The following is a 144179-nucleotide window of genomic DNA, read 5'->3' on the forward strand; positions in this document are numbered from 1 at the left end:
GATGGCCCAAGTCCTTGGGCTCCTGCACCTGCTTGGGAGACCTGGAAGAAGCTCCTGACTCCTGGCTTTGGATTGGTGCAGCTCCAGCCATTGTGGTCATTTGGGGAATGAGCCAGCAGATGGAAGACCTTTCTCTCTGTCTCTAACTCTACCTTTCAACTAAATAAATCTTACAAAAAACCTTTCCTGTTTCAAAGGACATTGTTATGAAAAGGAGAGGACAACTCAGAGGGAGAGGGATATGTTTGCACATCATGTATCTGGCGAGAGATTTGTGTCCAGAATATACAGAGAACCCTTAGAGCACACAACAAAAATACAACCTACTTTTTAAAATGGGCAAAGATTTTGTATAGATATTTCTCCAACAAAGATAAACCAATGGAAAATATCCTCATGGAAAGATGTTCACATCAACCCCACAATGTTCACATGCACTAGGATGGCCAAACTGAACAAGACAGACAGTAACAAGTTGCCAAGGATGTGGGGAAAGCAGAGTTCCTCCCACACTGCTGGTGAGAATGGGTCGGGCACTGGGGGAAACAACCTGGCCATTCCTCACTAAGCTTAACATAGAATTACCACTGCACCCAGAGTCCCACTCCTGGATGTATGTCCAAGAGAGGCAAAGACACACACACACACACACACACACACACACAAAGACTTACAGTGTTCATAGAAGTATTTCTCATAACAGTAAAAAAAGAGAAGCAACCCAAACATCTAACACCTGAAAAAATGGATAAATGCAGTATGGAATATCCACACAATAGAACGATATTTGGCCATAAAAAGGGTAGGGTGCATAGCACTGACAGGTGCTACAGCATGGATAACTTTGAAAATATTATGCGGCCGGCGCCGCAGCTCACTAGGCTAATCCTTCGCCTTGCAGCGCCGGCACACCAGGTTCTAGTCCCGGTCGGGGTGCCGGATTCTTTCCCGGTTGCCCCTCTTCTAGGCCAGCTCTCTGCTGTGGCCTGGGAGTGCAGCGGAGGATGGCCCAAGTGCTTGGGCCCTGCACCCCATGGGAGACCAGGAGAAGCATCTGGCTCCTGCCTTCGGATCAGCGCGGTGCGCAGGCCGCAGCGCGCCGGCCGCGGCGGCCATTGGAGGGTGAACCAGCAGCAAAAGGAAGACCTTTCTCTCTGTCTCTCTCTCTCACTGTCCACTCTGCCTGTCAAAAATAAAAAAAAAAAAGAAAATATTATGCTAAGTGAAAGGTGTCAGACACAAAATACCACTTATGATTCCATTTCTATGAAATGTCCAGAATATGTGAATCTATTGAGGTAGAAGGTGGGTTAGTGGGTGCCTACAGATAGGAGAAGGGGATAGATGGATGGAGAGTGGCTGCCAGTGGGAACAGGATTTTTTGGGGGGTGATAAAATTATTTTGCAATTCAGGGTGATGTATGTACAACTTTATGAATATGCTAAAAGCACTGATTTGTACAGATTAAAAGGGAAAGATCTTTCTTTAAAAAGATGTATGTATTTATTTGAAAGTCAGAGTTACAGAGGGGAAGAGGAGAGAGAGAGAGAAAGAGAGAGAGAGAATCTTCCATTCATTGGTTGACTCTCCAGATGGGGACTAATAGCCTGGGCTGGGCCAGGCCAAAGCCAGGAGCCAGGAACTTCACCTGGGTCTCCTAAGTAGGTGGCAAGGACCCAAACACTTGGGCCATCTTCTGTTGCTTTTCCCAGGCCATCAGCAGGGAGCCAGAGCAGAAGTGAAGCAGCCAAGACTCAAACCAGTGCCCATATATGGGATGCCAATGTCTTAGGCGGCAGTTTTCCCCACTAGGCCACAATGCTGTCCCCAAAAAGGGAAAATTTCATAGCATGGGAATTACATCTCAAGAAATCTGTTTTTGAAAAGTCAGATTGGAGGCCAGCATTGTGGCGCAGCAGTTTAAGCCATTGCTTGCCATGCTGCCATGCCATAGGGGAGTGCCAGCTGTAGTCCCTGCTGCACTGATTCAGATCCAGCTCCCTGCTAATGCACCTGGGAAGGCTGCAGAAGATAGCCAAAGTACTTGGGCCCATGCTACCTATGTGGGGACCAGAATAGAGTTCCTGGCTCTGAGCTGCAGCCTGGCCCAGCCTTGGCTGGTGCAAGACATTTGGAAAATGAACCAGCTGATGGAAGATGTCTCTCTCTCTCTCTGTGCCTTTCAAACAAACAAATAACTTATTTATTTATTTGATAAGGCAGAGTTACAAAGAGGCAGAGAGAGAGAGGTCTTCCATCTACTAGTTCACTTCCCAGATGGCTGCAACAGCCAGAACTGAGCCGATCCAAAGCCAGAGCCAGGGGCTTCTTCCAGGTCTCCCATGTGGGTGCAGGGCCCAATCACTTGGGCCATCCTCTATTGCTTTCCCAGGCCATAGCAGAGAGTTGGACTGGAAGAGGAGCAGCCGGGACTAGAACCGGCGTCCATATGGGATGCCGGCACTGCAGGCGGCAGCTTTACCCGCTACGCCACAGCACTGCCCCTCCACCTCCTTTTTAGAAGCAGATTTCATAGCCCTCGTATCCACAGAGGGGAGGCCCAGGACCAGCTACCTGCTCTGCTATGAGAACATGATGTGATCAGCAGCACTCCCTTGTCAGTCACTAGAAACCTTTGATTTATTTCTCTTCTTGCAGAGAAGCAAGCATCGGCAGGAAGCTTCCTGGCACCGAGTGAGGTGCTCATTAGAATCAGCAGGAATAGCATCCCACCTGCTGGGTACCTATCGTTGACGTGCACATTGCTTTGCCCTTCTTTGTCTTTAATCATTATATAAGGACAGATGTCCAAAAGGAAGCACGAACTTTTATTAGATAATACCGGGTTGTATTCTCTGAGCGGTCCCTACCCCCACCCCACCCCCAAGACAGTTGTTCCTCCCTGGTGGCCTGAGACCGTGGGTGGTCTTTGAGTAGCCAGTAGGTCCAGCAGTGGAGGCTATGGGAAGGAACGAGGCTGTGCTGGGTGTGGACCATGGTGACCTGGGTGGGAGCTCCCTGCTAATGCGCCTGGGAAGACAATGTAGGGTGTGAGCCCATCTTCACCAACTCTTCCTGGTTTTAAAAAATAAAAGCTGGACATCTGCGTTTCTCATGCGGAAATCTTCATTTTCTTCAGTGCTGGCAACCAAAGTGAAAAAGAAAACTAAATCACTTGTGTGGGCCAAGCAAAATATTTGTGGGCCAAGCTCTAGCCATAGACCACGAGGGAGTGGCCTGTGCTCTAGGTGGTCTCCGCCCCGGATCCCCTGTACAATTAACAGCAGAATTTCAAGTCAGGAAGCTAGTGTTGGAGCAGTGCTTGGAGAACATCTAGCTCAACTTCCGCTCCGTGTCCAAGTCGCTTCTGCAACAGACGCACTTCGCACTGCAGGAAGCTCGTAGTTCAAGACAGCCACTTGTGGTTTCTTAGTGACTTTTTTATGTTAAGAATTGCGACATGAGGAGGTTGAGAGATGGAGGTCAGGGTGGGTTGAGGGAAGCAAGACTACAATACGGAACTGGAAGGGGCTTCAATGGCGATTCTGTTGATTCTGTTTTATTTTGCCTGATTCTCTCTTATGACTAATCCCAATATTTCTTATTTATTTTTTAGATTTATCTATTTCATTTGAAAGTCAGAATTACACATACACACACACAGAGAGAGAGAGAGAGAGAGAGACCGGTCCTCCATCCACTGGTTCATTCCCCAACTGGCTGCAATGGCTAGAGCTGTGCCAATCTGAAGCCAGGAGCCAGGAGCTTCCTCGGGGCCTCCCACATTGGTACAGGGGCCCAAGGCCCTGGGCCATCCTCCACTGCTTTCCCAGGCTACAGTAGAGAGCTGGATGGGAAGTGGAGCAGCCAGGACTCGAACGGCGACCACATGGAATGCCAGCGCTGCAGGCAGCGGCTCCATCCACTACACCACAGCGCCAGCCCCCCACTATTTCTTAATTCTAATATATTAAAATAGGTGAACAAGATTTTCCAGAATTCCAGGATTTTAGATCTGCACAGACATCAGAATTAGTTTTGTTCAACTGTCTTGTTTTACAGGTTGGGGGAACTAAAATTCTTTAAGGTTTAACCTGCTTGCGTGAAGACAAATGTCTGACATGTGAGGCTGAATCCTGTGTCGCTCATTTTCCTTTCAGGGGGTCAAGTTGCAATTCATTGGTCAGATTCAGGAGAAGCTGTGATTGCCTTGAAATTTCCTGCTGCCTTTTCTAGGTGACTCTCAAGGGCATTCACTTCTTGCAAAACAGAACAATTTCGTTTTAGAGCTGGTATCTGTTCGACTTGTGAACTACCTTAATGAAAAAAACAGGATAATGATCTCCAAACAGAGCCGACTAGAGATGACTCATGATTCCGGAGGTGAGGCCGGCCTGAATCACAGATAATCCTTAGAAATCATTTCATGGGTTCCCAGTTTCCTAAGAAATCCCGCCAGAGGGCTGCTAGTAAGTGTGGAATCAGCCAACATGCGTTTCACTTCCTCTCTGCCTTGCAAAGAGCAGTGTGGGGAAGACCTGGAGGGGAAATGAAGGGATGGAAGAAGCCCCTGGTTTAGACACTCCACCTCTAAATGGTTGAAATTTGTGTGTAAGTTGGCACAAAATCCTATCAGTAGAGTCTTGTTAGGCCCTAGAGACAAGGACAAAACAGTACCCCGCAGGTGTGTGGAGAGCTTGGCGTCCATCATTGGCTTTTTTTTTTTTTTTTGTCTTGGTGCAGCACCTACACACAGATTTGACAAACCCGAAGAGGAAAAAGAACACAGGTAGTAACAGTGACCTCTTACTCAATGCCCAGATGGTTAAGGAGTCACATGAAAAGCCAATGAAAGCCTCGGTGCCAGTGACTACTGCAACTGTTGGCTGCATTTCTACTTGGCCCTTGTCTGTCACTACACACAGTTGCCTCCCAACGTATGGAAATGACAGACAGGCACAGGACTGCTTCAGTGGGGATCAGAGCTCTGGAGCTCTATCGCCCACGTTGAGCCACGTTGTTGAATTTCAGCCTTTCCTCTCTACACGCAGTTAGGAGCCTTCCAAACCTTTTGTGTGAATCCAGGAGGAAAAAAGAGTCTGGCAGATTCTGACAAGCGTCGCTTCCGGAGAACAGTTGTGCCCTGGTACGAAGCCCAAGCTGACGGCTGCTGTGTTGTCATGGCAACAGACATATACATCATTGGCACATCAGCTTCTGAAATGGGTGCAAAGCTTTCCGATGGGATGGGACCGCAAGGGGTGAGCTCATCATCCCTGCATCCTGATGAGATGTGTTCAGTCTCCCACGGGGGCTCTCCCAGGCACTCAGCCGCCTTGGCGGTGTCATATTTCTAAGCCTGCAGAACGTTCATAAGATCCTCTCGCTGTAGAAGTGTCAGTAGGCCAGTTTCCCCAGATTCTCATTTCCTCTTCCAAATCATTAGGACATAAAGTTCCTCTCCTGCTTATTCCTCCCCAAAGTACATCCTCTAGTTTTCTATGGAGGTCCTGTGGGGTACTCATAACATTTGAGAGGGAAGAGGCAGAGGTGGAAGGAGACGGGATGCGGGAAGAGGAGGAGGAAGCAGGGGTGGGGGGCAGGAGGAGAGCCGTCATAGGCCCAGAGAAATGAAATTCATCATGGTTGGAAGTGTTCCCTTGAAAGTGCAGTTCTAAAAATAAGTAATAAACACCGGTTTACTCCAGTTGTTCCGGAGGCTCTGGGCGTGAACAATGGAACGGAACCATGGGGCACAAGCTCACGGTGTTGAACAATGTAGACCCGCATGGAGCCGCATACCTGAAGGCAAACTTCAGGGAAGGAAGGGAGAGGACAGGGAGGGGAGACGCCTCCTCCAGGAGACTGAAGCCGCAGGAGCTCTATTCATGAGCAGTAAAATTAGCTGCACGTTCAGTGTTCATGACATTTGCTATGGCAATGAGCGTCCCGCAGCATGATGGGATTGCTGCTGAAATACCTGAGAGCAGAGAGAAAGAAGGAGAAGAAAGACCTTGATTGTTGAATGAAAACATTCATGAACCCGGGGACATCGAGCGACTAGGGATGGGATTAGCAACACAAGCCTGCAAGTCCCCTCAGCGGACGCATCACCTCTTATCTTCCTAGAGCTATGACCATTCATCACATAAGCTCTGACATTAAAATTTCTCCCCCCCTTTTTTGTTTTGCTTTTCAGTCTTCTATTTAGAAAAATTAATTCCAATTTTAATTCTAGGTTTCTAAGAAGCAATGCCAGGAATAAACCTAAGAGGAAAGAGTCTCTCCTGGTATACATTCTTAGGGATCCGGCTTCTGGGTGTTACACTTAGGCATGGCGCATTGACAGGATGTGGGGGGAAGAGCTGACAGCACACTGCCTCTCGGAGCTTGCAAGTTGGCATCCAGCCAGGCGGTAGGCATTTGGGGGGAGAGACAGGGGTTGGAGCGATGTTCAAAGTAACGGCATAAAAGCCACAGTGCCCTCCCCCTCCCCCCATACTCTATTGTCGTTGTGTTATGATCCCCAGGCTTCTCCTGGGGATGTTCAAATCAACACCTTTCAGCAAGAGTCAGGAGCCTCCTCTCCACAAAGCCCTCCTGGTCTCCCTTGCCCGCACCTCTTGCCCTATCCAGCACCCTTTAGTTCTTTAGGGTCTTGAATGTGGTCATGACACTGAGCAGTGAACAAATCACTCACTGGGGGCCCGGGTTGTGTTCTGCTGTCCTTGTGTCAACCAGGGATGCTGGGGAACTGTGGTGTAGGACTCAGAAACCCCTGGGGGAGGATGTCCGGCCCAGCAGTTAGGACGTTGCTCGTGAGGCCTGGATCTGTGTTGGAATCCAGCTCTGCTCTTGATTCCAGCTTCCTGCTAACGCAGATCCTGGGCTGTCACAGTGATGGCTCAAGTACTTAGGTTTCTGCCACCCACATGGGAGACCTGGATTGAGTTCAAAACTTCTGGCTTTGGCCTAGCCCAGCCCTAGGCTCACAGAGTGAACCTGCAGACGTCTGTCTCTCTCTCTCTCCTTCAGTTTCTCAAATAAACCAGTAAAAAAACATTTAAAAACCAAAATATATTATTAGACCATTGGGTAAAATTATAGGCTGGACAGTGAGCTCTGGGCCTCTCACTCTTCCACGAGAACAACAGCAAAAGAAATTTAAACAAAAAAAGGAAGAAAAAGAAAAATCTTCCTCGGCTGAGTGGTGGCTGTGATGCAGGAGCAACAGGGTACGGGAGTGAGACACTGGCCCAGCCCATGGCTTTGTACTTTTTTATTTTTTTTAAAGATTTATTTATTTATTGGAAAGGTAGAGTTACAGAGAGGCAGAGAGAGAGAGAGAGAGAGAGGTCTTCCATCCACTGGCTCACTCCCCAGCTGGCCCCAATTGCTGGAGCTGTGCTGATCCGAAGCCAGGAGCTTCCTCTGGGTCTCCCACATGGGTACAGGGGCCCAAGGACTTGGGCCATCTTCTACTGCTTTCCCAGGCCATAGCAGAGAGCAGATTGGAAGTGGAGCAGCCGGGACTCTAACCGACGCCCATATGGGATACCGGCACTGCAGGTGGCAGCTTCACCAGCTATGCCACAGCACTGGCCCCTGTACTGGTTTTGAAAGAAAAAGTGAATGTTCTGTAGTTTTTAGAATCACTCATGACAGAAATAGTTTTGTGGACTGGAGGGAAGCTTGGAATTGATACTTCGGCTGTTAGAATGTTCTTTTTAAAGATTTATTTATTTATTTGAACGTCAAAGAGAGAGAAAGAGAAAGAGAGAGAGAGAGATCTTCCACCCACTGGTTTACTCCCCAAATGGCTGCATCAGCCAGGGCTGGGCCAGACTGAAGCTAGGAGCCTGGAGCTTCTTCCGGTCTCCCACGTGTGTGCAGGGGCCCAAGCACTTGGGCCACCTTCCACTGCTTTCCCAGCTGCATTAGCAGGGAACTGGATCAGAAGTGGAGCAGCCGGACTTGAACTGGTACCCATGTGGGCTGCAATATTTAAAGCACAAGTTTCTGATTAAAACCTCCAAGTAAAGAAGTCACCAAGTAGGATGAGACTCAGATACAAGAAATTCCATGATATCACCTAGGGGGGCCATGAGACCGAGTTTAACATTTGGTAACTGTAACCGTATACCAGGAATGCACCTAATTCTTGCTTATTTCCTAGTCTGCATTTATGTTGGGTTGAAAAAAAAAAAAAAAACTATAAAGTGGTGCCACCTGGTGGTTACAACCCAGAGTACTTAAATTAACCTTGTCAAACACGGTGACCTTGGCTATCTCAGATTTCTTATTATCGCTTGTTATTGAAGGAGAAAGCTGAAATATGTTCTTCTAGGAAAATGAAAAACACAGAGAAAACACTTAAATGTTATCTGAAGCAAACTGGGGAAGATGTAGAAAAATCTATTGGGAATATATACATACACACAACACACACACACAATCTATGAGAAGGTTTGTAAATGGTACTCATTGAATATTAGACTTTCATTGGATAATAACTAAGGTTTTGAAATTGCCTTTCTTTTTCCATTTTGTTTTAAACACAGAGACTATTCTACACAGAACTTTCATCGCGGGTGGTGCTGTGGCTTAGCCGGTTAAAGCCACAGGCAGGCATCCCATATGGGCTGCTCTACTTCTGATCCAGCTCTCTGCCAATGACCTGGAAAGCAGAAGAGGGTGGGACTGGGTACTTGGCCCTCTGCACCCATGTGGGAGACTTGGAACAAGCTCCTGGCTCCTGGCTTCAGCCTGGCCCCAATCCTGACTGTTGCGATCATTTGGGAAGTGAACCAGTGGAATGGAAGACCTCTCTTTTTCTACCTCTCCCCACTCTTTTCTCTCTCGCATAACTCTGCCTTTCAAATAAATAAATAAATCTTTAAAAAAAAAAACCTTTTTTTTCACCATCTGTTTGATTTATCCAATAAACATTGCTTGTTAAAAAATTGATTTCTTGTCCTGTGCAATTTTCAATGTTCCAGTTTGTGCCAATTGCTTGCTCATGGTGTTTAACTTGTTCCTGTGTTCCTTGTATTTCCTATAAACCACTACTAAGGTCTAGGTCAGATCAGATCAGATCAGACCTTGATTAGACCGCAGTTCAGGCTTTTTGGCAAGATTATTTCATAGGTGGTATTATATGCTTCCTGTTCATCAAATGCTAACACATATACATATCTGGCTGCTCCTCTTCCAATCCAGCTCTCTGCTATGGCCTGGGAAAGCAGTAAAAGATGGCTCAAATCCTTGGGCCCCTGCTCCAGTGTGGGAGACCCAAAAGAAGCTCCTGGCTTCAGATCGGCTCATCTCTGGCCATTGCTGCCATTTGGGGAGTGAACCAGCGAATGGAAGACCTCTCTCTCTCTGTCTCTCCCTCTCAATGTCTTTAACTCTACCTCTTAAATAAATAAATAAAATCTTAAAATTTTTTTGAGTAAATTAGTGTACTAGAAACTGCCAAAGCTTACCAATGATATTGTGCATATCTTTCATTTTGAATTTATAGACTTTAACATAACTGATTATTTTCATCCATTTCAGGCATTATTCTTTTTGATGCCCAAATTCTACCATGTTTGACAAATGCATTTATTTTTAACATCAATACTCTAATATATGGGAAGGTTATTAAGAAACAGGCATACCCTAACACTCTCAGGGTAATCTCTCATCACTTTCAAGGACAGTGATTTGGCAACAACTATCAGAAATCTTAAAAATATTTAAGTCTTCAGTATCACACATAAAGAAGTCTTCAATAAAAGAGAGATATAGACAACACTCGTAGAAAGATGTTAATTCTGATGACTAGTTAGAGATGTTAATGGGTCTTGATATGTTTCTATGATGACATAGTTACATTAAAAATTCAGCTTTTGGAAGAATTATTATCATGGGTACCATTTTTTTGCTAGTATATTAATTAAAAGAAGCAGGCTACCAAAATTGTGTATACGGCATGATCTCAATTATTATACTCATATATAAATATGTATATAAACAAAAAACTATAAGCAAACTCCAAAATATTGACAATATTTTTATCTATATGGTGGCATTATAGGGTTTTTTTTTTTTTTTTTTTACAGGCAGAGTGGACAGTGAAAGAGAGAGAGAGAGAGAGAAAGGTCTTCCTTTGCCGTTGATTCACCCTCCAATGGCCACCGTGGCCAGCATGCTGCGGCCAGCACACTGCGCTGATCCGAAGGCAGGAGCCAGGTGCTTCTCCTGGTCTCCCATGGGGTGCAGGGCCCAAGCACTTGGGCCATCCTCCACTGCACTCCCTGGGCACAGCAGAGAGCTGGCCTGGAAGAGGGGCAACCAGGAAAGAATCAGGTGCCCCGACCGGGACTAGAATCCTGTGTGCTGATGCCACTAGGCAGAGGATTAGCCTGGTGAGCCGTGGCGCTGGCCAATTATAGGGTATTTTTATGTTTCCTTTATATTTTTCTTTATCTAGCAAATTATCCACAATAATATGTATTACAATATTACAAAAATCAGATATGTATTATAATAAAATATTACAAAAATCAGATATTGAAATTTTTGGGAGGGGTAGTGCTGATTTATCATTTTTGGAATAAGAAATCACAACTAAGTATCTCCTTTGATGTTGGAGAAAATTGTGGAAGAAGGAAGGACCACTTCCCTTCAACCAGAAGCCTCTCTGACTTAAAGAATGAGAATGGAACCGAGATGTGTTATTTTTTTCCATCGCAAGGTTTGCTCACTGCAATTAATTGTGCTTTTCCAAGGGAAAATTTCCTGTGTGCTCTCCAGTGAGTCAGCTTGACATTTCAGCTTGATACTGGTGTGATGACAGCATCGTCAGAGTGAGATGTGCATCTGCCATTTGTAACGCGATTCAAAGGCCCCTCCTCCCACCAGCTCCCGATCCTCCTAATTTCTCATTTCTGACACGGTCATGTCTAGTCATCACTCCCGCAAAGTCTGACAACCTCTGGTCCGTGTGTTAATCCCTTAATCCCTGCGTCCCCCTCTTATAACGGAAGCAACAGGTACTCGATATCCAAAAATCAGACCGCCTCCAGTGAGCCCAAAGCGCTTAGAGTAATATTCTGCCAGCACAACTCTAGACAGGACGGCTTGAATGCATTTCCTGGGTCTACAGGCTGTCTCATAGTCTCCCTGGGGACAAGGTTCATAGGCAGTTTGTTCTTACCTCCTTTGCATATAGGGCAGTGCTCATTTCGTGGGTGTTTACTGGTGATAGGGCGGGGCTGAGGTCAGGGAAGATGGAGGGAAAAGAGGTGGATCCCTGGACAGGGCAGCTATAGGGAACAAGGCACACGCCTCGCATGTCAGAGAAACTGTGTGTGTGTGTGTGTGTGTGTGTGCGTGTGGCGGGGCAACCAGCCCCTGAGCAGAGGGATCACAAAGAAACTAAGGCTGTGGCAGATGCAGCAGGCTGTGGAGGGGGCCGGCACTTGGCTGAGGAGTCTACCTACAGCATGATGTGCCTGAAATCTACCCTATTACATGAAAAGTCCTTCATTTCCTAATTCTTCAAGTCAAATAATTGGGAAGTTGGTGGCAGGAAGAGCTAGATATAGACTGTTGAAAGTGCTCTGTAACTGTGTAGAAATAAACTCAGAAACCTGATGGGATTGGATACCTTTTTTTTTTTTTTTTAAGACTTATTTATTTGAAAGACAGAGTTACAGAGAGAGGTAGAGACAGAGAGAGAGGTCTTCCACCTGCTGGTTCACTCCCCAGATGGCTACAACGGCCGGAGTTGCACTGATCAGGAGCCAGGAGCTTTCCCCTGGGTCTTTCCACAAGCATGCAGGGGCCCAAGGACTTGGGCCATCTTCTACTGCTTTCTCAGGCCACAGCAGAGAGCTGGACCAGAAGTGGAGCAGCCGGGACTTGAGCCGGTGCCCATATGGGATGCCGGCACCGCAGGCGGAGGCTTTACCCACTATGCTACAGCGCTGGCCCCCATTCCTTTTCAATGCTGAGTGACATTCTGTTGTGTGGATGTGCCACAGGTTGTTTAATCAGTCACAATGAAAAGACAATAGCTGTCTTTTTAACATGGCACTTACGACTAATACTGTACCTTCAATCGACCAACATAATATGTCTAAGCCTTAGGGATCTATTTACTAATCATGAAACACAGTTGAAGACGGAAAAAAGAGAAATTACACGTAGAGTTCTGCGTTCACTGTATCAATATGAATGTCACCGTGCAGAAGGCTCATTTTCAAAGCACTCAGAGAACGAATGGCTGAAGGCCTCCAGTTCTGTGTCCTTCCGGAAGTAGCCTGGCCCCAGACAGACACAGGGCCCCAAGGAAGAGGGGGAGCACTGACTTTACTTCCCCCGGAGAACACCACAGGCCGCCCCACTCCCTCCAATGTCCCCTGACATCCCTGCACAACCCCAGGGAGCGAAAGGAGTGCTGGGCTCAGCCCAGGCTGACAGCTCCTAGGGGCATCCGTGCCCATCTTCATCTGGACATCCGCCTCGCCACAGTGCCCTCGGAACACCCAGAAAGCTGTTTGCTACGTTTCTAGTTACTTGTTGAAACAATCAAGTCGCTAATCCTTTTGGCCAGACAACACTGCGTGGAGCCAAAGTGGGTATGTGATAGAGCATTGCTGGGTGAGTGATCAGACGAGTGTGGTCACAGCCAGAGAAGCTCCAGATCATGGCCCTGAGTGTAGAGAAGAGGAGAGAGAGAGAGAGAGAGAGAGAGAGAGAGAGAGAGGAGGCCAGAGGGGAGATGTGGAGGTGTGTGCTTCTCCCTCCTACCTCCCCCATCCACGCTTGCGTCCCCACGGCTAGGGGGCGTTCTGAAAAGCTCAGTAGGATTTAGTCAGTGGGGAAAAGGATAACTTACCAGTTTCTCTGACTTCGCTTTGGGGTTCCGGATAAATTCAGATACAGGCCTATGGCACTGCAATTCTTCACTTGAAGATCCTACTTCGGATTTATACAGAAACTCTGCACCTACACCAGGGCCCTGGAGGCCAAGAGCTGGGGAAACCTGATACCCGTGCCATGCCGAGGAGGCTGTTTTAGGGTTGCAAATGTAAAAGTGATGGAGCCTTTCAAAGATGACAAGAACAAGCCAGGAAGTGCCGGCTCCCCCAGTAATAGTTGTACTGTAGAAGATGGGCAAAGGAAAAAGATCTTTTGACTTGAAAAGGAATTTCCAGGGAGCGAGTTTTTTAAAGGTCTTTTCAGAACGCCACTGTCTAAAACGCTGGAGTAGAGACGTTCACACACGGGGAAAGAAAAGGCACACAGGGCTTTCAGAAGCATTTCCTGTGCTGTGATGGAAACACGCTTCTCAATGCCGCCCTGGAGATCCTGCTGTCTGGACGCGGGCAGCCATCACTTCCTTCTCCTGGTTCTCTAGTAAGTAATTTTCCAGGAGGAGGAGGAAGAGGGGGAGGGGGAGGGGAGGGGGAGGGGAGGGGGAGGGGGAGAGGGAGAAGGAGGGGCAGGAGGAGAAGGAGGGGCAGGAGGAGAAGGAGGGGCAGGAGGAGCAGGAGGAGGAGGAGAAGGAGGTTGGGCTTTCTCAGAGACGGGGATCAGAGTGGGAGAAGCCCGAGTGTGGTTTGAGCAGGGAACGGGACCCCTTGATGCGGCTCCTCAGGACTCCAGGTCCGGTTCTGTTCGTGCGTCAATCACGGCATTTCAAAACTGAATCTTAAGCATACGTGGGAACAAAAGAAACCAACGAAATTGCCTGGGATTAGAAGTCGCAGAGCATGGGGGCCTTTCTGAGTCAGAGTGAGTCGATTGTTGAAAGCAGTGCGCTCAGCAAGACAGTTATAAAAATGAATGCTACTTACAGGTAAAACCAAAGAACGAGCAGAAACACTAAAAGCTACATAAAAGGTCTCCTATTTTTCAGCGCTGTATGATCAATCAGGGTTATTGTGTGCAGAAGAGAAGAAAACTGTCCCCATTTATTGTATTTGGCGGGCAGGGCGCTCTTATTAGCTATTTATATAGGTGTGCATTTTGCTACATGTATAAAACAGAAGCAAGTTTCATTATTTGAGGTCTCGCTAAGTCAGATTTATAATAAACAGAGAGATGCTAAAGTTTACAATTGCTAAACAGTTAAGAATAAAGAACTGAAAGGTAGATTAATAAGATTAAAAAGATTAATATTCTTTTTAAAAATAAGCATTTTATTTATTTGAAAGGAAGAATGAGAGATAGGGAGAGACAGAGAAGTATCTTCCATCTGCTGATTCATTCCCCAGATGGCTGCAACGGCAGGGGCTGGACCAGGCCAGTTCCCAGGTTTACCACATGGGTGTTAGGGGCCCACGCGCTTGGGCCATCTTCCATTGTTTCCCCGGCACATTAACAGGGAGCTGGGTCTGGAAGTGGAGCAGACTGAACCAGAACCAGTTCTCCAATATGGGATGCTGGCATCACAAGTAACAGCTTAGCCCTCTGCACTACAATGCCAGATCCCCAAAGACTAACACTCTAAAGTACCTTGGAAGCTCAGTAAGCAAAGAATGAGGGCATAAATCTTTATTTTTCCCCAGAAACCTTTTATCAAAGTAATATAAACTTCATACATTTCATAAATACAACTTTAGGAACATGGTGTTTCTTCCCGCTGTACCCACTCTCTCACCCACTCTCTCACCCCTCTTCCTCCTCCTTCTCCTATTCCTACTCATATTTTTTTACTAAGATCTATTTTCAATTAACTTTATACACATATGATTAACTATGTTAAGTAAATAGTTTAACTAATAGTATGAAAAAAAAAAACCTGTTACTCAACAGTCAAGACAAGGGCTGTTCAAAGTCATTGCTTCTCAAAGTGTCAATTTCACTTCTACAGATTGCCTTCTAGGTGCTCTATTAATTATCACAAGTCAGGGAGAATCTATGGTATTTGTCCCTTTGGGACTGGCTTGTTTCACTAAGAATGATGTTTTCCAGTTTCATCCAGTTTGTTGCAAATTACCAGATTTCATATTTTTTTATTGCTGTGTAGTATTACATGGTGTACATATCCTATAATTTCTTTATCCAGTCTTCGGTTGATGGACATCTGGGTTGGTTCCATGTCTTAGCTATTGTGAATTGAGCTGCAATAAACATGGGGATACAGATAACCCTTTCATATGCTGATTTCATTTCCCCTGGATAAATTCCCAGGAGTGGAATGGCTGGGTCATATGGTAGGTCTATATTCAGATTTTTGAGTTACCTCCATACTGTCTTCCATAATGGCTGTAACCACTTTACATTCCCACCAACAGTGGATTAGGGTACCTTTTCCCCTATATCCTTGCCAGCATTTGTTGTTGATTTCTGTATGAAAGCCATTCTAACCGGGGTGAGGTGAAACCTCATTGTGGTTTTGATTTGCATTTCCCTGACAGCTAGTGATCCTGAGCATTTTTTCATGTGTCTGTTGGCCATTTGGATTTCCTCTTTTGAAAAATGCCTGTTTAAGTCCTTTGCCTGTTTCTTCACTGGGTTGTTCACTTTGTTGTTGTTGAGTTTCTTGATCTCTTTATATATTCTGGTTATTAATCCTTTATCAGTTGCATAGTTTGCAAATAATTTCTCCCATTCTGTTGGTTGTCTCTTTACTTTGGTTAGTGTTTCTTTTGCAGTACAGAAGCCTCTCAATTTGATGTAATCCCATTTGTCAATTTTGTCTGATTTCTTGTGCCTCTGGGGTCTTTTCCAAGAACTCTTTGCGTATGCCAATGTTTTACAGGATTTCCCCAATGTTCTCCAATAATTTGATGGTATTAGGTCATAGATTTAGGTCTTTCATCCATTTTGAGTGGATTTTTGTGTAAGGTGTAAGGTAGGGGTCTTGCTTCATACTTCTGCATGTGGAGATCCAGTTTTCCCAGTACCATTTGTTGAAGAGAATGAAGACATGATCTTTAAAAACCCAGGGGCCAGCATTGTGGCATAGCAGTTAAAATCGCCACCTACAGTGCCAGAAACCCATATGGGCACTGGCTGCTCCACTTCTGATCCAGCTCTGCTATGGCTTGGGAAAAACAGCAGAAGATGGCCCAAGTATTTGGGCCCCTGCAGCCACGTGGGAGACCCAGAAGAAGCTCATGGCTCCAGATTAGCCCAGCTTACTTGAGGGAATGAACCAGCAGATGGAATATTCCTCTCTCTGTCTCTGCCTCTATCTCTTTCTCTGTAACTCTGCCTTTCAAATAAATCAATTAATCTTAAAAACAACAACAACAACAAAGAAGAAGACCAGGACTTCTGGAAAGCAATACTTTGTTTACTGTTTATTTCCCTTTCTTTTTTATGTATATTTTTAAAGTGAACAAAAATTACATGTACTTTTCAAGAAATCATGTACATGAATTCCAGATTATACAATGTCCTGTGAGTTCTTTGAATGGGTGACCATGAACTGCAAGCTGGACACCCCAGTCATCCTAAACGCAAGTTCATAACCATTTCAAAGAGGGTTAATGAAGGAAAATTTAGGGAAATGGAGCCTCTTAAAGGTAACTGGCAGGAGATAAGACACTGAAGGCCTGTAGGAAATACAAAGCCTTGTGTGCTGGGGTAGGAGGAGGCTGAGAGGAGGCAGGCCTGTGTGTCTTGTTCTCAGCCCCTCTTCTGCTGTATTAACTTGTCTTCACTATTTTACTGCAGTGAGGAAAAGCTACCTGTGGGTGAAGGAGCCTTGTTTTGGCTCATCGTCATGGTGATTCACAGTCTGAGATGGGGCAGACCCTGTTGGTTTGGTGTCAGGTGACGCTGGCGGGTGACAGAGTGCGTGCAGAGGAATGATTGTGTGGTGACCCAGCGAGCAGAGAGAATGGGTTCTGAGAGCACACCCCCAGGGGCCTAAGGACCTCCCACCTGACCCATCACCTGAACACATCGTTGGATCTCGTCTCTACCCTCCTGGCAACACCGATCTGTGACCCAGGGGCTTGGAGCCTTACTGGATGCGGGTGGTGTTGTGGTACAATGGGTTAGGCCACCACCTGTGACCCTGGCGTCCCAGTCCAAGTGCTGGCTGCTCTGCTTCTGATCCAGCTCCCTGCTCATGTGTCTGTGAAAGCAGTGGAAGATGGCCCAAGTGCGTGGGCCCCTGCCCAGGTAAACCTGGGGGTGGAGTTCTAGCCTCCTAGCTTTGGCTTAGTCCAGCTGCTCTAGTCATTTGGGAACTGAACCCGTGGATGGAAGATCTTTCTCTGTCTCTCTCTCATTGTCACTCTAACTCTCAAATAAATAAAATAAATATTTTTAAAAAATCCTACATGAGTTTGGGAGACAAATCATGTTTAAACTATCCCATTTCACTCTGGGTCTCTGACATGAATGCTTCTCTCGCATACCTGAGACATCTAGATGGAAGCCTCCAGACCTTTGTCTGTTCTCTGACGGTGCACACGGCCGCCTGTGGCTTTCCCAACTAGCCAGGCACACTGCTTGCAGCTCTCCTCTGCAAGTGTCTCATGATGCTGCTACCTCTGTCTTCCTGGGGCCTCTACTGTGGCTTCACTTCTGGAGTTTCACCAGGCATTGCCCCAGTAGGGGCTCCAGGCAGGGGTTCTGACCCTGCAGCACAACTGCTTCCCTTAGAAATCTCAATGGAAGCAGCCATGACCCCATAACCCTTGCATTCTGAGTGCTCACAAAACCCACACCACGTGGATGAAGCCGAGGACCGTCGCCTGTATGAGTTTCACCAAAGTGTGCTTGAACAAGGTCTCTGCAGGCTTGGAACACTTTGCTGGCAAGATGGAGTCCAGCGCTGGCCCCAGGGAGTCACAAAACAATTCTGCCCTTCAAGGTCTTTGAGTCAACAGTGGAAAGGGCAGCCTAGAAGTCTCTACAATGCGTCATCTCTTCCATCGCCTTGCCTAGTAGCATGTGGGCCCTTTTGCCTACCTAATCCATTTAGCACGTAGTTTTTCCACTGCACTCTGACCTGATTTTTTTCTTCCTTCCTTCTCTGGCCAGGCTATGTATTTTCCATGTCTCTCTGCTCTGTCCCCTTTTGCCCTTGATTCTCACCAACAACAGCCCATCACGCCTGTGCCACAGACTGAATACTTTGCTTTGCCAACCAAAAAAGTCCGCCACCTTTAAGTTTGTCCTTTCCCAAGATCTCAAGGCACGCATACAATAAAGACGGGGTCTTGGCCACAGTGTCAAAGGATGGCCTTTCGTCCAAATCCCCAGGGGAGCCTCATTTCCATCTGAAACCTCATCTCAAATCACCTTGAACATCCACATTCACATCAGCATTCTGGACTCCCAAGGCCTCCCCAGAATCGCCCTCGACGCCGCTTACACAGCTCTCTCAGCTTCGTCCAGCCGCCTCTCCAAACTCCGCTAAACCACATCCAACAACTCCCCCACATCTGCTATAGTTCACGGCAACAGCCTTGCTTCTCAGGACCAAATTTCTGTTTTAGAAAAGGGCTTTCAATGAGAATTCTATCACCTGCCTGGAGTGTGAAGACAAACGCCTGCCCCAGAGGGAGTCTGTTCCCAGGGCCGGGTTACAATCCAGGCCAGATCACGTGGCCTTGCTGAGCACCTAGCCATGACCACGAGTACAGGTCACACACATATATGAATGACAGGGTCGGCACGAGGCACCTTCATTCACTTCTGAAACTCAATTCCTGACTCCATTCAATGGGTCAAAAAAAGATACTGGCATTTATTTGGAATCCTATTCTGAAATCCTTCTACCTGCACCTTGGCCTTGACCTGGTGAACCCTCCCTGAGCCTCCTAACCCTCTGCAGTCAGAAGGAGGATGTTCACTTTTTGTCACTATGACTACGCAGGGAGGAAGGTTTATTTCTGCTCATGGTTTTGAAATTCACAGGCCAAGGTCAGGCAGACCACAGTGGTTCCGATGTGCGGTGAGCTTGAGGGATGGCAATGGCCGGGCCTGTGCCAGGGAGAGACCACATGGTGAGCTAGGAAGTAGACAGGAAGCATGCTTGTCTTCTATGTCTGTGTGGTCACTCCTCTTGTTTGATCACGGTGTCTCCTCTCTGACAACCTAATCCCACCCCATCACTACTCAAAGGCCCCATCTTCGGAAACCATCATTAGTAGGTCACCATCATTAATCCATTAACCATTGAGATTAATCCACTGACCATTAACAAAAGACTTTGGGGACCAAGTCTAACTCATGGGCCTTTGGGAGTGATACCCAGATTAATATCTAAATCGCAGCAGCTGCCAGAGAGTAGGCCAGCTTCTGTCTGCCATATTGTTCGCCCCCAAAGCCCTGACACAGCAAGGCCAAGGGATCCACTCAGCAAGTGGCATTTTCTGGGATCTCCAAGTCTCCTTGAGCGGTTGTTCAGTCTTCAAATGTTAACACACACACACACAAAAGAGCCTTTTAAAAACTCCCAGACACATTCTATTTTTAAAGTAACTACAAGAAGAACGTGGTTGGTTCTGCTCAGTTGACAAAATATTTCCATATGCATTATATTATTTAACGCAAACAACCGTTGTTGGAGATTGAGTCATTGTGCCTGGTTTTGTTGAAGCCCCAGAGGTGTAGCAGGAAGCACACAGGACCTCAGGGCTATCCGTGGCCAAGCCGGCCAAGGTCTCCAGTGGGAGGAGCGTGAGGGAGAACTATGCACTTTCCCAGGGTCAGGAAGGAAGGTCTCAGTGGGGGGTCAGGACCCAGGACCTGAGGAGACACGTGCTGCGCAGTGGTCCCTACTTCTCCAGGCACTGAGCAGAAGGCAATGCGTTTATGATACTTGTTCTGCCAGGAGAGAGGCCACCAGCCTGGGGTGAACAGGCTACATGTGGCTGGCTTGGGTTATAGCAGGCATCTTCTGCCAAGCTGAGAGTGGCCTTGGGTATGAGTTGTGCGGGAGTGGACCAGGGTCCACCCAACGGTGGATCCTACATCCTAGGACTTGGGGCGCCCCTGCTTCCCCTTCCTATGCCTCAGCCAAGCCTCTACAACAACAGGGAAACATGAGGTCAGAAGACGCCTCTAGGATGGGAAACCAACTGGGCAAGTGGGAAGAGGCCCTAGATAAGAAGGATCTCCCAGGGGGCTGGCACTGTGGTGTGGTGGGTTGAGCCACTGCCTGTGACACTAGCATCCCATATGAGCGCTGCTTTGAGTAACAGCTGCTCCACTTCCAATCCAGTTCCCCACCACTGTGCCTGGGAAGGCCGTGGAAGATGGCCCGAATGCTTGGGTCACTGCCATCCACGTGGGAGACCTGGATGGAGCTCCTGGCTCCTGGCTTCAGCCAGGCTGGCCTAGCCCCTCTGGGGACTGATACAGAAGATATAGAAGATTTTTCTTCCTCTCTCTTTGCAAGTGTGCCTTTAAAACAAATAAATCTTTTAAAATAACTTTTTGAAAAAGAAAGATCCCCCAGCAGGCATGCCCTGGGACCTGGGTGTGGATGGAGAAGAGGCGGAGGTGAGCAGGCGGGGGGAGTCAAGTGCCCCGCCTGTGTGGGCTCTGGAGGAGAAACGGAGAGGGGCTGTTTGCTGAAGTTGGCTGTTTGCCAGAGAAAAGCACAGGCTGAGGGCCTGAGGGCCTGAGGGCCAGGTCTCACACCAAGAGGAACGCAGGGACTCACGGTGGACGTTCTGTAAAGATTTGGGCATTTGGTCCTGTGGGTTTGTTCAGACAACTGAACGTTGAACATTGCACAGAAGACATGGTTCCCAGGAGACACCAAATACCTCCTGACAGCCGTCCGACCTCACGCTGCCGGAGTCCACCCTGAGACTCCAAGAGCTGTGTGCGTCTCAGCTGGGCCCAAGCTCTGAGACACGGGGGAGGCAGGAGGAGTGGATAAAGCACAGGAACCCAGAGAACCAGCACACGGGGTGTCGGTTGATTGGAACCTGGGTCCTGGTTCAGGCAGGGAAGCCACTCTGGGCTTTAAACCTTGGCCCTGTTCTGCCGTTGGGTGGCTGTGTGACCTTTGGTGCATCCTTGAACCTCTCTGTGCCTCAGTGTCCTAATGTGTAAAACAGACAGCATTGCCACCCTCACAGGGCTGCACTGAGGGTTAGGGAAAGACCACGTCTCCCATGGCACCTGGCCCAAGTGTCGCTCCCAACGGATGACGGACGCCCCCAAGGGGGAATAATACAGATTTTTCCAGTGTTTCTCGGTAGGTATGGGTCTCCAGTGAGACACTGTGTGGGAAATCACCTCTACTCCCATGAATCTAAAGCTGTAATTAATCATCATTATCAGGTTGATACATTAGGACCCTCCCTCTGGTTCACACCAGTTCCAGGAAGTAAGGGCAAGAGTGGGCTTGAGTTGATATGGGAAGAGGTGCAGAAGGGCCCCAAGGAGGGGGCTCTGGTTGGGGCTGAGGGGCGACACCACTGAATGACCCAGTCTACTTAGTCTAACTTAATCTACCGCAGATAGACCCACCCAGCCAGAAGCAGCAGAGCACCGGGAAATCAGCCTCCAGGAAGCACTGGGGAGGGAGTGGAAAGGAAAGCAGAACAAACTTCTAGCTGGGCTCGAAGGTGTTGTTTTTGCAGAAGCAAAGGAATTTAGTGCTCAGTGCACGGCAAGCAGGATAAACTCCACCTTCACCTGCTTAGGACCCCACCCCCACCCCCACACTTGCTAGCCAACCCATCTTTGACTCCAGAATGAGCTATTTCTTTATTATCATGACTAGTGAACAAATCTGCCCATGGCTCTTTCTTCCGGAGCTGTTGGTGTACAAACACCTGGGAAGAGATAGCCCAGAAAAAAGAGCGATCCGTGCAGGAGGCCGATGGAGACTCGTCTCCCGGCGCCTAGAATGTCCGAGCACTGACTGCCGACAGCGCGAGTGGCCTGGCTGATGTCCCGCGGAGGGCCAGGTGCGAGCCAGGAGCCAGGACACACGTCCCAGGCTGTGAGCCCAGGCCCCTGCAGCACCAGCGTTTGCAGATGCCATGGACATGGAGACTCAGGAGACTGGGGGTGCAGGAGGGTACGTGGAGTCTCACCCTGGGATTGTGTTTCTCAGCTTCGACAGAAAGCCAGCTTTCTTCTACTTGCTGAGAAGAAATAGAAGAAAATAGATTTTCCTGTCCTTTTGGGGGATTCTAATAACATCTGGGGTGCTCAGTCAAATGCTGGATTACACAATTTCCTTAAGAAATCAAGACATGGGGCCAGCGCTGTGACATAGCGGGTAAAGCCACTGCCCGCAGTGTCGGCATCACATACGGGTGCCAGTTCAAGTCCTGGCTGCTCCACTTCTGGTCCAGCTCTCTGCTGTGACCTGGAAAAGCATAGAAGATGGCCCAAGTCCTTGGACCCCTGCACTCATGTGGGAGACCTGGAAGAAGCTCCTGGCTCCTAATCAGTGCAGCTCTAGCCGTTGTGGCCATCTGGGGAGTGAAGCATTGGATGGGAGACCTCTCTCTCTCTCTCTCTCTTCCTTTGCCTCTCTGTAACTCTGCCTTTCAAATAAATGAATATTAAAATACAAAAGACTACATACATTTAAACTGCACCTAATCCTGCAAGCCTACACTTGGATTTGGCTGTAAGATATTCATTGCTATTTACTGCAATGTGATGCAGCAGGTTAAGCCACTGCCTGTGATGCTGTATCCCATATCAGAGTGCTGGTTTGAGTCCCAGCTGCATTGCTTCCAATCCTGCTCCCAGCTAATGCACCTGGGAAAGCAGCAGCAGATGACCCACGTATTATGGTCCCTGTTACTCACAAGGGAGACCCAGATGGAATTTCAGGCTCCCGTCTTCTGCCTGGTCCAGCCCAGGCTGCTGCGAACATTTAGGGAGTGAACCTGCAGATGAAAGATCTCTTTCTATCTGTCTCTCCCCTCTTTTGTCACTCTGCCTTTCAAATAAAAAAAACTGTTATTTACTGACACAAAGAGAAACTCAAGTTATGTTATCACATGAAACAAGTAAGTTGCAGAAGACAGCATCAGTCTGATCCTGTGAAAAGAATGTAAATAGCTGTATAGTTAGCAAAAGAAATGAGGGTACCTTGCTGCATGTATGGGGCAAGAGTTGGGACTCCCAGGTGATTTTCTGCTACGCGTTCCTGCATTGTTTGATTTTTATACAACAAAGACATGCGAGCTTTGTAGCAGATCAAAACAACATCAAGAGACTTAACTTTTCAGCACTATTACCCAAGTTCACAGCTTTGACAACGTGTCTGTGTTATAATTAACACATTCTTATGCAATGAAACGGTGCCTTAGATCTCAATATTTCAGAGGAAAAACTGGCACTCCCTCCGTGGCGTAAATCGAGGCTAATATAATTCAAGAAGTTTTCCAGTCTGCAACACCCTGCTTACCCTCAGCTTAATACACTCGCTTAAACGCTTTGGAGAAAATCTGCTGTGCTGGCAATATTCTGCTTCCTACAGGAAATGAAACTGTCATTCCAGCGATGAACTTTTGGCCTTTTCAGATACCTCTGTAAGAGACTAAGACGGTGGGATCCGACCCAGCTCAGTTCTGAGCCCGCGGCTGTTCCAATTTTCCTTTGCCTGTTTGTTCACTGTGTTTGCTGCTTCTTCCTCTCCTTTCCTCTTCCCTCCACACCCCTCTCTTTTGTCTGCCCTTGGCTGGAGAGAGCTAAAATATCTGTCCAGATCAATGTTCATACAAAGAGAGGCCTTTCTTGATCAACAGAACTCCCTTGAATTATTCAAAGTATCTCCCTTTCTCAAGTTTCCCATCGTTTTTTTTTTTTTTTTCCCTTGACAGTCTAGGCTGGAATTGGACATTTGGCAATGGCTCCCATGGATTCAATCCTGCAGGCAGGAAGGAGGAGGGTAAAGCTTCTACAGAGGCAATTATTTTCTAAAGGATGAGAAAATAGGTAATGCTATGTTGGCAGGGACATAAATAATTCTTATGCCAGCATAAATCCTACAGTCACACTCTCCAGAGCTAGCACAGCTGTTGGCAAACAAGACTCAGAACTGAAGTGGAACTCAGGCCCTGGGGGCCCGGCTGCCTGCTCCCTGGGCTGAGGCCCTTACGGACAGATGGAGCAGGTGGCTAGACTGGAACTCAGGAACACATGTGATCTGTGAATTACAGAGAACGTTCTAAAAGGCTTCATTCTTCATTTTGCTACATTGGGGTGACCGTCTCGCTGACCTCCTCCCAAACCTTTAAGCTCGTGGCTTTAAAGGCAATGGAACCTGAGAGAGGAACTGCAGGTGTGGGCGAGCAGGGGGCCCCGCCCCTGGGGCCCGCTCTCCCCCACGCAAGGCTCTTGTCTCCCTCCGGGAGCGACTCTGCGAGTCAGAACAGCAGGGTGATGCCAGCCGGCAGGTTGGGAAATGCAGCCACGGGGCTCGGCCGTAGTCTATGATGTTTGGGTGTCTGCACCGCATGAAAGCTAAAATGCAAACACAGGTTCCCCAGGCTGGGAAAAATCCCGGAGTTGGGAGAATCAGGGAGAAGAACACGTCTTGGCCTTGCCAGACAGCAGGAGAGCTGGAGGGAAAACCGATAGTCAGCTGGGCCGCCCGGTAAGTTGATTCCACATCTCTCGGCAGGCAGGGCCGTGTGCAGAGCAGGTGGCTGGGCGGTGGAGCCTGCTGGGAGAGGCACTGCACACTCCTCCGCCCAGGCCCCTTGGCCTGTCTGGGGTCTGCCCACTCCCAGCCCTCGGTCTCAGCTTCCCGACCGAAGACGCAGAGGTATTTAGAAGAGACTGTGAATAAGAGACCCCCCACCTCCACCCCATCTCCCACAAGTATGAAGCACAGCTTGGAGATCCACTGTAAAGGCAAAGGCTTACGCCCTCTCCCCGGAAGAACAGGGGTCACGCCCCCAGGGGCCAAGAGTGGCTTTTCCCTCGCATGTCTGTGTCCCCTCGCCTGGTGTGGCACAAGCCATCCGAATATGGAGGTGGCGTATGAGACTGAGGAAGAGGGAGCTGCCTTCTGCTGCGTGGTGTCCCCCCGCTGTTTTGGGGGTGGGTGCAGTGCTGGCAATGGCAGTTTCTTCACCCCCATCCCCACCAGAACCATTTTCAATTCTCAGATCCCATCAGCCACCACGGAAGTGTGCCAGATGCCGTGCTAGGCACTTGATATGTTCCAAGTCTTTGATTCCCTCCAATAATACTGTGAGCTCAGTCTCGCTATAATAACCATTTTATGGTTGAGGAAGTGGACATCCCAGGAAGTGCCCCCGGGGCCAACAAATGAGAAGTTGCAGAAGCAGGATTTGGAGCCAGATCTGCCTGGAGCCAGAGCTTAGCAGAGTAACAGAGAGGGAGGGTCCGAGGACACCCAATGGCCTCACCCACCCCACACTCACTTGGCCTGCGCTGACACTGCTGTCACTACAAAGAAAACCCAGGTGCTTGCTGGCCACCGCTCCATCTGCACTCCCACCTGGGCAAGGCTCAGGTAAGCAGCTCATTATGGCGAGCAGGGTGCCAGGTGAGCCCCTCCCCCACAGTCTCCTGTCTTTGTAGCAATCCAGGTTCTCCATCTCAGATGGCCTCATTGCCCTGGCTCCTCATGCCCCGGCTCCATCGGTTTGCATACCACACTGCTATGGACTGATTATTCATATTAATATTTTATTAAAGACTCCGGGAGTGGGTGGAAGAAGTTAGGGGGACTGCTGAGGTAAGGTAGACTTTGGAAACCATTGCTTTTGTATGAATCTAATTTTGATGGAACTCAAATCTCCATTGAGTGAAGGCATCAGGCCTTTTGCTAAGGGGTATGGCATACAGAGCACATTCAGAACTGGTTTCTATCTGGGGATATTTGAATAATGGTTGTGCATTAAATAATATTAGGGGAATACTGTTAACTTTATTAGCCGGCTATGTAGAAAAATGTTCTTATTTTTAAAACATTCTCTTAAAATGTTTAAGATTGAGATGCCATAGTGTCTATAGTTGAATTTCAAATGTCTCACCAGGAAAGTAGCTGAAACAAATATGGCAAAATGTCAGAAACTGTTAAGTTTATTTGATGAGTATATAGGATTTGTTCTGACTGTTCTCTTCTGTATATTTGAAATTTTCATAATAAAAAGAAAACAAAGCATCCCAGTAGCTCAAAATCCAAGATCCATTGCAAGGAAGACAGGTGGGATTTGTGGTAAGCAGAACTCTGAGGTGCCCTGGGATTCTTGCCTGGTCTAGAAGTCCTGTGTAATCACCTCATCTTGAGTATGGGCAAGACTTTGTGAATATGATGAGATTCACTTTATGATTAGATTATGTAATAAATCAATCACATAGCAGGATCCCTGAGTAGTTGGCTTGAGTTAATCACGAGGGAGATTATCCCAGGTAGGCCTGACCTCATCAGATGAACCCTTAAAAGGAGGGATTACAAACAGCAAAGATGCACTCTCATTGGCCTTGAGGAGGAAACTACCTGTTTTGTAAGGAGCACCAGTAGCAGGAACAATGGGTGGTCTCAGGGCTATAACCTCAAGGAACTGAATTTTGTCAACAACCATGGATCTTAGAAAAAGACCCTGAGACTTAGGGCAGATGCAGCTATTGATGACATCAATCCCAGCACAGAACCTGGGCCACACTCCTAACCATGGAGTGACTATGAGAAAATGAGTATAGGTCATTTCAAGAGAGCAAACTTGTGTTGATTTGCTATGAAACAATAGCAATTCTAATTGATTAGAAATAGCAGCCTGCTGCTCAATTCACAATAGCTAAGACATAGAATCAACCCAAATGCCCATCAACTGAAGACTGGATAAGTAAATTATGGGATATGTACATCATGGAATTCTACACAGTGGTTAAAAAACAAAAGAAATGCTGTCATTTGCAACAAAATGGATGAAACTGGAAAACATCATTCTTAGTGAAATACGCCAGTCCCAAAAGGACAAATACCATATGTTCTTCCTGATCTGTGATAACTAATAGAGAACCTTAAAGGTAAACTATACAAGTGAAATTGACACTTTGAAATGCAATAACTTTGAACAGCCCTTGTCTCGACTGTTGATAGCCTTTTTCACACTGTTGAACTCCTTACTTAGTATAGAGTTAATTGTATGTGTATATAAAGTTAATTGAAAATAAATCTTAGTGAAAAAATAAGAATGGGAATAGGAGTGGAAGGAGGAAGAGGGGTGGGAGGAAGAAGAGGGGTGGGAGGGTGAATATGGTGGGAAGAATCACTATGTTCCTAAAATTTTATTTATGAAATGCATGAAGTTTGTATTCCTTAAATAAAAGGTTTCTGGGGAGGAGAGGAGAGAGGAGGGGAGGAGAGGGGAGGGGAGGGAAGGGGAGGAGAGGAGAGGAGAGGAGAGGAGAGGAGAGGAGAGGAGAGGAGAGGAGGGGAGAGGAGAGGAGAGAGAAGAGGAAAAAGAAAAGATAGCAGCCTAGGGCACTCCACTGGAAAGGATTCTAAGCCTGGGCATGGACTTCTTGGGAGAGGAGAGAGCTGTGATTGATTAGCAATGTCTGCATGAGCGTGGAAGCACAGAGTCAGAGCAAGTGTATTTCCTATTGCCATTTAGGGTCCTTTTGTGTGTTGAGAACAAATGGGTTTGTCAACTTATTTTTCTCCATGGCAAAATAACCCCAAAGCAATAAAGCTCGAGTCCCACATTGGAGAAGAAAGGAAAAGGCACGAAGGCAGACTGTAGGCACTGTGAAACATTGCCCATGGCCAGCCTTGCAAGCCTGCTGCTTCTGGGAGAAGCCTCTCCTTCGCTCCCTCACTCTTTCTCGCTTTTCCACTGCCTCGAGTTGTCCGTCAACCAGCAGGCACAGGTCTTCTGAGAGTTGGAAAAATCGACCCCTAAAAGTCAGCTTGACCCTTTTGTTTCTAGACTCAGACACAGCAGGGCTCTTGATCACCCCGCAGGAATGCAGGATTCCCTCCTTCCTGGCCAAAGGGGCCAGGACCGGCCTGTTTACCATCAGGCTTGACCTGAACACCCACTAACATACCAGCATTTCCTGTGACAACCACACAGCCATCACAGCACAGGACCCAGCTGTAGTCTCATAATTTAAGTCAAATCTTCGTGGCGAAGCAGACTTTCCCTGCTAGTTCCTGTTTTCAGAGTGTGGGCCGACTTCCACTCACACAGGTGGAGCTGTGCGGACCCAGACTCAGTGGCACGTCCCCCAGCAGAGGTGGGGACACAGCTGTTTCCTGGAGACACAGCATACAGCACCACAGAAGCTGGCATCTGCACTCAGGAGGGCATCCAGCGGCAGAAAAAAATGACGAAGAAGGCGGAGGCGCTGAGAAAAACAAATACGCTCCTTGTATGTGGGATACCATCTGGAATCCAACTAGCCCCATGCGGCTCCGAAACCAGTAGATCCTAACGAACCTAAATCACTCATTCCTTTTAGTTTAACTCTCGGCATCAGAGACTTCCAGCACACAAGAGGGGCTCAGCCCACACCATGTCCTCTGAAGAGAGGGACAGCACCTCAGCCCGAGCAGAGTAACTGGTGGCCCCCAGTCTCCACGCTTTCCATCAGAGCACAGGATCGGTACTGCAGTATTTACCACTTAGCTGCCGACATTTAAACTGGAGTGCTTTCACTTAAACATTCGTATTGTTTGAAGTTAGGAGCTGGAAACAATCCGATGGCACGCATGGAGCTGAACATGGCCTTTCTCGTGGAATATACTACCACTGCCTGTCGCCTCCCTACACCGAGGCCAAATACCCCTAATCACTTACTGTCCTGGTTTCACCCAAGAGCTCCGATGAAAGTGAACCATTCCATCCCCCACGAAAACAGACTGCCTCCCTGGTTGGCTGGCCGCTCCGGGGCATAAGACTGTGACACCTGAGACACACAAACCTCACCTATGACGGCCACAACCTCACCAACAACGGCCCTGCTGACTTCACACTGGGTGGCGAGTGACGGACTTGCATATATTGGGAATGCCTTCCCTTTGTCAAAATTACTTATTCCAACCCTCAAAAGTCCCTTCTGGTTAGAGCTCCCGCATGAGCAGGATAATTTGGGAAACACATGATTGGAATCTTTGAAGGAGAGAAGAGTCACTGATCCTTGAATTTCACCCCATTCAAGTTCACGGCCGACACCTGTTTGATTCAGACACCCCATTACCCCACTGTAAACACAAAAATTCCAACCCACCTTCGTGACTATTGATTTGCATTTCCCCTCTAGATGGCAAGCTAAAGAGGCCCTCTCTTATTTGCCACTTGAAACAAAGCCGATCTCATTACCTCCAACAGGAGAGGGCTGGAGAAAAATGGAGGACGTCCATGGGCAGGAAACTGGGGGGACAGGGGCAGGGGAAAGGTGGGGGCCTTTTGCAAGAGGAGGAAATGCAAGTGCTGGGGGCCAAGAGGGACCGAGAAAGGCAGCGGGGAGAGGGGACCGCTCTCCCCCGCCCGCGGGGCACTCACGGTTGAGCTGCCGTCTCCGGATCCTGTCCCTCCATGGCCTGTTTCTGATCCAGTGCAGTCGTGAAGGTAGCACCATGGTGCCGCAGTGGGCTAGGCCCTTCTCATGGTAGGGCCACCGAAGGGCTCCTCACAGCAACCCCGGAAGTCAGGCCCAGATGTATATAAATTAAAAAGAAAAAAAAAAAAGCCTCTTCTCTCTCTCTCTCTTTTTTTTTTTTTTTTTTCTATCTGAGGCTTCCGCTGAGTTCTTTTATCTTGCAACTTGTCTTTCCTCTCCCTCCCTTAACTCCTGACCGCCCCAAGGCAGCTGCCGGGCTGGGCTGCTCAGCCTGGCCAGTCTCCCACCGCCTCCGGTGCCATGTTTTATGCATGAAGATGATGAGGTGGTAGTTTATTTGCACAGAGGCGAGTGCTGGGCTCTTGTTTCTGCCCTCCCGCTCAGAGCAGCCTCCAATGGCTGGGTGAGGGCAGGTGGGCCTGTCTGGAGGTGGCTGCCAGGAGATGGGGGCCAAACCAGGGCAACAACCCTCACCTTTGGGAACACAGGACTTATTTATTGCTGGGTCCCTAGCACCTAGAAGAGGGCGTGGCACTTGGCAGGTGGGTGGCCAATGCTTGCTGAATGAGTGACAAGTAGCTCAGTGATGGCCCACGGGAGGGATTTCTGTGCAAACGTGTATCTTTTTTTTTTTTTTTTTTTGACAGGCAGAGTGGACAGTGAGAGAGAGAGACAGAGAGAAAAGTCTTCCTTTTGGCATTGGTTCACCCTCCAACGGCCGCCACAGCCGGTGCATCGCGCTGATCCGATGGCAGGAGCCAGGTGCTTCTCCTGGTCTCCCATGGGGTGCAGGGCCCAAGCACCTGGGCCATCCTCCACTGCACTCCCTGGCCACAGCAGAGAGCTGGCCTGGAAGAGGGGCAACCGGGACAGAATCCAGCGCCCAGACTGGGACTAGAACCCGGTGTGCCGGCGCCGCAAGGCAGAGGATTAGCCTAGTGAGCCACGGCGCCGGCCCACACGTGTATCTTTGCACCAGGTATTCTCCTCGATGCTCTGTCTTTTTTTTTTTTTAACTTTTATTTAATGAATATAAATTTCCAAAGTTCGATTTATGGATTACAATGGCTTCCCCCACATACCGTCCCTCCCACCCACTACCCTCCCCTTTCCCACTCCCTCTCCCCTTCCATTCACATCAAGATTCATTTTCGATTATCTTAATATACAGAAGATCAGCTTAGTATACATTAAGTAAGGATTTCAACAGTAAGCCCATGAGAGTATTTCAGGCATGGAAAGCCAAGACACTCTGGCAAAAGATCTCTGCGAGTGAGATCCCAGTGGAAAGAACAGGTCTTCAAAGAAGGAGGTACCTTTCTCTGAAGGGAGGAGAGAACCTCCACTTTGACTATGACCTTGTCTAAACAAGATAAGAATCGGAGAACTCTGATGCTCTGTCTTTAAATACGTTTATGTGAACCTTCTCCTCTAACGTCATGTTTGCTTCTCACCTACCTGTTCACATTTCCCAGTTTCATCCTTCCTAAAACCTTAGGGACGGGGCTGGCCTCCGTGCACCTGTGGCTCTCATGTGCATCTGGCCCATGGCTGGGTGGCCAGGATTTGTTAGGGCTTTTGTTTGCTCTCTGGTTTGTTTCAATGTGGATGCCCAAGTAGTACGTAGGCCTCTTGGAGCTGAGACCTGTGTCTGCCTCTTCCCGGGCTGTCGGGGACAGTGGTTACATGGCAGTGTCAAGGGGTAGCTTTAGTCCATCCCCCCAGATGTCCATCAACCCCTCCTTAAAACTCCCCAAATACATTTGCACTCTACCACATATATTCCATCGGTTATGAACACACAGCTTCGGTAAGCAACCCTTCAGCCGCCTCCAAACCCAGGCGTGCTAAACAAAGCGCCGGTGCAGACATCCCAGAGCTGCCTCCCGAGGCGTGAAGCTCAGTGTAACGACTGCTTGCGCCATACAAAGGTCGGATTGCCCCTGAGAACAGTTAACGGTTGATCGAGGCCTCAGGAATAGTTCTGCCCTGAGGTTGCAACAGGAAAAGCAGACGCCTAAGTTACCAAATGTAGCCCAAGTGAATCCAGGTGACAACTGGATTCACAACTCTGTTGTCCTAGTATTTGCGCCTCTCGTGGAGCTACTAGTGGAGAAGGAGGAGAGAAGAGTTGAGTGGTCGGAGCAGGGAGGCCTGTTACCACAAATGGTCAGAGGTGCGTTAGGCACGTCTGTTGGTCTTTCTGGCTGGTTTCCTTCTTCTTCTTCTTTTTTTTAAATAAATTTATTTATTTGAAAGGCAAAGTTAGAAAGAGGAAGAGAGAGGGACAGCTAGTGAGATCTTCCATCTGCTGGGTCGTTCTCACAGATGGCTGCACAAATTTAATGGTTTGGGGGGCTGGTGCTGCAGCTCACTAGGCTAATCCTCCACCTAGCGGCGCTGGCACACCGGGTTCTAGTCCCTGTTGGGGAGCCGGATTCTTTCCTGGTTGCTCCTCTTCCAGGCCAGCTCTCTGCTGTGGCCTGGGAAGGCAGTGGAGGATGGCCCAAGTGCTTGGGCCCTGCACCTGCATGGGAGACCAGGAGAAGCACCTGGCTCCTGCCATCGGATCAGCGCGGTGTGCCTGCCGCAGTGCACCAGCCGTGGTGGCCATTGGAGGGTGAACCAACGGCAAAAGGAAGACCTTTCTCTTTCTCTCTCTCTCTCTCACTGTCCACTCTGCCTGTCAAAAAAAAAAATTCAATGGTTTGGGGCCAATGATGCTGTGGTGCAGCACATAAAGCCGCCGCCTACAGTGCCAGCATCCCATATGGGCGCTGGTTCAAGTCCCAGCTGCTCCACTTCCGATGCAGCTCTCTGCTATGACCTGGGAAAGCAGTAGAAGATGGCCCAAGTTTTTGGGCCTCTGCACCTGTGTGGGAGACCTGGAAGAAGCTCCTGGTTCCTGGTTTCAGGATTGGCCCAGCTCCAACGATTGCAGCCATTTGAGGAATGAACCAGCAAATGGAAGACCTCTTTCTCTCTCTCTCTCTGCCTCTCTGTAACTCTCCCTTTCAAATAAATAAATCTTTAAAAAAAAACAAATTTAATGGCTTACAAATGACATAGCTTAAAAATTTATTTATTTGAAAGGCAGTGTTACAGAGAGAAGAGACAGAGAGATTTCCATCCATTGGTTCAGATGTTGGTTTAGATGGCTGCAATAACCAAGGCTGGGCCAGGCCAAAGCCAGGAGCCAGGAGCTTCCTCCAGATCTCCTGTATGGGTACAGGTGCCCAAGGACTTGGGCCATTCTCTCCTGCTTTCCCAGACCATTAGCAGGGAGCTGGATCAGAAGTGGAGCAGCTGGGACTTGAACCAGCGCCTATATGAGAGGCTGGCGTCAAGGTGATGGCTTAACCCGCTGTGCCCCAGTGCCGGCCCCACAGAGTGTTATGTATCTGGAGGTTGAAATCTCATGGGGCTAACCGGAGGTTATCTTTGTTAGCCTGAGGGACCCACTTTGGGCCTTTCTGGAGACTGTAGTGAAGTGGAGACTTTTCTGATCAGAAGAGAGGGTAGAGGCCGGCGCCGCGGCTCACTAGGCTAATCCTCCGCCTTGAGGCGCTGGTACACCGGGTTCTAGTCCCGGTCAGGGTGCCGGATTCTGTCCCGGTTGCCCCTCCAGCTCTCTGCTGTGGCCAGGGAGTGCAGTGGAGGATGGCCCAAGTGCTTGGGCCCTGCGCCCCATGGGAGACCAGGAGAAGTACCTGGCTCATGCCATCGGATCAGCGTGGTGCACCGGCTGCAGCACGCCGGCCGCAGTGCGGCGGCCATTGGAGGGTGAACCAACGGCAAAGGAAGACCTTTCTCTCTGTCTCTCTCTCTCTCTCACTGTCCACTCTGCCTGTCAAAAAAAAAAAAAAAAAAAAAGAGGGTAGAAATCAGATCAGGACTAAATCCATGCCAGGTGGCCAATTAAGTTCTCCTTTCTTCTTTTAAAAGATTTATTTACAGGGCTGGCGCTGTGGTATAGTAGGTTAAGTCTCCTCCCACAGTGCCAGCATCCCATAAGGGCACTGGTTTGAGTCCCGGCTGCTCCACTTCTGATCTAGCTCCCTGCTAATGGCCTGGGAAAGCAGTGGAAGATGGCTGAGGCTGGCCAGTGGGGTTGGGGTCTGTGGGCCCCTCAGACATAGGTAGAATGTCTTTCACAAGCAAGCTGTCAGCTGTGGCTGGAAAGCCTGTCTCCAGACCGACCGGCACTTCCCCAATTTACAGCTTCCTGTGCTGTGTGTGTGACCTTGCAGGTTTAAATCACGCCTCCAGGGTGGGTGCAAGCTTTCACCCACAGCTGGCAGAGGAGGGGGATGAGTCCCTAAGGAGACAGGCCATCTCCAGGGGACCCCCACTATCTCCATGAGCCCCAAGCCAATCAACATGCAGTATGTGAAACCCAATGGAAAAGAACAGCAGTGCCTTAAAAACCCAGGACGCATCCTCAAAGCCAGTGTCCCGCTCGGGCACTCCGCCTGGGCTCCTCTTAGAACAGATGCCTTTTCAGATGCTTGCCGATCAAATAAAAGTTTCTGCCTCTTTGCAAACTGTTTCCCGGCTTTTTATTTCTATACTAAGCTGAGGAAAAGAACCCATGAAACTTGCTCAGGGAGTTGATCCGCCCGCGCCCCCCCACCCCCACCCCGTGACCCATAACAATGGCCCAAGTGCTTGGGCCCCTGCACCCACGTGGGAGACCTGAAAGAAGCTCTTGGCTTCAGCCTGGCCCTACCCCAGCAATTGCAGTCATTTGGGGAGTGAAACAGCAGATAAAAGTGTGTGTGTGTGTGTGTGTGTGTGTGTATGTGTGTATGTTCGTCTTTCATCTGCTGGTTCACTGCCCAGATGGCTACAACAGCCAGGCATGGGCCAGGCTGAAGCCAGGAGGCAGGAAATCCATCTGAGTCTCCCATGTTGTGTGGGGGCCCAATCACTTGGGCCATCTTCCTCTGCTTTTCCAGGCCATCAGCAGGGAGCTGGATTGGAAGAGGAGCAGCGGGGACTTGAACCATTGTCCATATGCACTGCTGGCACTGCAGGTGGTGGCTTAACCTGCTGCACCACAGAGCCAGCCCCGAAGTATTCTTCACTACTGCAACTGGACACAGCGCCCTAGAATGGCAAACTATATATGAGAAACTCCATTTGAGAGATAGAGAAACGCACGTTGTTCTAACAGTCTCTGCTATTCCGATTTCTACAGTTAACTGCAATGTCTCTCTGCTTTACACAGCACTTGACATAAATCGAATCGGGTAGCTGCCAAGGATGCATTCGAGAGGACAGAATTCCCTGGGGGCTCATCAGGGTACTGTGGCTCTGCGCCTCCATCACTTTCTGTCATTATCCTGTGCCAGGATGAACTTGAACGTGGAGACTGTGATATGAAAATCAGCCTCAGCTCTCGCTTCCTCCTCAGCAAGCCGCACATTTCCTATGAGTCACCCATGTTTCTGAGGTGCACAACTTACAGCAGCGGATAAGCAAGAGCAGTGGGGGGTGGGTGGGATGGGGTGGAAAGTAGTCAGGTCTCAAACACGTGGCAGGTGCACAGTGTGCATTTCCGCTTCTCTTGTGAATTTAAACACAAATTGGGCCGGGTTTCCTCCTTATAATCCTGGAAGGAGGGGGCGTGGGCACGTGGAGCAGAGGGATCATCTCCCCTTTGGCCTCTTCTCCTTCCTGTCAGACCACAGTGCTGTAAGCTCGGGCCTCACACCACGTGCTCCCTGTCCTGAGTGTGCGCTCGCATAAATGCCGGAATAGCTCGTCTCGGGGAGTGTCATTCTGCCAGGGAACATTTTCATTTCTAGGAAGTGTGGGGTATCAGCAGTGTCTCTTCTTTGGGCCCCTGTTGCTATCACATTTTCCGAAGTTGAAGAATTTCACAGCAGAAACACATCAAGTTGCCTAGGCACAATGTGTTAAAAACTATGCGGAGACATAAAGCCTCATGACGCGATCCTTCCTTCGTTTTCCCTCCAACTCAATTTTCAACACACGGGAATTCGCTGTTAGCCCCCGGGGAGAAAGAGCGCCAGCGCGTGTGCTTCCTCTATAAAACTATCCTGGGGAGAATGGGGAGAAGCGGACCTTCAATTCTGCAGTGGAGACTGCTGAGCCAAGATGTGCTGCCAAGGGAAGCTTGGTATTATTTTAAAATAAAAGCTCACCAACCTCAGGAGAAAAACTAGCACCCAGCCCTGATTTATTTCTGTGCTGTCATAACCACACACAAAAAGAACAGAAGGGCTCCATTTATTCTGGGCCGTTGGCATGGGATGGGAGTCAAGTGCCAGTTGTGGCTCTCTGGCTCTCTCTAGGCATCTGTTGAGTATTGATGAAGAAATGGGCCACGCGTCGCCTGCCCAGGTAGGGAACGTCCAACCTGCAGGTGCTAGTCGGCCTGCAGAATCATATGCTGTGGCCCTGCCAAGGCAACCAGAGGACTCAAAGTTCAATGAATCCAGAGCAGACTAATTATAAGCTGATAATTTTGTACGGCCTGCGAGTGATGTCATAGATATCCAAGTGGCTCTTGGCTGAAAAAAAGTTTCCCCTCCCACATTTTACATAGATATATGATTTGATTTCCTTTCCTTTACATTCTTAGTAACAAGTAGCTATTGGGAATCCCATTTTACAGATTAAAAAGTGAAGATTAAATGGTAGTTACCCTAAGTAATAGCTGTCTAACATGCAGTATCTATTATCATTCACATAATTGCCATATAGTACTTCTGTGTCCATTTTGTAGACGGAGGAACTGAGTGAAAGAGAAGTTCGGTAACTCACCAGGGTCATGGGCCCAGTAAGGAGCTGAGACAGACTTGAATGCCACCTGGGGCTTTCCCAGGAGCCCTGCACACCTCACAACCAGTGCAAGGCTTCACTGAAGGGGCTCTTTCTCTTCTGTACTGAAAGGCCCAGATGTTTCAAGTTTTAGAATAATTTGTTATGCATATAGCGATCCACTCAGAAAAGCCAAGTTGCTTTTCCCTGCGTTGCATAGCAGAGACGAGGGAAAAGTCGGTTCTGTCTGTCACTCCACCAGCCCAGGGCGACAGCCTCCATCTAGACGGAGGAAAGTTTTAAAGCAATGATCTCTTTAACCTTTGTGGGTGGGGGGCGGGGGGGCTTCCTCTGGCGATGGTCAGGACATGCAGGGGAAATAGCTCCTTTTTTAGAAGATTCAACTTTTCTTTGACCTGAATGACATTGCATTTGGGTCTCTCCCAGCCTGGACAGAAAGGAAGGGGTGCAAGACTCCTAGATCCAAAAGGCAGCTTCCCTTCTTTTCCCCTACAAGCACCCGAGGGAATTAGAATCTTCTGGAACATTACAGCGAAAGAGACCTCAGGCACCGCTGCCTATCCCTTCATTTCACAGAAGTGAAAGCAGACTTGGCAAGGGTCCGGGCCTTGTCGCCGGCCACGCAAGGCACAATCCGGGTTGTTTTCAACTTTACAAGCCACTGCAAGTCAGACTTCTCACATATAAAATGCACGTGTTTTCAGCAATGTTGTAAACATTACAGTTTGTTTGTTTTTTAAATGTGCTGTGCAACAGAGATTCTCCAAGGTTTCCTGCAGCTTATTCGAAAAGGGGCCGTCGGGTGGCTGATTAGGGTAAAATGCACGCTTTGACATTTTCGGGGGGTGGAGGGAGATGAAAGAGACAAGAGGAAGGGGTCTTCTCCCCGGCCGTGTCTGCTGAGGGCCCTGGAGTCACCCGAATCCATCGTCCCTCAGTTAATCCAACTCATTTTTTAAACTGTAGCAGGCCCTGAGCAAACAGAGTAACTCATAGGTTTACCCTGGAAGCCTCAGCTCTCTGGCAGACGCACGCCCCAGTCCAAAGGGCCTGGTGAAGCCACTCAGGAGCCCACAAGGGGGAGCCAGGGTCTGGGAGGAGGAGAAAGATCCGGGCAGGTTGCGGGCAGGGAGCCTTTGAGTCACCTGGAAACACACAGCGTTCCAAAGGAGGGAGAGGAGTGAGGAGAAAGACATCCTTAGCCAAAGGTTCCCAGGAGCACAGGTCTGTGGGAGATGATGGGGCACTGGGAGGCGGGTGGAAGACGGAGGGGTGGCTGAGATCGGAGGACCCTGCCTGGGGCGGCCACAGCTGTGGGGAGAGCAAGGCCCGGGTCGCAGGAAAGACGAGGAAGCCGACTGCGGCACCCATGGGCCCCCTTATCCCATGGGGTTCTACCTTTCCCTCCCCCTACCTCCACCCGGGATCCAGAGTTCTCGCACTTCCGCCCACAGCTGGGCCAACTCGACGGGGGGGGGGGGGGGGGGGAGTGCAGGAGACACTGGGTTACACCACAGGGTGCTGTGTGGGAATGAGTCGAGCTGGGTAACTTTCTACAGAAACGAGGCTGATTTGGGTTCACAGTTCTGGTCCGGTCTCAGGGCTGCATCTGATGATGGCTTTCCAGCTGGGAGATTCTGAGGCAGCGCAGGGTATCTCAGGGGAGCGGTGGGGAGCGTGTGTGTGCGTCTCTTCTGCTCGCTCTCCCTCTTAAGAAACCTCCAGGATTCAATCGCAGGGGCCCCACGTGCTGACCTTGTCTGTTACCCATCACCTTCCAAAGGCACCACCTCTAAATGCCACAGCCAAATCATTTCCATCCTCTCAGTACCCCATGGAGGAGGTTAAATTGTCACACATGAAGCCCCCGGGGACACACTCAGACACTGTGCAAGCCATAGCCTGTGAGCTGTTGATAACCATTTGTAACATTTTGCATCCATGAGCTACAGGCGCCTGGAACACTGCACAGAAAGGCCCTCTCAGACCTCAGGCAGGTTCAGTGAGAGACTGTGCCAATGCCCTGGGGCCCGCGGCCGGGATCTCACAGAGGCAGCGAGCCATTCCTGCCAGGCTTCTGCCATCTGTGGTTAGGATGACTGACAAAACCAAGTCTCTTGATTTGTTTTGGAACCTAAATGTCATTTGAAGGTGTTTTATCTTAAAATACTGATTTCACGAGTTCAACTTTGGAATGTCAGACGTAGCTCTTTAACCCTACTTTCTGAGATTTGAGCTACAAGTGTCTTTGATGTGAAGGACTGAATGACAGTTGACACAGATTCTTGAAGAATGCAAAGGCTCCGTTGAAAATTTTTTGCTCAGCAAAGTTAAAGAAGATTTTGAAAGATTTACATTCTAGTGATAGTAGACATTCCCTGTATGCATCTATACCTTACAGAATGTATGTATGCACAGTCTTACATCTTAAGTGTTTTATAAACAAAGTGACTACACTGAAGCAACAAGTCTTACATTTAAACTTCTTTATATTCCATTTCTTATGGACACTCTCATAACTTCCCATTAACAGGCAATAGTTTTAGGGCAAAACGTTGCTTAATCCTCTGTAAGTTTATATTAAATGCTTGTGCTGTTAGAAGCTTTATCTTGGATGAGGTCGGTGGCCTTGTACGGTTTTCTCTTCCATTCTGTACTTTGCTCAGCTTCTCTTGTTAAACAGAGCACCCTAACATTTCCTACAGCCGGAGAAAGAAAATCAAGCCCCTCTGACTTCATGGAAACCTAACATCAAGCCTGATGCCCCTGATGTCTTAGAATCTGGGGCTGTTTGTCATACCACCCCCTCCTCAGGGAACGTCCTCTCCTGGGGCGGGGGCGGGGGTGGGGGCCGGGGTGGGATTTCCACCCTCATCTTCCCAGAGCGGAAGGGCGAGCTGCAGCAGAGGCAATACAGGCATCCAGCTGCTGATACCGCATCACCCAGGCATTGCCTGTTCTGACCCTAGGGTCTAACCTGGGTGAAACCATTGCATCCACCGTGGGGCACAGACCCTAGGGTCTAACCTGGGTGAAACCATCGCATCCACCCTGGGGCACAGGTGCAGAATGGGAACTTCCAGAGTTGGAAAGAATGAAAACAAATTTCAGTGTCTTCCGCATTTCACCAAGCGCTGGTGTCCTGAGTCTTTTAGTTGCAAGAAGTAGAAATCCACTGTAAGTTGCGCTTAATTGAAAAATAAAAAATAGGGGAAGAAAGAAGAAGTTAAAGGGATGTAGATTGGAAAGGGGGAAATAACATCGCCTTTACCTGCAGATAAGATTGTCTCAGTGGAAAACCTAAAATAATCAACAACAACAAAAACCCACTCTGGAACTAACGAGCGATTACAGCAGTGATGTGGGATACAAGGTTAACACAAAAGGTCAACCTCTTTGTTATACACCAGCAGTGGACAAGTAGAAACGGGTATTGAAAACGCAATACCACTTACAAAAAGGGCTGGGGGCATTTCTTCTGAGATTCAGGGGGTGCAGTGAGTTTTTTTGGGCAAGTGTCTGAGGGAGGATGGGGAGCAGTGGGAACGCGGGCAGCAAACCTCTACCTCCGCCAGGCCTTCTGCTCGCAGGGGCCACAGAGTCTAATCCAGGCTTCCGAGCACTCAGTCCCCGTCTTGGCCCTGACCTCACCTTTTCCAGCGGTGTGACCTTGGCTAATCTGCAAAACCACGGACTTTGGATGAGAATCCCCATGGTTCCTGCCCTGGAGGGCTGTGGTGAGGGTAGATGAACTCCCCCCGGGGGGCTTGGCGCCTTGTGCACAGCCAGCTCTTACTGATGGCTGGCAGGTGACCCGCTGGTGGGCTCTCTCCACGGCTTCGTTTTCTCTGCCTCACAGGACCTGGCCAACTTGACAACAGCAACCTCACCTTCTAAGTCCACATCACATCACTTGCGTCCATGCCCAGAGTCAGACAGAACAGGATCGAGTCCCTCAGTCTCCAGACCTGAGTCTGGGGAAGCAGCAGCTCCCCTGACCTCCCTGTGGAGGGCTGACTTGTGTGTGCGTGTCAGATACAAGGGGTGGGAAGGTGTGGTGGAATGAGAAGGCCATGCCAAGATGGCTGCTGGCAAGTGAGAATCAGTTACTCAGGAATGGCCTCGAAAACCCTGGCAACAGAGTCTGCCTGGCAACAGGGTGTGATTGGATAGGGCATAAACCGCCCCTTGATCAGATTGGCTGCCTTGGCTATCTAAGCTACTGTACCACCTGAAATAAACGAGTCTGTGGGCTGCTCGCCTCTGGCCCACTTTCACCCATCTTCCAGGGTCTGTGTGGTGACTCCACACCTCTTGCCCCCACCATGCTCCTCCCCTCAGAGCGAATCCACAGCAACAGGAAGGGGTTATAAATGGTAGGTAAAGGTGGTGGTGGTGGTGAGCCTCAGAGAAACAAGGGGTTTTAGTCTTCAGGAACTGGTTTAATTCTCCCACAACAGATGAGCATAGTCACCCTGCCTTTAGAAATCTTTTGTCATAAGTGTTTGCCAAATACTTACAATGGTTAACTTCATGTGCACTTGACTGGGTTAAAAGATGCCCAGGTGGCTGGTAGGACATTCGTCCTGGAAGTGTCTGGGAGGGGGGCTGTTTCTGAAAGATGTTAGCGCTGAATCCATGGGCTGAGGGAAGCAGGTGGTCTTTACCAGTGTGGGTGGGCACCGCAGAGGGGTTGGAAGAACAAAAAGCCAGAGGAGGGTGAGTCTGTCTGTGCTTCCTTGGGAACATGGAACTCTTCCTGCTCAGGTGTGGACTGGATCCACACCATGGGCTCTGCTGCGCTTCCAGCCTGCATGTGCCCCTGTGGGACTTCTCAGGCTGCACTATGCAGGAGCCATTCGCTCCTAACACATACCTACTTATCTACCGACCTATCCATCTCTAATCTGTCCATCCACCGCTGTCTACACATCTGTCTCCATCTCTCCATCTCTGTCTACACATCCATCTCTCTTTCCATACCTATCATCTCGAATATTCTACTATATGTTCACCCTCTATTATGTATCTTTGTATCTATCTACCTACCTATCATCAAACTCTATATGTATTCATTCATCCATCTACCACCCCCCCCATCCTACTCTGTTTCTCTGGAGAACCCTAATTCAGCTCTCCTGGCTCTCACCCCTGCAGTGCCGCATCTGTGGGCTGCTTCCCCCCTGCTTCCCCTTCCGAGAGCTTTCACGCCTCACTGCTCTGGGTCACCCCGTTACTCTGCTTACAGGTACAGCAGCCCACAGGGCTGTGAATTTGTGTCTTCCCTCCCCCTGGGGCAGCCCTTACCTGGACACTGCCCCGGCCAGTGAGGGGGTCTGGAAGTCCACCTCCGTGCCTTCGGTGGGGGGCAGCCAGGCATGACCTGCCCCCCAGAGCCGCCCTGCAGGATGGGGACGAGGCTGGAAGCTCACCAAGTTTGCTGCCCTGGGAGCTTCCCCTCCTCGGTGGCTTCCCCTGGAGTGTTTCCTTAATAAATCACACATGAAGCCTGCTCTCAGCGCTTAATGTAAAACCACCCCGGAGATGAGGAACTGGGCCTGACCTCACTGGAGAGCTGTGAATGAATGTTACTCACGTCTGTGTGAACGGGATCCCAGATCCCAGCCATCATCTGCAAAGTAGGTTTTTTTTTGTTTCTCAATCTTGCATTCTTCACAGGTCCCACCCACTGCGAGAGGCTGTTTGGCGAGCCCTCTCTCTGAGGTCAGAAAATGATCTTCTTTCAAAGAAAACAAGAGCAGCCACTCTGACTTACAAAATCAAAAGAAGGCGAGTCTGGTATGTGACTTGATCTTGGCTCTCCCCCTGCACCCCCACACCGCCTCCTGCCAGCAGGGAAGGCCTTTTTTTTTTTTTGGCATGGCTGTGTTTATTCCCAGAGCTTGTCTATTCATATATAGATATAAAAATGCATATATATGTGTATATAAACATCATCATTCTGCACATATGCCTCTGCAAACATCTTTTTTTTTTTTATTTTTTGACAGGCAGAGTGGACAGTGAGAGAGAGACAGAGAGAAAGGTCCTCCCTTTTACCGTTGGTTCACCCTCCAATGGCCACTGCGGCCAGTGCACTGCGCCAATCCAAAGCCAGGAGCCTCTCCTGGTCTCCCATGCAGGTGCAGGGCCCAAGGACTTGGGCCATCATCCACTGCACTCCCGGGCCACAGCAGAGAGCTGGACTGGAAGAGGAGCAACCTGGACAGAATCCGGCACCCCGACCAGGACTAGAACCTGGTGTGCCGGCACCACAGGCGGAGGATTAGCCTATTGAGCCACAGCGCCGGCCGCAAATGTCTCTTATTTCATCACAGATCATGGGCACTATATTTCTTTCTTCATCTTAGCTTTACTGAGCTGTAATTGACACATGAAGTTGTGAGTGTTTAAGGTGGACAGTGTGATGGCTTGATGCCTGTATACATTGTGAAATGACCACCACAATCAACTTAGGTAATACATCTCTCCCCTCGTGCGGTCACTTCTGTGTCTGTGCTGAGAACATGAAAGATCTGCTGTCTTGGAATTTCAAGTCTACAGTACAGGACTCTTAACTATACTCACGGTGCTGCAGAATCATCTGATGATGGCAGAGCCATTTAGTTTTCAGAAAAATAGACTCTCCCTTGATGTCCAGCTCGCTGCCCAGGCAGGCCAGGGACAGAGAGAGGATGCGAGGTGACACTTCTAGGGCGAGCTGCCACCCTGGCTGCTTCGCACTTAGTAACTTGTAATTCTCACCGCAGGGCTAGCTGCTGCTGGCTTCAAGAGCCCTCACTTTGAATGGTCTCAGTGAGAACTGTTGTGTGGAGGGGTCACAGGAGCTGCTCTGGGCAGTGGGCTTGGCCCCTAGAACTAGACCAGTCTCTGTGCCCCCAGGGATGAAAGCCTGGGTGGGTGAGGTTGAAGGGTCTCCTTCCTAGCCCCATTCCAAAGTATTCTGGCTACCACCTCACCCTGACGTTGACAAATGAAAATTCCATCTCACCAATTCATCTCTCTAGGCTGCAGATACGTCCAGGGTCAAAATGAAAACCTTCCCTGGGGGATGACACATTTCCTTGTTGGCATTAACCAGGACGCTTGCTTGCAAGTGACGGAAACTTAAGATGGCGTAAGCATAAAGCATGATTTAATTGGCTCAGTAGTCAGTGGTAGACCGGCCTCAGGCACAGCTGGATCAGATGCCAAAACAATGTCATCAGAAACCCATCTTTTTCCCATGCGTCAGCTCTGATTTGTTCTCTGTGGACTTCAGCCTCCAAGGGCAAAAATGGCCGCCGGTGGTGTCCAACTCACGTAGCCTTGCAAAGGAAGGAGAAGCCCTTTCCCTCCACACCAGCCCGAGTCTCAGGTCTGCTTCTCAGTGGCTCAGGCCGAGTCAAGAGGTCCTTCGGGGGCTAATCACAGTGACCCTATGGAGGAGGCCTCGGTCCTGTACCCACAGCTGCAGTGGGAAGAAGGCTTAGTCCCAAAAACCACTCCTACTAAGAGTGGGAAGGGGTGGTTCGGCAAAGAAAACTTCAGGTGCTCCTACCAAGAGAGAAGGGGTCCTGTCCACCATACCACTCAGTTCTCACACCAGCGAGGGAGTGCTTAGCCGAGAGCAGCCTGCTGCAGGATGAGCTGGAGTAGAGAATACAGAGCCACACTCACGCGCAGGGCCGCCATGACGGGAAAGCAGGCAGGGGAGGGGCTCTGAGTTTCAATAGTATCCTCTTACAAGCTAAGACTATTCCAGAGCACATGAAAAGTGGCAGTGGGACCCCAGATAGGTTGACAAGGTTGGGGAGGGGACCTGCAGTGCCACTGATAATTCGCACAGAAGTAATCGGAGCCTCCTGTCTTGTTCACCAATGCTCTTCTGCGCCAGTACACAAGGAGCCTTAGTCCCGCTCTGTGCGGCATTCTGGTGCCTCACAGGGACAACTGTGATAAAAGTGGGAGGATTCCTTGTCTCGTTTACTGGACTCCACCATGATCTCTTTTTATTGTTCCCACAAAAGGATAATAGTGTGGCCAACTGACAGCTAACACTGTCCAAGCACTGTATAATCCAGCCTCATGAAGCCAGCGCTATTCCTTAGCTGAGGTCACTAGAGCTTGGGAGAAGGTGGTGTGAGCTGGAGAGCCAGCCCCCAGCCCCCAGCCCCCAGCCCCCAGCCCCCAGCCCCCAGCCGAGGGCTCCAGGACCTACATCCCTAAACTGTCCAGCACAACGAATGCCTGCAGACTGGGAAAGTATGGAGGGGGGATCTGGAAAAGATGGAATGAAGCAACCAGCAGTAAGGGGTGGGATAAAAAGTCAGGTGTAGAAGATATGGCTGCTGAGAGTCTGTGAACAGGAGCACAGAGCCAATAAGGAGACCATGCTGTTCTTCCTTTGCTGAAGATGTCACCCCCATGGGTATCCAAACTGGGGCTTTGGGGGGCTGAGCAGTTACTGTCAGTAATTATCCCGAGAGGACCGCAGTGAGTCATGACTGGCTTGGGAAAATCAGAGTTGCCCCAACTCGGGCTCCCAACAGCACTGATGGGTTCACCCTCCACCCCTCCAGCCATCATCAGCTCTTTCTGGGCTGCGGGATGGTCAGTGAGGGATGTGTTAGCTCTAAGCAACCCAACTTGTCTCTTGGACACCGTACAGTCAGGGGACAAAGACACGACTTAAATGATTCACTTATTTAATTAAAGCATCAAGTAGCTAAGAGCAGTGGTGTACCACTGTGGGTAGTAGACCTCACTGGACCACGGCTCTGGGAGCTTGGGCCACATACTTGCTGTCCTTCGATTGCACATCCTGATATGTAAAACAGGGACACAAGCTACCACTATTTGAACTTGCACTTTGGCTAAGCACTTTTCATGGGTTGTTTAATTTCCTCATCCTCACGACCTCCCGAGGTAGGTGCCATGATCACCTCCACTTTGCAGATCAGGGGTTCCAGAACTGGCTTGAGGTCCCACCGTTAAGAAATAACTCATTTAATGGGAGCTGGTTTTGGTGATTAAATGAGACAATGCTTATTAAAAGTTTAGCATATTAACTAGAGGCCCATAGAAAGTTCTAGATAGATGTTAACATAGGACTGGCGTTGTGGCGCAACAGGTTGAGTTGCCGCCTGCAACGCTGGCATCCCATGTGGGTGCCAATTTGAGTCCCAGCTGCTCTACTTCAGACCCAGTTCCCTGCTAATGTGTCTAGGAAAGCAGTCGAAGATGGCCCAAGTCCTTGGCCCCTGCACCCATATGGGAGACCCTGATGAAGCACCTGGGCTCCTGGCTTTGGATCAGCTCACCCTGGCCATTGTGGCCATTTGGGGAGTGAACCAGAAATGGAAGATATCTCACTCTCTAACTCTTTCAAATTAAATCTTTAAAAATTTTAAAAATAAATGCTAACGTCCTTAATAATGATAATCTGATATGTGGTATTATTGTTATCTCCCATTTGTAACTTGGAAGGTACTAATGTGGACCTACATGTTTCTAATTCACCACAGATCAGGAGGATCTTGGAATGTTCCCCAAAAGGTCAGCATTGTTGACACGGCCCATCCTTGAAAGCCCCAAGAATTTGAAACATCCAGGCTGTGCAGCTGGGAAAATAAAATCTTCACATGGGTCCTTAAACCCAGACAGTTACACCAAAAAAAAAAAAAAAAAAAAAAAAAAAAAAAAAAAAAAAAAAAAAAGAGCAAGCAAGGGAGCTAAGAAAAAGGAAAAAAAGGATTTTCAACAAAGAGGGCAGAGGAAGAGGCAGACGTGGTGGCGAGGGAAGGGGAGACGGCAGGGTTGTCACATCATCTGTCCCAATTCGCCGCAAACTGAGGCTGGGCTGCTGGGAGCTCATTTTCAGAAATCATGGGTCCTCCCACATTGCAAAGGTCCTGGGGCCAGACGAGATCACCTGGATCCCATCACCACCACCAGCCCTGATCACGTCCAGGCAGAGGGGAGGGGAGAAGCCTGCTGGGTGCTCGGGAAGATTCGAGAGCAAGCTTCTGGGCCCGGATGGATGGTGTGACCTTGGACAAGTCAGTTAGCTGGCTCTTGGAGCCTTGATGCCCTCGTTGTAAAACAGGGATAATAAAGTCTTTGTGTTTTCAAAGCAGCATGTGTACTGTGTGCTTGGTAGGGTGCCTGGTACATAATAAAGCTTAACAAATGTTACCTGCCATTTCCACTAAGTAGTGATGGAAAATGTCACCGTGTCAGGCAGTGTGGCCACAGGACACAAGGTGCCATCCCTGACGCAGGATTCACCTTAGAACCCGGCCGTCAAGCGTGTGGGGTGTGTGTGTGTTGGCGGGGGTGGGGGACTTTAGGGTAGGAGACAGGTGCAGAGAGGCATCGACAGGTGGGGTCTTGGCAGATCCAAACAATGGAGAAGCGCATTGGGAGTTGGAAGTAGCCCAGAGAGGCTGCAAATGGCGCTGTGCAAATGGGGCGGGGTACGCTGGAAGGAACAGGAGCCACCATTTGCTGCACTTGACCCACCCCATCCAAGGCTCAGAATCCTGTCTCATGAGGAGGCAGACTCCCGGAGGCCTCATGTCCGGAGCCTGTAACGAACCAGCATGGGAGCTGAGATCACGCACCCACGCTCTAGTGAGAATTGGTTGCAGGTTTCCTCACAGCTACTTTGAAGGTTATACAGGTGCTCCTCATTTTACCATGGGCTCTCTGCTCCAGAAACTCACCAGGAGCTGAAAATGCTGGAAGTCAAAAATGCACTAAATACACTTGACCTACAAAACATCGTAGCTTAGCCATGCTCAGAACACGTTAGCTTCTATCGGGCAACATCATCCAATGCAAACTCCATTTCCAAAGAAAGTGTTGACTCCCTTCAAGTAACCAACTGACGGCTGCATGGACAAAGAGAAAAGTGTGGGTGTTGTGTGGTGTACTTCCAAATCATTGCAATACCATGAGTTCCTGGAGTGAATTTCTGATTCTTTCCACGGTACATTGATGAGAACCCTTGGCCGAGTGTGGCCATGACAATGAACTCTGTTCTCTGGCTATCCAATTCCCACCCGCTCTGCGCCCAGAGTTACTCTACAGGGGCTACACTCAGATAACAGCTAAAGCTGCCTAACCAGGCATCAAGGCAAAGTCTTCCTTTGGGCATAGCCCTGTACGTTCTGAGGATTTGCATTTACATTCCTGGGGAGGTTTGGCTTTCTCTCATCAGCTCTGCAAGACCCAGTCGGCGTGAATGTTTATCCTGCAACACTGCGCTCTCTCCTTAATCTGAACGCTCTTTTTCTCCCAGCTGCCTCTTTCCTGTGAGAGAGGAGAGTGGAGTTTGCTCCTGGGGCCTCCGGATGGGGAGCGTGAATTCCAGATGCGATGCAGGCTCAGGATGGTTTTCATTTTTGGGGGGGGGGCAGGGACATAAACGCTTTGTAAGAAGCGTGCGAGGGTAACCATGATCATTAGGAGGCATGCTCCACTTCTAGAACTCACTGTAAATGCTGCGTGGAGATGCACCACAGTGCCGGTGGGTGCCTCGGCAGAGGGTGTAGGGGCAGCTGGGGACTCCCCCCCCCCGCCCCCACTGCAGAAGTCACCAACATCCTCAATCATTGCGTCCCTGGTGTCAGTGGAACGTACTCAAACCATCTGTCTACCCAGAGGGCAGGAGGATGCTTTTTTCTTGGCTTGGGAAGCCTCTGATACATTCTTTTTTTCCCCCAAATATTGGCCTGAGGCCCCTGGAAACATTACTTTTTGACTGGTCTTCTGCTAGGAATTTGACCTATTTTGTGGAAACAAATCAGCTGGGCTGGTAGAGCTTTTCCACGTGAGGAAGCTACCTGTTTGCACCGCCGAGAAGTTCCTCTCTGCCGCAGTCACAGCACCTGCCATGCCCAGCTCCACAAATGCTGTTTTCATGGAAACCAGATCTTTGCCGGTGCAGGCTAGGCAGCCCCAGGCCTCAAAGATGCAAAGCTCTGCGCTTGGTTCCTCTCGCGGGATGATAGGGCAGGACCACCATGCTGTGCGCACAAGATTATTATTAATACACGGGCCGGCGCTGCGGCTCACTAGGCTAATCCTCCGCCTTGCGGCGCCAGCACACCAGGTTCTAGTCCCGGTCGCCCCTCTTCCAGGCCAGCTCTCTGCTGTGGCCTGGGAGTGCAGTGGAGTATGGCCCAAGTCCTTGGGCCCTGCACCCCTTGGGAGACCAGGAGAAGCACCTGGCTCCTGCCTTTGGATAGGCGCGGTGCGCCGGCCGTGGCGGCCATTGGAGGGTGAACCAACGGCAAAGGAAGACCTTTCTCTCTGTCTCTCTCTCTCTCACTGTCCACTCTGCCTGTCAAAAAAAAAAATACACGAAGGACGGTCACCCCTTCAATGCCGCGACCTCCGGGGTTACACAGAGCAGGGCGCCTCACCCACCTTGGGTTTTTCATAGTAAACAGAAGAGCAATGCATCCAGCTGCCCATAGGTGAAGGCTGAGGAGGACACCAAGAATCTAGCCCTTATGAGACAGACAGGACACTGCAAAGGCCACCTTGTGGACTAAGGGCCCATCAAGCGGTGGATGTCTGGGAGCCAGTATTTAGCCTAGCAGTTAACTCCCCAGCGTTGCCTATCTGCGTGCCTCACTCGGGGTTCCCCCCCACCCACCCCCGACTCCGGCTCACTGCGGACACGCATTCCAGGAAGCAGCAGGTGATGGCTCAAGTAGTTGGGTCCCTTGCCACCCATATGAGAGGCCGAGTTCTGGACTCCTGGCTTCGGCCTTGCCCGAGCTCTGGCTGGTGCAGGCATCTGGGGGTTGGGGGGTGGGGAGAGTGAACCAGCAGCTGCCAGCTCTCTGTCTTTCAAACAGACAGAGCAAAAAGAGGGCCACGTCTGAGACACAGCCCCCTTCTGAAACTCCCAGTTGGCTCCTAGGACTCACAATTTGAAGACAGAATGTGGGGGCTGGCGGGGCGGGGGGAGGCGACGCCAGAGGAGAAATGTGAAAACGCTTTGGCTAACAGTGTGAACTCCTCTGGCAACACTGGAGACAGCTTTCCCGGAAGACAAACGTGGTTAGAAGCCTGAGTTTGTCCCAACTGCACGTTTACCTGTGGGAGGACCCCTCAGAGGACCGGACCTCACCAAGGGTGCCCTGGGCCGGGCCCGCAGCCCCGCTCAGCCCAGATCTTGCCCGGGCATAGGGGTGGCCGAGATCCGGGATGAGTTCCCACGAGTGAAAAGACGTCCGTGACATGGTGGATGAAGGGTGGGGCAGGAAGGAGAGCTCTTCAAAAAATATTTCTGTGCTCCCCCAAGGAACACCTGGGCTTGAGAGCACGGGAGGAAGAACTGGCATTGCACCCACGCCAAGGCGCCCTCGGGTTTTCCCACCAGAATAGGGCAAAATGTTTAAGTTTGACCCTCTGCCCGGCAGCATCACCTGCAAGGCTCACCCAGGGACAGCCGGAGGGGGTCAGGCCGAGTGTCCGAAGCCGCTCTTCCTAGATATTCCAGAGGGCGGTGGAGGTGGCTCCGCAAATGGCATCGAGGGGTCCCTATCGCTGCGGCGTGGCCAGAGCAGCCCGAAGGGCCCCGGGGCTGATGTGGTCCTCTGTCGCCCCCTGCCGACAGCATCGGTGAGCTGCGGAGTCCCGACGCGCTCCGCCGCGTTTTCCCCATTACGACTAGATTGACTGAGACCACAGGGGAAATGCAGGTTCTTACATATCTGGGTTGCCTAGTTTATTGGGCAAATTAACCTTGGTTGTCATTGCTAAACTAGTAATGGGCATAACCGGCAGGCAGTGTCCTGGTATCTTTTTTTCCTTCTAGAATTTGTTTAGTGCTTTAGAATATATAAATGTAGTGCATCTTTTTAAGGTTTTTGTGGTTGCTATGTTGCGGAAAACATGATCACTCTAACGGGATTGAGGGAAGGTTTATAAGAGAAATAGCATGTGGGCAATCTTTGCAAGCAGCATGGCATGTATAGTCTGCAGAATTAACCTCATGGATCTACAGGCAAACTCAACACATGAGGAGAACAGGAAAGACGGTCCCTGTGTTGTGGGGACCTGGGCACTGCGGAGAGACCCAAAAGATGCAACCCAAAGCCACAACTGTTCTTGTCCTTCGATTCAGTAACCTAGCTTCAAGACTTGTCTTGCTTGGGCAGCAGTTCTGGCTAAGCGGCTTAAGTCCCAGTCTATGTCATGCGCATCCCATTGCCAAGCACTGGTTGGAGTCCTGGCTGCTCCACTTCCCATCCAGCCCCCTGCTAATGAGCCTGGGGAAGCAGCGGGAGTTGGCCCGAGTGCTTGGTTCCCTGCCAGCTGCGTGGGGGGACCCAGGAGCTGTGGGCTCCTGGCACCAGCCTGGTTCTGCCCTGGTTGTGGCCATTTGGGGAGTGAGCCAGCAGACGGCAGATTCTCTCTCTTCTCCCTCTGTCACTTGGCCTTCCAAATAAGTCTTTTTAAAAAATAATTGTATTGCAAGGATACAAAAATTAGAACAATGGATGGTATTCTTGGTAAATTTTTTTACTCTTCAACAGGAGTGGAAATATGACTCATTCAGAACATGGAGTATAATGAAGGCATAAAGCTATTTTAATATGTTGTGATAAGAAAAACACAATGCCAAAGACATGAAATGCATAAACAGATAAAAATAATACTAAAGACAGCTGGAAATGAATACTAAAAATATTATGATGAGAGTGGTAGAGTCCGTTTACAAAGTTTTATATGCTAATAATTTTTTCCCTGACTATACATGAATGCAGGAATATACTCTTGCTGTATACATTTAAATCCCACAGAAGTATACAAAGTAAGTAGTGGAGGTCCCTTTACCTTCCTGCCCCCAGCCAGTAGATCGGTGTGAGCGCAAGTTCTTTCCTGCAGTTACACACACATTCTGTATAGTGCCTTTTTTTTTTTTTTAATTTATTTGACGAGTTATAGACAGAGAGAGAGACAAAGGTCTTCTTTCCGTTGGTTCACCCCCCAAATGGCCACCACAGCTGGCACTGTGCCGATCTGAAGCCAGGAGCCATGAGCTTCCTCCCAGTCTCCCATGCGGGTGCAGGGCCCAAGCACTTGGGCCATCCTCCACTGTCCTCCCAGGCCACAGCAGAGAGCTGGACTGGAAGAGGAGCAACCGGGACTAGAACCGGCGCCCATATGAGATGCCAGCGCCACAGGCGGAGGATCAATCAAGTGAGCCATGGTGCCGGCCCCTGTGTAGTGCTACTTTAACATAAGTGGTATTTCTTGCAACTTGATTCTTTTTAAAAATGTATTATGCATTTTTCTAGATCAATATAGTGCCACATCAATATTTTTGACCACTATATATAGAAAAGTGCGATCTAATGTTTCCCAGTTCTCATACATTTTTCTTCTAAGCTTTAAAATGATAAATGATCTTGCAAATGACCCTGTTGTACAGTTAGTTATCTTGGCACAACATTAATTTAAGCTTTTCATTTATTCATTGGTCACTTATAGTTCCTTACAGATGTCCTATTTGTCTTTTCCTAATTTTCCTATTTCAATATTTATTTTTATACTTAAAGGAGCACTTTCTATTTTTACTGAGATTTCACTGGATTTAGAGACTGGTACACCTTACAATATTTTCACCCAGAACATCTGCTTCCTCTTTTAATCTGCTCGTCTTTTCCCTTGGCCAAATTTTGCTCTATTCTTTGTATCTTATTGATGCACTTCTTGCTATAATTTATATAAGGATGACATTCCAATAGCTACTTACATCACTAGATAAATTATCAACAGGGGCCGGACACTGTGGCACAGTGGGTTAAAGTCCCAGCGTGCAGCACTGGCATCCCATATAGGAGCTGGTTCAAGTCCTGCCTGCTCCACTTTCAATCCAGCTCCCCACTGGTGTGCCCAGGAAGGCTCCCCTGCCCCACGTGGGAGACCCAGAAGCAGTTCCTGGCTCCTGGCTTTGAACAGCTCAGCTCCAGCTGTTGTGGCCATTTGGGGAGTGAACCAGTAGATGGAAGACCTCTCTGTCTCTCCCTGTCTTTCAAATAAATCTTTAAAAATTTCAACTGAAGTAATTACCAGCTACAGTTGAAATCATGCTAGTTTTTTTGGTGTAGGATTAGCAAGTATTTATTGTATGAATGGAAAATCAATCATGCTAGTTTCTTAAAGCTATAATAAGCTGTCAAACAATAACTCAGATGAGTAACTATTAGCCTGTTGATTTGCTTGTATATAGGGGAATCATTGGATTGGTTTAATTTCTTCTAACATGCCAAAAACCAGGATTTAAATGAGGAAACATAGAAGAATCACATTTTGGGAAAAATAAACTGTTTCCTCTCCCCTGGGCAACTGTTGACACTCTGGTGGTAAGCAGAGGCCAGATCAGGATGTTTCATGCAAATATCCTTGGGCAGCTGCTTCCACAAGCCTTGGCCATCGCACTGTGAAGTCTTCACACAGGCCTGTGGGCGCCTTCCTCCAGCACCTGCATTTCCACTTTCCTCATGGAAATCTCTCGGATCCTTAACCTCGGCTGATCTGGGCATACAATAGCTACTACGATTTATTTCCTGGTATGGTTTAAAAAATAAAAATATGAAAACTTTTTTTTTTTTTGACAGGCAGAGTGGACAGTGAGAGAGAGGGACAGAGAGAAAGGTCTTCCTTTGCTGTTGGTTCACCCTCCAATGGCCACCTTGGCCAGCGCACCGCACTGATCCGATGGCAGGAGCCAGGTACTTCTCCTGGTCTCCCATGGGGTGCAGGGCCCAAGGACTTGGGCCATCCTCCACTGCACTCTCTGGCCACAGCAGAGAGCTGGCCTGGAAGAGGGGCAACCGGGACAGAATCCAGCGCCCCGACCAGGACTAGAACCCGGTGTGCCGGCGCCGCAAGGTGGAGGATTAGCCTAGTGAACCGCGGCGCCGGCGAAAACTCAATCTTACCCTTCCAGAGGTGAGATCTACAAGAACAGCTTGGAAAATGTGGATGAAGGAGAGCCTGCTTTATTTATTTATTTTTAGTGAATAAATTTTGAATAGGTATTTTTAAACTTATAGTAAAATTCACCCTTTTTGGTGTACAGTGCTGAGCTTTGTCAAATGCACATTTGTGTCACCTCTACCACAATCAAGATACAAAATCGTATACAACCACCTCCAAAACTTCACTCACATTGCCCCCTGGTGGTTGATCTATGACCCTCTCATCCCTGACCCTGTGGTACTCACTGTTGTTTTCCATCTCGGTAGGTTTTTCTTTTTGGGTCTGGCTTCTTCCTCCTAGGGTAGTGTGAGATTTGTTGATGTCATTTGCATCAACAGTTAGTTGCTTAGTATTAACGAGTAGCATTCTCTTACGTGGATGTACTCTAGCTTGCTCACCCAGGTGCCAATTAAAGGACAAGAGGATTGCTTCCTGTTTATGGCCAATGTTGAATAAAGCCACTGAAAACATTCTCGTTCAGACTTTTATATGAACATCAATTTTTATTTCTGTTGGGTAAGTCGTGAAGAGTGGGATTGTTGGGTCATGAAAAGAGTATTTTTTTGTGTATGTTAAATCATCCTTGCCTTTCTGAGACGAATCTCCTTAGATCATGAATATCATGTTTTTGATGCGATGGTTTTGGTTTTTTAGTGTTTTTAAGATGTTTGTTTTCACCTACTTGAAAGGCAGAGCAACAGAGGCAGAGACAACTTCCATCTACTGGTTCACTCCCCAAATGCCTGCAACAGCCAAGCCAAAGCCAGGAACCCAGGACTCAGTTTGTGTCTCTCACATGGGTGGTGGGGATACAAGTACTTGAGTCATTGCCTGCTGTCTGTCAGGATTCACATTAGCAGGTAGCTGGAATAGGAAGAGGACCCTGCTGATGAGATCTCTCAAATAGGACACACACACACACAAAAAACCACTAAGAGTAAAAAGGGAAAATCAGTATATAATTTGAAAGTGAGAGACACAGTTCTCCCACTCCCTGGTTCATTCCTCAAATGCCTGTAACAGCTGGGGCTGAGCTAGGCTGAAGTCAGGAGCCTGGAACTCTATCTAGGTTTCCCACGTGGGTGGCAGGGAACCAGCTATGTGAGCCATCACCAGCTGCCTTCCAGACCATGCATTGGCAGGAAGCTAGAATCATGGAGCAGAGTGAGAACTCAAACCCTGGCACTCCAATGTGGAATGTGGGCATCCTAAGTGGTATCTTAGCCACCAGACCAAATGCCTACCCCTATTATCTTGTTATATTTACAATCTTTGAAACATACATTCTTCAAGTCTATGTCAGTTAGCAATTTCTTCTCAACTCCAAATTGACTAATCGATGTCTATTATGCAAAAATATATACTTCTGCTTTGCCAGCTGGAACAAAGTCCATCTATTAACATAGAGGGTGCTGGAGGGGCTCTAGTTCCATCCTCTTGCCATGCCACCAAAGCACGTGGTTCCTCCACAGTTGGGCTCCTGCAGGGGCAGATGAGCAGCAATGCCCAACAGTTAGCAGGCTCCCTGGCACCCACCAGGGAGATGCCACACCAGGATCGCACAGACTGTAAGTCCCGTCCCAGAGAGTGGCTCTCCCAGCATCCCCCTGAGAAGTTTTGAGGACTTTAGCTTCTTGGCCTTTTCTGAAACTGACAGGTGCCTACGGAGGAAAATCAGTCCAAATGCCAAGGTTACCTTTGGGTTTCCTTCCTCTTTTGATCTTGGTAGCAGCAGAAGTGGTAGAAAATGGTGAGACCTGGGTATACTGTGAAGGTTGAAGGTGACAGGATTTTACTGATGGGAATGTGGGAGCAAGACATAAAGGGTGATATGAAGGGGTCATGTTAAGCAGAAGCGAGGCATCGGTGCATTGTAGGTCCTGCTGACATCAAGGATTGTTGGATATTGGGAGGAGTGAACCAGAAATATGGCATGAGAACATAGCAGACTTGGTGGTGAGAAAACAAATTCCTACTTTAAAATATTCTTTTATTTGCATATCAAATGCATTTCAACATATATTAATATTTATCACATTTATTTTCAGAGGTAATTGAATAATTTACTATGTAGTACAGATCACAAAATATAATTTCTGAATTCCAAGCTTTCTTGTAATGTTGTGTGAAGTGCACCAGAATTAAACATTACTGGTCTTAATCGGAAGTCAATCAGAATCTTTGTTACCAATGATTCCAGAGATTTAAGGAGATCAACTCCATCACCAGGTTACTGTACCTATAGAATTAAAGAGGTAGTATATATGATTCAGAAAATAGGTTCTGATGTTGAAATCAGCGGTATCTGTGTGTGTGTTGGAGACAACATGGAAAAAAGAAACCTAGATAACAATTATGTTTTCTTAGGAGTAAACAATCCCATGAATATCATTTAAACAATCCCATGAGTATCATTAAAAATTGCTTTTTCAATCTGAAATAAGGTTTTTAAATGTTCAGAAAAGGAGCTAATTTTTCTCAAGCACAGATCTTATTATTGATTTATCTACAGATTTTGGAAAGTTTTTGTTCATAAAACTCATGTTATTAGTGTTGACATATTTCATTGATCAAAGCACTACTTACTTGAAAGAACTGATAAAGTATATGAAGTGACAGATTTTGAAACCCAGTCAAAACCACCCAGTCCCTGTGGAATGGGAGCATTCGGGGCAGCCTCTCTAGCCTCGTGCTGGGAAATGTACAATTTCAACCAAGTGTTTTGAAAAATTGAAAACTACTCACAGACTTTTCTCATCAACTACTCTTTATCTTTCTGGTACCTGTTTGGGGGCAGTCAACCCATTAAGGAAGGGGATGTGGATATCTGTTTTTCCATTTTTTTTTTCAATTCCATTTTAGTGTTTTCTCTTTCCTGTTTTCACATGGTCCCTCATGGATATATGCCAGGTCTTCAGAAGTTTATGGAAAATACTTTTTATGAAAAAAGCTATGCTTTTCTATTTTTTTTACATCAACATGAACTTATCCTTTAATTCCATTTTCCATAAACTCTTTGAAGCACCCTCCTTATGTCTCTTCTTTCCTTCCTTTTCCTTTAAACCCAGTGTCTGCTCCCTTTCCCCTTCCTGTCTTCTCACTGTGGGCTCAGAAGGGTTCCCTCCCCCAGTGTTTCACTTCACTCCTCTTATACTGTGATTCCAACGGCAATGTGTTGCTGTTGGGCTCATTCCTTCTTTTTACAAGGACTGTGGGTAGGATAAGTACAACGGTTTTGAATGTGCCTATGTAGTGATCCACAAATGTAAGATTCATGAATACTTCACAAATGTAACATGTAGTTATTCATTGCATAGTCCCTGTGTCATCCATGTCTTCAGTTCAAGTTGGAACATCAATAAACTCTTGAGTTCTTCATGTGGCTTGGCATCCTGTGATTAAAAGATATTACAAATCAACAACAGTGTAAACCTTGGCTTAATACTTTTGCATTTTTCTACTGCCTTGGGGCAAATTTTTATTCTTACTCTCTAGTTCAAGCTATCTAGTCATTGATGCTTTAAGGTAAGTGAGACTCTAATGCTGGAATCTGACTTTGCTCCCAGCTTCTTATGGATTCCCCGTGACTGTGGGTCACGCCTTGCCTGCTCATTTCGTAAGGTTCGTGGGGTTAACGTCTGTGCAAGTCCCTCTTCCCACCATGCTTCACACCCATAATAGACCCGTGAGCTGTGTATTCACTCCACAGATGAAAACCTGGGCTACAAGGAGGTCTAGTTAAGTCACCCACGGTCCTATGGCAGGGAATAGCCAGAAGTTTAACTCCCATTCCCAGTCAGCAGTGGTAAGCACCATGCTTTAGCATCTTCCTGGATAAGCCAACTTCCAAATGCACACACTGACTTAGTGACCTCGCACTACCCTCATCTTGGCTCCACTTCACTCACTCACTCACTCACACAGAAGCACCTCTGTTTCGCCGATCTTCTTTCAGAACTGCTTCCAGAGCTTGAACTTGGCCGTCTCCTGCCTCCTCCACTTCCACGACTGTGGAACTTGCCCAGGGCGTGCATGGATCCCTCCTGGGCTCTCCCAGTTCTGACCCCTGCCCCTCTCCTGCCTAAACGTACTTCTCTGCTATGTCAAGAACACTTGGCATTGCTCAAGGTCACCCTGCAATTTTCCACCTTCTTACTGGACCTCTACTTTCTATCGGGAATATCCTCCCAACTGTCCCTCCCCTCTTTTTCAGATTAGTGAAACCTTCCTTTTGTCTTTAAGCCACTCCACAGTTTGCCACCTTCAGCCCCCTGAATTACTGCCTGTCTGCGATGCTCTTCCTGGATGTCCTGAGTCCTCAGAGTTAATCTCATCATCCCCACACTTACCTGGTACAACAAATACTCTGCTTCCTAGAGTCTGCTTTGAAATATAGTTGGCTGCAACTTCCCTTAGCCTGCCCTCTGGCCTATAACCATATTTAGGAAGAATACAAAAGATATTCTAATCTGACCCTAATGTTACTGGGTAAAGACAATGAAGCCATTTTTAAAAGACAAGTCATGGCCACAGGGAGAGACAGAAATTCATTGCTTCCTTCTTTCCTTCCTCGAATGCAGATTAAAAATAAAATCACATGTCAACCAGGCATTAGGTCAAAGTTCTACTTTTCTTAAACATTAATTTCTATTTTTTAAAATTTTATTAAATATTTAATTTTTTCTAATTTACTAATTTCCAATTTTTCAGGCCCTCTGTAAGTCTCTATTTTTCTTAAACATTAATTTTTAATTAGCATATAATAACTGTAATGTGTTAGGGGGCACAGAGTGCTGTTTTTAGACCTGCATAGACTGTGCCCTGATCACATCAGGGTAATTCACAGTCCCCTCTCCTCATTAGTTTATATGTGAAGACTCTGAGCTCTTCTGTCTGGCCATTCATGAAGCACATGCATAGTAATTACCGTCCTCTATAGCACCCCCCACCCCCGTGTGCCGTGGAACACTATTACTGCTTTTCAGATGCCCTTCACCTACTGGCAGAGAGAGCTACTCACTGTAACATGATATGATAGGTGTTTGTGGAGTGAATAAATGAATGTATAAATAAACGGCACACGTCAGGGAATGTACTGTTTTTGTAGCTACATTATACGGTCCTTTAGATCACAAACACACAGAACACAGGCTCTGTAATTCAGCTAATAAAACTGCATCTCAAGCCCTTGAAAGCAACGTGAAATTGATATGTGACAGACACACTGATCTCCATCCATCCAACCACCCATCCATCCAACCATCCATCCAACCACCCATCCATCCATCCAACCATCCATCCATCCATCCAACCATCCATCCAACCATCCATCCATCCATCCAACCATCCATCCAACCATCCATCCATCCATCCAACCATCCATCCATCCATCCATCCAACCATAAATCCAGAGAGAGACTTACTGGAAATGGGGGGGGGGGGGCGTCTCCCACATCACTGTCTAGTTTTTCTCTTTCCATTTTATCAGAATTTTCCTCCTGCACACCAATACCCTCAAATAGTTTCTCTTTCATTGTTAATTGGGTAGACGTTCACCTCAACCAGACCAAAGGCTCTCTACAGACTTTCCACTGAATGCAGTATTTGCTTCATTTACTTATTTTTTTTACATTTGAACGTTCTTGTACCATCAGCCCTTCCCAGTCATCAACAAGTTAGGATTTCTGATGGGCTTGGTGCCGGCTTCATCAGGGTGCAGAGACAGTGTCTCGGGCACACGGCAGTGCGTCCCCACCACACACGGGACAGCTTACCTGGAAAATCCCAGTCCGCTCTAACTAAAGTGCATCAGGAATGAGCTCCAGTTGGGTGGTGTGAGGGGCAGTTTTATTTGAAAATGATTCCAGAACCTGTGGAAGAGATAAGAGCAGGGAGGATGTTTTGGAAACTCGCAGGTGTGTGCTACGCTGGGATCTTTTCAGTCCTATGCCCTCGCTCCCCTGTCTTGCCTCAGCTGGTCACAAAGCTTAGGGTGCTCAGAAGGTCAGGACATGGACCACCCCTTAATCATGATGCTGTCTTGTTCTTCTTGTACTATCATGTGCCTGGCTTTAAGGAATACACATACATGAAAATCTGCATTGATATGCACTACACAAAGGCATTAGGGGAGCTGGCGCTGTGGCATAGTGGGTAAAGCAGCCACCTGCAGTGCCGGCTTCCCAAATGGGCACCAGTTCAAGTCCCAGCTGCTCCACTTCCGATCCAGCTCTCTGCTATGACCTGGGAAAGCAGTGGTGGATGGCCCAAGTCCTTGGGCCCCTGCACCCATGTGGGAGACCTTGAAGAAGCTCCTGAATCCTGGCTTCAGATCAGCACAGCTCTGGCCATTGTGGCTATCTGGGGAGTGAACCAGCAGATGGAAGACTCTCTCTCTCTCTTTCTCTCTCTCTCTTTCCCTCTCATCTCTCTGTGTAACTCTGCCTTTCAAATAAATAAATAAATTTTGTTAAAAAAAGAGTCATTATGGGACCTTCTTATACTAAGACCATTGCTATCAAAACACAGCTTAACAAGATGGTCGTGAGCACCCACAGCCAGCAGTTACCAAGATGAGACTAGTTTCTGAAGAAACCTCCAGAATCTCCCCTCAAAGCAGCCACATTCTGTCTCTGCCAGAACAAAACAGCAGGTGTCTGCTCTGTTGAATGCAATGGAACTTGGTATGTTTTACAGCTGTTAAAGAGATGTGATGTTGACTGGTGCATTGCAACAGGGAGGATCCTGAAGACGCGCTGATGAGTAAAAATGCAAGTTACGGAGCGCAAGGAGTGGGACTGCGTTCAAAAGCAATCCAACACCTCCACTCCCTCCCCACCCACCACGTGGGATAATATATTGAGAGAAATGTTGACAGGTCCAGAAATGAGCCTGGGAGGACTCACACTGAGCCTTCAGCGGGAGCTCCTGGGAGGTGCCAGGTGGCATTACCCCTTATTTTATGTACTTCCACATTCTTTAACATTTTTGTGTAAAGACTTGGAATGGTTTATTGCAAGGTTACTATCAATACCTTGCAGAGCACAATCTGCCACGTTTCCATGTGTTTAAAATAATGGATGTAAAAATGGTATATAATTGTCTAAATTGAAGTAACTCTTGGTATAGAGGAAAATGCAACTTACAGAAGAGTATAGGAGCATCACAGCACTTCACATCTGGAGAAAGTCCTAGAGAGCTAGTTTCAACTTTCTATTTATTAATCTGACAAACCAGGCACCATGATGCAAAAGGACTCACACGAGGTCCTGCAGCTCATTGACGGGAGACTCCAAACCAGATTGCCTGACTCACAGCCCTTTGTGTTTGTGACTATCCTGCTAAAACAACCTCAAATGAGCCCAGACTCCCTGGATTTTCTTCCCTATGGGCAACTTGTGTTGTCAAGAGCAGGTATGGACTTTCAATCATGAGTTGTCTTCCTCGCACTTCATCACCCATGCAACTTTGGGACACCTTGGTTAATCTGAGCCTCACGTTCCTCATGGTGTAACTATTGAAACACTATCAACACTGAAGTATTGTGAAGACTAAAGTTTGGAAATAACTTATGAAGAGCTTGACATACACAAGGTTGAGCTATGCAATCTTCCAATCGCTCCATACTTTCCTACCCAGAACGGAACACAATCAACCTCTCCCTTTCTTAAGGACACTCATAAGGTGACTTCCTTGCACTGCCATCACCTTGGCAGGATGCTCCGTGCCAGAAGATCGAGGGTCCCTGCCCCCGGACACCACTGTGGTCACAAGCGGAACGTGCATGGGAGTGGTCTATGGTCAGTGCAGTGAGCCCCAGGTCCAGCAGGAAAGTGACCTGTTATCAGCTCGTGTGCTAGGATCTCCAAGAAGAAACGTTACACCTGTGAAAGGTTGACTTTCCTGCAAAAGCTCCTCCCCAGGCTAACTGGCTGGAATCAGTGAGATCCAAGATGGCCGCAAGCAGATCTCAGCCTCATTCTAATCTTATTTACATGCTACAAGTCCCTCCCACTGGCACCATAACAACCAGCAGACGAGACCATAGAAGTACAAAAAGAAGGCTGCCTCTTCCCGCTGGAAAAGCCACCGGCACCCCTTCCACCTCCTAGCACATTTCTCTCCCTCACCCCTGTTGCCCCCTGTCTGTGACTCCTGAACCCACAGCAGGCTGAGAGGTTTACATGTGAGCTAGGTCGCTGCTTCTCCACCCTGTGGCTGCTAAGTAAACCTTGTGCTGTTGTGCTTAAGAAATAAAAAAAACTTTTAATATAATTTTAAAGTGCCCAAAGGAAGAGAAGTTTAAAAAAAAAGAAATTTTAATAAACACTTGGGTTTGGAACCTCAGTGTATAATTAGACGGTGGGTTTTACTTATGCATTTTAAATATTTCTGCATTTTTTTCAGAGGTTCGGTGGCAATGGTAAGACAGACTCTTTTCTCCCTGGGCGATTATTTTAAATAAATTATAAAAATAGCCCCTCTTGAGATTTCAACTCAAAGATTCCACACGTGTTGCTAAGTACTTACCCCGCTCTAGAGCGTGGGGAGGCAGAGACTCTGGGGGCCCCTTCCATCAACCGCCCACCCACCAACTCCACGCCTGCGGTTGGGCAGAGGTGAAACGTGACGGGGCAGTCAGCGTGATTCAGTGGCCACGTCCTGGCTCCCCAGACAGCCCCTGTCCGCGTATGGCAAACAGCTTTTCTTTCCTTCAACGCTTTTCCCTTTCTTAAACCAAACCAGTTTCCAGAGGGGTCACCCAGAGGAGTGAATGATTCTTGTCAATGTGTGATGCTTCCCTCACCAGCTCTAAGACCAGCTGACAAAAGCATGCAGCTCCAGTGAGGGATCTGTGTGCATCTGTCAGGTTTGAGGGGTGCAGGCGGTCCCCTGAGAGGGCCCTCGGGTGGCAGGTGCTTTCAGACTCACAGGTGATGGTAAATGTCGGGGTCCCGCTGGAGCCGGGTTTGGAAGCCTATGTACAAGTCATCCCAGAGCAGCCCGTTCTTCACCACGTGTCTGATGACGTCAACACGGCTGCGAATCTGAAACAGACACAGGGTGTGCTTGCAGGGACGCTGTGCGCAGCACCAAGAAGCAAGCCCTCTCCTCCCTGGGGGAAGCAGCTGCCTGCTGGCAGGCGTGAGGCAAGTCTGGGACCCAAGTCTCCCGGAGCAGGCATCACAGGCCGAGCAAAGCAGAAAGCTCAGGAGGCAGAGGAGGAAGGTCCAGAGCCCAAGGACGCAGCCAAGATGAGACCACAGGTTCAAATCCAGGCTCTGCCTGAGTGATCTTGATTCTAGGTCTTGGTTCCCTCATCTATAAAATGAAGATGACAAAGGAGCTATGTCCATTGAGTTGTTTGTGAGGATGAAATGAATTGATGTGTACAGAGTGCTTAAAACAAGGCCAGGTGCACAATAAGCATTCAATAAATGGTTGCCTCCAATATCAGTCCAAAAAGCAGAGTTTGGCATCTGCCTGAGCACCATGGGGCAGAGAAGAGCCAGGTCACTGTAACCTGTGGGTCCAGCCCGCCCAGAGCAGGACTGCCCTCCTTCAGGTGCCCTCAATCGCCTGTTCACAAAAGTCTTAACTTTTTTTTTTTTTTTTGGATAGGCAGAGTGACAGTGAGAGAGAGAGACAGAGATAAAGAGAAAGGTCTTCCTTTTTCCATTGGTTCACCCCAGTAATGGCCGCTGTGGCCGGTGCACCGCGCTGATCCAAAGCAAGGAGCCAGGTGCTTCCTCCTGGTCTCCCATGCAGGTGCAGGGCCCAAGCACTTGGGCCATCCTCCACTGCACTCCCTGGCCACAGCAGAGAGCTGGACTGGAAGAGGGGCAACTGGGACAGAATCCGGCGCCCTGACTGGGACTAGAACCTGGTGTGCCGGCACCGCAGATGGAGGATTAGCCTATTGAGCCGCGGCTCCAGCAAGTCTTAACTTCTAACCCGGAAGCTGTTGAACAAAGAATTCTGTGTTAGAGACGAGATAGATGTTCCTAGTCCCCAGCGGTGCCTGGGCTGAGTTTGCGACCTGCAGCTTGCTGAGCCTTGGTTTCACTGTGACAGGAGTTGAGAGGGAGAAAATGAGGTCATTTATATAAAGAGCACAAAAAAGGGGCACCCTGAGACTGGACACGGCTGTAACAACCCGAAGTGGTGACGTCAGAGTGGACCAAGATCTCCTCCAGTGTCAGTGTCACGCTGGCTGCCCCTGGTAAATACCCAACTCAGGCCAGTGCCGTGGCTCACTAGGCTAATCCTCCACCTGCGGCGCCGGCACACCAGGTTCTAGTCCCGGTCGGGGTGCCGGATTCTGTCCTGCTTGCTCCTCTTCCAGTCCAGTTCTCTGCTGTGGCCCGGGAGTGCAGTGGCTCAAGTGATTGGGCCCTGCACCTCATGGGAGACCAGGAGGAGGCACCTGGCTCCTGGCTTCTGGCAGGATATGGACTTGTGATGCCCAGAGCAAGAGGCTCCCCATGTTGGCACTTAGGGGTCCCCTGGCCTCCTGTCTGGCTGCTCACCTTCAGACTGTGAAGCATCCTGGTGACCCCCACAACAAATTCAGCCTAGCTCTTGTCCCATGCAGGCTATAGTCCTTTTAAAAGCAAAGAATTAGGCCAGCGCCACAGCTCACTAGGCTAATCCTCCACCTGCGGCACCAGCACACCAGGTTCTAGTCCCGGCTGGGGCACCAGTTCTGTCCTGGCTGCTCCTCTTCCAGTCCAGCTCTCTGCTGTGGCCAGGGAGTGCAGTGGAGGATGGCCCAAGTGCTTGGGCCCTGCACCCACATGGGAGACCAGGAGGAGGCACCTGGCTCCTGGCTTCTGATCGGCACAGCACGCTGGCCATAGCGGCCATTTGGGGGTGAACCAACGGAAAAGGAAGACCTTTCTCTCTGTCTCTCTCACTGTCTAACTCTGCCTGTCAAAAAAAAAAAAAAAGTAAAGAATTAATTTTTTACATATATAACTCTGGAAATTTCACATGAAAATCCAGACTGCCAAATGTTCTGGAAAATTCAGAACTCCACTGACTGCACATGGGGCCTGCCTTCTTCTGATCCTGCACTTGCTTCCCCCTGGATGCAGTCTCGATCCAGTTTACCCTGTTTACAAGCCTGGCCTTGGGCCACCTGTAACCCCAGCCTTCATGGAAAGCTCATAGACTTAGAGCCCTAAAGCACCTTGGGAAAAAATTTTTTATCAGTAGATCTGGATGCATGCCATAATTATCAAAAGAGATATCCCTGCAAGGGATGATGGCTCAGCTTGGCATCCACTTTCTTTAGGTCAACGGTGCATGCCACTGGAAGCCAGGGGAACAATTGCCCGCAGGTGCCCATGGAAAATGACCAGCGACCCAGGAGTACACGCTCAGCTACACCACCATACCGCAGGAGGCAGGAAGTTAGGCAGCAAGTCTCACACAGCAGGAGAGCAGGCAAGGGGATGGCAGGGCAGGATGTGGAAGCAGCCGAGGCTTGCAATAACCTAGAGAGGAGCCCACCTGACTGGGGCGGAGGATGGAGCACTGTGGAACCAGCTGTCGGGCCATAAGGAGTGGGTGTGACAGAAAATGCAATTGTGAAGATGAACGGCAATGCAAAAAACAAGAGGGGGAGGCAGTAGAGAAAGTGCTGGGTAGCAAGAAGAGGGAATGTTCCAGTACAGGCACAACCTCTGTCAGCACATCTCAGCCCAGAGAACTCTAAAATCCCGCGAGCTCTCCATCTCTTCCTCTCCCCATCACTCTGCCTTTCCAATAAACAAAATAAGCCTTAAAAAAACAAATCAGTCACGTGGCAAGTAAGATTTATCCCAAGGTAAATTTAAATCTGCAACAGAGCTGCTTGTTTTATCTAAGAGATGCATGTTGCAAAACTGTGAAAAAGTGATCTTTTTTGAGTTAAATCCATGTTTTAACATTTGAGAGGTTGAGTCCGAGAGAGAGAAAGGGCACTCCTTCTCATTGGTTCACTCCCCAAATGCCCCCAATAGCTGGGTTGGGCCGAGCTAAAGCTGGGAGTGTGGAACGCAATCGAGGTCTTCCATGTGCATGGCAGGGACCCAGGTACTTGAGCCATTCATTACCTGCCGCCTCCTACAGTCTGCGTTGGTAGGAAGCTGGAGCTAGGAGTCAGAGCTGGGACTCAATCCAGGCACCCCAGCTTGAGATATGAGTGTCTTAACTATCAGGCTAAATATCCACACCCACCCCAGGTCAATTTTATAGCCATTATTGAAAATTCTATATAGAGGATTTCTCCAAATAGCCCTTCATCCATTCACTGGTTTGGAAAACATCTACCAACACTTTATCATGTGTAAACTGTGCAGAGGTCAAGGCTCACTGGCCCCTTCCCAGTACCACATGGGGTAAGTGACTGCACCTTTTCTTTCATCTACACGTAAGATGGGGAAGACAGGAACAGCTGTTCATAGGGCTGCTGTTGAATTAAATAATCCAATATTTGCACAGTATTTAAAACCGTGGTTATCACAGGACAAGCTGGGTAAGTGTTTGTTAGCCACAAATGAAACATTTGTTTTTATGGGGCCGGTATTGTAATGTAGTGGGTTAAGCCACCATCTGTGATGCCAGTATCCCATATGGGTGCTGGCTGTTGTCCTGGCTGCTCCACTTCTGAACCAGCCTGGGAAAGCAGTCAAAGATGGCCCAAGTGCTTGGGCCCCTGCCACCCACATGGGAGACCTGGATGAAGCTGCTGGCTTTGACTTGACCATTGCAGCCATCTGGGGGGGTGAACCAGGGGATGGAAGATTGATCTCTTTCTCTGTCTCTCTCTTCCCCTCTAACTCTGTCTTTTAAATAAATATTTTAAAAATATTTCCATTTTGTTTAAAATGAGTATAAGCCAATTTATTATCTATATGGTACTTCACACAGAATTCTCCTGTACATGAAAAACCAAGCATTTTAAGATCTATAGGTCAAGCAGCAGATAATTTGTTTTGCTGAAGTTTCAACATAGGATTCTCTTCAATAGTAGGTACCAAAACACCAAGCCAATTTATTAAAATATAGCTTAAGAACAAACCTATTCCATCTATTATATTGAAGGCATTTTTAAATCTCTACAATTAGGGGATCACACTGTTAAATGGTGCATGCAATAAACTCAAGGATGGATTATATCTCCATATAACTTATCAAATGATCATTGCACTCATATAGAATTTAAATTGCAATATATGCTCACATACATTATGTCAAGAGACTAAAACAACAAATGGTAGGGTGAAAATGAGCCCAGTGGAAGGGGTTGAAAAAAAAAAGCAAGACTCGGGTTAAGTGACTGGCTCAGAGCCTTGTAGTCTGCAGCCCCTATCAGTAAGGAGGAGCACCAGTCCCAATCTTGTCGTTGTCTCCAAAGCCAGGGCTGGTTCCTTGGATCACACTGCCACAGGTGAAGGAGCTGCTCCAAACTGGAGCTCAGTGAAATACGTGTTGTTTTATGTTGATTTAATTCCCTTTACAGAGATTCCCATTGCGTTCATTCAGGGAAGGATACATCTGGCCCAAAAGGCAAAGGAAGGCAGCGATCAGGGTTTGCCGTCTAACACTTCAGGAAGAACAGGTGTTTGGAAAGGAGTAGGTGGAGAAGAGACTCTGTGAATGGTTTAAAAAGAAGTATATCTAAACATTAGTAACAGCAATGCTTCAATATGGATCCCTTGGTTGTGACAAATGTCTAATAGTGAGATAAGATGTTAACAAGTATTCTGCACTATCCTTGCAGCATTTCTGTAAATCTAAGTGACTCTAAAATTAAAGTTTACTTATAAGGGAAGGAAGGAAGGAAAAAGGAGAGAGAAGGAGGGAAGAAAGGAGGAGGTAAAGAGGGAGGGGGGGACTCCGCCACTGCTTACTTCCTCATAGGGATGCTCCCGGCTTGGTCTTTCTTTTGGAAAGGATAAATCTAGAAAGTCAACTAAATAGTCATATCCTCCAGGCAAAGGGTTGAAGTCCTCATCTGTCTCAATCATCTGCAAATGAAAACATGGTTAAAGGAAGAAAAATATCAACCAGGTAGTCACGCATCTTTTAAAAAGATTCACAGAATCTGTAAAACTGAAATGACCTTAAAATAATTGCAATGAATTAGAAGTTAATATGAAGTCACTTCTCTCTCTCTCTCATCCCTTTCCATCCCTATCTTCAGCTCTATCTCTCAGTCTCTCTCTCTCTCCTGATATAACATTCAAAACCTACTCTTTAATATTGGCAAAATTGCTTCATACCACTAAAATCAGTAAAATTTATAGAGAAGGTTCTCATATTAAGTACTGAGACATGACCTTAAATTTTCAGGTGAAGAAAATAAAATGTGGAATGTTTCTTCCACCACCCAAAGGCATTAAAAAAGTTTATAGAATATGTATTTTTTAAAGATTTATTTATTTGAAAGGCAGAAAGAGAGGGAGAGGGAGAAGAGAGAGAGGGAGAAGGAGAGGGAGAGGGAGTGGGAGAGGAGTTCCACCATCCGGTTCACTCCCCAAATGGCCACAACAGCCGGAGCTGGGCCAATCCAAAGCCAGGGACCTCCTCCCAGACTCCAGCATGTGTGCAGGGGACCAAGGACCTGGGCCATCTTCTGTTGCTTTCCTAGGCACATCAACAGGGAGCTGGATTGGAAGTGGAGCAGCTAGGACTTGAACTGGCACCCATATGGGATGCTGGCACTGCAGGTGGTGGCTTTACCAGCTATGCCACAGCACCAGCACCTGGGATGTGTATTATTAAGAAGCTACACAGGGTGGGAGATCCAAGATGGCAGGATAGGGTGCAGCCACACCAACTTCAGCTGTTCTGGGATGTGAAAAGAACAAAGGAAGGACTATGTTTCCTGAGGTCCAAGGGAAATTTTCAGGAAAAAAAGAAGTGAAAAACAACAACAAAGACTCCATGGGACCACCAGCATCAGAGTCAGGGCAACCTGTAGGGCCAAGAACAGATCCCTGTGTCCTGCCACTGTGCGACTTTCCGGGCATCAACCCAAGGACTTTGCTCACACACTCTACATGAGCCAGGGAGATTCACCTTAGCTTCTAGGGGCTAACACCTGAAGTAGCCCATTAAAAAAAAATGCTACCACCTGGGAGATCTGAATAATGACCCCACACTATTCCCTACAAACCCAGGACTATAGCAATTCATTCTAAATTTCTCAGTGCCACTGGAATCTATCCAGTGGACAAAGGGAAGAACATGCCTGCATTCTACCTCTCTGGAGTAAAATTTACCTCCAGAGTAAAATCTCCTGTAGACCTGTAGGCACCCTGTGGGACTAGAACAGGCTTCAGTTCACATCCCCTAGTCCTAGGCCTAGGGCTGTTGGTATTAGAAGCCACAGCACCAGTTGGACTCTCCCAGCAGGACCTGATGAAGGGTCCATCTGTATCGCACAACCCTAGAGCTGGAGCAATTGGTGCCACAAGCCCCAGCATCACTCAGGCTTGCCAGTTGAGCAAGGGAGCAGCCAGCCCTGTCTCCCTCAGCACCAAGAACAAGGCTCTGGCTATCACATTTGCCAGGGAGACTGACACTTAACTCTGTGGACCAAAGATACACACCCAAGGAAACCCTTCATCTCAAAGTCACACTTCTGTCCCTACGAACTGCAGCAGACCAGTCCACTGTGTCACTTATAGACAGAGCTGACATTGATTAAGACAGAAGAAATCACTCAGAGACTACAGTCCTGGGCTCAGCTAGAACAAAAGCCAAAGCAACAAGCAAAGTGATACCCTGAATCCAAGCTAAACCATCAACTCTTTTACAATAAAACATACTCCATAAAGAAGGAGGGATAAATATACCAGATGCACAGATGTCAATGCAGGAACACAGGAGAGATGAAGAAGCAAGGCAACATGACACCTCCAAAAGAAGACAACGCCCCCAGAATTAGATCCTGAACTGAAGGAAATCTATGACAGGACACATACAGAATTCAAAGTAATGACTACAAGGAAACTCAGTGAGATGCAAGAGACTACAGATAAATGAGGAAATCAGTGAGTGACATGAGTGAAAACAAGACTAAGAAGATAGCGCTCATTAAAAAGAACCAAATAGAAATTTTAGAGATGAAATTTTCAATCAGTGAAATAAAGAATACTACTGAGAGCTTTAACAGCAGAATAGATGAAGTGGAGAAAAGAATTTCTGATCCCAAGGACAAGAATTTTGAAATAACCCAATCAGATAAAAATAAAGAGAAAATAATTAAAAAAGAAAGCCTACACAAAATATATGATTCCATTTCAAGACCAAATATTCATATTATAGGTATCCCTGAGAGATAAGAAAAGGAAAAAGGCATTGAGAACCTGATAAATAAAATACCTGAAAATTTCCCAGGTCTTGAAAGAGACATGGACATCCAGATACAAGAAGCCCAAGGAACTCCAAGCAGATCAGTCAAAAAAGATCTTCTCCAAGGCATACTGCAGTCAAATTACCAAAAGTTAAAGACAAGGAGAGAATCTTAAAGACAGTAAGATAAGAGATAGGTGTTGGGGTACATATAAAGGAAAACCAATTAGATTAACAGCAGACTTCTCAGCAGAAACTGCACAGGCCAGAAGAGACTGGGATGATACATTCAAGGTCTTATAAAACACTCCCAACCAGGAATATAACATCCAGTGAAGGTATCCTTTAGAAGTGATGGAGAAGGGCTGGTGTTGTTGTGTAACAGGTAAGACCACCACCTGTGAAGCCAGCATCCCATGTGAGTGCCAGTTCGAGCCCCAGCTGCTCCACTTCTGATCCAACTCCCTGCTGATGTGCCTGGGAGGGCAGTGGTGGATGGCCCGAGTGCTTGGACTCCTATGCCATGTGGGAGACACAAAGGAGGCTCCTGGCTTTGGTCTGACCCATCCCTGGCCATTGCAGCCATTTAGGAAATGAACCAGCAGATGGAAGATCTCTATCTCTGTAACTCGTTCAAATACTTACAATAAATCTTTGAAAGAAAAAAAGTGAAGGAGAAATAAAGTATTTTCCAGATAAACAAAAACAGAGAATTTACTACCACCTGAGCAGCCTTACAAGTAATTCTAAAGGGTGTCCTGCATTAAGAAGTAAACATGAGGGGCCAGCATTGTGGCACATCTGGTTAAGCCTCCACCTGCTGTGCCAGCATTCTGTATGGGTGCCAGTTCAAAGTCCTACTTATGCACAGTTGGTGGGTTGTAAATTAGCACAGTCACTGCAGAAAACAGTGTGGAAATTTCTTTACAAACTAGAAATAGACTTGCCCTGTGATCCAGCGATCCCACTCCTGGGTATAAACCCAGAAGACATTATACAATGTATTAATACATTGCAGCAGCATCAAGTTTATAGAAGTAATGTTTACAGTAACCACACTCTGGAATCAATCAGGCTACGATGAATGGATAGAGGAAATGTGTATAGACACACAATGGATTATTATTCAGCCATAAAAAAGAAATTCTACCATTGCAGCAAAGTGGATGCAACTGGAGGACATCATGTGGGGTGAAATAAATCGGACCCACATAGACAAATGCATGTTTTCCCTTATGTGTGGGAGCTAAAATTTAAAAAAAAAAAAAAAACAAAACAAAACAAAAGAAATGTCTGTGTGTAACAGTACTGCTCCAAATACAGTTTTGTAAATCTTTGTCTTACACCTTTGTCAGTGGTTAAGAATATTATACTACTATACTTTTCATGATTGGTGATTCCTTTAAAATTTACTGTATATGGGTGAAAGGGTCATTTTTCCATTCCATTATTGTTTATAGCTGCTGTCTATATTTCAACTAAACTAGCGTTGTTTTACTTGCTACATGTCTTATTTGGTGAAATATTAAGCCTTTCTACTCTAAATTTAAAATGTTATCTCAAAAGCTAAAAAAATGAAAAAGGAAGGAGGGTGGGAGGGAGGAAGAGAATATGTTTATGTTCTTAGAATCATATCTACAAACCACATCGAATCTGTTAAAAACAATTAAAATTTAAAAATTAAAATTAAAAACTATGCAGATTTAAAAATGCTTTACCTCAAAATCTTTTACTTCCATTTTCCATGAACTTTCTGAAATGCTACCATTTAGCAGCTAAATATGGTTTCATTGAAAATTCCAGAAGTTTTTCTCATTTTCCTACTAATTGTCTACCTGAAAATGTAGTATAGACCAGTATTTCCCAGGTCTTTGGATTTCAAAGACCATTTCCTAAAAAATATCTGGGAGTTAATATAGGGACCAACATTTAATTTAACTAAACAAAGACTGTAAAAAAAAAAATCTGGAGTTGATGCTGTGATGTAGTGGGTAAAGCCACCACTTGCAGTGCCAGCACCCACTGCTCTACTTCCAATCCATCTCTCTGCTGTGGCCTGAGAAAGCAGTAGAGGATGGCCCACACCCTTGGGTCCCTGCACCCATGTGGGAGATCCAGAGAAAGCTCCTGGCTTCTGGTTTTGGAAAGACTCAGCTGTGGCCATGTGGCCATCTGGGGAGTGAGCCAGCAGATGGAAGATCTCTCTGTCTCTCTGCTTCTCCTTCTCTCTGTGTAACTCTTTCAAATAAATAAATAAATCTTTAAAAAATCTTACATCTTCTATGCTTTTATTTCACTAGAAGAATGCTTCAATGCCTCAAAAATAGGAGAAATCTAATCCTGGAATAATAATGCATCCCAAGAAAAGAGAGTGGATCCCTTTGTCTCAACACACCTACCCTCACTCATACTTATTTTATTATTGACCAGCAAAAATTTTATCACAGACTGGCACTGACCCACAGGAAGATTTTGGGTATCACTGCTTCTGAGAGTGGCATGTGTTGCCTGGATTAACGCTCAGGGGTTGGAAGGTTAACTTGGAGAGGGTTTCTCTCCCAAGGGTGCCAGCACTCAGGGCGTGTGTGTCCATTCCTGATCATCCCTAAACCCTGCTTCTCCTATGCATCCTCAGGCCTTTGAGGTGCGTAAGCAGGGCTGGCTGGTCCCCTACCAACTCTGCAGTTACAACTGGCCCAGGTCAGACCCCGTCTTTTCTCGCATTCCCTGTCTGCTTGTACTTACTTTGCTTTTAATGTGCCTCCAGGGTTGGAGTTCAGATTATAACTGAACTCTCTCAGCTCATGGCTCTGTGAATATGTGTTGGGGCTGGTTTATGCTCCTGATCCAGGCCTGCCTCTTGGTTTAAGCACCTCAGTCCTATCGCTGAAGATACGGGCACCTGCTTCTATAGATAGATCCCACCTTCCAGCCCTGCTGTTTAAATAGCCATTCTGGCCGCACCCACAAATCCACGCCAACAGAAGAGGTGCTAGCAGATAAAAGAAACCCTAGGAGAAAACTTGTGCTGGATTTCAAGTTAGTCCCTAAATTTTCAAGGAGGGATCATTGATCCCATTGTCAAATACAATCTCTTAGGCACTTGGAAGGCTTAATGAATACTTATGGGGAAAAAAAGAGGTTTTCACATGTTTCCATAATACAAGACAGTAAAACCAAGTAATATGTAATAACATACCCTGATCACCAGGTTATAATCCTTAAAGCCAGCCCAAGTGAAGTATTCTTTTATCCAGGACGAATGAAGAAAGATTTCATCTTCTATAGCAGCATTCAAGATGTTCAAATATGGTCCAAAGTCCCAGGAATCCTTGTAGATTTTTGTCCCCTCTGGAGGCTCGGTGATGCCTTTGCTTAAAGACACAGATGAAAGAACAGGAAAGAGGGAAGTAACACAATATGAAGGCACTCTCTAGCATTTAAATGGCAAAAGCCAACCAGACTAGTGGCTTTGATGCTGCTCAAATGACTCCCAGGGTCCCAGGGAAAAGTCTCAGCACTACCCACTTAGTCTAAACCAGAGATGCACCTGCTAGTGATCTAGTGTGAGGAGTTGCACAGACAGACTTCTTTCAAAGGGCAAAGTTCAGGTCTGGGGGAAAAAAACTTCAGTACTACTTATGTGGATGCTGTGGGTCCAACTAACTCACTCATGGGGATGTTGAATAGATCTGGTCCCACTAGACTCTATGGGTATCTGCACACCCCTGCCCCACCACCTTTAGTTGGAAACAGAAACCAGCACTAAGCAGGAGCTTAATAAACACTTGTTGAATATGTGAATGACTTTAGCTTCTCTTTGAAATAGAAATTTTAGTCTTTCACACATGTTGGTTTTACTTGTACTGATCAAGACTCAACTGAAAGATACAGGCCATTTTTCCTTTGTACCCAGGCAGCAATCTGGGCAATGAAGTTCTCTAGCAATCCTAGAGTTCTGTTCATCTATGTGAAGTTAGAATCACTGCACGTGACACAGAATCTTGAGTCTTGGGCATGGAATAGGATGTGATGTATATTAATAAGTTATCCATGTGGCCCAAATGCTCAGGCCCCTGCATCCGCATGGGAGACCCAGAAGAAGCTTCTGGCTTCAGATGGGCCCTGCCCTGGCTGTTGTGGCCATCTGGGGAATGAACCAGCAGGTGGAAGAACTTTTTCTCTGTCTCTGACTCCCCCATTTTATCTCTCAAATAAATAAACATTAAAAAAAAAAATGAAGTTATCTACAGAGCAAGTGTTGCGGTGGAGCATGCTAAGCTGCCACCTGCAACACTGGCACCCCACATGGGCACTGCTCCAGTCCCCGCTGTTCTTCTTCTTCTTCTTCTTCTTCTTCTTCTTCTTCTTCTTCTTCTTCTTCTTCTTCTTTTTGACAGGCAGAGTGGACAGTGAGAGAGAGAGACAGAGAGAAAGGTCTTCCTTTTTGCCGTTGGTTCACCCTCCAATGGCCACTGCGGTTGGCGCGCTGCGGCCGGCGCACCGCGCTGATCCGATGGCAGGAGCCAGGTACTTCTCCTGGTCTCCCATGGGGTGCAGGGCCCAAGGACTTGGGCCATCCTCCACTGCACTCCCGGGCCACAGCAGAGAGCTGGCCTGGAAGAGGGGCAACCGGGACAGAATCCGGCGCCCCAACCGGGACTAGAACCCAGTGTGCTGGCGCCGCAAGGCGGAGGATTAGCCTACTGAGCCTCGGCGCTGGCCCCGGCTGTTCTACTTCTGATCCAGATCCCTGTTGCTGCACCTGGGAAGCACTGGGGGATCCGAAAGTGCCTGGGCTCCTGAAGTCACGTGGAGAACCCGATGACTGTCCAGGCTCTGGCTTTGGCCTGGCCCAGCCCTGGTCGTTGGAGCCATCTGGGGAGTGAACCAGTGGATGGAAGATCTGTCTCTCTCTTTCTGACCCCCCTCATCTCTGTAATTCTGCCCCTTTCAAATAAATAAACAAACCCTAAAAGAAAAAAAGAAGTGAACTAGTGACCTATAAGTGCCAGCATTGTGGTGCAGTGGGTAAAGCCACCACCTACAATGCCCACCAGTTGGATTCCCGGCCACTCCACTTCCAATCCACCTCCCTGCTAATGTGCCTGGGAAAGCAGTGGAAGATGACCCAGGTGCTTGGGCTCCTATTTGCATGTGGTAGACCTGGATGAAGTTCCAGGATCCTGGATTCAGCCTGGTCCAACCCCGGCTGTTGTGAACATTGGAGGAGTGAACCAGTGGATGGAAGTGCTCTGTCTCTCCCTCTCTAACTATGCCTTTCAAATAATTCAAAATAAATCTTAAACAAAAATAAGACCCTTTCCCCCTAACTCCTAATTCAGGAAAAAATAGAAGTTATCTATAGATCTTATTGTATATGAGCTAGCCGACAAAAACTACCACAAAATAGGGAGCTATTGAGATGCCAAGAAATGTCCTTTACTTTCTCCTACCATTGGAAAAATTCAAAAGCATTATCGCCCTCTATAAACATTCAAGGCAAACCTGTCTGTTGGGTCCTTTAGTACCCTCCCCAGGTCAAGGACGGCGCCAGGTCGTGGGGTCCACGTCACCACATCAGACTTTTTCTTGATGAGATTGTTCAGTTCATTTGGGTCGTTTTTGATGTTTGTTTCCTTAATGTACCTGAGAAACAAGAGTATCTCCACATAAGAAAGCTTGCTCTCAGATGCATGGTCTGATTAGTACAATGACAGAACTTCTCTGTTTTCTCTACTTTCCCATTTCCCCATCCCCTGTACTCTCTCCACAGAAAAATTAGGGCTACACTTGGGCTAATGATCCTAGTGGAGGAATTATTGGTCAAAGAAGTCATGATTATATTTCATTTTTAAGTATAAACACATGATATTGGGAGCTGAATTTGTATATCTAAGCCTATAATAAACAGGCAGGAAGTACGCATTCTTGTGTTTAACATTAATTAAATATATTGACTGATTTTTTATATATGTTATGCTAAGTGCTTAATATGAACTATTTGATTTTTCTCTTCACAGTGCCCCCAGAGACAACTACTATTATTATGCTTCTTTTACAGAGAAAGAAACTAAGGCTAAGAGCGATTAGTGACTTGCCTGTGGCCAGCCCTGCTCCAGTTCTCAGGACACAGGAAGCCAGAGGTTTGGCCCGCTGGGAGCCACAAGGAGGGACCTCTCTCCCTCTTTGGGAGCAAACACTGAGACGATTTTGCATTCAAACCCATTAATCATCCACCTGCTACAAAAGCACGCATGCACACACACACTCAGTTATAACCCATCCTGAGTTTTTAATTGCACTATTGATCAGAGCTGGCTACCTCCCAAACCCAATTCCAAAGCAGTCTTTCTCAAAAGCTGTAACTCTCTGGTTTCAATATCACACTGGAAGGCTTGGGTGGTGGAATAGGAGAGAAAAATGGAGAACCAGAGAAAGAATTTGCTACTGAGATTCACCTGCTATGGGTTGTCTACACAGTGCTGCTAAAGGGAACATTAGTCTCTTGAGCTACAACGTGGTGAGACTTGATATTTTTAGCAAGTTAGACACAGAAAACATAATGCCAGCATTTGTATTCCTACAGCATGAAGGTAATTTACTATCTTATCTCAGGACTAGTTTCCAGGTGCTAATGAGGACATCTCCCTGCACCCACAGATACCATCAGCTCATCCCTTCCTGCCTGTACTGCAGTCTTTAAAACTTGCCACCCCTTTGTCCTGTCTTCTTGCTACCTTTAGTCTTAAAATGCTTCACTAACTGGTCTCCGTGCCTTGATCTCCCCTTACAAATCCCACTATTATCCATTACTCTTCCTGAATCCAATGTGTTGTTCACAAAGTTCCATCATCACTCCTTAATGCCTCCCTTTGCCTCTAAAAGCATAATGAAACCACTATCTGGATGGCATCCTCTCAGAGGCCCTGTAGGTGCCGAGAGCAACACCTGCCAGTGATTAGAGAATGTGGCTTTTAATGACTGCGAATGGCAGCATCTCCTTACATGATCAAGGGACCTACCTGGCACCTCCACTTTTTTTTTAAAGATTGATTTAAAAGGCACCCCACCCAGGAGCACCATCCAGTTCTCCCACCCACATGGGTGGCAGGGACCCAAGCACTTGAGCCATCTTCCGCAGCCTTACCTAGAGCATTAGCAGGAAGCTGGATCGGAAGCAGGGTGCCTGAGAACCAAGTGGGTACTCCAGTATAGGATGCCAGTGTCACCACAGTGGCTTCACCCACTGCCCTGCAATGCCAGCCCCCTCGCACTTCCAAGTCCTTGCAGTCCAGTGTACTGCACATTTCTTCAGTCTAGATTCTCGCTCTCCACCCCAGTCCTCCCTTCCTAGGTTATCTTGATGACGTGCACACTGCCAGGATCAACACCCTCTTTTCCCTCCCACTGCACAAACACTTCAGCCTCCCTGGGGCATATCTGCCTATACCCCCTTTCCTCACCAGGCTCTTTATCAGTCTGCTTGCTTCCCTTCAGGAACAAACTCAGTCACGTGGCCTCCTCCACATCTGCCCTGTGCCCCCATGCGAGTCTTTATGTCCTTGTCAGTCCCTGCTCATTCACAGCCTCAGCCCCATTCGCAGCCCCTTGCCCACGCTAACACTGTTCTGTGTTACACTCGTCTTCCAGGGGACCTCAACTCTGAGGACAACCATTTCATTCTAGGGCCCCAGGGCCCAGTACAGCAACACTGGGTGAACCATAAATGAAGGAGTAATGAGCAGCACGGATGGACAAAAGTTTTTAACCTTAGGCCAATCTTTCTGACACAACTTGGAAGCTAGAGACAGCTAGATAACGTGAACAGAGAGAGCCCCAGGAAGCAGCCACACGGAACAAGTACACACAGTGTAGCCATCTTGTGGTAGAGCCAAGAACCTCAGAAGGACAGGACGTGACATCTAGAGAAATCAGGTAATTGGTCGCAATAAATCGTGCTTGAGCCAGAACCTACATTCCCTGTGCACTGCCCCCCCTTCTGTGCTTCTCTCCATAACTAGCAGAACTCATGGGCTTTTGTCACGGAAATTGACCTCAAGGACTGAGTTCTTTATGGCTCAATACATTCAGAGGGGCTTAGTCATGGTTTTGACGTGTTCCCTGCCTGCGCTTCGGCAGTTCCTGCCCTGTGTTCACAAAACATTTCCAGTGACTGCATCTTCCAGGGGCTGTTTGTGAAGCTGGTGGCACTTGCTCAGAACATTATAGAAGGAGGGCTGAGTCACTGTATTTGCTTAGGATCAAATAAATTCTATATGTAATTAGCAGAACCTCATAAAAGTGCAGGTTAAATATCTAAGATTATAACATTTGAAATGGTAAAATACTGCTTCAAATATTTTTTTAAAGATTTATTTATTTGAAAGAGTTACACAGAGAGAGTTACACAGAGAGAGGTCTTCCATCCACTGGTTCACTCCCTAGTTGATCACATGGCCGGAGCTGCGCCACTCCAAAGCCAGGAGCCAGGAACCTCCTCCAGGTCTCCCACATGGGTGCAGGGGCCCAAGGACTTGAGCCATCTTCTACTGCTTTCCCAGGCAACAGCAGAGAGCTGGATCAGAAGTGGAGCAGCTGGGACTCGAACCAGTGCCCATATAGGATGCTGGCACTGCAGGCAGCAGCTTTACCTGCCACGCCACAATGCCAGCCCCTCCAAATATTATAAAATGGATACATATAGAGTATATATTGTTTCATGAGATAATTAAATCTATAAGATGTATATACAATTTAAACATACTAGCTTTAACTACCATGGCCTTAAGGTGCTTAAGAATAAGTCTGGGGGCCGGCACTGGAGCGTAGTGGTTTTTTTTGTGTAAAGCCGGTGCCCGCAGTGCTGGCATCCCATATGGGCGCTGGTTTGAGTCCCGGCTGCTCCACTTCTGATCCAACTCTCTGCTATGGCCTGGGAAAGCAGAATATGGCCCAAGTCCTTGGGCCCCTGCACCTGTGTGGGAGACCCAGAAGAAGCTCCTGGCTCCAGATTGGTGCAGCTCCAGCCATTGTGGTCATCCTGGGAGTGAATCAGCAGATGGAAGACTTCTCTACCTTTGCCTCTCTATAACTCTGCCTTTCAAATAAATAAATAAATAAAACTTTAAAAAAAAAGTCTGTCGCCTTTTTTGTTCTTCAATATTTTACTATTTTTGAGAGGGTATGGTTCCATGAGTTTTATGTATAGATGGAATGTATAGATTCATATAACCACTGCTACAGTCAGTATTCAGAACGTTCAGCACCCCCAAAACTTCCTCAGGTTCCCCACTTTGTGGTCAAATGCTCCCTCAGCCCCTAACCCCTGACAATAGCCAGTCTGCATGGTTTCTGACCAGAAATCCACTTGTTGGCTTATAACCTGTATGCAATGCATTCTTTTTATCTGGCTGATTTGAAGATTATTTTTATCTTTAGTTTTCAGTACATTTTGCGGTACTGAGGTGGCAATTTCTTTGAGTTTTCCCCATTTAGTGTCTTCTGTGCTTCTAGAATCTAAATTTATGGTACTTAAGCTTGGGAAGGGGTCAGCCATCATTTCTTCATCCCGTTTTTCCTCTGAGATTCCAACGTCATGATTATTAAACCTTTAAGTATGTGCTACACATTTATAGCTGTGTTCCTACTTTTTCTCCTCTTGTTGGTCATAAATTCAGTAATTTCTAATGATCTATCCTCAAGTTCACCTACTCTTTCCTTTTTCAATTCCATTATGAATTTGAGTTTCTCCATTACATTTTTTGTTGCGGTTTGTGTATTTTTCGGCTCTGAAATCCCCATTTGGTTCTTTGTCTCTTCTCCCTCTGCTGTGACTTTCTGCATTTGCATTCATGTCAAGAGCTTTGCCATTGGATCGTGACCAAAATCGTGGCTTCACTTCTGTCTTCCCAAGAGGTCCTCCATCCTTGTCTTCATAGGCTTCACAGCTGTTGTTTTTTCCCTTATACAACGTTGAGATTTTCCTTGTTTTGTTGAATAGTTTTAGGATTTTATCCCGGCCACTTTGAATATTATCTTATGAAACTCTGTCTGCTAAAACAAAAACCTAAACTTCCTCTCCAGGACCTCACCCAGACTCGGTCAGTTTCGGTTCATGCTGCAACTTCTTTCCACCCTGTGTGGGAGGGTCGGTCCCAGGTCAGTTCTGTTCTCACCATTTTCATGCAGAACAAAAACCAGACGGAAAACCAAAGCAGCCCAGAAGATTTCTCTTACTGATGCACAGGGCTCCCTCTCTCCAGACCAGCATCAGAAGGCTCCTCTTGGGCTCCTCCTGCCTCAGCCGCTGTGCCAGGCCAGCTTCAGGCTACCACTGAGAGCAGGCGGGCAGCCACGGGGATTCTGAAAATGGTAGTGTCACCACTGGTTCACTGCTCCTTGAATTCAGTTCTCTTTTCTTTCCCTCGTCTGCTTGCCTGCTAGCATCCGTGGTCCACAATCCTTTGGTAGTTGCTCCATGTACACTGTGCAGGGTTTTTAGCTGCCATCAGTGAGAGAGACTAGAAAGATTCACTGTGTTTGCCTTCATCGGAGCTGGAATTTGTGTTGTTCATGTTAGGATGCAGATTGCAATGCGATGGCTTATCCTTGAGAGCATGATCCGATGCCACTACCCTGACACATAGCTGAAATGCTCAATCATCTCAATGATCTTCTAGCATCTTTTTTTTTTTTAAAGTTTTTTGTTTTCCACACTTTGCCCTGAATCATTAATGTTGTACTTCAAAGCTGAAATTTATTCAGAGAAAAAAAAAGATATCTGAAAATTGTTTTTAACACGTTAGATGAATATTTAATGACTCCACTGCTAAGAAGTACAAGACCATTTTAAGCACCTGGCGCGTGGCTGGAGAGAATGTAATAAAGGAATACTTAAACTGGAGAGGCCCCTGCACAGTCACGACACAAGATAATCCACAAATGAAGTTCATCAGCTTGAGTTCGGTCCAGAAACTCATGATCCATGAAGTAGGTGCCTCATAGCCCTTCCTCAGCAGAGCTGCTCAGAGCCGGGCTCACAGAGAACTCTAACCTGATACGAGAAAGTGACACTAAGTCAACTTCCGGCTTTTAATTCCTTAGGGGATCAGAAAATCAAAAAGGAGGAAGAGGCTGCTTGTACAGGTTTGCTACAGTAAGGAGCAATGTGGTGGCCCTTGGGCAACACTGTTGCGAACAGACTGAACCGGCAGTGCCCAGAGCTGTTGGGTGCAGAGGCAAACTGTTCAGCAGACAATATTGTGTGATGCTGTAGCCTCCTTCATAGACTGTGGGGGATGTCAGATGGTTACACCAGATTCTGAGACTTTGAAATGGTGATCCTGTAGGACCAAAGATAAATGATACCTAACATTCTTTCTGAGAAGCCAATTCTACCAAAATCATAAAAGCTTCATGTGTAGAGACATAAACTATGGCTGCATTGAAAACTCTGCTACCTAGCACCACCTTCAAGTACCCAAAAAGTCAAGTTCCTGGAAGTTCCACATAGCCGAGTGATAGTTTTACTTTATTGATAGGTCTGTGATGCTAAAAGAGTGGATATTGCGTGCTCCCATCACAAAATATCAACAAGAGGTAAGGTGTATGTTAGCTAAATTTAGTCACTCCACAATCTTTATATAGTTCAGAACACTCACATGCACATGATAAATATATATCATTTTCTGTGTCATTTTCTTAAAAATTTAGGGAGAAATTGTACATTCTATTTTGCATACCAAGTCCTTGGAATCCCATGTGTATTTTCAATTTGCAGTGTATCTCAATTCAGATATAAATTTGCATCAGAAATACTTGATGTGTATTTAGAGTTCATAAAATAATACATCAAAAAGTAGATTCACATGCCCCAGTTGTTCTAACATATTTAAAAGTTTTCCAGTAGCAAAAATAGCAAAAACTCACTTTTATGTAATATTCAAATGCACATCAACAAAGCTGGCTCATTCTTTTGGAAAAATTGATTTGACTTTGAAGCAAAAACATTAGTTGCAAAACTTTGTCTACCCAAGTTTAGTAATTTCACTAACTTTTGAATCAACTCATCAATATTAACATTGAATTCCAAAAAATATTATATAAGTTGAAAACCAGCTCTAAATTATCATACTTACAAAACATTCTGAATTTTTTCTTTTCTGTCAATACTATCAATATAAAATCAAATCGTTTGCATATTGATTTTAGAAAAATGTATAAAATCATTATCATTGATTTACATTATGAAAAGTTTGACTTTTAACATAGCGATACTTGACATGAGTTGAACTGTGTTCCCCTGAAAAAAGACATGTTAGAGACCTAACCCCCAGAACTTCAGAATGCATCCTTATGTGGAAATAGGATGTTTATGGAGGTTATTCAAGTTACAATGAGATCATAAGCGTGGTTCTGATGCAATATGACTGGTGTCCTCACATGAAAGAAAGAAAAAAAGAAAAAAAAAAAGGCTTGAACACAGAGATATGCACCCAGGGAGGATGCTGTGTGAAGAGGCACAGGGTAGAGATGGCTACCTACAAACTCAACAGTGTCTAAGGCTACAGAAACCAAGAGAAAGGCCTGGCAGACCTTCCCTGGCAATTGCAGAGGGACCACAGCCCCATCCACCCTTTATCTCAGGGTTCCAGCTTCAAGAACTGCAAGACAATATATTTTTGTTGTTTTAAGCTACCCAGTTTGTGGTACTTTGTTACAAAAGCCATAGGAAACTATCTCGATACTTAAACCTGCATGTGACCAGGTCACAGATAATCTTGTTCTCTAATCTGAGTTTCAGATTGAGTTTTTCCATATGCACTGTGATATCAATGAGAAAATGTAGGCCATACAGCCAGATTTATCTTTGGTTGCTGAACACTCAGCGTTTCTTAAAACCTTGACTTGGAATTATTAATATAGTCCTCTGGTCAGCTTAACCAGTGTCATTGGTGATGAGCACAGGACCGTCAAATTCATCAACTCTACTTCTTTCAACAGTTCCTATATCGGTAATGATTCACATCATTTACAGAAGTTATATTACTGTGAGAAATTATGCCAGACACCCAAAGTATGGGTGTCATAACACTTCTATTCTGGGACACAGTAGGGCAGGGAGAGAGAACTTTGGGGCTAGGCACACCAGCACACATTCCTCAACTCCAGTCTTTTCAACAGGATCAGATCCCCCCTCTGCAGAAAAAGACTTAAAAGCACCTTCCTCTCCGTGTGATTGGCATTAATCTGGATGAAGTGGCTCAAAGCCCTCAGCTTACTTCCTGACTCATAGACGCATCCTGAATAAATGTCAGGTGCCTTCCCCTCTCCTGGGGCTCTCTCAGCGAGTTTCTTTCTAAGCCAAGCTGGCTGCCCAGTGTGGCTTTGATCCATGCCCTCTGTTCTCTGGCAGCCTGTTAGAAAGTCCTTGGCTCCTGCTAATCCCCTTTCTTTCTCACTTCACATTGCATTCACAGCAGAGGCACTCATGCTGCCATACATTTAACTTCTTATGTGTAAAGATATGGCACAAAACGTCTAGCCGTACTTGTCTGATGGGTGGGATTCCACAAAATATCCAGCAAAGGGACAATAAATTCGGGGTTGCAGGTCCTTCACCAGCTGAGCCTTGTAATGCAGGAGTTTCTTCCTTTCTGTTTTAATGAACTGGGCTTTCCATTCCTCTGAAATGACAGGGTTTATATTAGAGTCTGTTGTTCAGACACTGCAGAAAAGCAAAGGTTCTAGTAGCTTAGAACTCTTTCAGGAGGTAAAACTAACAGACCACAACCACAGCGGAGATAGGGTGAGGCTCCATGTTAGTAGTGGAGAATTCTCCCCTAGGTTAATGTTGAGAATTTTAGCCATGGCACTGAGCTGCCTCCTTGAGTGTGAAGACTCCCTTGGACCCTAGCTGAACACACGGGGAGGAACACAGTCATACCTTGCAAACACACAGTTCTCAGGGTACTATAAATCTTTACTAACAGGGAAATGGATTTTAGTAGGTTATGGAAGTTAGTCACGTTCATCACAGCCTGGCAATGCACCATGATTAACAGCATGAAAGCTAAAGACAGACTTAGGGGCAAAATCCACAGACTGGTTGTGCATCATGGGCAAGGTACCCAACATTTCTACACCTGCATCCTCCACTGCAAATGGGACCATGATGCCAACTTCATAAGGCTGCACGTTTGCTCATCTGTTCTTTCAAACAATGTTGTGTACCTACTATGTGCCAGCCCTGATTCTCGGTCACAGAGGTGACCAAGACAAAGCAGGCTCCTGCTCTCAGGCAGCGTTTGTTACAAAGAAGCAAATAAGGAACAAGTTAATAAATAAGGTCACTGCCAAGAGCGATGTGCTACAAAAGAACACAGGGCAATAGGCTAGAGAGTAGCTGAGGTGAGGCGCATGGGATGCAGGAGCTTCATTAGCTGGGTGGTCAGTGAAGAGATGGTGATTGTTCCTGGCTGCACAGACATTGGGCACACACAGGAGCATGCCAGGCTATGGACACATGAGCTGGGAACTGTAGTTTATAATGCTTACAAGCCTGGTTTCTCAACAAGAGTGTGTAAGCTTCTTGTGAGGAGGACAATGTCTCTGTACTTATTCTGCAAGCTACTTTGTATCACTTTGATATAAAATATTATCAGGGGCAGGTGTCATGGCACAGTGGGTTAAGTCACTGTTTGTGAAGCCTGCATCCCATATTGGAGTGCCAGTTTGAATCCCAGAGACTCTGCTTCCAATGCAGCTCCCTGCTAATACAGCCTAGAAGGCAGCACATGAGGGCTCAGGTGTTTGGGCCCCTGCCACCCATGTGGGAGACCTGGATGGAGTTCCAGGCTCCTGGTTTTAGCCTGGTCCAGCCCTGGCTGTTGTAGGCATTGATGGAAGATATCTACTCAGCTCTCTCTGCCCTTCAATTAGGTGAAAATTTAAAAAATTTTAAACATCTAAAATATTACCGGTAAATTTTCCACCACTGAAAGTCATTGGAAAGCCTGATGCTCCTCCAGCAAAATCACTCATCATTAGAGCAACTTTCGCAGGCAGCCTTCCCCCATTGGGTCTGGTGCAGTCCACTGTATTGAGTATTTTGTGACCTGAGGAGAAAATACCGGTATGTGTATTCAAGGTAAAATCATGAACATTGTTGGTTTGGCAAGCCAAGAAAGTCTTCCATGTAGTCTGTTTAATCGGATTACTTGATTACAGAACAATTGCTGATGTCTAAGGACAAAGAGCAAGATTTCAAAACCTAAAGTTTTCAATAGCATACACTTTTCAGTAATAAACTATTTATAATACAGCATACAAGCAAATACATTCATTTAAGTCAGTGGATTCTGGGTGTCCTATAAAGAAAGTCAGCTTAATCCCACTTCACATGGTAGACAGATGGTTCTCCCCAATCTCTGTCTCCAGATGTTGAGCCTAAAGGATCCAGGGAAGAGTCATTGGATCAACACAAATCCCACCCCCCTTTATGATGTAAAAGTCATATTCCAATTATTGTTGGTGCTGTAAGGACATCTCATATCAAAAGCACAAGCATATGATTAGGTTACATGTTATTTCAAGAAGAAAGTGACTGAGACATTTATTTAGTAAAGCTAGTTTTGAAGAAGTTACTATAGATAAAATATATTTGTTGATTTATGAAAAAAGCCTGCACTTGTCACTACACTGAGAATTTGTTCTCTGGAAAGAGTGAAAAATAGCTCATTTTTCTTAGAGAAGGATGTACTGTACACTATACCTCAAAAATGAAGATGGAAGAAGATGAGCATAGAGTGAAATTTTGCATAGCGATTCCTATCCTTCCTACCGAGAGTATTTTTCATTTTTCATTGTCCATGAGGATAGGAAAGTACCTTTGTACTCCACAATAATGCAAGTGTCCATCTCGGGATGAACGCCATCCATCAAGATCATGAACCGAAGATTTTTGTCTACCTGGAATTTAACAATAAAATCAACAACCGTGTGTGTCAGTTTGGCTTTTAAGTCATATTTGAGGTCATCACCTCTTCTGGAAAAACTGTTCATTAGATCTTAAATCTATTGGAATCTCCTTATTCAGAACTGAATTATTAGCCTGCTTTATAAAATTATACTATCAATAAATGGAAGCATTATCTTTTGCCAAGGACAGTTATGTCTAACATTTGAAGCTTAAATAACTATTGCATTTACCTAGTGCCAAGGCCATTTTTTCCTCTTAAAGTGGCTCCCCACCTAAAATTCACCTCTCAAAGCATACATGGAAAGTGTGGCAACATGACAGATCTCTCACCTGCTGCCATACTCCAAATGGCACAACATTGATGTTAGTCAACTGGACACCACTCTGATTCAGATTCCAAAAGACAGGTCTTTCCGTGTTTCCAACATAAATGGGAATATCTGGTCGTCTCTCAGAAAGCTGCTTCAGTGTAGGGTAACTAGAGTCAGAAGAACGGAGAAATTGAAAGATAGAAAAATACTACTGTCTGGAAGAAGATGCAGTTTGTTACTTATGCTAACACATTGACTGAAAAGCAAGGAATTGAAAACCAGACTGGATTCCAGAAAAGAGATTCTGCTCATGCTTGGCTGTAATGCTGAGGGGACTCTCGGGAGGTTCCTCTTCATTGCCAGAACATACCACAGAGAATACCTCAACCACAGTGCAAGAGCCATCTCCCACATGGACGCTGCCTTGAGTAAGGGTAAGGGTGAAAGATGTGGCATGGGGAAGTTCAAGTTGACAGCTGAAGTGCTCCATGGTCTGCATTTCTCACTCCTCAAAATAGTACCTTCCAGGCAGAGAGAGGATGGGGGCAGGGTAAGAGGGCACGAAGACTGTCAATATGCAAAAGGTACTATTTACCCTTAAGGGGCTGATGTTGTGGTGCAGTGGGTTAAGTTGCCACCTATGACACTGGCATCACATAGTTGCTGATTCCAGTTCTGGCTGTTCTACTGCCTATCCAGCTTGCTGCTTGTGTGCCTGGGAAAGCAGTGGAAGATGGTCCAAGTACTCAGGCCCCTGCACCCACATGGAAGACCCAAGATGGAGTTTCCAGACTCCTGGCTTCAGCCTAGTCCAGCCCCTGTCATTGCAGCCATTTGGGGAGTGAACTAGTGGATGGAAGATCTCTCTAACTCTGCCTTTCAAATAACTAAGTCTTAAAAAAAAAAAAAAAAGAAAAGGAAGGAGTCAGGGTAAGAAGCTAGGCAGCATAAAAAAAATTTAGTATAGAAGAAAACCATACTTAGCAATTTATAGTCATCCCAACTCCATACATAATCATGCAAATATTTTGAACACCTGCATACAATAAGACAACATTCATTTATTAAGAATTCATTATATAATTATATAAGAGTTGTTATTGTGCTGTTGGGGTAGTAGAAAGATGAAGAATAAGCAAATAGTTGGCTAAATAAAATCAGTCGGTTTTCTCTCCCAAAACAAAGGATTCTTTGAAAAGGTCTTCAATCCCTGGGTCAAGCAAGCAAATCCTCTCTTCTGATGACTCAGTGCATATGCAAAAATCGTGTGTTAACTGAAAGTTCTTCCTCATCCTTATTGCCTGCATTAGGGAACTTCCAGTTGGATCCTCAGTATCCTATTTCTCTGGCTTCTGGCTTCAATAAAACAGCTGGATGCGTGGACTCAGGATTAGGAAGCTTAGCATTCTGTGTTAGGGAGCTCTACACGTATGAGAGGTTGGAAAACCAGGATGTGTGAACTGGATCTCACCACCTGCTTATTTTTCATACAGCTTTGTACATTTCTACATGGTTGTAAAGAAAATCAAAGGGCCAATGTTTGGTAATACACAAAAATTATGATATTCAAATATGATGATGTAAATGGTTTCCTGGAACACAGTTAGCTTTGTCCTCATTTGGGACTTTGTGCTGTAACATCAGAGTAGTTGTGACACTGACTACACTGGCTTGCAAAGCCTAAAACAGTTAAACTCTGACCCTCTGTAAGAAATATGTGCCGATTCCTCCCCTAAATCCTGAGCCAAGAAAGGAAATCACCTGTGATGGCGCTTCAACATCGACTTGCACCAAGTTGCCTGCTCTGGCTTGGGTTTGCTTTGTCCTCCAAGAGTTTCAGTGTTGAAGGCTTGGTCCCCAGGGTGGCCATGAGAGGTGGTGGTGGGACCTTTAAAAGGTGGGCACTCATAGGAGGCATCCGTGTCATTGCAGATGCTGTCCTCGAAAGGGATTAAAGTAGTGCCCAGGGGCCCCGAGTTCACTCTCAAGAGCATTATGAAAAAGCAGGCCTGTGCCTTCCAGGACTCTGGCTTCCTGTGTAGCAATGTGGTCTCCCATCCCAGCACACACTGCCTATTGTGATAGCTTCCACAATCAGGCTTTCGCCAGAAATGAGCTCTTGCTGGTGCCACGCCCTTGGACCCCTCCCCCCCCCCAGAACCGCAGGCTAAATAAACATCTCTCCTCTGTCAAATTAGGCAGGCTAATAAGCCTGCCTCAGGTATTTCATTATAGTAACACCACCAAAAAAAACCCCAGGCCAACATATGGCCTGAGGGTGAGAAGTGGGAGGGTTAACAGTCCCCTCTTCCTTACCCACACCCCCAGTGGTATAAAATGTGGATGCACTTTGAAAATTGAAGTTGCTATGCCAATGTAAGTTTTTTATCTTTAGTGGTCTTTCACCATCCGGACTGAACCTACTTCCAACGGAGCAGCGATCACAAAAGAATCTGAAAGCGCCTTTGCCCCACTGCAGTCTTGGGCTTGAATGCTTGGGGCTCCATTACCTCAGGTGGTCTGAGTGCATGTGACTGATGTAAATTAGGTCGGCTTGGCACAGCCTCTCCAGCCAATCAGATGGAGGCTCATGTAGCAACCACCATCCCCGGGCAAAAGCAGGGCCAATTAACCAAGGGTCAAACACCATCCTCTTGTCTCCCAACTTGAGGTCCATGCAGGCATGAGTGAGATATGTTATCTGTCAGAAGAGAGTGAGATTCCTATTACTGAATCATTACTGGTCAGCAGCCGTGAACTGATAAGTCTTGCCTGGTGAGCTGACAGGACACCAGGTTCCTCTGCAAATGGTGGCAGATAATGACTTACAGATAAGACAGGCCAGTGAGGTCCAGACCCAATCCCCATTCCTTTGCCATGGCCCGGCACACTCCTAGACAAAGAATGTATCCAGAACAGAAATAAAGTAATAAAGTAATAGCGATTTTGTGTGGACAGCCAGCCAAGCGGGAGAGGAGAGGTCAAGGATGATACAATTCATTTTTATGATGCTTATTCTGGGTGGGATCTCATGTGTTTCCCAAAGAGAACAACCACCACAGAGACACAAACTTCTCGAATATACTGAGAAGCACAGTTTTGAGCACTTGCTTCTCGCAAATTGTTGAAGTATTTTCTCTGGAAAAAAAAACTCTTCTAAAACTGGAAAAACACACAAGAAGTTTGTGGAAGGTCTTATGGCAACATGCAGAAAAACCAAGTAGACATTTGCTATGGTTTGGACGTGTTTGGTCCCCCCCGACAAGGGGAATGTGCTGGAAGCTTGAGCCCCACGCTAGTGATATGGAGTGGAGGCAAACCTTTAAGAGGTGGGTCCTAGAGGAAGTCCTTTTGGGGGGCATCTCACTGGGGAGGGGTTTCCGAAGTTCTCTCATGACCTGTCTAGTCCGCTTGAGAACCGGTACTTCCCGTGAATCTTTTCCCCACACACTGCTCACCACTCCTGTGTGTTTCCCATCATGTGTGCCATCTACCATGAGCTCCTCAGCAGGGCCAAGCAGATGCAGCACCATGCTTGCGAATCTCCAGAACCGTGAGCTAAATAAACCCCTTTCTTTAGGAAGGGCCAGCCTTGGGTATATTTTATGATGGCAACAGAAGGGGGAGTAAGACACTATTATGTCTGCCAGTAACCCAGCATCCAGGGGAATTGCTATCCTCCCTCCAGTAGCTTTCATGACTCTCCTTTGAGTCTTCTTCTTGAATTTTGTGGGTCTTTTCTGGATACGTTTTCTTGCAATCCCTGCCAACTTCTAGGGAATCCTTCTAATGTTGGCCAAACAGTTCAGAGTGACTTTATCCTATGTTCTAATCAGCTACTTCAAAGGATATTCAAGGCGATATGGAGATAAGTATATAAGATAACATGAACATCTTACTTGTACTAAATTGTACTTATTTTTTTATATTTTTTATTTATTTGACAGGTGGAGATATAGACACAGAGAGAGAGAGACAGAGAGAAAGGTCTTCCTTCCGTTGGTTCACTCCCCAAATGGCCGCTATGGCCAGCACTGTGCCGACCCTAAGCCAGGAGCCAGGTGCTTCTCCTGGTCTCCCATGTGGGTGCAGGGTCCCAAGCACTTGGGCCATCCTCCACTGCCTTCCCGGGCCACAGCAGAGAGCAGGACTGGAAAAGGAGCAACTGGGACTAGAATCTGGCACCCATATGGGATGTGGGCGCTGCAGGCAGAGGATTAACCTAGTGAGCCACAGCGCCAGCCCCTGCGCTTGTGTTTTAAGCACACTATAACTGAATTGCTGCCTTACCTGAACTTCTCCAAAAGCCAAATCTTCAGGAGACCTGGGCTCAAAATCCCAGGGGTTAGGAGGATTCAGTTCTAGAAGTGAAAGTCCATTGTTTTCATCCATTTCAACCACTAGAACCAAAGGAGAAAAATTCTACATTAATAACAAAATGACTTTAAAAGCATCCCCAAGGGGCTGGTATTGTGGTGTAGCAGGTAAGGCTGATTCCTGCATCCCATGTGGGTGCTGGTTCGAGTCCCAGCTTCTCCATTTCTGATCCGGCTTCCTGCTAATGGCCTGGGAAAAGCAGCAGAGAATGATCCAAGTACTTGGGCCCCTGAACCCACATGAAGCTCCTGGCTCCTGGCTTTGGCCTTGCTCAGCCCTATTGTGGTCATCTAGGGAGTGAACAATGGATGGGAGATCTTTCTCCCCCTCTCTCTGTAACTCTTTCAAATAAATAGTTTTAAAGAAAAAGTAACATTGGCCGACGCCGCCGCTCACTAGGCTAATCCTCCACCTTGTAGCACTGGCACCCCGGGTTCTAGTCCCAGTCTGGGTGCTGGATTCTGTCCTGGTTGTTCCTCTTCCAGTCCAGCTCTCTGGAGAAGCACCTGGCTCCTGCCTTTGGAACAGCACAGCGCACTGGCCGAAACAGCCATTTGAGGGGTGAACCAAAGGAAAAGGAAGACCTTTCTCTTTGTCTCTCTCTCTCACTGTCCACTCTGCCTGTCAAAAAAAAGAAAAGAAAAAGTAACACTGAAATAGAAGTGAAATGAGTGGTACAAGTACAGAGAGTAGCAAAAATGAGTGGGAGGTCCCAGCCAAAGGCCCTGCAGACAATGGCTCAATAGCGAACCAATAGATGGGAATTCTGTTTCTCTCTTCCTCTATGCCTCTCAACTTTTTAATTCTGAAAATAGTACACCAAGAACATTTGCTGAATCACTTTATTAACGGTCTGAGCTTCCCCCTTTCCACACTGTCCTGAGTTACACAGCTCTCCTTCTCAGTCTTAGTACTACTCTGCTCCACACATGGCACCTTGATTTGGAAAATTTAGTAGAGGATTATCTCAAAGCAAGCTAAAACTAAAATGAATCACTCTTTCATTCTTTTTTTTCTTTTCAAGATCTATTTACTTATTTGAAAGTCAGAGTTACACAGAGAGAAGGAGAGGCAGAGAGAGAACGGTTCACTCCCCAGTTGGCTGCAACAGCTGGAGCTGTGCCAGTCAGAGCCAGGAGCTTCTTCCGGGTCTCCCACATGGGTGCAGGGGCCCAAGGACTTGGGCCATCTTCCACTGCTTTCCCAGGCCATAGCAGAGAGCTGGATGGGAAGTGGAACAGCCAGGTCTCGAATTGGTGCCCATATGGGATGCCAGCACTGCAGGCGGCAGCCTCACCCACTACGCCACAGTGCCAGCCCCAACACTCTTTCATTCTTAAAAGAGCACTTCAAAACCCAGGAGGGGGTTGCTCCATATCTCCTTCCCTGGCCCTGCAGAGCCTTGCTGCCTTTCTCTAGCCTCCTCTACCCACACTACGCTGCAGGAGGCTCACCTGTGGCCCCATCACCCTTCACTTCTGTTGTGTTGGGCCACTGGGAAGCTCCGTCAGGAGACTAGGCATGGTTAGCCAGTTTACTCCTCCAGCGCTCTCCCTGCGTGGCCACTCCATTCCAGCTGTGCTGTGGGCCCGGGCAGGTACCATGGCTTTTCTCATGGGAGGCAACGCTTCCCGATTCTCTTTCTCCAGGCTCTGCAAAATGCTCCCTCCCCGGCTAACTCTGGGCTTGAACACAGATGACCTGGCTGCTCTCAACTCCAGGGTACTGCACCTTCCCCTGTGGCTCCTCCCACAGCCACACCTTACAAAAACTCCTTTTGTAAATACAAGGCTACTTTACAAATGGAATTTAAAAATGGAAAATGGAATTGAAAGATTGTTTTAGTGCAAAAACACATTGGAAAATCACACACGAGAGGTCTTCAGAAAGCTCATGAACACACATAGACGTAGGCATGCATTTCAAACTTTTATTATGCCAAAATAAAACTTTTCATTTCAGTTTTCTACTTCAAACTGTTGAAATGTCCTTGTAGAGCTGGCTAAAACTATACCCATAGGTTATGCAGTTGCGAATTCACCTGAACATGGACGGAAAATAGTTTTCTAGAGGCAGACATTTGAACTCACAGTTAAGATAACCCACACCAGAGGGTCTGAGTTCAATTCCCAGTTCCTGATTCCAGCCTCCTGCTAACTCAGATCCTGAGATGCAAAGGTGATGGTTCAAGTAATTTGGTTTCTGACACTCGGTGGGAGACCTGGACTGAGTGTCCATCTTTCTGGTGCCCAGCTATTTCAGGTGTTTGGGGGAATGAACCATCAGATGGGAACACTCTCTCTCAAATTTTCACTCTCTCAAATTTTCAAGAACAAAATTCTTCACTGCATTTATACTGAATATGTACAGAATTTTTCTTATAATTGTTCCCTAAGCAATATGCCACAACAACTATTTACATAGTGCTTACACTGTAGTAGATATTACAGATAACCTAAAGATGATTTAAAGCATATGTTGGTTATATACAAATACTACACCATTATATATAAAAGACTTGAACATCCATGGACTTTGCTATCTGTGCAGGGTCCTGCAACAAATCCCCCCTCCCAGATTCCAAAGGATGACTGTCTGTGCTTCTCAAGTCATCCTAACTTGAAGATGTAACCCACTTCTCTTTTGTCCTTCTATCCAATACAATGATAAGTAGTATTCTTAAGATCTACTGCCTTCTGCTATGGCCCAGGAGTGCAGTGGAGGATGGCCCAAGTACTTGGGCCCTGCGCCCCATGGGAGACCAGGAGAAGCACCTGGCTCCTGGCTTCGGATCAGTGAGATGCGCCGGCCACGGCGGCCATTGTAGGGTGAACCAACGGCAAAGGAAGACCTTTCTCTCTGTCTCTCTTTCTCACTACCCACTCTGCCTGTCAAAAAAAAAAAAAAAAAAAAAAAAGAAAAAAGATCTACTGCCTTTCTACTGCCTTAGAAGATTTCAAGTATTCTCACTATATACCCATAAAAGGTAACTCTGGGAGGTGTGCTAATTAGTTTCATTTTGGTGATTATTTCAACAGTGTATCAGAACACTATGCTGTATCCCTTAAGTACATATAATTTTTATTAGTCAATCAATTATGCCTCAGTAAGGCTCGGGGGGTAGGGGGGTGAATAGCTGTCCTGTCTAAATCCCTAGGAGTGAGCCCCTCTAGGGGAGTGGAGGACATGTGACCGTGACCAAGGAAACCTACACACAGATCTTGTGTTGTTGACGTCATACATCTCAAACGATATGCTGGGTACAAGGGTGTTCACTTTATCTTGAAAGCCTTTTAAACAGTGCTTAAGAAATTTAATACAACCAGTTTTTTATTACTATCTGCTTACTGGTCAAACAAAAATGGCCTTCTTAATAAAGTCAGGAATACACCAAAAATGTTTGCTAGAAACATTATCACTTAAATGTTTTGAAAATGCAAACAGTCTAGTAAAAATGCATATTAATGTCATTTCCAGGTCGGATGTTTGCTGGAAATCAGGGCCATGAACTAGGAAGAATTCTGGCTTTGGAAATATTTGCGTTGGATTCCTAATTCTGCTGCTTAGTAGCAGCAGCCTTGGCTTCTTAACAGTATCTTAGGCCTCAGTTTCCAGATCTTTGAAATGGACATATGATACACACCTCATAGAGTTATTGTGGGAACCAAATGTGTTGAGTAACTTGTATGGCACAAAACAGGCATCTAACAAAGAATGGCACCATTATAGTAATTACTTTGCACTTACAGGAATGATTAGAGTTAAAAATACATTTTAGGGCAAGCAAACCTATATATTAGCAAAGCCGAGTTGGAAAGCACAATGGTATTCGCGAAGACCCGCAGAAAGCTCTTGCACTGATAGACACCCTGAGGACTGCTCTTCGTAGTTTTTCTTTCTCAGGAGAAGCAGAGCAAGGGTCTGTGACCTTGAACTATTGTTCTGCAGCAATAACCATAAAGGTCTCTATGCTGTTTGAACAAAAATGAAGCGGATATAGGTGGTGAAGAAGAATGTAACTTCTGTTAACTCCCCGACTCCACAAATAAAGTAGTTACAAAGTACTACCCTTATTTGGATCTCACAAGGTTAAATTTTAATTGCCAGAAAAATGAAGAATGGTGAATTGGAACAAAAGTGTACAGAAAACTATTAAACCGAATCATTGAAGATTGACATTGGGATAGCCAAGAAGAAGGCCTTATTGAATAATTGCTCGATATACTCTAAAAGATAAATTGGCTGACTACCTAACTAATGGGACTATGGCAACTGGTTGGCTAAGTGCTCCAGCTGATGAAAGACACACAGAAAAGAACCTGAGCCCTGAAAGTGTATGATAAAATAGAATATCACATATAAAGAGGATTTAACAGCAAAGGAAGTGATCCTGATGAAAAACCTGGATACATATGTAAAATGAAAAAGTTCTAACACCAAAACAATTTGGCAAGTGTATATTGCCAGACAGTTGTTAACAAAAAATTAGCATATTTGGTAGACAAACATGAGTGAAAAATAATGAAATAGAATTTTTATCTCAAATGACAAAAATATGAAAGACTAAAAATGCAGAGTCAGTAAGGTATGGGGGGAAAAGTCTACTCATTCTATTGACAGGAGCAAAAATCAGTCTATCCCATAAAATGAATAATGCAACTCATATTAAAGAATAGATAAATGGATAATAGCATCATTAATTAATTCATTTAGGATATCAAGTGAAAGTTGTGTTGGACACACTTTTCAGTTCAAGTCCTATTTCATGCATAGCTTTTTTTTTTATTCCCTTTATTTCCAGTTTCCATTCTCATTTTTGTATCCTACTGAGTACCATTTTGAGTACTTGTGTATTGGGTCCACAGTCAGTGTCTCACTTTTTCAGTCAATAACCATGAAGTTAGATCCATCCATGTTGCCATGTGTACCCCAGCCCACTTCTCCTAGCTGCATTGAGGGATCCTTCATAACATTTTATCTATTCACTCTCTGGGCAGAGCCGGGAGGACTGTCATTCTTCCATTACAGAATTTCTATGGGATCTAAACAAGAGTGCTAGGTATGGATCCCACTGTGTTAATAAGCCTTACCTGACTAACCATTGTCAGGTCACTTTCCAGGATGGCTGCACCATGGCTGCCCTAGCCAACGCCTACCACATGCGTAAGGAGCTCTACATCTCTGATGACACCTCACATTGCCACAGTTTCTATCAGTCGCAAAGATGTGACCTGAAGCCTTCTTGGATCACTTGCAGTCTTCCAACTTCAGTGAGTTTAATAAGGATACTCACAGGTCTAATTGCCTCTGGATTTATCCTGTCTTTTCCTTGTCAATTTGCACTGCTTCCTACCATATGCTTAATGGTAATACCTTGTCAGTTATAAACAGTGCAAAATAACCTCTCAAACTGATACATATCTTAATTTTGTTTGTGGTATCCTGCATGAAGCAAAAAACTTTTGATTTCATGAAATCTCATTCATCCATATTCATAAATATTTTTTACTATATTTTGGCCCACAGGATACACTTTTGAAGTATTGTCTGAAGAGCTAAGCGCCGGCCAGCACCGTGGCTCACTAGGCTAATCCTCCACCTTGCGGCGCCGGCACACCGGATTCTGTCCCAGTTGCCCCTCTTCCAGGCCAGCCCTCTGCTGTGGCCCGGGAGTGCAGTGGAGGATGGCCCAAGTGCTTGGGCCCTGCACCCCATGGGAGACCAGGAGAAGCACCTGGCTCCTGCCTTCGGATCAGCGTGATGCGCCGGCCGCGGCGGCCATTGGAGGGTGAACCAATGGCAAAAGGAAGACCTTTTTCTCTGTCTCTCTCTCTCACTGTCCACTCTGCCTGTCAAAAAAAAAAAAAAAAAAGAGAGAGAGAGAGAGAGCTAAGTGCCACCCTAATTCCAGGTCACTAGTTATTCCCCATTTTTTTTTTTTTTTTTTGGCTACTTTACAGTCTTTTGGCATTTAAGCTATACATCTACATGAAGCCCATTTTTAAGTTGAGTTGTACAAAGTATTCAGTTGGGGAAAAGGTTTAATTAGTCATACTCTTTACCAGTAATTCAACTACCTTATGTAAACAACTCCCAATATACAATCTGTATAATTTTATGGCAAAGAAATAAAACTATAAACAGCTTAGATGCCAATGGAGATGATTGAATTATATGCTTATATTTAATGTGGACATACTTTTATTTTTTTTTCATTTTCAATTATCTTTATATATAGAAGATCGATTCAGTATATATTAAGTAAAGATTTCATCAGTTTGCACCCACACAGAAACACAAAGTGTAAAATACTGTTTCAGTACTAGTTATAGCATTACTTCATATTGGACAACACACTAAGGACAGATCCCACATGAGAAGTAAGTACACAGTGACTCCTGTTGTTGACTTAACAATTTGACACTCTTGTTTATGGCATCAGTAATCTCCCTAGGCTCTAGTCATGAGTTGCCAAGGCTATGGAAGCCTTTTGAGTTTGCCAACTTCAATCTTATTCCGACAGGGTCATAGTCAAAGCGCAAGTTCTCTCCTCCCTTCAGAGAAAGGTACCTCCTTCTTTGATGGCCCATTCTTTCCACTGGGATCTCACTCTCAGAGATCTTCCATTTAGGTCTTCCTTTTTTTTTTCCCCAGGGTGTCTTGGCTTTCCATGCCTAAAATACTCTCATGGGCTCTTCAGCCATATCCTCATGCCTTAAGGGCTGATTCTGAGGCCAGAGTGCTATTTAGGACATCTGCCATTCTATGAGTCTGCTGTGTATTCTGCTTCCCATGTTGGATCGTTCTCTTCCTTTTTTATTCTATCAGTTAGTATTAGCAGACACTAGTCTTGTTTGTGTGATCTCTTTGACTCTTAGACCTATCATTATGATCAATTGTGAACTGAAATGGATCACTTGGACTAGTGAGATAGCATTGGTACATGCCACCTTGATGGGATTGTATTGGGATCCCCTGGCATGATTCTAACTCTGCCATTTGGGGCAAGTCTGATTGAGCATGTCCCAAATAGTACATCTCCTCCCTCTCTTATTCCCACTCTTATATTTAACAGGGATCACTTTCCAGTTAAAATTTAAACACCTAAGAATAATTGTGTGTTAATCACAGAGTTCAGCCAATAGTACTAGAACAAAACAAAGAGAAAATACTAAAATGGATGAAGTATTACATTGTACATCAACAGTCAGGGCAAGAGCTGATCAAGTCACTGTTTCTCATAGTGTCAATTTCACTTCAACAGGTTTCCCCTTTGGTGCTCAGTTAGTTGTCACCGATCAGGGAGAACATATGATATTTGTCCCTTTGGGACTGGCTTAATTCACTCAGCATAATGTTTTCCAGATTCTTCCATCTTGTTGCAAATGACCAGATTTCGTTGTTTTTGACTGCTGTATAGTATTCTATAGAGTACATGTCCCCATAATTTCTTTATCCGGTCTACTGTTGATGGGCATTTGGGTTGGTTCCAGGTCTTAGCTATTGTGAATTGAGCTGCAATAAACATTAATGTGCAGACAGCTTGTTAGTTTGCCAATTTCATTTCCTTTGGGTAAATTCCAAGGAGTGGGATGGCTTGGTTGAATGGTAGGGTTATATTCAGGTTTCTGAGGAATCTCCAGACTGAATTCCATAGTGGCTTAACCAATTTGCATTCCCACCAACAGTGGGTTAGTGGTGGACATACTTTTAAAATTACTACACAGTCATGTGTTGCATAATGACACTAAGATGAACATGCAAACAAGATGATAGTCCCATAAAATCGCAACGAAGATGAAAATCCTGAATCACCTAGTGAGTGTTTAGCTGAAGAAAAGGCAAGGTGAAGGAAGTTGCAGGAGAAGAAAAGGAAGATGGGTCCAACAGGATTTTCAGAAATCAACAAGCTCCTTAGAAAGTTAGCAAACATGGACCCCAACATAGAAAGGTTCCCATCAGTGGACAGAAATGTTTCCAGTGCCTTATGTGTTTGCACACAAGGCTATGATGAGAAAAGGAGAGAAATGAAGCAAACTGGCATGAACATTTCTGAAGACTGTCCCCTCCTCTGGAAGAGCCTGGGGCTGGTCCTTAGGGAGGCCAGCACTGTTATCACAGGAGACAACAGCACCACGCGCATCACTTCCTGACCACTGTTCAGTGACACAAGACGTGGAGGTAGAAGGTAGAAATCCTGTATGCGCCTCACCTAGTACATGTGGGTTTTTTTGCTCTTTTTTTTTTTTAGATTTATTTTATTTATTTGAAAGTTACAAAGAGAGGTAGAAGAGGGGGGGTCTTCCATCCGATGGTTCACTCCCCAGATGGCCGCAACAGCTGGAGCCGCACCGACCCAAAGCCAGGAGCCAGGAGCTTCCTCCGGGTCTCCCATGTGGGTGCAGGGGCCCAAGGACTTGGGCCATCTTCTGCTGCTTTCCCAGGTGTGGATCAGAAGTGGAGCAGCCAGGACTCAAACTGGAGCCCATACCAGATGACAGCTCTGCAGGTGGCAGCCTAAGCCACTGCACCCCACTTCTGCTTCTAATCCAGCTTCCTGCTAATGCACACTCTGCGAGGCAACAGATAATGACTCAACTACTGGAGTCCCTCCCACCCACCCAGGAGACCTGGACAGAGTTTCTGGCTCCTGATTTTGGCTTGACCCAGCATAGCTGTTGCAGGCATTTGGGGGAGTAAACACAGCAGATGAAATCAGTCTCTCTCTTTATTCTCTGTGAGTGCCTTAACTTTCAAATAAATAAACTTTATAAAAAGATTTGCCAAGAATGTAAGGAAACAGGAACAATCACACATTTCTAGTAGGAATGTAATATAGTTCAGTGGTTTGGAAAACAGATTACTATGACCTAGCAATTCTAAGATTTGAAAATGTATGTCCATATAAAAATTTGTACATGAATATTTATGGGAACATAATTCATTATAGCCAAAGTGAACATTTCTATGCAAGGAATATTATTCAGCCATAAAGAAAATGAAATAATCAAGTATAGATATGTGCTACAACATGGGTGCAGCTTGAAGACATTAGGCAGTGAAAAAAGGCCAATGTAAAAAGGACAGAGATTTTACTTTTCCAAGTACGTGAAATGTCCAGGATAGAAACATCGCAGAGACAGACAGAGATGAATGGTTCCCAGGGGCTGGGGGAGAGGGCAAGGAGGAGAGACAGCTAACAGTCACAGGGTTTCTTTTCAGGGTGATGGGAATGTCTTGGAATTAGTGGTTTTGGTTGCACATCATGTGAATAAAACAAGACCCATTAAGTCATACACTTCAAAAGTGCAATTTATGGTGGATGAATTGTTTCTCATTGAGAAGAGAGGAGGAAGGAGAGAGTTGCGACTGCAGGAATGAAACAGCAAAATAGTCGAGATGACAGGTAGATGAGATTCTTCGACTTTCCTGAAGTATGACTTCCTTATTGTGGCCACATAGTGTTTATTATGTGAAAAAAAGCAATAAAGCCTTACACTTATGGCTGATAACCTCTCTCCAGATGGACTGAGCCCTCCTTCACTATCTTGGAACATGATATGAAATCACTACAGTGTTGGCAGCACTGGACTGAAGAGCAAGCTATTTATAAATTTTCCCATCCTTGCGATATTTCCTCACTGGAGCAAAGATCAAAGGCCAGAGTTTACTTCCTGACCGCCCATTGACCCTGCTGGCCCCCTCTGGTTATGGTCCTTTCTCTCTCTCACCCACGGCTGCTAGCACCAGGCCTCCATGTCAGCTCCAGTCTCTATTTTATAACTGATCCAATTTTCCATTGGGAGAAAAATCTCCCCTTTCTGCCCAGGTAGTCCTGATCTTGGGGATTTGTGCAGATCACTCAGGCATACGTGTTCAAACACATCACAGCTCTGTGTACCAAGATTCAAGTGTTTAAAAGGTGTTAACATCAAAAAGTCTTATGGCAATCCAATAAGATGGATACTAGCAACATTATCTCCATTTTACATTGAAGGACACTAAAGTACTTAAAGCTTGAGTAATTCACTCAGTCTCAGCTGACTGTGTGTTGAAACCAAGTCTGTCACACTGGCTGGCCAGCCCATTACCATCACCCTGAAGCACCTTGCTACAGTGTCTCCCCGGGTCTTATCCCAGAGGATTCGTTCACAAAAGCCCCTAAGCAGCTGTAGATATATGGGCTACATACTCATCAAGGGGATAGTCTGCTGTCCTTTTATTGCAGAAGCTGAGTTTACATCCTCACCCACATTTATCAGTTTTATACCCAGTAAGTTTAACAGTATTTATATAGCATAGTAGCTACTTCCTAGTCACAGACTTTCTGGGCAAGGTCAACAAACATGGGTGGGGTTCAATTGGTCCAAGTGTTCCTTTTGAGAGGTGGAGAGAGGATGATGTGTTAACAACTCTTCCCAGAGCAGCATTGTGCTTCACTGGAGTGGAGTGTATGGCCAACGACTCACATCTCAACGAGCAACACTTCTGTTCAAAGTGGAATGGAGAATGCCTGTATGGTGTGGCTATGAACCTGAAACACACACACACACACACACACACACACACACACAGAGGAAGCATCAGAAAAGCCTAAATGGAAGGTGTAGTCTGGGAAGCACCTGGCTCAGTTCCCTTCCCACTAAAACTTCTAAGGCTGCCCTTGTACTTGCCCACATGTGCTTAGGCCTGTATTTTTTTCCCATAATTAGGTCATATTGTTTATAATGCTTATAACCTGCTTCTTTTGGCTTTATATAGATCAAGTATATTCTCAGTATTTTGGTTTATTTAGTAGTCTTTTAGGATATACCAGAATTATTTCTAATGTTTAACTTCTTTCCAATTTTTCTCTTTTGTAAATAGTATTGCTGTGAATGAACATTCCCATAGTTACACCAATGGTTTACAATAAAAATTTAGGGGAAACTTACATTATGAAAAACTTTGCATGGATTTGAAATTCTTTTGTGCTAAAATAAATTTTTCTATCTTTTAATTGCATTTTCCATGAACTTTTTGGAGTCTCTTTCAACAGGCCAGTGACCATCCTTTGGGATATGTTCTTAAATGTGGAATTGCTGGGCCAAAGGGCAGGCACATTCTTGAGTGTGAGAGGAAGCCACTGGAGGATTGCAAATTTTGGAATGATGCAAGCTGACGTGGGTTTAGGAAGATCCGACTGTGTGCTGCAGGCATAGTGGGTTAGAGAGGACAAGCATGGAAGCAGGGAAGCCAGTTGCTTGGGCAAAGGCAACTGTGATGGTGACTTGGACCAGAGGGAGACAATGCAGGCAGAGATGTGGGTGGGCTGAGAAGGGGTCTGGTACAAAGGCAACGTCCTTTATTAATGTTTTGGATTTGGGGGTGACAGAGAAGGCTCAAGGGTGACTCCCAGATTTTGTTCATTTGGATGAACATGGAGCTATTTACAGAGACGGGAAGATGGAGGAGTAACAGTTTTGAGGACGAGCTGAGGTTGCACAGTAGGAGTTCTAATTTGGCTGCATGCCTGCAATGCTTATTGGAAATTCACGTTGAGTACTGAGTAGGCAGTTGGAAACCAGAGTCTGGAGCTCAGAGAAAAGTATACCAAGATATAGGCGGGTGTCGCTCCCCCTCTTCACGGAGGAACGACACTGGACCCTGCGCTGTTCTTTTGTCTGCTTGGCCCTCCCCGGGTTTGCTGTTGGTTCTTCCCGGGTTGGCTGCCGTCCTTCCACCTCCGTGGAAGGGCGGTTCCCCCTGCCACTTTCCCCACTTCCGCGGGGGAGTGGCACACCACCAGCCGGCTCTCTCAGGGGCTGCTCAGATGTTATTCGGATGTTCCCCTTAGATGTTCCTGGTGCATGTTGTCTCTCTCCTCCGTTATAGTCCTCTTCCACCAATCCCAACTCTGCTACCCACATGCCAAGTACGCTGCTCTCCTCCAATCAGGAGCAGGTCCTGCAGTTTATTGGTTGAACTGGAGGCAGCTGCGTAGAAGCTGTTTTCTCCTCTCCCAGCGCCATATTGTGGGAGAGCAGATGCATAGAATAAGTCTTAATTCCAGTAACTTAGTCTAGTCCGAGTTGCTCCCCACAGGCGGGGGAGGTCCTAAGATGGTGGTGTAGCAACAAGATGATCCAAATCACATGGGGAAAAACAGATAGTTAAAAAGGAGAGAAGATACACGCTGGGGATAGAGCCATTGGAAAGTCTCAACGGGAAGCCCCGGAGAGCGACAGAGCCTGGGCAGGTCCACACCGAAAGAGCAAGTAAAAGGGAAGTACTGGAGGCTCAGATGGCGGAGGTTGGCACCAGCCCCCAGCGGAACAGGTGAGATGGAAACAGCGGGTCCACAGAGCTGCAGATAGCGTCAGAAGAGAGAGACTGGCAAACTGCTTTTGAAGTTCCATGCGGGAAAAAAGGGAAGGTATAGAGGAACAAACAGAGAGGTCGGGCACCCCATACCGACTTCCCTCTCCTCCCTCCCCACCCACACCTGCAGCTGCCTGGGAGAAGCCTTTTTGTTTGTTTACATTCTTGAAAGTAAGCAGAGGACTGCCACTTTTGCCTCCCACGCACACGCCCAACAATTGTGGGGGCCACCTCACTACACCCCCTCACCCATGGATGAGGACCACACCATTTCAGAATTTCTTCCCCACTACACAAGCTGTACAAGGAGAAGTTCTGAATATCAAAAACTCAAGCCCACTCCATCCACCAGTGAGAAGCCAGCCTGGCTATAGTAAGTGGGGCTCCCTGCACTGGTGCTCATTCCACCTCCACCACGATTGAGAAGTGAGCTGGGCTCCAGTAGGCAGGACTCTGTGCTTCCATTGTCAACACACAGAAACACAGCGTCTCATAGTAGAGCAAAACCTCACCACAAGAAAATCTCCACAGATTAGAGTGCAGTTCTTTAAGCAGGGTGACATAACCCTGAACACACCAGACTAAAACTGGGGCATCCCGTAACTGTGAGGAAAAGGGTGGGTCACACCAACAGAAGTGAACAACCTCCACTAACCAAAACCAGAGGGAAACTACAAAGCCCTATGGGAGATTTACAATGGATATGCCCTCCACCCTGGAATACTGAACAGAGCACCCAGGTCACATCCAGCACACACCTCTTGGAACTCTCTGAAAGTATAGACATCGCACTAAATCACAAAGGCACAAATTAAAGAAAAAAGCAACCAGGCCAAACAAAAAGATACAAATGCTGAAAAACAAAGGAAAAACCTAAATAAGAATAAGGAAGACACTATGAACCCCCGCCAAAGGAATACTACAACTCTTAGATAATAAAAGGTGAAGACTAAGAGATCGAGGGTATGCCAGAAATGGAATTCAGAAAATTAATCGTCAGATTACTTAGAAGCCATCAGAAGGAAATTCATGATCTAAATGAAAAGTACTCCCAAGAAATTGAGAAATTAGAGAGAAGTCAAAATGAAATACTAGAAATAAAGAATTCAATAGATCAAATAAAAAAAGCAGTGGAAAGCCATAACAATCAAAGAGGTGAGACAGAAGAAAAAATATCAGAAGTAGAAGACAAATTTCTGGAAATATTATAGTTAAACCAAAAAAAAAAAAAAAGGAAGAAGAAATTAGAAAACTAGGGGCTGCGCTGTGGCATAGCAGGTAAAGCTGCCGCCTGCAGTGCTGGCATCCCATATGGGCCTTGGTTCAAGTCCCGCTGCTCCACTTCTGATCCAGTTCTCTGCTATGGCCTGGGAAAGCAGAAGATGGCTCAAGTCCTTGGGCCCCTGCACCCGCATGGAAGACCCAAAAGAAGCTCCTTGCTCCTGGTTCTGGATGGTGCAGCTCCGGCCGTTGCAGCCAATTGGGGAGTGAACCAGCAGATGGAAGATTCTCTCTCTCTCTCTCTCTTTTTCTCTCTCTCTCTCTCTCTCTCTGTGTGTGTGTGTGTGTGTAACTCTGACCTTCAAGTAAAATAAATAAATCTTTAAAAAAGAAAGAAAAAGAATACTAAAAAATACAGTTGGAGACCTACAAGACACTATCAAAATGACCCAACATATGGATCCTAGGAGTTCTGGAAGGCATAGAAACAGAGAAAGGAGTGGAAGCCCTGTTAATGAAATAATAACAGAAAACTTCCCCAATCTGAAGAAAGAAACATTCAAGTACAAGAAGTTCACAGAACTCCCAAAAGACATGACCAGAAAAGATCTTCACCACAACACATTGTAGTAAAACTCCCCACAGTAAAACAAAGAAAAGATCTTAAAATACGCAAAAGAGAAATGCCAAATCACATTCAGAGAAACCCAATTAGACTCACTGCAGATTTCTCATCAGAAACTTTACAGGCTATGAGAGAATGGTGAGATATATTCCAAGTCCTAAAAGAAAAAAAATGTCAACCCAGAATACTGCACCCTGCATTGCCCTCATTTATGAATGAAGAAGAAATGAAATTCTTCCACAACAGAAATTGAAAGAATTTGTAACTAACTGACCAGCCTTACAAAAGATGCTCAAGGATGTGGTACACACAGAAACAGGAACATCACTACAAAAGATGAATGCAGAAGATGACCCAGTAAACGTACAAAGGTAACTCAAAGTAAAAAATTAGGACTATTAATGGAAATATGGCAGGGCAAAGTTGGTACTTAACAATAGTCACCCTGAATGTGAATGGTCTCAACTTTCCAGTTTAAAGACACAGACTGGCTGAGTGGATTAAAAAAACAAAACACAGCTATCTACTGCCTGTAAGAAACACATCTCACCAAAAAAGAGACACACAGACTCAAAGTGAGAGGATGGAAAAAGATATTCCAAGCTAACAGAAACCAAAAAAGAGCTGGCCTGACCATCCTAATATCAGACAAAATAGACTTTAACAGAAAAACTGTTAAAAGAGACAAATAAGGGCGCTAGAAAATGATTAAAGGATCAATTCAACAAGAAGATGTATTATAGATGTATATGCACCTAATTACAGGGCACCAGGCTATACGAAAGAAATGCTAATGCGTTTAAAGGGAGATATAGACTCAAATACAATATTAATGGGAACTTCAATATCCCACTTTCAGCAATGGACAGAAAATCAACAAAGAAATAAAGTTAATTGACACTATAGACCAAATGGACCTAACAGATGTCTACAGAGCCTTCCACCCTACAGTACAGAATATACATTTTTCTTGCCAGTGCATGGAACTTTCTCTGGGATTGACCACATACCAGGCCATAAAGCAAGTCTCATCAAAAAAATCAAAATCATACCATGCATCTTCTCAGACAACAATGCAATGAAGCTGGAAACCAGTAACTCAGGAATCTCTAGAACATATGCAAACACATGGAGACTGAACAACATGCTCCTGATGAACAGTGGGTCATAGAAGAAATCAAAAGAGAAATCAAAAACTTTCTGGAAAAAAATGAATATAATACAACATATCAAACCTTATGGGATACAGCAAAAGCAGTGTTAAGAGAAAAGTTTGAGAATTGATGCCTACATCAAGAAATCAGAAGGGCACTAAATGAATGAGCTATCAAGGCATCTCAAGGACCAAGAAAAATAACAGCAAACCAAACCCAAAAGTAGTAAGAGAAAAGAAATCATTAAAATTAGAAAAGAAATAAACAAAATGGAAACCAAAAAATACAAAAGGTCAGCAAAACAAACAGCTCACTTTTTGAAAAAAAAAAAAAACAAAAATGATACACCATTGGCCCAACTAACCAAAAAAGGGAGGGAGAAGACCCAAATTAATAAAATTAAAACTGAAAAAGGAAATGTAACAATAGATACCACAGAAATAAAAGAATGAATCAGAATTTCATTAGCAATTACTATGAGGAGCTGTATGCCAACAAATTGGGAAACCTAGAAGGAATGGATAGATTCCTGAACACATACAGCCTACCTAAATTGAGCCATAAAGACATAGAAAACCTAAACAGGCCAATTACAAAAATTGAGTCGTATTAAAGACCCTCCCAACAAAGAAAAGCCCAGGACCAGATGGCTTCCTGCTGAATTCTATCAGACTATTTTTTTTAATTTATTTGACAGATTGAGTTAGACAGTGAGAGAGAGACACACAAAGAGAAAGGTCTTCCTTCCATTGGTTCACCCCTCAAAATGGCCACTACGGCTGGCGCTGTGCCGATCCAAATCCAGGAGCCAGGTGCCTCCTCCTGGTCTCCCATACAGGTGCAGGGGCCCAAGCACTTGGGCCATCCTCCACTGCCCTCCCGGGCCACAGCAGAGAGCTGGACTGGAAGAGGAGCAACCGGAACTAGAACCTGGTGTCCATATAGGATTAACCAAGTGAGCCACAGCACCGGCCCCTCTACCAAACATTTAAAGAACTAGCTAACTCAACTTCTCCTCAAGTTATTCAAAACAATTGAAAGGGAGGGAATTCTCCCAAATTCTTTCCATGAAGCCAGCATCATCTTGATTCCTAAACCTGGAAAAGATGCAACAGAGAAAGAGAACCACAGACCAATTTCCCTGATGAACATAGATGCAAAAATCCTCAAAAAAATTCTGGCCAGTAGAATCCAACAACACATCAGAAAGATCATTTACCAGGACAAAGTAGGATTTATCCCAGGTATGTAGGGATGGTTCAACATTCACAAATCAATGTTATATATATCACATTAACAAACTGAAGAACAAAAACCATATGATTATCTCAATAGATACAGAGAAAGCATTTAATAAAATACAACACACTTTTCACAATGAAAATTCTAAGCAGATTGGGTTTAGAAGGAACATTCCTCAACACAATCAAGGCAATTTATGACAAACCCACAGCCAGCATCCTATTGAATAGGGAAAAGTTGAAAGCATTATCTCTGAGATCCAGAACCAGATAAGGATGCCCACTCTCACCATTGCTATTTAATATAGTCCTGGAGTTTTAGTCAGAGCCATTTGGCAAGAAAAAGAAATCAAAGAGATGCAAATTGGGAAAGAGAAAGTCAAATAATCTCTATTTGTGGATGACATGATTCTATATATAGGGGATCCAAAAGACTCCACCAAAAGACTATTGGAACTTATAGAAGAGTTTGGTAAAGTAGCAGGATATGAAATCAATACACAAAAATCAACAGCCTTTGTATACACAGACAATGCCATGAGCCATGGCTGAGAAAGTATTTCTAAGATCAATCCCATTCACAATAGCTATAAAAAAAGTCAAAAACCTTGGAATAAATTTAACCAAGTATGTCAAAGATCTCTATAATGAAAACATTAATGTATAATGAAAACATTAAAGAAAGAAATAGAGGATGATGATATCAGAGAAGGAGGCACCTTTCTCTGAAGGGAGGAGAAAACTTCCACTTTGACTATGACCCTGTCGGAATAAGATCAAAGTTGGCAAACTCAAAAGGCTTCCATAGCCTTGGCAACTCATGACTAGAGCCTAGGGAGATTACTGATGCCATAAACAAGAGTGTCAAATTGTTAAGTCAACAACAGGAGACACTGTGTACTTACTTCTCATGTGGGATCTGTCCTTAGTGTGTTGTCCAATGTGAAGTAATGCTATAACTAGTACTGAAACAGTATTTTACACTTTGTGTTTCTGTGTGGGTGCAAATTGATGAAATCTTTACTTAATATATACTGAATCGATCTTCTGTATATAAAGATAATTGAAAATGAATTTTGATGTGAATGGAATGGGAGAGGGAGTGGGAGATGAGAGGGGTGCGAGTGGGAGGGAAATTATGGGGGGGAGCCAATGTAATCCATAAACTGTACTTTGGAAATTTATATTTACTAAATAAAAAAAGAAAGGAAAAAAAGAAATAGAAGATGATATAAAAAATGGAAAAATCTTCCATGTTCACAGATTGGAAGACTTCATATCATCAAAATGTCCATTCTTCCAAAAGCAATTTACAGATTCAATGTGACACCAATCAAAATACCAAAGGCATTCTTCTCAGATCTAGAAAAAAATGCTGAGATACATATGGAAACACAGGAGACCTTGAATAGCAATCTTATACAACAAAAACAAAGCCAAAAGCATCACAATGCCAGATTTCAAGACATACTACAAGGTGGTTATAACAAAAACTGCCTGGTACTTTTATAAAAACAGATGGATAGACCAATGTAACAGAATAGAAACCCCAAGATTCAAGCAAAGCATCTACAATCAACTTATCTTTGACCAAAGAGCTAATATCAATCCCTAGGACAAAAACAGTCTCTTCAACAAATGGTGCTGGGAAAACTGGATTTCCACATGCAGAAGTATGAAGCAAGACCCTTACCCAAAATCCACTCAAAATGGAATAAAGACCTAACTCTACATCGTGATACCATCAAATTATTAGAGCATATTGGGGAAACCCTGCAACACATTCGCACAAGCACTTGTGCTTCTTGGAAAATACCCCAGAGGCACAGGCAATCAAAGCCAAAATTCACAAATGGGATTACATTAATTTGACAAGCTTCTGTACTGCAAAAGAAGCACTCAGGAAAGTAAAGAGGCAACTAACAGAATGGGAGAAATTATTTGCAAACTATGCAACTGATAAAGGATTAATAGCCAAAATATATAAAGAGATCAAGAAACTCAACAACAACAAAGCAAACAACGCGGTTAAGAAATGGGACAAGGACATAAACAGACATTTTTCAAAACAGGAAATGCAAATGGCCAACAGACACATGAAAAAATGCTCAGGATCACTAACCGTCAGGGAAATGCAGATCAGAAGCACAATGAGGTTTCACATCACCCCAGTTAGAATGGCTTTCATGCAGAAATCAACAAACAACAAATGATGGCAAGGATATGTGGGCAAATGTACCCTAATCCACTGTTGGTGGGAATGTAAACTGGTAAAACCACTATGGAAGACAGTTTGGAGATACCTCAGAAATCTGAATATACACCTACCATATGACCCAGCCATCCCACTCCTGGGAATTTACCCAATGGAAATAAAACCAGCAAAGAAAAGAGATATCTGCACCCCCATGATTATTGCAGCTCAATTCACAATAACTAAGACATTCAATCAACCTAAATGCCCATCAACTGAATATTGGATAAAGCAATTATGGGATATATACTACACAGTGGTAAAAAAAAAATTGAAAATGGTCATTTACAACAAAATGGATGAACCTGTAAAACATCATACTTATTGAAATAAGCCAGTCCAAAGGGACAAATACCATATGCTCTCCCTGATCTGTGATAATAGAGCATCTAAAGGGAAATCTGTGGAAGTGAAATTGGCACTTTGAGAAGCAATGACTTAAACAGCTCATCTTTTGACTGTCAAGGAACAGTTTTTTCTTTTCTCTTCTTCATACTATGTGTTGAACAGAATTAATCATATATGTACACAGTCAATTGAGAATAGATCTCAGGGGGCTGGTGCTGTGGCATAGTGGGTAAAGCCGCCACTTACAATGATGGCATCCCATATGGGTGTCAATTTGAGTCCCAGCTGCTCCATTTCCTATCCAGCTCTCTGCTATGGCCTGGGAAAGCAGAAGATGGCCCAATCCCTTGGGCCCCTTCACCCGCATGGGAGACCCAGAGGAGGCTCCTGGCTCCTGGCTTTGGATTGGCACAGCTCCAGTCACTGCAGCCAATTGGGGAGTGAACCAGCAAATGGAAGACCCCTCTCTGCCTCTCCTTCCTATTTCTGTGTAACTCTTTCAAGTAAAATAAATAAATCTTAAAAAAAAAAAAGTAAAAAATAAGAGTGAGAATAAGAAGGATGAGGAATTTTGTAACTGTAAAACTGTATAAGTTCTGCATACATTCCTAAGGACTTACATTTAAGGGTATAGTTTGAAAAGTTACCATGCGATCCCAAATCCCATAAGCAGAGTGGTAAAAATGTTATCTTAAGTGTTAACAGGATAATATTAAGTGTAAAGTGATAATATAGATAGGATTAAGTGTTAATGGGATCATTTAATAAGATCAAGGGTCTGGTAGTGATAATAGATAGAATAATAGATAGAATTTAAAAAGAGAGAATGTTCCAACACAGCCGACTCATAGAATGACAATCACTCTAAACAGCACTCTGACCTCAGAATCAGCCCTTATGGCATCCTAGTCTGGCTAAAAACCCATGAGAGCATTTCAGGCATGGAAAGCCAAGACACTATGGCAAAAAAAGGTCCTACATGAAGTACCTCTGTGAGTGAGACCCCAGTGGAAAGAAGTGGCCAAAGAAGGATGTACTTTTCTCTAAAGGGAGGAGAGAACTTCCACTTTACTATGGCCTTGCCTAAATACTAATGGAGTTTGTGGATTCAAGAGGCTTCCATAGCCTAGGCAGCTCATGTCAAGAGCCTCAGGTGGACACTGACGTCATACATAAGAGTGTTAATTGTTAAATTAACAAGAGTCACTGTGCACTAATTTCCCATGCAGGACCTCTGTCCTCAATGAGTTGTATTATGACAGTTAAAAATGTGATACTTGTTCTCAGTTTTTGTGTATGTGTGCTAATTGTTGAAATCTTTACTTATTATAGAGTTTGTCTTCTGTGTATAAAGTTAATTGAAAATGAATCTTAATGGATAATGAGACGGGGAATGGGAGAGGGAGGAGGAGTTGGAGTGGGAGTGGGGGCAGGAGGGCAGGTATGGAGGGAGTAACTATATTCCTAAAGTTGTAGTTATGAAATTTGTACTCATTAAATTAAATTAAAGGTTTCTTTTGGAAAAAAAATAGTATACCAAGCTGGAGGTATATTTATCTTTGAGCAAAGATGATGTTTAGAATTTGGGAGTAATGTGGTCACTTAGAGTATCACTTAGAGTGATAAAGAGAATTTAGGACAGAGTTCAAGGGTATTCAGCAGGCAGAAGACTAGCATGAGTGAATCAGCAGGGAGACTAAGGAGGGTTAAGTGTGGAAGGACTAAGAGTGTGGTAAAAATGATGGCCTCCAAAGAGGACTACATTCTAATCCATGGGAAATGAGTAAATTAGGTTACATGGCAAAGGGTGATTAAAGTTGCAGATGAAATTAAGGTTGCAGGTCAGTGATGTGGCGTGGCTGATGGAGCCACCTCCTGCAGTGCCAGCATCCCATATGGGCACCAGTTCGAGACCCGGCTGTTCCACTTCCAATCCAGCTCTCTGCTGTAGTCTGGGAAAGCAGAAGAGGCCCAAGTCCTTGGGCCCCTGCACGCGTGTGGGGAGAACCGTAAGAAGCTCCTAGCTTCAGATCAGCACAGCTCCTGCCGTTGTGGCTCTTTGGGGAGTGAACCAGCAGATGGAAGACCTTTCTCTCTCTCTCTCTCTCTCTCTCTCTCTCTCTCTCTCTCTCTCTCTCTCCCTTTCTCTCTCTCTGCCTGTACCTCTGCCTCTCTGTAAACTCTCTGAGTGGGCCTAATGTAATCATCAGAGTCCTTAAAAGCAGGAGGGAGAGAGAGGCTGGTAGTGTGGTGCAGCAGCTTAAGCCATCTCCTGCTATGTCACCATTCCATATGGGTGCCAGTTCAAGTCCCAGCTGCTCCACTTACAATCCAGGTATCTGCTAATGTGCCTGGTAAAGCAGCAGAATATGGCCCAAGTACTTGAGCCTTTGCCACCCATGTGGGAGACCCAGTTGGATTTCCTGGCTGCTAGGAAAGAAGCAGAGGATGACCCTACTACTTGGAATCCTGCCACCCACATGGGAACCCCGGATGGAGTCCTAGGCTTCTGGCTTCAGCCTGGCCCAGCCTTGGCCATTGTGGCCATTTGGGGAGTGAACCAGCAGGTGGGAGATCTGTTTGCATCTGTCTGCCTCTCCTCCCACCCTCTTTTCCCTCTCCAATTTTGCCTTTCAAATAAATAAATGCTTTTTAAATGGAGAAAAGGAGGCTCAAGTAAAGAAATTATTCTCCCCTAGAACGTCCAGACATCAACACAGCCCCTGCTGGCACCATGATTTTAGCCAGTGAGACCCATGTGGGACTTCTAACCTGCAGAACCATACAATAATATATTTGTATTGTTGTAAGTCATGACGTTTGTGTTATTTGTTACAGCAGCAATAAGAAACTAGCAAAGAGATTATGACTTCCCAAATGCCAAGAAAGTAGATCAAGAAGGAAATCGGTGGCCACTTTGCAGTATGCTGCTGTGAGATTGAGTAAATGGGAATGGGACCACTGGGTTTAGCCACAGGGAGAGCACTGGTGACGCTGGCAGGAGCAGTGTTTGTAGGGTGGAAGGAATCAAAGCCCAAGTGAGAGCCAACAGACACATAGGCAGACAATGAGTGTTGACGCTTATATCAAGGGTCTGGCTGTTTACAGGATTGGAGAAGTGAGAGCATAGGCTGTGTACACACGCACACACACACACACTACATGCATGACAGTAGACAAGGACCAAATCAACAATTCAGGAGGGAGAGGAACAATTACAGGAGTGGAGTCCTTAAGTGTGAGGAAATAGGACCTGGTGTCCAAGGAGCAAGGACACTTAGAAGCAGAATCAGTGCATCTATTGTGAGACAAGGCAGAGAGGATTGTGCAGGCACAGAAACAGGTGGGTCATCACTGCCTTATTTCCTAACAAAATACCTGAAGCTGAGCAGCAGAGGAAGAGGTTATTTAGGTCATAGTTATGGAAGCCCAAGAGCACGGCACCAGCATCTGCTTGGCATGACATGTTGGGAGCACCTGTGAGAATGGCCGGTGGGAAAGACCAAAACACCAGGGGTCACTTTGCTTTACGACAAATTAGCTCTCATGGAAACTAATCCAGTCTTCAGATGCCCAGTGGACGCCTGCTAGACCTCATCATGGCTGCTGAAAGGTGTTAATCTGTTCGTGAAAACGAGGCTTCCATGAGCTAACCATTCTTAAAAGTCCCACTACCATTCGACACCATTTAGTTGGGGTTGAAATTTCAACAGGAGTTTCAGTGAGGACAAACAATCGCTGTAAGAAAATGATCCCCCAGGGCTGGCATTATGGTGTAATGGGTTAAGTTGCCGCCTGCATCGTCGGCATCCCATATGGGTGCCAGTTCGAGTCCCAGCTGCTCCACTTCTCATCCAGTTCACCGGTAATAGCCTGGGAAAGCAGCAGCAGATCACCCAAGTGCTTGACCCTGGCTTTGGCTTGGCTTGGACCAGCCCTGGCCATTGTAGCCATCTGGGGAGTAAACCAGCAAATGGAAGATCTCTCTCTCTAACTCTCCCTCTCTCTGTAACTCTTTCAAATAAATAAAAAAATCTTTTTAAAAAGGTGATTCTCAAATACCGACTCTCTTACAATACTGTAGGGTCAAAATAAGAATAAAATGAAAGAATTCACACAAAATGCCTAACGCTTGACTTGGTGTACACTTAGTAAAATACTGGATTTAGTCTTAATTCTCACACTAGAACTCAAGGATCTTCACAATGTACCTTTGCTGTCTTGTATTTCACTACTTTGATAAGCATGTCCTACACTCCAGATGTCTAACTACTCATTTAGCCACACAACAACTCCCTAAGTTGTTCCTTCTACCAGGAATCGCCTTCTTTCTCTTCTATGCCCATGTTAGCACTGACCATCTTGTAAATACCAACACAATTGCTATCCCTGGCATGAGATTTTCTGTGATCCCCTAATCAGACCAAATCTATTTATAAAAAAATTCCTTTAGCAGTCATAGAATGTCTAACATATTGTGGAGAGGTAGTCAGTTTTAAGGATTCTCACAAGTAACTTTTTCTACTAACAAAACGATCTTCCTAAGTTAGAACTGTGGAATCGCATTTAGTCTAAACGTGTCTTATCAAGTTGGCCCAAAGCAGCCTCCCTATGTAGTGAATTGTACCCAAATTCAATCCGTAAACAAGTTATAACCCAACATAATAGCATCATTTCTAAAAAAGGAACTGAGTCACGGCGAATCATAGCAGCTGAACCTCTAGCCAATCAGAGATTGAAAGCCTCTGAAACATGACCATACAAAGCAAATACTGACACTTCCTGTTCTCTACCTATAAATATAACCTATATATATGGTGGGTGGGGCATTCTGAATCATTTTGCTTCAGAGTGCAATTCTAGGATTCTAATTAAGCCAATTTACAGCTATAAAACTATCTTTATAACCTTGCCTGTTAATAAAACAGATAAATTTTTTCCCATGACAAACTCCACGTTATTCTCATTTCTATAGGTTTTCTTAAGTAGGAAAGAGCAAAGCAGAGAAGCCAGCATCCTGAGATTGGGTACAAACTCTGCTTCTCCATGCCAGAGAGAACCACCTAATTCAAAGTACTTTATCTCCCGACAAAACACGTTTCATCCAATGGTTAAGAGCGTGGTGTAGGCCAGCGCTGCGGCTCACTAGGCTAATCCTCCGCCTTGCGGCGCCGGCACCCCAGGTTCTAGTCCCGGTTGGGGCGCCGGATTCTGTCCCGGTTGCCCCTCTTCCAGGCCAGCTCTCTGCTGTGGCCCGGGAGTGCAGTGGAGGATGGCCCAAGTGCTTGGGCCCTGCACCCCATGGGAGACCAGGAGAAGCACCTGGCTCCTGCCTTCGGATCAATGCAATGTGCCGGCCACAGCGCGCCGGCTGTGGCAGCCGTTGGAGGGTGAACCAATGGCAAAAGGAAGACCTTTCTCTCTGTCTTTCTCACTGTCCACTCTGCCTGTCAAAAAAAAAAAAAAAAAAAAAGAGTGGTGTACATTAACATACTCTGTCTTGTACCCTTCACAGATGAAACAGCAGATCTGTACTGGCTCGTCTTAGCCAATACTCCTATAAAGTTTATCTAATTTATACCATCTTGTCTATTTCGTATCTTCATTCTCAGTACAGGGTTTACATACCAGGCGTCAACAAATATTTGCCAAACCAGTGACTGAACAAAGAGCTATTCTGGAGACATCCTCTATTTAACATTTTCCATCCTGATTACATAAAGAGATCTAGGAGTGGCAAGTTAGCCTAGGCAGTTATGATGCCCACATCTGACATCTGAGTGCCTGGGTTCGAGTCCCAGTTCTGGTTCCTGACTCCAGCTTCCTGCCAGTGTAGACCTTGGGTGGCGGCAGTGATGGTTCAAGCTGTTGAGTTTTTGCCACTCACATGGAAGACTTGATTTGAGTTCCCAGTTCCTGGTTTCAGCCTGATGCCAGCCACAGCCACTATGGGCATTGAGGGGGGAGGGGAGAGGAGGTGGTCTCTCTCTCTCCTCGCCCCCTTTCTCTCTCTCTCCCTCCCACCTTTCTTCCCTCTCTCCTTCTCTCTGTGCCTCTCAAACAAAAATTTAAAGAAAGAGATCAAGATCTAACAGTTAAAAATCAGAATATGGGGCCAGCATTAATCTGCCTCCTTTGATGCCTGTATCCCATATGGGCACCAGTTCAATTCAAGTCCTGGCCATTCCACTTCTGTCTAGCTCCCTACTAATGGTCCTGGGAAAACAACAGAAGATGGCCCAAGTACTTGGGCCCCTGCACCCACGTGGGAGACCCGGATGGAGTTGCAGGCTCTTGGCTTCAGCCTGGTTCACCCTGGCTGTTGTGGCCATTTGGAGATTGAACCAGTAAATGCAGGATTGACCTCTCTCCCTCTCTTTCCTTGTGTGTGTCTCCCTCGCTATATGTAGCTATGCCTTTCAAATTAATGAGCAATTTTTTTAATGAAATACAAATGCTCCCTAAGATTTCAGTGAGACTAGAAATAATTCAACAAGCAGCCCAACAACAGAGGTGGAACACATTGCTGAATACTGATAGTACTCACCCAGCTCATCTTGACAGAAGCTTCCTGGCGGGTTGATGTATTTCATGGTGCTCACATCTAACTTCCAGTTGTGCTTTGTGCATTTAACAGACCTGCATGCAAAGTTGTACTTAGTTTATGAAAAGGTGAAAATAAAAATTAAACTTGATTAGGCTTAAATGCACTGTTTAGCACTGAAGGTAAATTAGCTGAATACTAAATACGCAAAAGAAAAACTATGAATAGCTAATATTCAAATATCCAAAGGAATAGAGACTAATCATTAATAGGTGATTTTGACATGAAAATAGAGCCCATGTCACAAAATTACATGTATCAGAGATCAACAGAGACAACAGAACAAAGCAGTCTTCAGAAATGACTCTCTTAGAAAATTTAAGTTAGATTAAGAGCTCACTGGGGCGAATACAAGGAAAGAATGTAATAGTAAACACACATGATTTATGATCATTCCTTGATCTTTGACCCCTAGAACAGTGCTCAAAGAGAAAATTTCAAAGGAAAAAGATTTTCTTATAGTTTAAGATTTCAGAGCATAATTAGCAGAAAAAATACAGGATGTTTAAACATGAATTTCAGACAAATAATGAATACCTTTTGAGTATAAATGTCTGTCAACATCTAATAAGGCATACTGATAGTCAAATTTACTTACATGTAATTTAAATTTAACCAAGTATTCTGTGTTGTTGTTTGCTAACTGTAGTAACCTTCTCCAGAACGAGAATCAGCCTGTAACAGAACAGGATGCCTGGTAGCTTCTCTTTCCCGCCTTTCTATTCAGAGCTCTGGGCCTGGTGGAGTTGTTGGGGGTGAGATATGAACAGTCCTGTTTCTTATTTTAGTGGTAGCTTTTCCCACTACGCCACAGCGCCGGCCCCAGGATTTTTTTTTAAACAAGGAAATGTGTCTCAAACCAGAAACATTTTGTTTTAATTAAAAACATCTACTTTAACATACAAGTGAATCGTGCCACCTCTTTTGAGCTTCATTATATGCAATTTTAAAATGACCTTTCTTAGTTATAACGCAAAAAAGCATACTGCACACTTCAATTTATGAAGGATTATTCTGAAACCCCGTTCTCATCCAGAAGTGGCCAAAGACCTTTCAAACAATTCAGAGAACATTTTGGGGCTGATGCTGTGGTGTAGTGGATAAAGCTGCCACCTGCAGTGCCGGCATCCCATATGGGCATCTGTTCTAGTCCCGGCTGCTCCACTACCAATCCAGCTTTCTGCTATGGCCTGGGAAAGCAGTGGAAGAAGTCCCAAGTCCTTGGACCCCTGCACCCGTGTGGGAGACCCGGAAGAAGCTCCTGACTCCTGGCTTCCGATCAGCGCAGCTCCGGCCGTTGCGGCCAATTGGGGAGTGAACCATCAGATGGAAGATCTCTCTCTCTCTCTCTCTCTCTCTCTCTCTGCCTCTCCTCTGTCTGTGTAACTCTGACTTTCAAGTAAAATAAATAAATACTTAAAAAAAAGCAATAACTCAATTTGGAGCCATGGCTGGGAGAAACTGTGGTGGGCTGCCACTTCAGCATACGTATGCCTGGTGAGCTGCCCCGGGGAATAAGGCTGGGAGAACCAGGCAGGACGGAATTAGGATCATCCCACCCAGGCTGTGGCAGAAGGGGAGAAAGACCACCCTGTGACAAAGCCATCACTACGTTTGGATGAATAAACAGGACAGAGAACTTATGTGAGCTCCTGGAAATAATCCCTGTACACGGCTTCACAAGGCACTGCCGACATCGTAACAGCAGCAGTAGCCACACCGCCTCCCACCAGGAGACCACCGGCACGTGGTTGTGGTCGTGGTTTTGTTTTGTTTGTTTGTTTGTTTTTGACATATTTGCATGATTAATTCCCTCAGAAACCTCACGAGGTGGGTGATACTTTCATCCTCATTTTATAACTCAGAAGACTTGAGGCCCACCAAGGCTAAGAAGCACGTCTAAGCCAGCGAGTGGTAGAGCCTGGTAGAGCCAGACTTCTAACCCAGGCGGATACAAAGAGGGATCATGCCCTCAGCCACTAAGCTGTAACAGCTGTAAATGGTTAAATGGACACTGTGTCAAATAGCTCACTGAGAACAAACTGGGGAAAGTCCGAAGAGAAAACCTCACCACTCGTGACTGTTGCCCAAGTCTGTCTGTGACAGGACCACATTGGAGGCCTGCCAGACTTGATACCATTGAGAAGATGCAGCCTACCTAACCCGAGAGTCTACACACAGCTGGCAGCCCAAAGAACGTCCCGTCAGCCACGTGTGGAGTAAAAACACGTTGTTCCATGGATGCAAATGTTAAAGGAGTGCCCTGTATTTATATTTGCCCATCAGCAGAATCAAACATGCTACAGGTGCATAGTGGCTGGCATTTACAAATCAAATAATATGTGGGGCTGGGCTCTGAAACTGCGTTCAGCAATGCAAATCTATGTGCAGGTGCAAGCAAATTCTAGATTTGGGTGGGTGACTTCTATGCAGTTATAGCTGGGAACTCATAGACAACTACTCAGCTCCCTCTGGGCCCCAGCATTGAACTACCTGAGAAATAAGACTGCCAATACAACAGGAAAAAAAGACCAACACCAAATGACAAAAACCACCTACATCAATTTAGACTGAAGTCAAGTGAACTTGGAAGAGAACTTGCTGGTGGTGACCCCTGGGCCACCAAAGCAAGAGACCTTTCTGAAGCTGCCAGGCAGTCACTGAAAAACAAACCAAACAGTCCTGTGGGGGCCTGGCTGCCGTGCTGGGGTGAGGACCCATATTACGACTGCGTGCGAGGAGTTAGTTCCAAGAAATGATCAGAAAAGTCACTGATAACTGAGCTCTGCCATGCTTGTTTGCACTCAAAGGTAGTGTGTGAGGGCAATTGTAACTGCTCTTCAGCAAAATTTGGGAAAAAATGCTCCTCTCCTCTCCTCTCCCCCCACGCACATTTCTGAAGGAGGAGGTAAAGAACTTACAAGAAGAGAAGTGGGACTTGAACACGATATTACGCAAATTCACACTCGACCTCTGCACACCCAAGTGCTCCCCTGGACACACGTGATCTACACGTCTCACTAGTTACCAAGCCGGAGATAATTTTTAAATTAGAGTTCTCAGGAAACAGAGGAAAATTCAGGGAAACACCCAAGTTTGGGATCCAGAGATGTCTGAAATGAGCCAGAGCAAAAGTTAACAAAATTCACTAGGGCAAGAAACTAGTCGATTGGTTCATTTAAAATCCCCGCATGAACACATTTACCGCCCAGTCGAACCACAGGCAGGGTCATCAGCGAGAAAGCAAAGGACGCCGGTACCTTCCGTCTAAATCCTCGATGTCTTTTATGAACAGACCACCCTGGTGCTTGCACAGATTCTTGCATGCCCGCAGGAAGCTCTTGTCCTTGTATATGATGTAGTCTTTGCTTGTGCTCTTATTCCGAAAAAAATTGATTCCTTCCTTGAGACTGGCAACTTCAGCAGGTGACAGACACAGAAGGATCTCGGCTGTTTGTTCAACGCTGTGAAAAGGCAAACATTTTGAGGGGCAAGATTAGTCACAGGAGGTTTCAAGAGAGAACCAGTTTGGAACAGACAGCTCAAAAAGGACCCAGGCTTGGGGACTCCTGGACCATGCACTTTCTCCCCCTCCCTCCCCTTTTAGTAAATCAGCAGATATCCCACTGGCTGATGCCCTTCTCCACTGTCCCAGAGAACTGAGACCTCTCGCACTTGCCTGTCCATCCTCGGCCAGCTCCTCACCCTGGGCGTCTGGCTCTTTGCACCACTGCTGCTCCTTTGCTGCTCCGAGGCTCAGTCTTCCTGGAGAGAGAGCGTTTACCCACAAGCTGTTTCCGCTGGCAGTTGACACTCTTTCCTCCTCTGCCACACCTCTTTGAAAGTCTTTCCTCCCGAGTAGCTGCTGGTTTTTGCACCTGCACTTCCCTCTGCCTGCCAGCAGTGAGTTCCCTCCTCACCTTGGGTTCAAAAGGATCTCAGCCACCCGCTGCTTCTGGCTCTGCTCCTCACTCCTTGGTTGAGCCTCCCAAGAGAGCCCGGGTCCTGACTGACAGCCTCTTTCTAAAGCCTTAGCTGGTGCTCTGCCCAGTGGGATTACTCGTGCGCACTTCCCCACCACTTAGCAGGCTCCTGCACTGTGTCTTCACTAGCTTGCTGTTAAACAAATTAACCATCCTGCTGCACGCACCTCCAGGGCTTTATAATACACACCGGTAGCAAGCAAAGCATTTGCGCTCTCATATTCTTTTTTTTTTTTTCAAAGACGTTACAGACTTAACAATTATCAAACCCTTTTTTCTACACAGGCACCCCCTTTGCAATGCAACTCTGAATCACAATGGAATATAAATTTTGCCAAGAGGGATTTCAAGCTACATTTCGTTTGTATGCCCATGTTATAAATCTGGCCACACGTTGTTCAATTTTATCTTCTACTCCAAACTTAATGTGGCTAAAATTCTTGCTTGGTGTTCACTTAAAATTGATTTGCAGCCCAGGCACATTTGCAGCATTTTCACTTTCATTTTTACTAGTTCTGCAGGTTTCTCAAGCATAGGATAAAAACAATTCTTAAAACATCCAAAGGTAGTGAGTAACAGAAGCTGCTTCTGCTTAAACCAATGAAGGTGCAAGCTCTCTGACTAAGGCACTTTTCCTCAAAGCAGATTCCCATTGTCACTCATGTTCCAAATTCCTGGTTCTGTTCACAATAGATGCGAAGGGACTCCAAAAACATGTTTTAAATGCTTTTTATAGAAAAGAGTCCCTTTTAAACCCCCCCCCCTTTTTTTTACTACAAACATTTAATATCAAGCAGAGGCAATTTCTAGAATAACTGATCCACATGCGTAGTTAGAAGGAAAACCTCTCTTGATGCTTTGCTTTGCTTGACTGGACGGTTCACAGGGCTAAAGTCTTGTGTTGGATCCCCAGCCCTTTCACAACCTCGTAAAGCAGGTTAAGCTACACCTGTGTCCAGCTGTAGTTGCAGTTTGCAATACCAATGTATGCAGTCGCACTGGAGCCCAGGGCAGGAAAAAAAAAAAGGCACACTCGCATACACCTGCTTTTGTGTATATTTTTAACTGGCTACTTTCCCCCAGATGTGCTTTTTTTTTTTTTTAAAAGATTTCTTTATTTATTTGAAAGTCAGAGTTACACAGAGAGAGGAGAGGCAGAGAAAGAGAGAGAGGTCTTCCGTCCAATGGTTCACTCCCCAGATGGCTGCAATGGCTGGAGCTGCGCAGATCCAAAGCCAGGAGCCAGGAGCTTCTTCTGGGTCTCCCATGTGGGTGAAGGGGCCCAACAACTTGGGCCATCTTCTACTGCTATCCCAGGCCACAGCAGAGAGTTGGATTGGAAGAGGAGCAGCCGGGACTAGTACCGGCACCCATATGGGATGCCAGCCCTTCAGGCAAGGGCGTTAACCAGCTGCGCCACAGCACTGACCTCCCCAGATATGCTTTTAAAGATATCATTGCTGAATTTACTGGCATTAAATCAAGAAAATAAAACTGCAAAATTTGAGTTTTGGTCTAAACAAATTTTTCAAACAAAAGTGAGTTTTAATATACCTACTTTTCAGTGTTTCAATTTTTTCTAATACTGTAATGCTCTCTTTAAAGCAACCATTAAAAAGACACAAAACATTTTCACAGAAGCCCATACTTTTTCTGTTGCCTCACGCTTGCTGGCTTGGCCTGCCAAGGCAACGGGACTTTTAAGTTTTTAGCGTTTTTTTAGTCATGGAGATTTGGCCTGGATTTTAATTTTTTTTAACTTTTATTTAATGAATATAAATTTCCAAAGTACAGAATATGGATTACAATGGCTTCCCCCCCATAACGTCCCTCCAACCCGCAACCCTCCCCTTATGCACTTCCTCTCCCCTTCCATTCACATCAAGATTCATTTTCATTTCGCTTTATATACAGAAGATCAGTTTAGCATACATTAAGTAAAGATTTCAACAGTTTGCTCCCACACAGAAACATAAAGTGAAAAATACTGTTTGAGTACTACTTATAGCATTAAATCTCAATGTACAGCACACTAAGGACAGAGATCCTACATGAGGAGTAAGTGCACAGTGACTCCTGTTGTTGACTTAACAAATTGACACTCTTGTTTATGGCATCAGTAATCACCCTAGGCTCTTGTCATGAGCTGCCAAGGCTATGGAAGCCCCCTGAGTTCACCGACCCTGATCATATTTAGACAAGGCCATGGTCAAAGTGGAAGTTCTCTCCTCCCTTCAGAGAAAGGTACCTCCTTCTTTGATGACCCGTTCTTTCCACTGGGATCTCACTCGTGGAGATCTTTCATTTAGGGTTTTTTTTTTCCCCCAGAGTGTCTTGGCTTTCCATGCCTGAAATACTCTCATGGGCTTTTCAGCAAGATCCACATGCCTTAAGGGCTGATTCTGAGGCCAGAGTGCTGTTTAGGACATCTGCCATTCTATGGGTCTGCTGTGTATCTCACTTCCCATGTTGGATCATTCTCTCCCTTTTTTATTCTATCAGCTAGTATTTGCAGACACTAGTCTTGTTTATGTGCTCCCTTTGGTTCTTAGTCCTATCATTATGATCAATTGTGAACAGAAATTGATCACTGGGACTAGGGAGATGGCATTGGTACATGCCACCTTGATGGGATTGAATTGGAATCCCCTGGTATGTTTCTAACTCTACCGTTTGAGGTAAGTCAGCTTGAGCATGTCCCGAATTGCACATCTCTTCCCTCTCTTATTCCCACTCTTATATTTAACAGCGATCACTTTTCAGTTAAGTTTCAGCACTTAAGAATAATTGTGTATTGATTACAGTATTCAACCAAAAGTATTAAGTAGAACAAACAAAAAAAAAATACTAAGAGGGATAACATATCAAGTTGCTCATCAACAGTCAGGGTGAGGGCTGATCAAGTCAACGTTTCTCCTAGTGTTCATTTCACTTTAACAGGTTTCCTTTTTGGTACTCAGTTGTCACCTATCAAGCAGAACAAATGGTATTTGTCCCTTTGGGATTGGCTTATTTCACTCAACATAATGTTTTCCAAATTCCTAAGAGGGTGTGGGGAGCAAACCGGACTAGACTGAGTTACTGGAATTAAGACTTATTCTATGCATCTGCTCTCCCACAATATGGCGCTGGGAGAGAAGTAAACAGCTTCCGCACAGCTGCCTCCAGTTCAACCAATAAACTGTAGGACTTGCTACTGATTGGAGGAGAGCAGCGTACTCGGCGTGTGGGCAGCCGAGTTGGGATTGGCGGAAGAGGACTATAAAGGAGGAGAGAGACGGCATGCATCAGGAACATCTATGGGGAACATCTAAGGGGAACATCTAGCTGAAGGAACACCTGTGCAGCCCCCGAGAAGAGCCGGCCGGCGGTGTGCCGCTCCCCTGCGGAAGTGGGGAATGTGGCCAGGGGGAACTGCCCTTCCACGGAGGTGGAAGGGATAGTAGCCAACCCGGGAAGAACCAGCAGCAAACCCGGGGAGGGCCGAGCAGACGAAAGAACAGCGCAGGGTCCTGTGTCGTTCCTCCACGAAGAGGGGGAGCGACAAGAGGGATCACTTTTCAGTTAAAATTTAAACACCTAAGAATAATTGTGTGTTAATCACAGTGTTCAATCAATGGTACTAGAACAAAAAAAATACTAAAATGGATAAAGTATTGCATTGTACATCAACCATCAGGACAAGAGCTGATCAAGTCACTGTTTCTCATAGTGTCCATTTCACTTCAACAAGTTTCCCCTTTGGTGCTCAGTTAGTTGTCGCTGATCAGGGAGAACATATGATATTTGTCCCTTCGGGACTGGCTTAATTCACTCAGCATGATGTTTTCCAAATTCCTCCATCTTGTTGCAAATGACTGGGTTTCGTTGTTTTTGACTGCTGTATAGTATTCTATAGAGTACATGTCCCATAATTTCTTTATCCAGTCTACTGTTGATGGGCATTTGGGTTGGTTCCAGGTCTTAGCTATTGTGAATTGAGCTGCAATAAACATTAATGTGCAGACAGCTTGTTTGTTTGCCAATTTCATTTCCTTTGGGTAAATTCCAAGGAGTGGCATGGCTTGGTTGAATGGTAGGGTTATATTCAGGTTTCTGAGGAATCTCCAGACTGACTTCCATAGTGGCTTGACCAGTTTGCATTCCCACCAACAGTGGGTTAGTGTCCCTTTTTCCCCACATCCTCGCCAGCATCTGTTGTTGGTAGATTTCTGAATGTGAGCCATTCTAACTGGGGTGAGGTGAAACTTCATTGAGGTTTTGATTTGCATTTCCCTGATTGCTAGTGATCTTGAACATTTTTTCATGTGCCTGTTGGCCATTTGGATTTCCTCTTTCGAAAAATGTCTACTTACATCCTTGGCCCATCTCTTAAGTGGGTTGTTTGTTTTGATGTTGTGGAGTTTCTTGATTTCTTTGTAGATTCTGGTTATTAACCCTTTATCTGTTGCAGAGTTTGCAAATATATTTTCCCATTCTGTCGGTTGTCTCTTCACTCTCCTGACTGTTTCTTTTGCAGTACTTCAACTTCTCAAATTGATGCAATCCCAAATGTTAATTTTGGCTTTGACTGCCTGTGCTTCTGGGGTGTTTTCCAAGAGGTCATTGCCGGTACCTATATCTTGCAGGGTTTTTCCAATGCTCTCTAATAATTTGATGATGTCAGGTCGTAGATTTAAGTCTTTAATCCATGTTGAGTGAATTTTCGTGTAAGGTGAAAGGTAGGGGTCTTGCTTCATGATTCTGCACGTGGAAATCCAATTTTCCCAGCACCGTTTGTTGAATAGACTGTCCTTACTCCAGGGATTGGTTTTGGATCCTTGATCAAATATGAGTTGGCTGTAGATGTTTGGATTGATTTCTGGAGTTTCTATTCTGTTCCATTGGTCTATCCATCTGTTTCTGTACCAGTACCATGCTGTTTTGATTACAACTGCCCTGTAGTATGTCCTGAAATCTGGTATTGTGATGCTTCTGGCTTTGTTTTTGTTGTCCAAGATTGCTTTAGCTATTCGAGGTCTCCCGTGTCTCCATATAAATTGGAGCACCATTTTTTCCAGATGAGAAGAATGTCTTTGGTATCTTGATTGGAATTGCATTGAATGTATAAATTGCTTTTGGGAGAATGGACATTTTGATGATGTTGATTCTTCCAATCCATGAGCATGGAAGATTTTTCCATTTCTTGGTATCCTCTTCTATTTCTTTCTTTAAGGTTTTGTAATTTTCATCATAGAGATCTTTAACATCCTTGGTTAAGTTTATTCCAAGGTATTTGATTGTTTTTTAGCTATTGTGAATGGGATTGATCTTAGAAGTTCTTCCTCAGCCATGGATTGTCTGTGTATACAAAGGCTGTTGATTTTTGTGCATTGATTTTATACCCTGCTACTTTGCCAAAATCTTCTATGAGTTCCAATAGTCTCTTAGTAGAGTTCTTTGGGTCCCCTAAATAAAGAATCATATAATCTGCAAAGAGGGATAGTTTGAGTTCTTCCTTCCCAATTTGTATCCCTTTAATTTCTTTTTCTTGCCTAATAGCTCTGGCTAGAACTTCCAGAACTATATTGAATAGCAGTGGTGAGAGTTGGCATCCCTGTCTGGTACCAGATCTAGTGGAAATGCTTCCAACTTTTCCCCATTCAATAGGTTGGCTGTGGGTTTTTCATAGATTGCTTTGATTGTATTGAGGAATGTTCCTTCCAAACCCAGTTTGCTTAGAGTTTTCATCATGAACGGGTGTTGTATTTTATCAAATGCTTTCTCGGTGTCTATTGAGATAATCATATGGTTTTTCTTCTGCAGTCTGTTAATGTGGTGTATCACATTGATTGTTTTGCGCACATTAAACTATCCCTGAATAGCAGGGATAAATCCCACTTGGTCTGGGTGGATGATTGGCGAGAATTTTATTGAGGATTTTTGCATCTATGTTTATCAGGGATATTGGTCTGTAATTCTCTTTCAATGCTGCATCTTTTTCCGGCTTAGGAATTAAGGTGATGCTGGCTTCGTAGAAAGAATTTGGGAGGACTCCCTCTTTTTCGATTGTTCTGAATAGTTTGAGAAGAATTGGAGTTAATTCTTCTTTAAATGTCTGGTAGAATTCAGCAGTGAATCCATCTGGTCCTGGGCTTTTCTTTGTTGGGAGGGCCTTTATTACTGTTTCAATTTCTGTTTCAGTTATGGGTCTATTTAGGTTTTCTGTCTTCATGGTTCAATTTAGGTAGGTTGCATGTGTCCAGGAATCCATCCATTTCTGATAGGTTTCCCTGTTTGCTGGCATACAAATCCTTCTAGTAATTTCTGATGATTCTTTTTATTTCTGTGGTGTCTGTTGTTACGTTTCATTTTTCATCTCTGATTTTATTGATTTGGGTCTTTTCTCTTCTTTTTTTAGTTAGTTGGGCCAATGGGGTGTCAATTTTGTTTATTTTTTCAAAAAACCAGCTCCTTGTTTGGCTGATTTTTTGTAATGTTTTTTTGGATTCAATCCTGTTGATTTCTTCTCTGATTTTAATTATTTCTCTTCTCCTACTAGATTTGGGTCTGGTTTGCTGTAGGTTTTCTAGATCCTTGAGGTGAATTGAAAGCTCATCTATTTGGTGCCTTTCCAATTTCTTGATGTAGGCATCTATTGATATAAACTTTCCTCTTAACACTGCTTTTTGCGTCCCATAAGTTTTGGTATGTTGTGCTGTTATCCTCATTTACTTCCAGAAAATTTTTGATTTCTCTTTTAATTTCTTCTATGACCCATTGTTTATTCAGGAGCATGTTGTTCAATCTCCATGTGTTTGCATATGCTCTAGGGATTCCTGAGTTGCTAATTTCCAACTTCATTCCTTTATGGTCTGAGAAGCTGCATGGTATGATTCTAATTCTTTTGAATTTGCTGAGACTTGCTTTATGGCCTAGTATGTGGTCAATCCTAGAGAAGGTTCCATGTACTGCTGAGAAGAATGTAAAATCTTTAGCTGTAGGATTGAAAGTTCTGTATATATCTGTTAGATCCATTTGGGCTATAGTGTCGTTTAAATCTACTGTATCCTTGTTGATCTTCTGTCCTGTTGATCTGTCTATTTCTGAGAGTGGAGTATTGAAGTCCCCCAGTACTATTGTATTGGGGTCTAAGTCTCCCTTTAAGTCCCTTAACAAATCTTTTAGATAAACTGGTGCCCTGTAGTTAGGTGCATATACATTGATAATTGTTATATCTTCCTGTTGAATTGATCCCTTAATCATTATATAGTGTCCCTCTTTGTCTCTCTTAACAGTTTTTGTGGTAAAGTTTATGTTGTCCGATATTAAGATGGCTACGCCCGCTCTTTTTTCTTTTCTGTTGGCATGGAATATCTTTTTCCAACCTTTCACTTTCAGTCTGTATGGATCTTTGTTGGAAAGATGTGTTTCTTGTAAGCAGCAAATAGATGGGTTTTGTTCCTTAACCCAATCAGCCAATCTGTGTCTTTTAACTGGACAGTTCAGGCCATTAACGTTCAATGTGACTAATGATAAGTGGTAACTTTGCCCTGCCATTTGCCAAAGATAAGTTCTAATATATGCTTTGAATTCCCTGTGATCTTTTGATGTGAGATTTCCTTCCTTTACCTTCTTTCATATTGATGACCGTGTTTCTGTGTTTCTGTGTGTAACACATCTTTAAGCATCTTTAGCAGGGCTGGACGAGTGGCGACAAATTCTTTCAATTTCTGTTTGCTATGAAAAGTCTTTATTTCACCTTCATTCACAAATGATAGCTTTGCAGGATATAATATTCTGTGCTGGCAGTTTTTCTCTCTTAGTACCTGGGCTATATCTCGCCATTCCCTCCTAGCCTGTAGGGTTTCTGATGAGAAGTCAGCTGTGAGTCTGATTGGAGATCCTCTGAGAGTAATCTGACGTTTCTCTCTTGCACATTTTAGGATCTTTTCTTTATGTTTCACTGTGGAGAGTTTAATTACAACGTGTCGTGGTGAGGATCTCTTTTGGTCATGTTTATTAAGGGTTCTGTGAGCTTCCTGTTCTAGGATGTCTCTGTCCTTCTCCAAACCTGGCAAGTTTTCTGCTAGTATCTCACTAAAAAGGCCTTCTAATCCTTTCTCCCTCTCCATGCCTTCAGGAACTCCTAGAACTCGAATGTTGGGTTTTTTAATAGTATCCTGAAGATTCCCGACAATATGTTTTAGATTTCTAATTTCCTCTTCTTTTCTTTGGTTTGACTATATGTTTTCCTGTTCTCTGTCTTCTAAGTCCGATATTCTCTCTTCTGCTTCACCCATTCTGTTTGTAAGGCTCTCTATTGTGTTTTTCATTTGATCTATTGAATTCTTCACTTCATTATGATTTCTCGTCACTATCACAGTTTCCTGTTGTACTAGTTGTTTCATTTCATTTTGATTCCTCCTTAATATTTCATTTTCACGAGAGAGATTTTCTGTCTTGTCCATTAAGGATTTCTGTAGTTCTAGAATTTGTTTTTGAGAACTTCTTAATGTTCTTATCAATTTTTTGAGATCTGCTTCTTGCATTTCTTCTATCTCATCATCTTCATAATCTTGAATTGGGGTGTCTTTTTCATTTGGGGGCGTCATGGTGACTTCCTTGTTTTTATTACCTCGGTTTTTGCGTTTGTTATTTGGCATACTGGAGATATTTGGTTTCTTCACTGTGGTGCTTTTTCTTGTTATACTATGACTCTAGATTAAGTGGACTGTCTGTTTTTGATGGAGCCTTAGAGGCTTGCGATGGGTGTGGCCTGAGAGCTCTGTTTGGTGTGCCAAAGGTGACACTCCCAGGTTAGGCATGGTAGATCTCTCTCTCTCTCTCTTTCTTTCTTTTTTTGATTCAAAAGGGAAGTAATTCCGCACAGCTGAACAAAGTTGGAGGTAGTTAGCAGGCAAATGATATACCCACAGGAGCCAGAGATTGGAAGCTCTTTCCCAAGGACCACACAGGGAATCTGTTCTGCCCTCAGAGTGGGCTCAGATTCTCCTTCAGTCTCCCACTGGGTTGCCAAAGTTACGGAATTGTAGTGTCTCTGGAGAGTGCTCACGTGAATTCCGTGAGTTCTCTCCCCTACCGTCTCTTTTTTCACAGTCTCAGTTCAGTAGCACCACAAATTTACTAGGTCCTAATCTCCTGTTAATTCGCCCTGCCCAGAGTCAGGTTTTTCTGCTAGGCTCAGGGCCAGTGCAGACCTGAGGTCACTCTGCTTATGACGTATGTCCAAGATGGCACCTGCTCTTTGTCTTGCTCACCTTTGAGAGGTGAGCGGAGAGAGAGAAACCCATGTCCATATCAGTCACTTTTTTTTTTCTCTCTCTCTCTCTCTCTTCTAGTTAGCCTGGTGAACTTTTCCCCCCAGGGTCGTTCCCTCTAGTCTCCTCTTTCCGCTTGCCTGCTGGTGTCTCGGGCTATTGAGGTTTGGCTCACCTTGCGTTCCAGCGCTGGTGTGTTGAGTCTGCCACTGGTGTCCCGAACTGTGGGCTCCCACGCTCTCCATGCAGGTCCACTGTGAATCACGCATTCCGGAAGAGTTTCTTCTGCTGTTTCTTCCCCTACTCTTCCTTGAACCTGCAGTATCTCCACTTTTATTAAACAGTCTCTCCCCGGACTATCAGTGTGCTCCCTTCCTATTCCGCCATCTTGCCTCCTCCTTAACTGAACTCAGATTTTAATTTTTTTAAACTTTGTATGAAAGTATTATTCTTGGTTACTCATTTTTTTTTACATCCCTTGCATTTTTCACGTAGGCAGGTGTCTCATTTGCATTCCCCCAGTCCTGGCTCTGTTGGTTTCTGATGCTGAATTCTGGCCTAACTTGTTGAAGTTAGCTCCATAAACAACTTACGTCTCTCACGTGAATCTTCTGACGATTCTCCATCCTGTTCTTTGGAGACTGTTAAGAACCAATGTTAGTATGGAGTGGATGAATTTTTAAAGTCCACCCCACTAAAGATCACAGAAAAACATCTATGGTATCAAAGAGAACATTACTGATTTGCTGTCTCTAGGACTTAGAACATAAAGAAAGATGCTTTGGAAATATAGCCTGAAAATTCAAAATATAAACCTCCAAAAGAAAAACAAAGTAATTTTGTGTGGTAAAACATCTACTTCCACTCTGATGCCAAAAAGAAAAAAAATCACATAATGATATCAATAGATACAGAGAAAGCATTTGATAAACCCATTACAGATTAATGACAAAACTCTCAGCACTCTAGAAATAGATGCCAATTACATATAGCTACCACCATACTTACTGGTGAAAAACTAGAAGCTTACTCAATATGATGAGGAAGAAAGCAAGAATGCTCCCTTTCATCACTGCTTTTCAACATTATATTGAAATTCCTAGATAATGCAATAAGAAAAGGAAATAAAAAAAGGTATATACTTGGTAAAGAAGAAGCAAAATTATCTTTGCAGATTACACGATTGTCTACATAGCAAATCCAAAACTAAGAATATTCTGAAGCTAACAAGCTAATACAGCAAAGCTGGAGTATACAAGATTGATATCCAAAAATCGATTAACTTCCTACATACTAGCAATGAATAAGTGGACTTTAAAGTAAAAAATAGGGGCGGTCATTGCAACACATGGAGCTGGTTAGGCTGTCACTTGGGAGCCCCAGTTCAAGTCCTGAAACTTCTGCTTCTAACCCAGCTTCCTGATAACGCATCCTGTGATGATGATGCAAGTACTTGGGGCCTCTGTGACCTGCATGGGAGGCCTTTATGTAGTTCTGGGCTCCTGGTTTTAGCCTGGCACATTCCTGGCTGTTGCTGGCATTTGGAAAGTGCACTAGCAGATGAAAGATCTCTTGCTCTCTCTCTCTGTCACTCTTCAAGTAGAAAATAAACATTATAAACAAAAATAAAAATACAGTAGCATTTATATTAGCACCCCAAAAAAAAGTGGAATATGTAGGCTTACAGCTAACAAAATATAACACTTATATGAAGCAACTACACAACTCTGATGAAAGAAATCCAAAAAACGAAATGAGAGATATTCCATGTTTATGGATGGGAAGCCTTGTCAAAATGTCAGTTCTTCCCAAGCTGATCCATAGATTCAACTCAATCTCAGTAAGCTATTTTGTGGTCATTGACAAACTGATGGTAAAGTTTATATGGAGAGGCAGAAGACCCAGAATAGCCAGTACAGTATTAAAGAACAATGGAGGTCGGCGCTGTGGCTCAATAGGCTAATCCTCCACCTTGCGGCGCCAGCACACTGGGTTCTAGTCCCGGTCGGGGCACCGGATTCTGTCCCGGTTGCCCCTCTTCCAGGCCAGCTCTCTGCTGTGGCCTGGGAGTGCAGTGGAGGATGGCCCAAGTGCTTGGGCCCTGCACCGCATGGGAGACCAGGAGAAGCACCTGGCTCTTGGCTTCGGATCAGGCAGCGCGCCGGCCACGGCGGCTATTGGAGGGTGAAACAATGGCAAAAGGAAGACCTCTCTCTCTGTCTCTCTCTCTCACTGTCCATTCTGCCTGTCAATAAATAAATAAATAAATAAATAAACAATGGAATCAGAGGACTGACATGACCCAACTTCCTGAGATGCCAGCTTTCCATATGGACTCCTATGGGACCCAGCTTCCCATTTGAGTCCTGGCTGCTCCACTTCCTGTCCAGCTCCCTGCTAATGTGCCTGGGAAAGTAGTGGAAGATGGCCCAAGTGCTTTAGCCCCTGCACCCATGTGCAAAACCTGGAAGAAGCTCCTGGCTCCTGGTTTCTGCGTGACCCAGTCCCACTGTCTGTCTCTTCCTCTGTGTAACTCTTTCAAATAAATAAATCTTAAAAAATCAATCGGACAGTACAAATGCTGGTGAGCATGTGGAACAACAGAATCTCATAATTGCTAGTAGGAATGCAAAATGGTACATTCACTTTGGAAGACAGTTTGACAACAGGTGTTAGAAACTCAGGTCCACACAAAACCCTGTACGTAGGTATTCATAGCAGGTTTATTCATAATTTCAAAAACACAGAAGTAGGTAAGATGTCCTTCAGCAGATGAGTGGACAAACAAATGGGTTATTATTCCATGCCACAAAGAAATCAGTAATCAAGCATAATATTAAGTGAAAGAAGCCAGTCTGAAAAGGCTAAACATGAGATAATTCTGTTCAACTTTCTGGATAAAGAAAATGCTATGAAGATGGTCTTAGCCAGGAACTCATAAAGACAGAGATGCATATATAGTCATAGAGGTTTTTAGGAGGGGAGTGAAACTATTCTGTATGACACTACAGTGTTGAATACATGTTAGTATACATTTTTCAAAACCCATTTAATATATACCACAAAGGGTTAAACCTAATAAAATCTATGAGTTTGGGGTAATAATGATGTCTATGCACATTCTCTGATCCATGGAAACACAGCATTCTGGTATAGGATGCTAATAATCATGAAAGCTGTGTCCATGCATTGCTAGGGGAGAAGGGAGTACTTCCTACTAGATTATGCTGAGAACATGGACTGAAAAATAAGTTGTTTTTAAAATACAGGCTACAAACCATAACAGACATATCTGAACCTTGAACTTTAAGTGTATATTACTAAGTGAAAAACCAAGTCTTAACAGGCTGCATAATTCCAAGTACATGACTTTCTAGAAAAGGAAAAAGTATCACAGGGGTGGCAGAGGCATCAATGATTAATTAGGGCCCAGAGGGATCAGTGAGGGTTGAAGGGGTGAATCACAGTGGATTTTTAGGGTTGTAAGATACTGTGTACAGTATACTGTACACACATTACACATTTGTCAAAATCCATAGTGCATTATGGCACAGTGAGTGAAGCTTAATATTGGAAAATCATTTTTTTTATTTTTTTAACTTTTATTTAATGAATATAAATTTCCAAAGTACAGAATATGGATTACAATGGCTTCCCCCCCCCATAACGTCCCTCCCACCCGCAGCCCTCCCCTTTCCCACTCCCTCTCCCCTTCCATTCACATCAAGATTCATTTTCAATTATCTTTATATACAGAAGATCAGTTTAGCATACATTAAGTAAAGATTTCAACAGTTTGCTCCCACACAGAAACATAAAGTGAAAAATACTGTATGAGTACTAGTTATAGCATTAAATCTCAATGTACAGCACACTAAGGACAGAGATCCTACATGAGGAGTAAGTGCACAGTGACTCCTGTTGTTGACTTAACAAATTGACACTCTTGTTTATGGCATCAGTAATCACCCTAGGCTCTTGTCATGAGCTGCCAAGGCTATGGAAGCCCCCTGAGTTCACCAACCCTGATCATATTTAAACAAGGCCATGGTCAAAGGGGAAGTTCTCTCCTCCCTTCAGAGAAAGGTACCTCCTTCTTTGAAGACCCGTTCTTTCCACTGGGATCTCACTCGTGGAGATCTTTCATTTAGGGTTTTTTTTTCCCCCAGAGTGTCTTGGCTTTCCATGCCTGAAATACTCTCATGGGCTTTTCAGTGAGATCCACATGCCTTAAGGGCTGATTCTGAGGCCAGAGTGCTGTTTAGGACATCTGCCATTCTATGGGTCTGCTGTGTATCTCACTTCCCATGTTGGATCATTCTCTCCCTTTTTTATTCTATCAGCTAGTATTTGCAGACACTAGTCTTGTTTATGTGCTCCCTTTGGTTCTTAGTCCTATCATTATGATCAATTGTGAACAGAAATTGATCACTGGGACTAGGGAGATGGCATTGGTACATGCCACCTTGATGGGATTGAATTGGAATCCCCTGGTATGTTTCTAACTCTACCGTTTGAGGTAAGTCAGCTTGAGCATGTCCCGAATTGCACATCTCTTCCCTCTCTTATTCCCACTCTTATATTTAACAGCGATCACTTTTCAGTTAAGTTTCAGCACTTAAGAATAATTGTGTATTGATTACAGAAATGTTTACAGGGACATGTGTTTACACAGGTAAGTACACGTGTATTTAACTCCTAACTTGGTCAGCCAAGAGTTCCTAGGAACAACAATGCCAAGGAACAAGCATAACTAGCTTAGGTTCACAGGATCATCCTCCAATCAAAGGTCCCAGCTGCTAATGGATGGACTTATTCTAGAGCTGGCTCAGGAAATAGGTGAGAGTGGTGACAGAGAGTAAAGATGTGCTAACAAGCTAACAAGCAAAAAAAAAAAAAAAAAAAAAAAACTGAAGAATCATAGTGATGAGGTCATGCCAAAGGACAGATGAGTCAACCGGAAGAGCTCCCGATGGCCAAAACAAAATAAAGCAGGACTGGATTGCAACCCAAAATGTGAAACAAATATCCATGAGACCACACTTGTATTAATGATTAAGTACATAAATTAGTGGGGAAAAGATAATAAGAATTATAATAAATTATCCTCCCTTGGAGAATAATTCCCAATAATTTGTATTCAGCCATCAAGGAAGGGGAGCATAAATTCCCACGCCTTACATGTAGGCTCCACACAGGAACTTCTTTCCAAAGAGTTTAGTAAGAAAAAGTGGATAGGGAGGCGACATGAAGAATAACTTTCAGTAGAGAAATGTGACATGCACCCCTTAACCTAAGAGACCAAAGCCAACATCAACAGTGACAAATCACATTGTATGCAACCTTGATACCATGTGATAGAAACAGCAGCTTATCTCTGTGGACTTCATCCCAATAATCCATACTTTGTATAATCATCAGACAGACATCAGACAAATTCCAATAGAGAAGCATCTTACGAAGCATTTCATCAATACCCCCTTGAAACTGTCAAGGTCATCAAAAAAAAGTATGAAAACCTATTTGGGGCCAGCACTGTGGCTTAGTGATCTAGGGTGCCAACTGTGGGGCTGGCATCCCATATAGGCACCTGTTCAGTTCGCAGCTGCTCCACACTAATGTTCTTAGGAAGGCAGTGGAAAATGGACCAAATTTTTGGACCCCTGCACCCACGTGGGAGACCCAGCAGATGCTCCTGGCTTCAGATGGGCCCAGCTTTGGCCATTGCAGCCATTTAGGGATTTGGGGAGTGAACCAGTGAGTGGAAGACTGACCTCCCCTCCCCCCTTTGTTTCCCTATCTGTAATTCTGCCTTTCAAATAAAATAATCTTAAAAAAAAAAAAAGAAAGAAAACCTACCAAAACATAATGTGACCCTAAAATGGAAAACAATGTTAGGTAAAACTAGGGATACTGAATAAAGTACTGAGAGCATTAAGGAAAACACACACACACACAAATCCAAAGACTTAAAGATTACTGGCATTTTAAGTTTATGCTAAAAGAATAACTTACATTCACCCAAACACCACTAAAGGGTGAAAAAATGCAGAACGGAATATTTGCAACACCATATTACACAGGGCTTCTGTGTAGAATATTTAAGAATTCCAACAAATCAGTAACAAAAAAAAAAAAAGAAGTCGACAGAAAAATGGGCAAAAAAGTTTGAACAAGCACATCACAAAAGGGAATATCTATATGGTCAATAAACATATAAAGAAAACTCCACCTATCTTGTCACTAGAGAAATGAAAATTAAAACCATAATGAGATACCTGCACATCGACCAGAATAAATAAAGTTAAAACAACTGAAAACACCAAGTATTGATGACAGCAAGTAATGGAAACTCTTACACATTACTAATGTAAATACAATGTGATTCAGTCAGTGAAAAACGGCGTGAAATTTTTGAGCAAAATGAAAAATACACATACCTAGCAACACCGCTCTTATATAAAACTCAACTCTAGAAAAATGTACACAAATGTACTCAAAGAGATATGTGCAGGAATGTACACCATGTTAGAAATAACGCAAATGCTCATCAATAAGATAACTTTAGTATTTATATATTACACATAATAGAATATCATGCACCAAAATATAATGCAAGATGTAAAGGAACCAATTGATTCCTTTTAATATGTAGCAACATTCAAATATAATGTTGGATAAAAGGAAGAAACCAGACACCCAAATACATATAATGTGATTCCATTCAAATGAAGTTCCCCAACTGGAGAACTATATTGTTTAGGAATGTGAGAAAACTATGACAACACATTAGTACATATCTTTAATAGAGGAGAGTTATAGTTAGAAAAGAGCACATCCCATAAGACATAAAAGCAAATTTAGTTTTCAATGAGTATATTAAAAAAATATTTTAAAACCAATAATGTATGCAAACTAAATCTAAGTAGAAGGCAAAGAAATTTAACAACAGACACCACAGAAATAAAAAGAATCATCAGAAATTACTACAAGGACCTGTATACCAGCAAACAGGGAAACCTATCAGAAATGGATATATTCCTGGACACATGCAACCTACCTAAATTGAACCATGAAGACACAGAAAACCTAAACAGACCCATAACTGAAACAGAAATTGAAACAGTAATAAAGGCCCTCCCAACAAAGAAAAGCCTAGGACCAGATGGATTCACTGCTGAATTCTACCAGACATTTAAAGAAGAATTAACTCCAATTCTTCTCAAACTATTCAGAACAATCGAAAAAGAGGGAGTCCTCCCAAATTCTTTCTACGAAGCCAGCATCACCTTAATTCCTAAGCTGGAGAAAGATGAAGCATTGAAAGAAAATTACAGATCAAAAACAAAGCTGGAGGCATCACAATACCAGATTTCAGGACATACTACAGGGCAGTTGTTATCAAAACAGCATGGTGCTGGTACAGAAACAGATGGATAGACCAATGGAACAGAATAGAAACACCAGAAATCAATCCAAACATCTATAGCCAACTTATATTTGATCAAGGATCCAAAACCAATCCCTGGAGTAAGGACAGTCTATTCAACAAATGGTGCTGGAAAAATTGGATTTCCACATGCAGAAGCATGAAGCAAGACCCCTACCTTACACCTTACACAAAAATCCACTCAACATGGATTAAAGACTTAAATCTATGACCCCGACACCATCAAATTATTAGAGAGCATTGGAAAAACCCTGCAAGATATAGGTACTGGTAAAGACTTCTTGGAAAAGACCCCAGAGGCACAGGCAGTCAAAGCCAAAATTAACATTTGGGATTGCATCAATTTGAGAAGTTGAAGTACTGCAAAAGAAACAGTCAGGAGAGTGAAGAGACAACCGACAGAATGGGAAAATATATTTGCAAACTCTGCAACAGATAAAGGGTTAATAACCAGAATCTACAAAGAAATCAAGAAACTCCTCAACATCAAAACAAACAACCCACTTAAGAGATGGGCCAAGGATGTAAGTAGACATTTTTCGAAAGAGGAAATCCAAATGGCCAACAGGCACATGAAAAAATGTTCAAGGTCGCTAGCAATCAGGGAAATGCAAATCAAAACCTCAATGAAGTTTCACCTCACCCCAGTTAGAATGGCTCACATTCAGAAATCTACCAACAACAGATGCTGGCGAGGATGTGGGGAAAAAGGGACACTAACCCACTGTTGGTGGGAATGCAAACTGGTCAAGCCACTATGGAAGTCAGTCTGGAGATTCCTCAGAAACCTGAATATAACCCTACCATTCAACCAAGCCATGCCACTCCTTGGAATTTACCCAAAGGAAATGAAATTGGCAAACAAACAAGCTGTCTGCACATTAATGTTTATTGCAGCTCAATTCACAATAGCTAAGACCTGGAATCATCCCAAATGCCCATCAACAGTAGACTGGATAAAAAAAATTATGGGACATATACTCTGTAGAATACTACACAGCAGTCAAAAACAATGAAATCAGGTCATTTGCAACAAAATGGAGGAATCTGGAAAACATCATGCTGAGTGAATTAAGTCAGTCCCAAAGGGACAAATATCATATGTTCTCCCTGATCAGTGACAACTAACCAAGCACAAAAAAGGAAACCTGTTGAAGTGAAAGGGACATTTTCACTGTAATTTAAATATAACTAAAAAGTGATCCCTGTTAAATATAAGAGTGGGAATAAGAGAGGGAGGAGATGTACAATTTGGGACATGCTCAATCAGACTTGCCCCAAATGGCAGAGTTAGAAATGTGCCAGGGGATTCCAACATAATCTCATCAAGGTGGCATGTACCAATGCCATCTCACTAGTCCAAGTGATCAATCTCAGTTCACAATTGATCACACTGATAGGTCTAAGAGTCAAAGGGATCACACCAACAAGACTAGTGTCTGCTAATACTAACTGATAGAATAAAAAAGAGAGAGAACGATCCAACATGGGAAGCAGAATATACAGCAAACTCATAGAATGGCAGATGTCCTAAACAGCACTCTGGTCTCAGAATCAGCCCTTAAGGCATGCAGATCTGGTGAAGAGCCCATGAGAGTATTTTAGGCATGGAAAGCCAAGACACCCTGGGGGAAAAAAAAAAACCTAAATGAAAGATCTCTGCGAGTGAGATGCCAGTAGAAAGAAACGGGCCATCAAAGAAGGAGGTACTTTCTCTGAAGGGAGGAGAGAACTTCCATTTTGACTATGACCTTGTCTAACTAAGATTGAAGTCGACAAACTCAAAAGGCTTCCATAGCCTTGGCAACTCATGACTAGAACCTAGGGAGATTACTGACGCCATAAACAAGAGTGTCAAATTGTTAAGTCAACAACAGGAGTCACTGTGTACTTACTCCTGATGTAGGATCTCTGTCTTTAATGTATTGTCCAATGTGAATTAATGCTATAACTAGTACTGAAACAGTATTTTACACTTTATGTTCTGTGTGGGGGCAAATTGATGAAATCTTTACTTAATATACACTAAATCGATCTTCTGTATATAAAGATAATTGAAAATGAATCTTGCTATGAATGGAATGGGAGAGGGAGTGGGAGATGTGAGGGTTTCAGGTGGGAGGGAAGTTATGGGGGGGGAGCCATTGTAATCCATAAACTGTACTTTGGAAATTTATGTTTACTAAATAAAAGTTTAAAAAAAGAAAGAAATCATTTTGCTTTAATAAAAAAAATAATGTAAGCAAACTAAATCTAAGTAGCAGGAAAAGAATAGCAGTGTAGAAACCAATGCAGAAAACAAAAAGAGAAATCAATATAACAAGAAGTCAGTTTTTTTGAAAAAGAGCAAAAGTGTCAAATCTTTAGGTAGACTAAGAAAACAAACCATGGATCATAAAAATAATGAAAGAGAAACATTATCAATCCATTAAATACATCAGATATTAAGAGGATAATAAAGAAATTTTATGAACTACATAACAATTTAGATTATTTGGGTAAGCTGGATAAATTTCTAAATGAAACCACATTGCCAGAACTGAGTCCTGAAGAAACAGAAAACCTGAATAAACCTACACTAGGTAAAGAGATTGAAATAGCAATTAAAAATCTTTCCACACCAAAACTCCAGACCCAGATGGCTTTACTGCTGAGTTCTAGCAAATATCTAGAGATGAAATAATGTAGATGATCTACAAACTCTCAGAAACCAAGTGGGGCGTATTCAAGAAATGCCAGGTTGTTTTAATATTTGTAAGTCAATTAATGTAATATACAATGGTACTATAATAAGAAATAACCACATGATAGTCTCAAAAGATGACGAAGAATATTCCATACCATTTTGTGGCTTCAAAGCACCTTACAGGCCAAGGATACAAAGAAATTTCTTGAATCTAATCAAGGGAACCTATGAAAAATCCCACAGATGATGTCACATTTAATGGCAAAAGAATTCAACAGCAAGCAAGGATGCCTGCTTGCACCTCTTCAACATTTCACTCAAGGTCCAGGTCAGGAAACTTAGACCGAATAACTCAATCAGAATCATCAAGAGCAGAAAGGCAGAGTACAACTGTTTAAAAACAACATGACCTTGTTTAGAGAAAAATCCTAAGATATTCTCTAAAGGGGTTCCAGAGCTAATAGACAAGTTCAACAAAGTTGCATGTATAAAAATCAATATGCAAAAAATCGGTTGCATTTCTATAGGAATAATTCAAGGAATAATTCAAAAATAGATTAAAGTAATTCAGAATGTCATCAAAATGAATAAACACTAAGGAATAAATTTAACAGAACTAGTACATGATTTGTTCAGTGAAAATTACGAAACACTGTTGAAAGAAATCAAAGATCAAAATTAAGTGAAAGACATCTGTAGGGAAAACTTTTTGCCACCCTTAGCTTATGAGAAAGGACATTCTCTACCCTGGGAGTGGCCACTGGGCCAGGCTTCCTCCCCAAATGGCCACAATGGCAGGAGCTGGGCCAGTCAAAAGCCAAGAGCTTCTTCCAGGTCTCTCACATGGGTATAGGGGCCCAAGCACCTGGTCTAGCCTCCACTGTATTCCCAGGTGCATTGGTTCAGAAGTGGAGCAGCTGGGATTTGAATTGGCTTTATCTGCCACACCACAGCATCAGCCCCCTGCCTGGCTATTTTGACAATGAACCAGTTATGCTTGTTAACTCATGTACAAAGCCAGGACTTGAATCAGCACTCCAATATGGGATGACAGTGTCACTAGCCATGGCTCAACCCATGGCACAACAATGCTGGCCCCTACATGAACTCCTTGAAGACCACTTAGAGAGCATTAAATGAATTTTTAAACAGCCCAAATCTCTTATTAACAAATTTCCTGCCCCACATAACCTCCAGCAGGTTTATTCTTCCCTCTGTCCTAGCCAGGCATAGATTTTGCTGTTGTTATACACACCTGTTAGTTTACTAGTTTTCTTCCCACATGCTGTTTCCTGTGTAGGTGTGTCCTTCCTCTACCTACCTGGTCATTAAATGCTGTAGTTCCTCAGAGTACAATTGTTCCTAACCTCCCTTCATCAGACATTTTTCCTTAATCCATTCACTTGGCTTCAATTATCTACTTGACATAAATGACTCTCCAACACCTAAGACAGATCTTCAAGAAGTTCATAGATGGGGCTGGCACGGTGGCGCATTAGGTTAATCTTCCGCCTGTGGTGCTGGCAACCCATATGGGCGCCAGTTCTAGTCCCAGTTGCTCTTCTTCCATTCCAGCTCTCTGCTATGGCCTGGGATAGCAGTAGAAGATGGCCCAAGTGCTTGGGCCCCTGCACCTGCATGGGAGACCAGGAAGAAGCACCTGGCTCCTGGCTTTAGATTGGCGCAGCTCCATCCATTGCAGACAATTGGGGAGTGAACCAACGGAAAGAAGACATTTCTCTCTCTCACTGTCTGTAATTCTGTCTGTCAAATAAATAAATAAAATATTTTTTTAAAAAAGTTCATAGAAAAGCACAGTATTGGATTTCAATTTTTTTGCACCAAAATAAACCTACCTTTTAATTCCATTTTTCCACTAAATTTTTTAAGTACCCACATCCAAGTGTAACCTAAGCCATCAAGCCAGACCTATTTAGCTAACTTCTTTTTGCATGTAGCTATTTGAATATTCTACGGACCCCAGCATGTCAAAAGTAAACTCAGCACATCTTGCCCATTTCAAAAGTTCAGATGTCCACCATGATAACCTGTCATGTCTGGCCCCTCCCTTTATCTCTCTACCCATATCAAGTCAAATCCACCTTACCTCTCACTTCTATTTCACAATCATTCTCTTTCACCTCCTGGGCCACTGTCCCCTGCAATCACTCTTTCTCTTGTCTGATTTTCCCACTATGGCCAGGATAATCTATCATGTAAGTTTTGTTTTGTTTTGTTTTGTTTTGTTTTGTTTTGTTTTGTTTTGTTTTGTTTTTGACAGGCAGAATTAGACAGTGAGAGAGAGAGAGACAGAGAGAAAGGTCTTCCCTCTATTGGTTCACCCCCAAAATGGCTGCTACAGCCGGCACACTGCGCCAATTGGAAGCCAGGAGCCAGGTGCTTCATCCTGGTCTCCCATGGGGTGCAGGGCCCAAGCACTTGGGCCATCCTCCACTACACTCCCGAGCCACAGCAGAGTGCTGGACTGGAAAAGGGGCAACCGGGACAGAATCCAGCACCTGACCTGTCCGTGAATGTCTCCAGGTAAAGTCGCTCAGATCTGCAGGCTGCCATTTGATCCTGGTTCCCAAAGCAGGAATGGTCTTGGGCAGCATACTCTATAGCTCAACCTTCCCGGGCATCGGGTACAACTGAGCTAAGACACAATATTATTCTCAGTCTCACTCAAGGTATTAATATTGGATTCTCTTCATTACATAATTCATAATTTGTCCATTTTCTTTTTACCTTCAACTACTATTTTTTTTTATTTACAAACTTTCCCACTCTTGGAAGCTGTATTAGGTTTTGCCGCTGTTGGTCTGGACTGTAGGCAGCAATCAGCAATGCCTCCCCTTCCCACTCTCATTCTCATAGGGTAAGAATGCACAGGCACAGAGCTACCGGCTATTTTTACCATCAGCTGTCATCATTGTTAACCCCAATCTCTCCAGATGGGCAGAAGGTACAAGGCACCTCAATGAAGCCTTCAGGATCCTGACATAAGGTTTTAAATCATAGCCACAGTTTCTTGCTTGGGAATCTTCTGTGCTTTTGGCACTTGTCATTGTGGCCTTGGTCCTAAGATCACTACATCAGGTAGGAGGTAAAAACTGAGATGGCACAGGGAAGAAATTTCATGACATTAAAAGTTGTTACTCCTCTAATGGGGAAGAATCAATCGCATAATCATATCAGCATCCTTCCTCACCCCCTCCTCTGGAGATCCACCAAGAATACAAGAATGAGTGGAGATGCTCCTTCAGTCCTGCTGTGCTGAGTGTGAACACACTCTTGTGAAGTCAGTGAACCAGCCCTTCAACTCTGTGTTTTCCCCATTGTAGACAGCCAACGTTATGAGTTCCACTTCTCTTTCAAACTTAGTCCACGGAGGATATCTTTCTGTCTATTGTACATTAGATCTGTACCATGTGTGCCTCCATCTCAAGAAATATCATTCCACCATCCAGATCCATGCAATATCTCCTGTTCTGGATTTTCTATGGCACTCTGATCATTTGCATCTTCCATGGGTAAGTAAAGCCCGATGCAGAATTGTTATCTATCAGTATCTTTATCAAAACCCATTTGTAACCCCCTGGGCCTACTAGAATCAGTCTCCTTTGCCACTTACATTCAGGGCCTTCCAGTAGGGAATCTGCCCTGTAGCTATCAGCAGTCTCCCTTTTGCTGGCAAACAAAACAGTTCTTAATGACACCTTGTGCTCAAGAGAGCACAAAAGGAACATGTCTAGATTCAGCCCACGTCTGCATTGCTACCGTTCACCCCCATCCACTCACTGCATGGACTGAGACAGCCACCTTAACCAAGCACGTGGGAGTAGCTGCTCTTAGATTCCAGTCACCTTCAGACCCTGGAAGGCCTTTCTACCAATGGGAAAGAACATGTCCTAATGCACCCTTCAAATCTCCAACGCACCATACCCAACAAGGGCATCCCTTTACATGGCCAGGTTTCCTTTGTCTTTCTACCTATGTTGTCACTCCCTTTGTTAATAGCAAGGGACCCCCAAAATCAGATCCTTTGTCCACTAGGTGTCATGAAGCCAATAACAAAACCAAAGTTGAGCATCAACTACACACACTTTAGTCATTGGGGCAAGAGAACAGAGGAGCAGGAGCCTAGCTAGCAAATCCCCTCCTTAGTCTGCTTTAGGTTAAGGAGTCACACGTCAGGCAAGAGGAACTGGGAGGAGGTATGCTAATAAGCAGGATTATTCAGTTATTCATAGTTTTCTGGGAAAGGGGCAATGTAATTCTCCCAAGAACTATATTCTTTTTGTTCTTTTATGATCTCCCTTGCTGTTTGTCAGGTCCATTGTCAACCCTCCCCTCATGGGAGTGATTTATTAGCATGGAAATGAGATTATAATGACATCTGGGCTGTGTTTCAGGCCAAGTTCTCTGCCTTTTTGTATCTCACCTATTCAAACCTGAGTTGGAACTCTCGTCCTTAAGCCTTCCTGTTCTCAGAGAAAATTAATCTTAGGGTTGGAGCAGAAACTTAACCAGGCTGGTCCAGGCACCACCCTCAGCAACGCTATTCGTAACTAACTGCTCATGAGTCTGTGAAAACCCAAAGAGGCTTCACCATTACTCAGTCCTTCAGCACGCAGTTCTGCCCAGTGAATAGGGCAA

General features: G+C 45.2%; 2 protein-coding genes and 1 long non-coding RNA gene across 7 annotated transcripts in view; all 3 read right to left on the minus strand.

Annotated features, from left to right (window-relative positions):
- Positions 1 to 29575, minus strand: part of RIPOR2 (RHO family interacting cell polarization regulator 2) — a 218353-nt gene extending 188778 nt beyond the window's left edge. The window contains exon 1 of one of the 2 annotated variants that reach the window (XM_051855014.2): positions 29440 to 29575. In XM_051855014.2, coding sequence (XP_051710974.2) covers positions 29440 to 29515 — 76 coding nt within the window. In that variant the 5' untranslated portion in view covers positions 29516 to 29575. The remainder of the gene's footprint in view (positions 1 to 29439) is intronic. The other variant, XM_070074337.1, reaches the window with a different exon arrangement.
- Positions 29576 to 38778: 9203 nt separating this feature from the next.
- Positions 38779 to 41863, minus strand: LOC103349699 (uncharacterized). The gene is made up of 3 exons (XR_001794150.3): positions 41615 to 41863; positions 39335 to 39494; positions 38779 to 39006 (listed from the first exon to the last, which is right to left on the minus strand). It is a non-coding gene; the product is annotated as an uncharacterized lncRNA (long non-coding RNA).
- Positions 41864 to 55286: 13423 nt separating this feature from the next.
- Positions 55287 to 120189, minus strand: LOC100350827 (cytidine monophosphate-N-acetylneuraminic acid hydroxylase). 4 transcript variants are annotated; one of them, XM_070074341.1, is made up of 16 exons: positions 120062 to 120189; positions 119821 to 119906; positions 119402 to 119605; positions 116085 to 116176; positions 90248 to 90357; positions 88468 to 88658; positions 85977 to 86124; positions 85555 to 85636; positions 84646 to 84783; positions 83217 to 83352; positions 75173 to 75313; positions 72864 to 73038; positions 67216 to 67332; positions 62249 to 62364; positions 59092 to 59187; positions 55287 to 56709 (listed from the first exon to the last, which is right to left on the minus strand). In XM_070074341.1, exons 2-15 carry the CDS (start codon positions 119826 to 119828, stop codon positions 59112 to 59114), a joined length of 1734 nt encoding a protein of 577 aa, XP_069930442.1. In that variant the 5' UTR covers positions 119829 to 119906; positions 120062 to 120189; the 3' UTR covers positions 55287 to 56709; positions 59092 to 59111. The 4 variants fall into 4 exon arrangements, with proteins under 4 accessions (XP_069930442.1, XP_051710976.1, XP_069930443.1 ...); XM_051855016.2 differs by lacking the exon at positions 120062 to 120189 and having other exon boundaries at positions 119821 to 120005; XM_070074342.1 differs by lacking the exons at positions 119821 to 119906; positions 120062 to 120189 and adding an exon at positions 116740 to 116878 and having other exon boundaries at positions 119402 to 119521.
- Between the last annotated feature and the right edge of the window lie 23990 nt (positions 120190 to 144179).

This window comes from Oryctolagus cuniculus, chromosome 5 (genome assembly GCF_964237555.1).
Source record: "Oryctolagus cuniculus chromosome 5, mOryCun1.1, whole genome shotgun sequence".
NCBI classification, from domain to species: Eukaryota; Metazoa; Chordata; class Mammalia; order Lagomorpha; family Leporidae; genus Oryctolagus; species Oryctolagus cuniculus.

What these genes read in the sequence shown, in the direction of transcription:
- LOC100350827 (XM_070074341.1), bottom strand. An exon ending in CTTCTGTCAAGATGAGCTGG is followed by an intron (nt 90,358 to 116,084) that starts GTGAGTACTATC and finishes CTTTGGTTCTAG; the next exon opens with TGGTTGAAATGGATGAAAAC. An exon ending in GAATCCCACCCATCAGACAA is followed by an intron (nt 75,314 to 83,216) that starts GTACGGCTAGAC and finishes CTTGTTTCTCAG; the next exon opens with GTACATTAAGGAAACAAACA.